We start from the raw sequence: 121,896 nt of genomic DNA on the forward strand, positions 1-121,896 counted from the left end.
AATCTTTTTTTCCTCCCGAAGGGAGAGACGACCTTCTCTTCTTCCTTTTTACGGTACGATTCGCTCAGGGTTCAGACACAGGCCGAACGCAGATCCGAGGTCGTCTCACCGTTACCGCGAAATGCCTCTCCACGATGGTGGTGGTGGTGGTGGTGATGGTGGTGATGGTGGTGATGGTGGTGGTGGTGGTGGTGGTGGTGGTGGTGGTGGTGGTGGCGGCAGTGGCGGCGATGGCAGTGGTGGCAGCGGCGACGGTGACGGCGGCGGCGGCGGCGGCGACGGCGGTAACGGCGGGCCGTCGTGGTGGGGACGCACGTGTCGTCCCTTTTGTCATTGTGATATAACACAATCCGAGTCAATTCGAGCCTTCGCCTCGTGTACTTCACCGATATAGTGCGCGCGTGCGTGACCAACGGCGGTGTGCCCTCGACACCACGGGCCGGGAGTAACATGGCGACTGGCCGGCGTGGTTTAGTCGATTTGCGACCATCGGCGCGTGTAGATCAATGAGAGAGGACCGACGACAGTTGAGTGACAGTTCTTCTCACATAAGCTCCGTAAGTGTCCACACACGTATACGTACACGTATATACGTATACACACGTATGCGTATGTACGCATTTAAATTTACCGTTATCATACACGCTTAGCTTTCCTTTACGATCGCCTGCCAAAAAAGAGGGTCGTACGATCGGCGAATTCTCAATTTCCCATCCACGTGTCGTCTCTCACGGCCGAATTCGCCGTGTGTTTTTTCCTTTTTTTTTTCTTTTTTTTTTTTCTTTTTTACCTCCGTCTCGGGACCGGAAATTGCATGCGCCTCCGTAAGCCGGTTTTGTATTCGAAAGGATCGAACGCGGCGAGACGGGAACACGGCGCAGGTCGAGCTACGTCGAGGGTTCGCTTTGTTCCACTCCCTCCCCTTTTCCTGCGTATCTTCCGTGAATGACGAAAATGCAACAGGAGAGAGTTTTAGTATTTCGCGCTACCGCCGATATTCCGATTCTCGGAATTCGCGATAGGTTTTGAAATATGGGAGTGATATTAATCTGTTTTTCAAACTGTGATTTAGTCTGAAAAAGAGAGAGGGAGAGAGAGGAAGGGAGGAAGCAATTGTCCAAATTCGTGGAACCGTGATGCAAGATTTCGAAATCATATAAGGTCAACGGTGACACATTTCAGATATTTCACAATTTCATATTTTTAATATTACATTCGTTGTAATAAAATTATATGTTCGATCATAACAATAACGTATTATCGTATTATATATGTCGATAGACATTTATAAATTAATGAATACATATAATATAACGAATCACACAAAATCATATAAAATCAATCATATTTCATGAACGAATTTCAGTTCATGGAATTTGAAAGAATTTCGATCATAAAATATTCATTTCCCTCCCGTGTGTGTGCATGGAATGACAAATTGTATCAAGATAGTATTTAATCTTTAAAGTGAAACGTATCAAAGTGATTTCATTGGAGATTCTGAGCGTTCTAAATTTTTTAGAAATGTGATGTAATAATTATAAATTTAGATAACATTACGATTTAATTTACTTATCAATTTACTCATTTAATTTAATTTAATTTAATTTACAATTTACAATTGGATATATAAATAAACGTGTCTTTATTTGAAGATGAAATATCAAAAATTTCTGATAGATAAAATCGTGAAACGAAACGCAGAAATGATTTTGTAGATACTTTGGAAAATTAAGTCCCGACTTTTGTTTGCTTTCGTGAACATACAGAATCCTGGCATACGTCAATAATCTCGCTCGTCTTCCCGTTCACGTCAACAGACGTGATATTCCCGTCGTGTGCAACGTCCATAAATTTGCGCATGACTATAAAATGTAATCTTAACTGCCGTGAGAGAAAGGAGGTGAATGGGTCCTAGAGAATGAGTTATACAAGAGCAGAAAGAATCGCGCGTGTCCATCCTTCTTCGATGTGCTGACTAAGAGAATACGTGCAGACATAAGCACGAGTCGTTGAACCTTGCAGCCGCCACGTGTGCTCTGTGGACTCGTGTGCAGAAAAAAAACGGGAATTCAGTATCTACAGTAAATTTGCAGAACGTGAGAAAAGGAAAAGAAAAGAGAGATATCAATTAATCGTCCGCTGCCATTCTTTCCTTTGCGTTTTATCTTCAAAAAAGAAAGTTTTAATTAAAGTTTAAGGTTTAGTACAAATAAAGAAACGCGCAAAAAGAAAAAAAATTTCTTGAAAAAACAGAATTTGTCTGATAAATTTGAATATATAATATAATAGAGAAAATTGTTATCTATCAAACTACTATATTAACTATATTAACTATAGTCAATGAAGGAGCAAATAAATTTTACTACGATAATCAATTGTTTAATATTAATAAGATTTGTTCGGCAAAATAGTGAAAATTTGCTGAATAATTTTTTTTTATAAAAACATGTTAAAGTATAACAAGTATTGCATTTTACTAATAGAATGTGACAATAAACAAAATTAAAAAAGAAAAAAAAATAAAAAAAGTTTGGTTGTGAAAACTAATTTGGTTAGTTTTTAAAAACTAGAGCGAAATAATTTGCAGATCTAATGAAGTTATTTTAGCAAACAAAGTTTGACTTTTTTTACAAAAATCTTTTTGGTTCATGTAATTAACTGGAGATTTGTTACAATAATTGCTACATCTTGAAGTATTTTTGAATATTTGCTTTATTTTTTTGTAAATTTTTGTTTTCCGTGATTATTAAACTAAATAGCCATTTTATTTACATGATCTTAATTGATTCGAAGGCAAATAAACTCGATAAATTATGAGAGCTTATTTCTCTCGAAATATATTTGAAATATATACAAAAAAATATATTTCAAATTAGAATTCAATAACTGAAAATAAAATACGAAAAATGTAGTTTTATAGGATAATTTATAATTATTTTTTACATACGGAAAAACATATTTTTTTTAATTACGAATGAATTCATGAAAATTAATTTTAATAGGTCTGTTTGAAAATCGTGTTAAATCATGGAAAGATGTATAATCAATTCTCTAATATTCAAAATCAATTCGATCGAAAATTGTTACATCGATTATATGAAAAATTGAAAACATCTTGCGCTATTTATAATTTTGCAATAATTATGCTTTGAACAGTTTGTAAATTATCAACATCAATATTAATAATCAAATCTGATTCAATTCAAATAGATTCGAGATTCCATATTCTTTTTGCACAATCAATAATAATATTGAAGCAAAAGGAACGCATTTATTATATATAAAATTTTAGGTTTAATTTTTAATCAGAAAATACTCGCTATTCAACAACATTTTTCCGTTTTCATTTATATTTTGCAATCCACTGATCATTTTCCGTAATTTTCTTTTGAATGGGATATAAAAGGACACGAAAGAGCGCGTTTTATTTCAATTCCGATTTGCTCACGAATGAGCTCCAATTAGCGTGATAAATGAATAGAATAATAAATGATTGTACACATAAAACATTTTTCAGATAAATTGAACGTGAAATTTTAGAAATAAATACTTCAGTATTCAGTAAGAACTTTAATATGTACATAAATAGTCGATATTCACGATATTTATATGTGTATATCAAAATAAACAATCTATATATAATTCTGGATTTTTCTCCCTATACTTTAATTTTTCGATATTTTATATCGATAAACCAATACCGCGCATATAATAAGTTTATAGTATACTTTTGAAATGTTCATGTAGCTTACTGAGATAAGATTTCTGTAATTTATTAATTTATATTAGTTTATATTTATTAGTTTATCTATGATATAATACCAGAAAAATGTATTAAGCGTACCTTGGGCTCTATTTTTTTTAACAATATAAATCTAAGTGCTTTATATTCTTAAAAAATATTGAATACATTGAAGAGTTTTTGAAAAGTCACGATTCGGACGATAAAAATTATTTAAATTTCAAAATTCACGAGCTTTAATTGTAATGATAAATTATTTAATCAATTTGGAATCGATTTTTTTTTATAAAAATATAGAATAATTTTATCATGTTACAATTTTTTAATTTGGACATTACATATCTTTATAACTTTATATATAAGTTTTTGTTTAAATAAGCTTTTGTTAAAACATGAAGTCTAAAAATAACTAAATAAGGATTGTGTATGTGTGTGTGTGTGTGTGTGTGTGTGTGTGTGTGTGTGTGTGTGTATGTCCTATTTGTATTTGCTTGATTTGCAAAAAGGTTTTTCTATTTGTAATTTTCTAACAATTGTTTTTTTATTTTTCTATCAAATTATTTATTTGCAAATTTTTTATGCACAATTTTTCACATTTGCACAATTATATTTTTACTCTTGTTATGGGTGAAATAAAATCATATAAAATTGTCCAATTTCTTTTTCTTTTTTAATGTTTCTTTTCATTTTACTCAGATAATTTAAATGAGAATATAGCGCAGAACAACAAAGAAAAATGCAAGGCATTTAAACAAATAGCACGAGAATAGATTGTAAAATAGGAACTGCGGTTGGAATTGAAAAATTATCGTAAATCAGAGAAACAATTTGAATAGACTAGGAAAGAGATTTGAAACAATTATCAATTCTGATCTCGAGTTATGTCTTTGTGGCTAGATGAATTGTAAAAAATAATAATTACCGATAAATATGTTCATTTTTCAAGATAGCATAGGAACTTTTATAATGCAGGAACTGTCATCTTAAATTTATATGTAAATCGAATTACTTAATGTATGAGTACACTAAATTTCAATTAAAATTCTGCCAGAGTCTCTTTAGTCGATATTTGCTTGCATCACAAAAAGCTTTCCATTTTCAAGGCATTGCACAAGAACTATGAGTATTTCGACATCTTCTGGGAGAGGAAATCGATTCTGAAACTTGGCCAAAAATGGCCGAAGAATTTAAAAAGATAGTAATTCTGAGGCATCTTTTGCAAACGGTTTAAAAAAAGTTGATACTTAAGAAACTTGTAAGGCTGCACATTGGGATTTGCGTAGTTCATGAAAATTGTAAAAATAATGAAACTAAGTTCTAGGATAAGTCACAAAGAGTAGATAGATTCTATAGATATATACACGTACCAGATATATATATACAACAAATAGATGTATGTATAAAATATATCGCTATATATACATATACATATACATATATATATATATATATATATATATATATATATATGCATGTATGTATGTATATGTATAACGCATGTATGTATATTATATTTTGTGTGTGGGGGGGAGGGGGGTGTAGGTGTGTACAATTACGTACGACATAAACGTATAATTACGTACCGATAACACGAAATATATTATTTATATATAATATCAATTATCATTTTAAGTCCGATAAGACACATTTTCCTTCCCATTCTCCTCCCATTCCCCTTTCTGCCCGTAGGCCATCAACTTAAACTTCCGTATCTGCGTTACGTGTCTGACGGAGAAGGGCAGGGGGAGGGAGGGGAGTCTGTCAGATGCGTATCGGGGCCTCGCCCTGCGAACGCCCTACGGACGCCCTGCGGACGCCCTGCGGACGCCCTGCGGACGCCCTGGCCATGCCCGCGTTTCCTTCGGCCGTGAAAAATCTGCGACGGCTTCTACGCAGCGAGAGACACGCGAATGGCGTTTCCTCATAAACGTCCCGTTAACACGTGTCCCAGCATCGGAATGATGTCAGTGCACGCACGTGTCGCGCCGACATCTATACAGGTCTCGGCGGCGCGTGTACGCGCGTGTCGCCAAGCACGGAGGCATTCGTCCCCGTCGTCTCTCTCTCTAATAGAGCGAGCGTGCGGGGCAGAATGACGTAAGACGGCCTTCCACGTGCCCGCCCTCATCGGCGGTCCGCCGCCGCTCCGCGCGTGTATCGCTCCTCCTCGTGCAACCTTAACGTGCGCTTCAATCGAGTTTTTCCCGCGAACGCCAGAATTATCGCCGCCACGTCCTATCCGCGCGCGTCACGCGCCATGATTTTCAGCACCGTCGACGGAAAGCGCAAAATAGATGACTTTACTCGATTGAGGTTTGGGGGACGAGCGTCCTGCGCGTGATGCGCGCGTTAATCACCGTTAGTCACCGACACGTGCCAAGGCGTAAAATACCGCGTGTTTACGCTGACACATTCGATATGCCTTTCTGAAAGAATCGTAAGAGATTACGTATGCCTGACAGCTGAGCGCCTCAGCCACTTATCTGCGATATGATGGGGAGGAATACGAGGAAATTTGCTTTCGTCATATAATGAATATATCTGGTTCGATAAACCACGGAATCTTATGACGGAACGGCTAGAATCTCCGACTAGATGTACGAGCATGAATCATACACATATAGAGATCTTTGGAAATAAACATTCGGTTTTGTTCGATTAAGGTTCTATTAAGGTTCTAATAAACCGACACACGCCAAAAAAGAAACTATAGTTAACATTATAATTCATGATATACATCGGAATAGATTGTCTACATATATATATAACCGTGAAATCATCCCCCATATTAATTTTTCGATATTTTACGGCGAACGACGAATAAAGATCGCAGGCGCTATTTTTAACGTCTTTCGTTATAATCACACGTTTCGAAGAAACTTTAATCCTCAAATATATATATCTTGGAGAGGGAACGTATATTACTTATAAATAAATTATACACACATACACGTGTATATACATATGTATATGTTACATACTGTACGTAAAAATGATGAAACATGCAAAAATGTAACGGACGCAGGACAATGGAAGAGGGGGGGGGGGGGAGGAGTCGTAAAAATTATCGCGAAAATACAAACGGCGTGAATAATTGAGAGTGAAATGCAGACGCGCGCGTGCCGCGCGATGCAGATGCTCTTTACCTGCTCGAGTTTCCACGCACCCGATGTGTCAAGGACTCCTTGTATTTATTTATCACGTATCATACAGTCACGAGCACGCGCGCGCGCGCGCGCGCGCTTGTCCGCGTTACGCTTCGCACGTGGTGGAGAGGATTCGAGGTCAAAACAATCTCAAATATACGCGCCGCGCCACGAGTGGGAGTCGTGAGGCTTTGGCATTATTTCGGTGCAGGCACGTGCAGTGACGTTGGCGGTAATCAGGTCATCGCCTGCATCGATCGCGTCGGGGGGCTGTAAATGCGCGGGGGCGGCGGTGGTGGCGGAGGTGGCGGTGGCGATGGCAGTGGCGGTGACAATGACAATGACAATGACAATGACGATGACGATGACGATGACGATGACGATGACGATGACGATGACGATGACGATGACGATGACGATGACGATGACGATGACGATGACGATGACGACGGAAGGATACCCACGTGTAGGATACATAGGTCGTTATCAGAATGCCGGATGTTATTCCGAAGTCAATAGCGGGGCATTAAGAGAGACACATCAGTTCGCTAATGACGTGTTCGCTAATGCCATTCGACCCTGTTTTGCGGAAGTTATAACGTCAGATATCTCATTGTCTTTTATACGCGTGCGAATTTTTAAGAAATGACTCTGATTGCCTATAATCAGCATGTATTTTTAATTAATGAACCGTCGTATATGCCAATAATTTACATTGGTCTGTTATGTGAATAAAATTAAAATGTAACACATCTTGTTCATTTTGTAAATGCCAACTGGAAATACCTTTTCTCCATGTATTTATAAATACTTCATATTCCTATGGTGTCATATTATTTATAAACGAGTTGTAGAAAAAATTTTAATGATATGGCACTTTTTATTATCAGTTTTTTTTTTTTTTAGTATAGAAGTTTAAAAAATCACTTTTATTATTTCTATTTAAAAAATTAATTTTCTTGAGAAAAGGAAAGAGAGAGAAAAAAATGCAATATTTTTTCTTGCTTGATTTATTCTAGAATATTTGATTGTTTAAAATAGAATCCCAAATATATCTTGAATATAAATATCGCAACGGTCGAGAAAATATATTTGTACACAAATACAACAATTTATGTAACTTCGTATAAACCGATCAAACAAATTTCAAAAGATATTTGCAAGATGTTTGCATTCCAAAGATATTGCTGAGAAGATGATTATAGCTATTTATAATTATTTTATGAGAAGTAACATTATACTTTTTTTTTATAATTCTATAAAAATACGTTTTAGATTTCAAAATTTGCTATTATAAAAAATTTTATTTCGCTACTTTATTATCTTTAATTTCCATCCAGCTCTTTCTGTGAAGCAAAAATAATAATGAAGGAATACCGGCACGTTTCGACTTTTTGTTGTATGCAAATGTTCCCATCATGTAAAATCTCGCGCGAATACTGAAGCAGATATAATTAATATTCCCTTGGTGTTGAGTCTTCTACATTATGGACGAATTATTATCTTTGCTTTTATCTAACGATGTTATAAACATCATATCATGAACGTGGTGTGGTAAAATATTAATATGGAAATCGCATTTCACACAGAATTCTCACATCAACGATGGCGCCGACTATTTGCATAGCAGAATTTCCAATGGCGGGGACCACCGTTAGCACAAATATTCATCGCCGGCGAAGATCTCAAAATGGCACGAAACGACGGAGATTCGCGTTGGAAGAGATGTTGCGAACCGGAACAATTGTTGAGACGTTTCTGCCATCCCGCGAAAATTGTTCACGGAGACTCGACTGCGCGGATGCGGTTTCGGATTGCTCCATCGCAGACAAAAGCGGAAGATGCTCGACGAATATGGACGAGCATTACAGAAGACTCGTCGCGGAAAGAAGAAAAGGTAAAGGATCACTAAATGTTACGTGGAGTGTTACGTTTTATTTTACAATGATACTACAATGTTAGAACTTTCTCGAATACTCGTGACCTGACTTATGAGGCATGTCGAGGACTTTGGGGCAAGCTAAAACATGTACTTTTAATTCAAAGTCAAGCGTTATGGAAACTTCCGTTATGGAAACCTTTTGCGTCGCGATTTGTAATTGAGATTTTCGCAACTTGAGATTTTTCGCTCAGAACTAAGAGGATAAAATTGAAATTTGAAATAAGAGATAAATACTTTTAAGAGAGAGGGTTGAAAGTGATGTATAAAATTTTTAATTTTTTTTTTTTTGTAAAGTATTTTTTGCTCATTTTGAGCTATACAAAATGAGAGAGAAAGAGAGATTTTTATATATGTTTAAATGTGTATGTCTGAAAGAAATTAAATATGTAGATATTAAATAATGACTTTATTTTGCTATGTAGGCATAAAAAGAAAATAAATTCCATTGAAAAGGATAAAATTGTAATATTAAATTAAAACCTGAGGCAAAATTCCATAAAATCATGCTGATCTTTATGTACTTTTTTTCTTAGAAAGAATTTTGAAATAATTTTTATAATCTTTTTTAATCTCTTTTTTAATCTCTTAAAAAATAAATTATATAATTTAATTTTTAAGGGATTAAAAAAGATAGAAATTTTAATAAAAGTTACAAACAGTCACAATTGCGAAAAAGAAAAAGTTCTTTGAATCATAAAGAATTAATACAAAAGAATTATCTAGAATAAAATATCAATTAAAATTGTCGATTATATATGAAAATAAAACAAAAATTATTTAAATATATTGTGATGAAAAAAAAACAGAGATGCATAGTTTTATTCTATGATTCTGCAATTGCACCCTTTCTCTTGAAACAAAGCGAAGCTTGCCGTAAAGGTTTCTCCTTCACGAGACGCTTTTCGTAATTCTCGTATTTTCATTAATCCCTCGTGCTCGTTCGAGGAATTTATTTCGAAGGATTTACCAATTCGCGCATTATTCCCGACGTGTGGCTGATGTTTCTCGATCGTTTCCGCAGATCTCTTGAGCATTGTCATACGCACAATAATTCTCGTACGGCGCAATTGTATCCTTCAGAGGCGCTTAAACGCACTGCGGGCGGAAACGCGAAGATTCCTCCGCTCCGTGTTAAATAATCCGGAAAATCAACGTCAACAACGAAGTCCGCAAATGCCATCAAATTCGGAGGACTCGTCATTCGCAGAGAAAATCGTCACGACGTTCGTAACATCTCCGCTTAACCTTAATTCGACGAGAAATTCATTTCACAGAGTCACCTCCATTCGTGATAATCACGATTACATTAATGAGGAATCAAGTTCGTCGGATAAATCCGAAGATTCATGCAGCGGTGAAAAATGTTGATTTTTTTTTTTTTCAAAACCCGAAGATTAATAATTTCGCAACTGATGTATGAATAGATAGGGAGTCACTTAAGCGTTCCTCTCCATCTACTCTGCATATGTATAGACATACGTTTAACTTTAGACATATTTTAATATATTTCTTTTCAAGAGGAGATTCTGACGTAGACTCTTCTCCTGTTCTGCGTAATATATAACGTTAAAAAAAACCGAATATATATTGTATTGAAATATATTTTTGAACAAGATTGCTCTGTAAGGCCTCAGTGTCTGGAATTCAAGATATCATTAATTGTCACATAAGTGATAGTCCAAAATCAATCTTAGAACTTATAAATCGTTAACTTTTTTGTGAAATTTGGAATTTTTGTTCGTTGAAAAAAATTGTCGCGGTAATTCGAATGGAAAAAAATGAGAACGAAGTTCAACTTTAGAGGCTAATAAACGATGAGATTAATACTTGCAAGGAATATTTAATAAATAATTTTCAGTGAGAGAGTAAATTTTAATGGAGTTCTGATTTGAGATGCGATTACGAAGATGTGTTGTAAGGCGTGAGAAATTAAGGATGATGACGTTCCTTGATGTCGTTAAGGAAAAGCGATTTCTGATTACTTCCAATCTTACAGAGGAAGCAACGCTATATATCCAGTTGTTGTCTATTCTGGTATTCTCTCTGCCTTCGTATTCACGTTGCAATATCTAGAGCATCGCGATAGAGATTTTACTGTACGCATAGATCGCTTTATTAACAAGTTCGATCCGAGAGTTTAGACTAAGGAATTTAATACCGCGCTGAAAGAGTGAAGGTTTCGATGAGAGATGAGCCATTTTGCTATGCGCAGAAATACCTTTTCGATTACACAAGACAAAGGAGATCTCGATGTAATCACGTCTTATTACACAATTACTTTTGAGTAATGAAAAAAAAATTATTCTCAAACATCAATATATATGGCAGAATTCGCGCACATTTTCTTTTCCAACGCAGAGGCTCCCGTTGCTTGAGATATCGAAGCAAATGAGAGAGAAGGCTGTTTCTCTTGAACGCAAAAGCTGAGTGTCGGCGATTAAAAGAAATGAAAAACTGTGTTAAGTGTCAAGTCTGTGCACTACTAATAATCTTTGAAAAAACATCAGATACTTAGTAAACTTTTAAGTGGCACGAGCGTTTAATAAAGTGATAGCTTCGAGTAGTATAAGAGAGATACGGGAGAAACGTCATACCTATAAGTCTAGTTTATTAGGATTATAGTAATTAAGCTATCCCTTACGTGGGTATTTCGCATGTTCATTGTAAAAGACAGAGTGAATGTTACGAAGTCAGTTTAATAATTGTCCGCTGATGTGAAGTAAAGTAACGAATAATGTTATAACGAGACACGTAATTCGGAAATGATTTACAAGTAAAAACACTCTCTTGAATGAAATTATCCTAAATGCTAATTTATCTTTCTGGTAATCTTTTTCCATTTATAAAAAAAATCATGGAAATGTTATGTCGCATGCTGTTTCGTCTGCACTTATATATATCATGTAAAATCATTTTTAGAATGTTGGAACGTCCCGGAAATATTTCTGATATTCTTGATAGATTATATAAATATAAAAAAAAAAACAATGAAATATAAAAAAAAGAAAAATATGCAGCTGAAGAATTGAAAAATCTTTTGCATTAGAAAAAAGTAAAATTATAAATTCTTTTCCATTACTCTTGATACAAGAAATACTAGAATTTTCATCGTATACTTTCTCGTTTCTATGACATTAAATATAGCCGCAGAGAATCGGCGAGAGCTTTAAACTAACATTTCGAAATCAGAGGCGGCAATAATTTCTACCTCCCATAATATTTGGAAATGTAACATGAACTTGTAACATCATTCGTGTTGCATTTTTATTGCAAATATTTAGTGCACAGTCACAGTAACTGTCTAATATCAGAGAGTCAAAAGTCAGTTGATTTATAAAAGAAGATTCCTTTGGATTTTTGATGAAATAATCGTAACTTCCAATTAGCAATTTAAACATACATTTATTAACATACCCTGTCACTGTTATATGGCTGTGAAGTCTGTATTTGCAGCATCTCATCTTCGCAATATTTTATCTAACTTGCGCGGCTATTTCGTCGAACGGACATTCTGTGGCTGTATTAGAATACACACACTTTTTTTAAGTGATTTAGTTTAATATATCGCGCAGTTGTATGCTAGTTACATGATAGTTGTCACATGGATAATCACATAATCAACAACTTGTCGAAAAATATCTTACGTGTATCCTGTGTAAACAGAAAGGGTGATGTGGTTGATAAAAAAACACCAGATTACAATGTAATATGCTTAAGTACAATCATGTAAATCTCTTTGATACTTGTAAATACAATATGTTTTCAGTTTTCAGTTTAATTTTTGTCTTATAAATGTAATCTGGAATTATCCAATTACATGCAGTTGTATTCGTATATTATACATACATACATACATACATGTATATACTACTGAAAAAAATAACTGCAACAGTGGCGGCATTACAAGTAACGCGTTATTTCTTCTAATCTTAAACATACAGACATACATGTAAATATGTTTAAGATTAGAAGCTTGGCCGATTTTTGTGATATATTTCCACTAATTTAGCGCTTAACGTTCTATTTGATGTACAAAGTATGCAAAATTATTGAACATTTTAATCTGATGATTATTTCAGGTTCAACTATTAGAAACAATCAGAATATATAAGAATATATTTAAAAAAAAAGATTTGATATCTTTCACGAATAACAAATCCTCTTATTTATTCTATTATCGTGTAGTGTATTTTGAGATATCTATATAACTAACGAATTAAAAGCAATGCTGATACCGCATTTAATCTACTTTAGAATTGTGTGATAATCATAGTTATATATATATTTCAGGGATATAATTAATAAATTTCATACTGAAAGTGATGTGATAAATATCCTTTTAGCATTATTCAATCAAATTGTATGCGAATAGAGAGAATTTGTGCCTAAGGTGCATGTACGCGCTACTTTCCAATCACTGGAGCAATACAAATATATATATTTGTAATAGGTGAAACGTTTAGATGATATTAGATTCAATTTAGCGATTAGATCTAATGTCCGTCGTAATATTTACATAAGAATATTTTATTGTCAGTATGATCACGAAGTATTTTATGAATCTTATATACGATGGATGTACGTCTGCATGCATGTGTGTGCGAATAAATACATAGTAAAAACGTTTACAAATAATGTCTTATCATATCATTGTGCTTAATTATTTCTTATATCGCTATCGAAATGAACGGAATCAAATATTATAATAAAAAAATACTATTTAACAAAGCAATATTCATGATTATTCATATCTTAATATATATTTTATACAGCTTGCGATTTAAAAATAATATACATTTGGCATTATGGCATTCCCCAAGACAGTTTATAAAGGAAGAATAATTTTTATTAATCATAAAAATTTTAAACTTTGTTGTAATTCATAATTACAGAAACAAAGTAGTATTATATGTATATATAAAACTCATTTATTTTTTAATTCTTCACCATTTAGTTTTATTTTAATGTTGTCCGCATTTGTAGTCTTGTAACATTACTTCTTTTATGTAGTAAAAAAATAAAGACAATTTTACAATTATAATACTTTACCGACTATCACTGATTTATCACTATATTATTTTTATTCAACCACTATATTTTTTTGTTTAATAATTTTATAGATGGAGAAGTACTACATTGAACTGTACAAGATCTAATCTGCTTCATGTAAATATTATTTTCTGATATTCACAAAATTTTATTTTTTCGAGAAATATATTATTTCCTTTCGCTTTAAAATATCTATTATTCTAATTTCTATTAATGCGCTTCCGGTGACTGAGATAAAAGAACTACCAAAACCCATAATTGGAGCAGTGCCTATAAAAATACATATTATATTTTATAGCATTATGTTTGTGTTATAAATGACATTAATATATACATACGCATTATATTTACCATATAAATCAATATTAAAATTCTAGCTAGCGGATATCTTCTCAAAAATACTCCCGTTCGAATGCTTATAGCGTCCAATGAAGAATAAGCTCTCTTTACTCTTCTAGTAACGCTAGTATCAAACGGTGTTTCCATTAAAAATGTAGGAACTTGAGCTTTTGCATCGTCCGTATCATTTATATTATTATATGATATGTTTCTTCGTAAATTTCCCGCAGCACTTCTGTATTCATGCTGTCAAAAAATTGTTTTTATTAATATATATAGTCCAAAAATATTTTTTTGGAAAAAAACGTATTCCATGTGCCAAAATATTCAATGTTTTGTTTGTGACTAAGTACAGCAACATATTGCAGAAAAAGAGAAAATAAAAAATAATGTATTTAAATAACTGTTTACTTCGATTTTTTCAAGTTGGAGACGTAATGCATTCCTTTCTGTTGTTAAACATTCTAATGCTTGCTGTTTTAGAACCAGAGTCTGGGTAAGAGATGCTATTCTCGAATCCATTTCATTACTCGGCGTTGCTGATACAGATAACTGCAACTTAAGCCTAGAAATCTCTGAATTCTGCTTTTGTAACTGCAAACTAAATCCATTACGTTGACTAATTAATTCATCTTTCAAGGATCTTATTTCCTAAAACAATATTTTAATTTTTATCATTTATTAATTGAATTACTTGAAGACATAATATTGGTAAGAATATAAATAAAAATATATGATTTACCTCAGAGTGTTGTCTCACATCTTCTTCTGCTTCTATTCTTCGACGTCTTTCGCTGGCAAGAATTTCTTGATTTTGTAAATTTGTTTCGGCTGATTTTTGTCGTATCTTCTCCAAGTTCAGATCTGCGTTTATCATCTCTTCCCGTAACATTTTCAATTGTTGAGATATTTGCTGATTTTCCTCTCTAACATTGTCGCGTTCCTGTCTGTAATTTAAATACAATAAGCAATATTCATAGAAAAACTCGGATAAAGAAAATAAGGATTTGAAAAGCATTGATGTTACTTCAGTTGATTCAGCTCCATGATGATGGCTTCATCCATAGCTGTTGGCGTATTACTTTTCAATTCTGCTATAAGTTTTTCTTTTTCTTGTAAAGTTTTCAGTGCTCTAGCTTTATGTTGTTCCAATTCAGATCTAATTGAATTTAAGTCTTGTCTGTTCCTGTCAATGACAGATTGCAAGATCATTATTTGCTTCGACTGTTCCATCTTTTCCGCTTCCAATGCTATCAATTTTTCGTTTAAAACTACAATCTCTTTTTGATAATCTGTTTGTTTTCCAAGAAAATCATTTTGCTTTTCCAGATGCCTTTCCATTTCTCTTATATATTTTTGTTCAGATTTAGCTGCTGAGTCAATTGGATTATCCAAATTATCCATTTTTAAATTGTCTGACTTTATTTTATATTTGGATTGGGGATAGAACACATTTGAATGTTCTTCTGCATTAATGTATTCTGCAACATAAAGATATATAATAAATGTAAAAAATGAAATGTTACAAATATGATATAAAAAATGAAAAAATACCATTCTGTAGAACTTGTACTGCTGATATATTCAGATTGCTACCGTTTAAGGTTTGTGTTTCAACATGTGGATATAAATTTATATTTTCCCCATTTATATTTATTTCTGTGTCTTCATCATCTGAAGCATTAGCGATCATTTCTAGTGAAACATGAGATGGGGTTGGGCTCCGATCGCTTTGAATCGATAGATCCGAGTCTGTATCAGTTGGATGTTCAACTAATAATGATGAAGTACTCGACGGCGATTTGAAAGACTCTACTGTTCTTTTTGGACTCGGGTCAGGAGTATTTAAATATGTAAATAGAGCATCTTCCTTAGGTGCTGTTATATTCAATAAATTAACTGATGTCAAACTTGAAGTTGGAGCTGCATAAGAAATGTGATCCGATGATCCCAATAGAGACGTTCTGGACGTGTTTCCATTTAGCCTAAATCGAGAAAAAAATTCAAATTTTTATTCAAATTTTACTTTAACATTTTTTATATATTTATATTTTATTACACTAGCAGTTGAAGCAGCATATTTTAAAATTTGTATGTTGAAAGATGATATTTCGCCAAGTAGTCAACTAATTCAAGTATTCAACGGTAATAACCTGAGATATGAATGCAATTACCCAGATTCCGGTGAGAGCCACGTAACATCTGACAGATGACCATGCGGCATCTCGTATTTATCTTTATTTAAGACGGCCGCGGTGTTTTTGTCAATTTTGTTTAACAAATTCTCTGCCTTATCAGCAAGACCGGACAGCCAGGCCATATTGAGGAGGACTGATAAGAAATACCAGTTCGAGGAGAAGGGAATAAAAATCGCGTTGCACGTAATAATGCTCGACGAACCGTGCCACACTTCACTTCGCGGCGCGACAGTGACAGAACATGACAGAATACCGACTGTACACGCAGACAAACGGAGGTGTGAGGCAACGTATTTGTTTTAATTGCACTTGCTACACTTAAGTGTCGGCAAGAGAGAGACTATGGAGACCCCTATCGGAGATAAATTTCTTTTCATGTTACGGCCAAAATGCTGCAAGAAAAACTATATAATTATGATATTTATAATCAGAATATTTGCTTGATGAAAACTACAGAACGATTTTTGTAAGAAAATGTGTGAAAATAAATAATTTATTTATGCGTAAATAGATTTGCACTATAGGACAATAAGGTGCAAATATTTTCATCTATTGTAAATTTTTTTTAAGAGCCAAAATCCGATTCTGTAGTAAGAGTCATAATTTTATAAAAAATACGTAGAAAAAGACTCATGGCAGAATATTGCTTCTACGAGATAATATATGAGTGTACTCAAATATGTATCTGCACTGTAAATGAGGAGTAGATAGTTACATTTATTTTAATTATTTAAGAGCTAAATTGCAAAATTGGCTCTGTAGGTAGCTTCGTAATTGTAAAAGAAATTATAACAAAATATAATTGAGTACAGATATATATCTGCACTGTAAATAAGTAGATAATCATTTTAGATCAAATCGGAATTAGCCCGTCACTCCTGCTGACCCCTAAGTGGAAATCACGATTGCGATAAAAAAATGTTTATTCCAGAATGCCCGGGAATGTATTACAAAACTATTCGGCATAAATTCTGATTAGAATTATTCCGTTTTTTTTTTTTATTTAAGAAAAGATAATAGGAATCTAAAAAATAATTAAATACTTTCGATCGGAATCTGTTTCAAACATTTTCGTAATATTGGACAAAGTATATTTTTGTTAGAGTGAAGCTAGAGAGGAAAAAGGATTGAAAATCTATTGTAAGTCTAGGTCTACAATAAGTGATTTAAGCCTTAAACCATAAGAAATTGACCAATCGTAGTTGACTGTTCTCCTATTCTTCGACTATGATTCATCCATTTCTTATGGCTTAAATCACTTATTGTAGACCGGGACTAGAGATCCTACAAGAAGAGACTCGTGAACTCGTCACGTGATATTAGTAGATTTTGATTGGCTGAAGTATGGATTGCACACTGGGGATCGATCATGTAACTTTTCCCCTAGGGCTGAAACGTGAAAAGTGAAAAGTTTCACGTGAACTTACGATCATGTATTTTGCGAGATCATGTAACTCTCTCAAACGTGAAAATGTGAAATTTTTCACGTGAACTTTTTCGCTATGTACCTTGGTGACGGAAAGGCGGAAATCTAGGGAATTAATAAATATGCTTCGGAATTAGAGAAGATTAGGGCTGCATTAGGATTAAGTGTACGTAGTACATATACAATTGGTTATTAAAAGATGTATATAATAAAATAATTTTCATTAGCTATAAAACACATTTTCACGTTTGAGAGAGTTACATGATCCCGCAAAATCGTACATGATCGTAAGTTCACGTGAAACTTTTCACTTTTCACGTTTCCGCTTTAGAGGAAAAGTTACATGATCTTACTGAAAATTTATAATATATATGACATGAACTATATATTTTCAGTACTGGCAGGGAATATCAAAACGCAGCTTTTATTCAAATATTTGTATATCCATGCGATTGGTCATTCGATAGTACATTTTCTGATTCTCCAAAGATTTCTTTATCAATAACCAATCATATGACATGCGTGAATTTTTCTTGTACCTATTACTGATGGTCGTCAGTATAAAGAAGGTCTATATATAAACCAGTTCTGAATATCGTTACATTGCGCAAAGTTGAAGAAGATACGTATAACGTTGCAAATTTGCATTAATGCAGATAAAGATACATACGCGAGGATCCAAAGTATGAGTCTTATGGAAAATTCAAATCCGCAAGTTGTCATTGATGATCAATTGCAACATTTTATTGAGACTGAGACCAAGAAGCATCAATTCCAGGTTAATTCCTCAGTTGCTCCAAAGCAAAAATAATATAAGCAACAAAATAAATATCATTTATTGATATCTCGCACTTTGTAATATCAAAGATGACATAAGCATTTATCAGTAATGTTTTTCGTCATATCTAATTTTAATTTCGAATAGTTGAGCTTTCAATTTTATAATACTCTTAAGAATGAAAATTTTATTATGTATTTCATCATCTTTCTTTTTTTTAAAGTAATTTCTATTATGTCTGAAAGAAGTAATGGATAAATTATATAACCTAATGATACTTTTAGGGATTGGTGCATGAATTGACGGGTCTCTGTTGGGAGGTTTGTATGGATAAGCCATCGTTACGTCTGGAGTCCAAAGTTCACAAGTGTCTTGTGAATTGCGTGGACAGATTCATCGACACTACTAATTATATCGCAAACAGAATTGAACGTGTTGCCTCGAGTTTACCATCTGAATCAGAAAACATGGAGTAAACGTATTATCTCTAAGAATTATGTGTCAAAGTTTGTCATCTTTAGAAACTCTTTAATATATTTGTACATGTGCTAAATCTGCATAAATCATTGGATATGTTTTCGAGCATTCGGGGATTTCTGAGTCGCCACAGACGCAAATTTATATTTGGAAGTGTGGTTGTTAGTAGCATTATTTTCCTTACACGCTATACACAACGTAAGCTGTTAGAATGGCAAGAAAATGAGATAAAAATGCTAATGGAAAGAACAAAAAAGCGACAGTACTATGAAAGTACAGAGAGAACATGTAATCAAATGATTTCGTCTCTTGCAGTGACTTTAAGAAACTCTGTAGTCAAAGAAAACGATACAGAAGCTATTTTAAATCAACTTAGAGATGGCACAGCTGATAAGATATCATCATGGAATCAATTAAAAGTATTAGCAATCACACGTTCAGCTGTAATAATTTATTCTTATACAATGTTAGTTACATTTCTTAGAATTCAGCTTAATTTGATTAGCGGGCATATGTACAAAAGCGTGCAGAATGTGAACAATGGAACTATCGGTAATGAAGTACAAGCAAGATATATGGCTCTTTCTAGCTATTTTATATATGAGGGTATTAAAGAGTTGAGCAGTTTCATAAAGAATAAAGTCACTGAGATCACAACTTCATTGTCCTTGACGGAGCGGTTAACACTAAGAGACTTAGAACAGATTTATTGGGCGATTACATCTTCCATATCTGCCGATGGTGCGAAAGATCCTGTAAAGAACTTCACGTATTATACGTTACAACAGGATATTGAGAAGAGTGACACGTCTACTTATTCGAAGCTAAGAGATCAAGTGCTAGATGTATCGGAAAGTGAAGAAGTGCATGATTTAATGCAGAAAAATATTCGAAGTGGATTTGTTATGTTAATTGATCATATATCTACATACTTCAGTGAATCTCCCAAAATTGATGCACAGAACAGAATGTTGCTTTCAAGAGAAGGATCAAGCGTCAAAAATTCGATTTTAACAGACTTGAGAGAAGAAGCAAGTGGATTTGTAGACGTTAATAAGACCACTATGGCCTTGGCCAAAATTATTCCTATTATAAATGGACAAGTTCCAGATAATCCAATGCCAAACGATATAGCAGCGGATTGGCTTCAATATCTAATATTAAATAGTGATCTTAAAACACTCGGGGCGAATCTTTACGAAGCAGTCAGCTAATTGTAAGGCTAATTACAAATCAACCAAAATCAATCAGTCTTGAAAATTTAATTATCGACTGGACAATGCAGCGTGATAATTTTGTTAGAATTCATAGAATTTTTTTTATATATTCAAATCAAGATTATTTTATACAAAGCATTATATATATATATACAAAATTTTATTATATCTTCATAGATCAAAGTTAATGATTTCACTCTTTCTTTACTAATGTTTCTATCTCAAAATATCAAATAAAATTATATACTGAAAAGGAGATATTCCATATATATATATTATGAAGAATATTTAAATAGCGCGATTTGTTATTAAAAGCAATAGAGACAAGTGTAAGAAACTTAAATAAATAACATTGCTATTATGTATATGATATGTAATGTAAACAAGAATTTGTTTCAGATTAAATAGTATTTAATAACGGTGTGGTAAATAATTTTTAAATAATGTGGTTGATAATTTTACATAATAAAATTTTATTATCTTGATATCATAATAAAGTTTTGTTTATTTGAATTTTATAGATGATGTTTCTAAATCTATACATATATTAAATACATTGCTTTGCTATCTGGTAAGATAAGATTTGCATATGAAGAGTAAATTGAAGATTATCAATGAAAAAAAATTGCGAAGCTGATTATTTCCATAACTTCTTGATCGACATATTTTTCTCGGAATCTTTTTGCATTACTTTTGCTACAGCCATCTCAAAATCTTCTTGAGTTACATGAACTCGGCGTTCTCTAAGAGCGTACATTCCAGCTTCAGTACAAACACCCTATAATTTAAATATTTTAAAATAAATATTTAAAAAGATATCGTATGTCGAAAAATTTGATAATTTTTTTTATTAAAAATATACGGGAAAATTTTCAAAAATTTTTTATCAAAGTTTAAGATCCTACCTTGATATCTAGAATCCTTTTAAATAATTTTTTGAAGTAGAATAATTTATTAAGAACAAATAATTAGATTTACGTTTAATATTTATATATTTTTGATACTGACAATCACGAAGTTATAATGTAAGCTAAATCTACTTTTTACCTTGACTTCTGCTCCTGATGCACCAGGCATAAGTTCTGCTATCTTTCTCAAATTTATTCCACGTGTCAAATTCATTTTCCTAGAATGGATTTTCAAAATATCCAATCGAGCTTCTTCATTTGGAGGTGGAAATTCGATCTTGCGATCAATACGCCCAGGACGTAATAATGCTGGATCCAAGATATCAATTCTGTTTGTAGCCATGATAACTTTTATGTTCTTTGTTGCTTCAAAACCGTCCAATTGATTGAGCAATTCTAACATAGTCCGTTGCACCTGAAAAAATATAATTTATAGTATAATTAAAAAAGATAAAGCTATATTGTTTGCGTATATTTTATACGTACTTCGCTATCACCTCCAGATCCAGATTCAATTCGGGAACTTCCAATGGAATCAATTTCATCCATAAATATAATAGACGGCGCATGTTCTCTTGCCATGACGAAAAGCTCACGTACCATACGCGAACCTTCTCCAATAAATTTCTGCACTAATTCAGATCCAGATACACGAATAAAGGTACATTCTGTATGATGTGCAACTGCTCTTGCAAGTAGAGTCTTGCCGGTACCTGAAGTATTTTATGTTATTTATGTTATAGATTATGGTAGTTAAGTTAAAATATTTATGCAACATGAAAGTTTCACATCTGTTTTTTGAATACAGTAAATTGTTACCAGGTGGTCCATACAGCAGTACACCTTTGGGTTGTGCAATTCCAAGAGCATCAAACAATTCCGGATGCTTAACTGGTAATTCTATGACTTCTTTTATTTCCTTTATTTGTTTGTCTAAACCTCCAACCATTTCATATGTAGAATCTGGCACTTTTTCCACCATCATAAGAGAGACAAGTGGATCAACTTTATTCGGCAATATTTTATGTAGAGTATAACTTTCATTACGTAGGGCAACGCGCGAGTTTGGTGTTACATCATTAATATCGATGTTTTTATCTATGTCCACTACAAATTTACCCTCCGGATGTACTTTGACTAGAACTTTCTTTTTGTCCATAGGTTTAACTACTTCCCCTACATAGGAACCCTGTTCTTGCAGAAGCTGTAGTTCTTCTCGCAACATACGCACTGTCAAAGAAAAAAATTACATAATTAAAATATTCAAGATCTTCTTTTTTCAAGATCATAAAAAATCAAACCTATGAAATCTTGTATAGCACTTATGTCTAATTCAAAATAAATAACTAACCTTTAGCGTTGAGTTCATTACGCTGTGCTTGGAGTCTCCGTAAATTTTGGCTTTTTTCAGCGACAATTAACTGCAATTCCTCAATCTTCGTAATGTAATACGGTTTGAAACCTTCTCCCTTAGCATTCTTCTCGTCAATATCCATCTGAAAAATTTCGAACGCTCGAGTTGGATATACATGAATAGAAAATTCTTAATCATAATTTTTAATTGCACGATATTTTTTTACCTTATTTGTGAGCGTCATGGCTGACGAAATGGTAATAAAGTTTTTTAGATAAATATTCGATATATCGTTATTCAGTCAAAGGCGCGACAATCTAACCTCACTCATTCCAAAATTCGTTGAACACGTCACTTCTCGCTTGTCACTCTTTTCAGCCGACATTAAATTCTTTTTACATGCAAGATTTAGGGCGGGAGACATTTACACAACGCATGAGAAAATCAACCAATCAAAATTCTTCATTTTTATTCTGGGATGGTAGATTTTCTTAGTGTCGATCCACAATAAGTATTTAATCTTTAAGCCGTAAGAAATTGACTAATCATAGTCGAGTGTTCTTTTCATATTCGATTATAATTGGTCAATTTCTTACTTCTTAAAGCTTAAATCACCTATTATGGACCGACACTTATGCGTTATATATAAAAGTTGTGCAAATCTAGTTACATCAGACTAGGGCTGCGTTCCGATATTCACTGCAAGAAAATCTATAATATACATGACCTGAACTATATATTTTCAATACTGGCAGTGAATATCGGAATGCAGCCTATAGAAACTACGAGTACAGTCCACTTAGCACTACTAGAAACATTATAATAAGAGATTGATCACAAAAAAGCAATTTTTGATTGGTCCGCCATCTTTTGGCTATTCCCTTATTTTCAAATACATTAACTATAATTAATCTTAAATTGTAATATTATTATTTAAAAACATAAGCGTTTTAAAGGTAATAAAATGTGTATATTTATAAAACTTTATTTTACATAATTATATTACCAATTTATTAATATATATCCTTTAACGATTTAAAATTTTTTTTTTCGCTATTTATCTTTTTTAACACAAAAGCAAAAATTAATATAATATTATTATACTACTGTTACACTATAATATTTTTAACTTTTTGATACACAATTGTCAAAAGGGTGACATCCGATTGATCACTAGCCACTCACAGCGCTTGAACAGTGGAAAAATTTTAGACGCTGGCCCCTGTGAGTGGCTAGTGGTCAATCGAGACGTGGTCAAACGGGTGTCAAAACGATCTTCTGTGAAATACAATAACAGCTATTCACAAAGTTAGCGCAGCGAGAGACTCGGTCCGCTCGGAAAAGCATCAACAATAAACTTTGAGAAAATTTTGAAAGATGCAGTATCGGTGTTATGCCTTTTTTTAGGATGGATTATTATACATATTTATTATTATTATAAACAAACTTTATTACAATATAAAATAAAATTTAAGTAAAAAAATGAATATTCATCCATTTTTTTATATTGATTTATCACAATTAATTAATTTATGACTATATTTTGCAATTTTAGTATCTTTATTATTTAATAATATATTAGCACGCTTTCCACGTGTTTAATACACATGCACAACATATACTTAAATCAATGTACATGCAAAGTAAAAAATATCGTTATTGATTAGAGTGAGATGTATATTTTTTCACTCTAACCAAAATGGATAGCGCCCAATTGACCACGTTGTCGATTGGCCAGTTTTAAATAAAATTATTTGATTAGTTAATCCAGTGGAAAATCTCCAAGCATCGGTCGCTGTAAGTGGCTGTATCCAATTGTAACGTGTCAAACGGGACGCTTCCAATCAAAATACGTTATTGGTAGAGTGAGGATGGTGTATATTTCTATCTTTCTAGGATTTAGCCAAAACATGGCGGATCAGAGTCGTCACCAGTCTCTGATTGTAGTGTCTCTAATCATGGCCAGTTTCTGATTGGTGGATCAGAGTCGTGGCCAGTCTCTTATTGTAATGTCTCTAACATTAGATAAATTATTTATTCTTGCTTTTTTTAATAAAAATTGCTCTAGAGGAACCTGCGGGTAATCTTTTGATTTTCAATACGTTGCAAATTTCTCAATATTTTAGCCATAATATGAATGAAATTATAGAAATTCGTCTAAGATAGGGATCTCCACAGTCTCTCCTGCCCTGATTTTTAAATATTAAACTTTCTGAGAAGTGGTTTGTTGAAAAATTTCTAAGTATCAATCGATATGAATGGACATGTCCAATTGGAGCGAATGGAACAATCAGAAGATTTACACAGCGCTTTTAATTCGTTGTCTACTTATGTACTAAAATGGATCATGTATCTCATCAATAATTTTCTTATTCCATGATTCAAGTCTATTTTATCAAAAACGCAATTTATATATATATAACCAGGGGGTCAATCGTGTAACTTTACGTGAAATTTTTCACTTTTTATTTTTTACTTTTTATTTTTAATTTTTCACATCTTGGGATCAATCATGTAACTTTACATGAAATTTATTATTTTTTATTTTTTACTTTTTATTTTTCATTTTTCACACCTTGACATTTCACATGAAACGTACTTTTCACGTACAACGATTATGTATGTAACTTGGATGCGTGGAAAGTGAAATCATGAAACATAATTTTATAGGTTTTATAGCTAATGAAAATTATTTTATTATATACATATTTTAATTGTATATGTACTACGTATATGTACATTTAATCCTAACACAGCTCTAATTCCGAAGCATATTTATTAATTCCCTAGATTTCCGCCTTTCCGTCACCAAGGTACATGGCGAAAAAGTTCACGTGAAAAATTTCACATTTTCACGTTTGACAGAGTTACATGATCCCGCAGAATCGTACATGATCGTAAGTTCACGTGAAACTTTTCACTTTTCACGTTCCGCCCTAGGGAAAAAGTTACATGATCGACCCCCAGGTCTGTACATATACATATATGTATACACGTATGCATTACTTCGGTACGCAATAAACGCGTCGTTGATGCAAAACGAGTCGTGCATCTACATCGATGACGTTCCCGCGGCATAAATATGTAAATACAGTATGGCGGCCATACTATGGCCGAAAGAAGCGGAAGCTTCCCCACTTTCCCGGATGGTATTTCGCTAAGCGATTGAGAGAGACTTGTAACGTTTCGCCGCTCAATGTAATCCCGCGCAATTGACGAACTCCCGGGGAGCGAAATGACGTAAACAGTTCCCCTGAGATCTTTCACAGCGTAATCTGACTGGTCCGACAAAAATGTCATTCGGTCGCCACTGGTGAGGGAGAAAGAACGAGCGAGCGGGACGGAGAGTGAGAGAGAAAGGAAAGAAGAAAGAGACATGTTATGTTTATATCTCGGGGAGATAGGACACATTTGTGAGCCTTAGGTATATATATACCGCGGCGAGGATGGAATGCAACGTACGGAAACGTCAGTGCGCGATCTAACGCTATGCCGCGGCAGGCCTACACCGCGTGCCCTGACATTCCCCTTGCCGACGATGTCAAAGCCGTAGGCGCCGTCATGGACGCGGACATGGAACTGGGCAAGGGCGAAGGGTGCGAGACTATCCCGGGCTGCTCCGGCTACTCTAGCATGGTGCACAGCAAGAAGGTCATTAAGCACGCGTTGCGACAGCAAGCCAAACGGCGCAGGAAGAACACGACGATAGCGGCGGGCAATTCCCGCACATTGCCCAGGATCGTGGTGAAACCACTACCGCCGCCACCGCCGAACGATCCACCGTCACCGGTCAATAATGTACAGCACGTCAACACCGGTAATTTCTGAATCCTGCAAAGTCTGCTTTTGTCTCTGTATCCATTTTTCATTCAGGGAAAGGATTCGATGGTCTCTGAACGCTTATTTGTTGCAGCGAGAATATCATAATGTTTCCTTTGCATGACATCATAACGAATCGAAGGATCATTTAACATATTAAATGGTCAGATTATTATATTTGCAATAAGTTATATAAATTATTTATATAAATTAGTTGTACAAATCAATCATTTATACAGTTTTTATATTCTTGTGATTGTAACAGTTACTAATGCAATGCTATAACAATTGATATAAAAAAAATTCAATCCCATTGGCTTTCTTCATATAATTAATATGTATTTATTTGGTATTATGATATATTTGGCATTATTTGGTATATATTATGATTATATATCATATAAATTAATATTTCATTAGCATGTATTATTTTGTGCGTATGATATATTCAATTCGATAGATAACATAATTATTGATTAATATCACAAAATAATGTTGAGATGTTCAAATAGGAGAATGAAAGGTGAGGGAAAAAAATATCACTCCCAAAATAATTTCATAATTATAATTTTAAATTTAAATATCTGTTTATTGATGCATTTGTTTATTGTGCATACTGCTTTGATAAAATAAATTGTCTATAACTATGGGATTACATCTTGTAATTAATGTTGTATTTTGGTATTTCTAATCATGATATGTTTATCACGTTGATTGCCATATTACTCATATTTGAGTGATGAGTAAATTTCTGCAGAGACTTTTGTTACCCAAATAAGGGTGACAATGTGATGATCTCGCAGTGAACCGTGAATTTGAGCTTTGCAGAAAACATACATACTTTATCTTGGGCAGTCAACGTGTTATCAAGAATGGATTTTTTAATGTTAATAAGAAAACTGATTAATATTTGGTATATAAACATTTATATTTTCATTATATTTATTATAAACATGCATACTAATATAATAATACTAATACTAATATTTATATTTATTTGAATAAATAATTACTACTAATAATACTACATAAGACAATTTATTTTATTTCTTTAGATTTTTTATGTAAAATGGAATTTAAGAATTGTAGTAAAACAGCTTTATTTTTAATTGCTGAAACGATAATAAATGATCATTTTTATATTTTGTATGAATGCAGCAGCGGAAGAACCTGCTGCCACAATGAGAGAAGTCTTGGCTAGTTTACCTGGATTTAGCTTGAAATCAAGTCGCAGGCGATCTACGAAAAGGCTATCAGCGACCGCGCAATTAGAGGCTGGTCTCGTGGATTTAGAATCACCAGCGAGCATCTTAGCAAGCACGAGTTTACGCGCTCTATTAAATAGGCATACATTTCAAGGCTTGCCTCCACTGTATCAACGGAAGCTTGCACAACTCCTGCCTGCTGTAGATAGACAGGTATCCAACATAATTGACTCAACAGTATGTATAATTGAATATTTTAATTCTTTTTACACATATGATTGAACAATTATTTAGAAATTGCAAGCTTCTCTTTGATTAGATTTAACATGATTGTATTATTTTGTTTTAATCCTAGGACGCTGCTATCTCTGGACTGAATAATGAATTTTTTGCGAGAGCTTGCTTAGAATGGCGGAAACGTTTAGCAGAAGGAGAATTTACTCCAGAAAATCAACAACGCCTGAAGATGGAAGCGGAACGAGATAAGAATAAGTTAGACCCATGGAAGGTGAAACATTTTGAACCGATATGGGGAGAAAAGCGAGAGCCTAAACTTAAATCGAATCTTCATTATATTACCGAGTCACGTTCTAGTGGTGCAGTAACACGTTCAAGTTTAAGACTTCGTCTGGAATCTAACGTGGATATTCCCACATCAGAACATGCTGTCTGTCCCATTGTAATGACAGAAGATAAGGTCGATACTACTAGCTGCAAGACCGAAATCAGCATAAAAAGTTCCGACGATCTAGCTAATTCTGAAGAGGTGCAACAAAATTTGATGCCTTTGGATTATAACACATTATCAGATAATTTGACTGACGAGAAACATTTGGATGACTCCATGCAATCCATACAAGTGAATTCCATAGAAATAACAGAAGATATTCAGACAAATGAAAATAAAATAGAAGAAGTCGACAAGATTACGGATATCTGTGAGAAACAAGATATAGTTGAGGCTAATGACATTGCAAGGCAGATTTGTCAAGAAAGCATTGCGAATGTTTACGAGGAAGAAACAGATTTTTCGTCGAGCGAGAAAAATTTGCAACCTATAGAAAGCAACGTGATCGAAGCGTCGGAAGAGGACACTGTGCTATTACCTGATGATAATTCGTCACCCAGATCAAGCGAACAGATAGAACGTGCATCGCACACATCCGGAGAATCAATTTCGCAGTTATCCAACGAATATATATCACAAACATCCATAGATCAAATTTCTCAGATCTCAAAGGAACAGATTTCACAAATATCCAGCGATCAGATTTATCAGATATCAGATTGTGAGACTACGAGTATCCTTGAAAGTTCATCGCCGCAAGATCAAGTCAGGCCCGCAAATATCGGTATAGAGGATACCAGTTTAATGAATAGCGATCAAGTTGAAGCAACACAGACGTCACACGAAAATGCAGCCGATAGCGAATCGCAAATTCCAGAAGGAATGGAAATTGATAGTGAAACTTTACAACGTATTCATGAGCTCGAGGTAAGTAAAAATATATCTTTTTATCATATCTCGAACACAAAACAATCATAAATATATTAATGTTAGGCATAATCTTGGCATTATCTTAAAAAAATAGAAATACTATTGTTATCGTATTGTCTCCAAGCTGTGATTAAAAGCTATTGATTACGTTAGGTACGAGGGGAAATGCGCGAAATGTATGAAGAAATTTCGGGATGTCCAGAAGAGATAATATATCCGATTCTTGAGGGAATGGAAATAGCTTCAACAAATGCAGAAGTAACCGAACAGCAAGTAGTATCTGGTCAAGCCGAAGATACTACAGAAACAGATGTAAACGCTGGTAATGAGGATGAAGCTCTGCGAGAGGCAAATAATTATGTGTGTTCTGAAATGTTAGAATGTAGTTGGACAGTGGATCCTACTGTTAATAATATCAATAACAATAATAGGGTAAATATATAATAATTCTATTTATTTTTATTTATACATACTAGCAAATTTATATATAAACACATAAGTATATAAACAGACAAATAACAACATAAATAAAAGTAAATACATAAATATGTTTTTATAATCTAAAATAAAGATAAAGTAATGATCGATCTTTTTTCAATGTTTATTTGAGAAATAAAAGTATGGTAATATATGTAATACGTATATATGTATATATGTAATATATTAGATAAAATTATATAAAATTGTAAAGTTTTATACTAATTTATATTCTTTATTTTTGCAAAGACGCAAGAAGAGCTGCAGGTACCTTGGCCTTTAGTAGCAGCTGCTCTTGATGGATCAGTAGCAGCTAATATCACAGTAACAACACAGGATGAATGCAGCGAAACCTCCACGACGACCGACTCTACGACTTCTTCGCAACAGTTTATCAATACGGATACCAACGTGGAGTCCGTTAATTGTATTCAATTACCGGTTGTTCAAGGAACCACGTTTCAATCTGATGGCTTAGCCATCAGCACACCGGGAAACAGTTGCGTTATGAAGAGTTTGCAGTCGCAGAGTCCACCGATTATTGCGTTTCCGCAATTGCAATCTATCAGATTTGTACAAACGAGCTTTAATTCGGATCAAGAAACGTCTTCGTTGGCGAATAATTCGTCTACGATCTCAGCCCAACTTCAGCCTCAGCAAAATAACACCGCGCAAGTTAATATGATAAGAACACAGGATACCATTACTCAAATAAGTACTCAAAATAATAGTGCACGCAGTAATGTGACTCAGAACACCGTTGTGACGCCAGGCCAAGTGCAAAATACTCTCCCGACTACGATGGGAGTACAATCTCAGAATCGTACGCAAAATGCGATCGTTATTCAACACCAGAGCGCTACTTCTGCTCAACCTCGACAAATCGCGGCCACTGTGCATCAACAACAACAACAACAGCAACAGCAAACGCCACAGCAGCAGCAGCAACAGCAATACGCTGGACCATCGGTAACAGTTTCGTCGCGACCTTCGCGTATGTCGAATCAAGGTAGCCAAAGAGGTTCCAGAAACAGTAATAAAGAACAAGGAGGAGGTAGATCAAGAAGTTCTACAAAAGAGCCTCCGGGTGCTGTCAACTTAGAACGCAGCTATCAAATATGTCAAGCGGTAAATCAATTTAATATCCCATTTAAAATTATATATGGAATGTTACGAAGATACGAATTTATCGGACGTGCAATGTGCATTACGTTAATAAATGTAGGAACGCTGATATTATTTCAGGTCATACAAAGTTCACCTAATAGAGATCAACTGAAGGCCCATTTAAAGCCACCGCCTAGTTTGCTTGCTAGAGGAGATGGTGCATTTACAACTAATAAATCTGGCGGACGCACCTTGACGACAGTCAAACCCCAGAAAGCACAGCAAGCGATACAACACAATAAACAAGCTCAAAATAAGACACAAGCAGTTATGTTGAGACACGTATTTGCTACTGCACGTCAAGCTGCATCAACGGAAGTACGTGATATTTATTGCATATATACTAATTGTCACTATAAATATTTACCTATGCTTTTTTCTACATACATTATTTGTCATATTCAGGATAAATATACTAATATTAATCTTGTGATTTTGATATTTCTGTGAGATATAAATAAAGCAAATAGAAGATGCGATATATAACAAATATGATAAGTTTTAAGAAATCTTAATAAAATTATAATAAATCTTATAAGAGCAAGATTAAGGAAATACATTATAAGAAATAACTGTGCAAAATACATTTTTTACTATAAATATATTTTTAATTTGACTTTATCTTTTGACATTTCTCTTTTATTGTACGAAATATATATATTGAATATCTGATGTACACGCATACTATTTCATACTTTTCTGTGTGTACAGTGCTAATCTCACGGGTCGCTTGTGATCTCGGTATCATACAGGTACCTAAATAAACAAATCTTTACATTAGTTTTGGGTTTCTAAACGCAGTAGAGATAGTGCGACTTTAATTATCAGCAACGAGCGACGTGCAATGCTACAAAAATTTATTTATGCAAATATGATGATAAAGATGAACAAGCGCACTTATTATGCGACCAAACGGACTAGAGTGCTATAATTGAAATGTCATTTAATAATATATTTCTACTGTCGGTCAAAAGTAACTTGAACATGTATTATACCAGTTCAAGTTACGTTCCATTTTTATAATGATTTTATTAATCAAATTCCTAATGCCTTGTAGGTTACAGAAAGTACTCCTATAGCACAACTTGGTTCTACCACCAGCAACGGTCTCGGGCAATACATACTTGTACAAAGGACGGGAGTTGGGGACAGTGCACCGAGAGCATCATCTGCTCCTCCATTACCGCCGCAAATCGCAGGGATGGGCGTTGGGGTTCATTTGGTGCGAGGAAGACCGGCGAGCGCTGGGGAGGGTTCTCATCAAGCCGTCACTCTGAAAGCAAGAGGCGCGGACAGCAGGGTGACGGGCGGTGCGGAACCAGGTGCACCCGGCATGATTATTGGCGGCGATCCGCCACCCCCGTGTGAATGTAATATGCGAGGAGCTATGGTAATTTGTCGGCAGTGTGGTGCCTTTTGCCACGATGACTGCATCGGGCCTCAACGTATCTGTGCTACCTGCCTCATACGTTAATCACTCCATCTTTATCCAACGGTTTGTGTATAAAATTGAATCCGTTATAAAATAAGAGTGCTGAGCATTTAATTGATGAATAGAAAATACTGAATATATTCGTTGCTGAAATATGTGCGTTATTATGTTAATAAATTTATGTATGTGTATAACACACACACATACACACACACATACACACACACCTCTAATATACACATCTCTAATATACACCTCTAATATACACATACATACAGCCATATGTATACAGGTCCCAAAATTGACGGTAAATATTTTAATTTATTTTGTAAGATTTTAAGACGAAAATTCTAATACGAAAATATCAAGGCTGTAATAATTTTTAAATTATTAACGATTAAAGTTGACTAATTAAAGCTAACATTTCGCGCGCTCAGACATGATATTAAAAAAATATTTAATTTTGGGACACGCTGTATACAATACGTATGTATAATTACACATAAGCGTATAAGCATGCAAACATATTCATAATAGAATATAATCACAAGTAATCGTTATATCACAAGTAATCGAAAAGTTCGGGAGCAATATTTCTGTAACAATCTGCTAAATGCATCGCGATCAGTATTTGATAGAATGCCATATTTTGTATGAGGAATATATTGAGTTATCTAATTTTACCTAATTAATAAATATTGCTCTTGAATTTGATATACATTACATATGAATATCACTCAATCAAATGGATAATGCAAATATTCTCGTTTGCTACAATTGATTGCCAGAATAATTTGTTTCAATTCCTATAATGAATAACAAATAAAACTAAAAACTAATAAATGAAAACTAATATTTATATTCTCTTTTTATAAAGGAGCTCTATGTTTTTATATTTTCTTTTTGATGCATTACAAAAAAATTAATAATATAATAAAATTATTAAATTTTATTATATTATGATATAATGATTTGATAAAATCATTTTGCAAATTACACTTTAAGCTAGTGCAGGCTTATAGTATTTTCGATTGTAGTGGGTTTTGATCCACTGCACTGTCATAGCTTCCTGTATCTATGCGAAATAATTATAGGATGTAAGTATTAGAAAAGAAAGAATGAAAAAGACTGTAGGAAGTGTATCAAGTGTAGCATTAACCCGGATTAAAAATCACTGCAAATGAAAACGCTATTATTTTATTAAAAATGTAAAAATTTATATATTATATTTTATATTTTATAATGAAAAAATTAATTTTTTTTTAAGTTCTTTTTCTAAGTTTTTTAACTTTTTTTTAAATTTTAAATATTGTAAAATTACTATATGTCATAGTTTTCATTTTAAGATTTTATTTTTTTTATATAGAAGGTATGTATCAGAAGTAATTCTTCCTTTTCTGTCTTCTTTTTCTCTCATGCTTTGTGCGTTTTAATATTCCAAAGCAAAAAAATAACAAAATTAATTTTGGCTGTTTATAAAAGTTATCCATTTGACTGTAATGTACTCATTAAATCATTTAATTTAAAAATTATAAAATATTGCTCAGCACTCTTAATATTAACGGAAGTTTATGCAGATTAAGGGTAATGAAGGATACAGTTGTAGGTATTGAAAGATTCAAAACATTGCAACTTTATACAACAGATAAAAAAAAATATAATTATAGAACATTTTATTCTGTTATCTTGCTTACTATAATTTTATTACAAATTGATGTATACTTATAATGAATTACTAATACATAGTAAAATTAATGAGCTTTTCATATAACGCATTTCATAAACTTTATATTGTACACGAAATATTAAAAAAGTTAATTCGTATTATAAACATAGCAATATTCAATTTTGGAATTAGTAAAAAGGAATTGGTAATTCATTGAATAATTGATTGAAATTTGATTACCTCTTTGATAGCATTTTGAATGCTTGTTAATTTATGGGTTATAGATATTTCTACACTTTTAAATATTTTTTACACAAATAAAATTAAAAAAAAAAAACATTTAATATATTTGACGAAAAAATTATCTAAACAAGCTTCTGAGAATATTGTACGCAATGTTTATTTTTTTTTTGTTTAATCAAACTCTAGTCTATACTATACATATATTTATATATCACTTCTACGTTTATTTATTATATTATTTATTAATAACCTTTTTGTACCTTTTATATTTCTTATTATGTAACATTGCCATTTCATATGTATTACTATTGCAAAAAATTATATTTACTTCATTTATAATCATCTTACTTATTAACAATATTATCTGCACTGATGTATTGATGCACATATATTATATAATATAATATATGTGTATCTGACCGCCGATTCCAATATTTCAACTGTATTCTCGAGACCCTTGTTTATAAAAAGTTTAATATGAAAAGTTTAATCTCTTATATACCGACTCTTAATACAGTCTTCCACTAAACATCACACTCTGTAATATGTATGTTTGTTATTTATTTATTAACACGAATTTATTCTTATTATAGCTGCGTAGAGGATATTCCTGTACATGTTGATCTCGAAGCTAAAACGACGAATCCTTTGTACATGCTCTCTTTTAATCATTCCTTTGGAATATAGAATATCATCTACTGAACTCTCAAAGTCTTAATATAGTTCAGATTACCTTTTGCACATGTATTAGTACATGTTGTATGTCAAACTAGTATTGCCGGACATTGTGTACAGGAACAGTACAGTAATATATCATGAAAATGATTAATTGATTAAGATTAAGGATTTAATGCAAATAATAAGAGAAGTAACTAGATATTCATAGCTCTAACATAGATATACAGATATGTAGTCTGTATTATTTGATTTTATCTCTCACTTTGTTACAATTAGTTCTTTAATGTTGTTAGTTAGACCAAGGAATGATTTATTGAGAAATTGCGAACAGTATGATTATTGATATAATTTTATCTGTATGCTCTGATTTATAGTACATCTAGAAATATGTTATGCAGTACAAATAATGCAGTAATGATCCTTCTAAGACCGAAATCTGGACTTAGAAACAGTTTTTAGCAGTTTTAGATTACTGTCTTGGACTTCTTAACTTGAATCATTGCATATACAATGTATACATTATATTCATATTGCTATAACTGTACACCCGAACATCGCTGGTAGATGCATATCATAATCATCTTTAGTTATTCTGATTTCTTTACTCTTTCTCCTTAAATGATATCTCTTTTTCCTTAAATGAATGATTTATTTATATAAGGTAAAGGAGAAAAGAAATCAGAACAAGTGGCTCATTTCCTTTGTCAGATTGATACAGATTGATCAACAGCTGGATACTATTTGCGAGTTTATCATTATTCATAACTAAAAGCGCATAAATTTAATTGTTGAATACGTAAAAGTGGTAGCTATATTCCAGCGATAAAGATCCAGATATACATATATATATATATATATATATTGCAGATAATCATAGAATTATATAACGATGAAAGTTATATTTCAAAATAAGTAACTTAATAATGAAATAATGAAATAAAATTCGAGAATACAAATAGAGATAATAAAATTATATTAATATTTTAATTAAGTCAACTTTCTTTAATTGAATTTGAAATTTAATTGTCAAGACTTAATATGGAAAATTATAACGTAAGAACTAATAATCTATAAAAATATCTAAGTATACTATATTTTCTATAAAAATTTCTAACAATTTAAAATTAAAATATTTAATTCATGACGAATTTGTGTCTTTAGCAAATGTATAGTCTGCGAAATAATTAGTTATAATTATTCGATTTTTCATAATGGAAAATGTATATATTTTAATTTTGATTTGTATAGAAGAGAACTGGTGACAGGCCTTAATTTTTTAAAACAATCGGACAACAATGTGTTAGTAAGATGATAAAACTGATAAAAAATAATATTCTTTTGATATTTATCGAAAATATTTTAATGTATTAAAAAGTTATTTCTAAAAATTGTATTGTGCATGGAATTTATATATAATATAATAACTAGTAATGACTGATTATTTATGTTTATAAGAATTTTACATAAAACTTATTTTGCGAAATAACTATTTTATCAACAATTTTATATATTTAATGCAGGATTAGCCAGCACTAGTCTTTTGTTAGTTGTTAAACTTTTGTGCTAACGCATAAATACATACACGCGTATATATAATGTTATAGTTGCATTTTACGTTAGAAAATTACATTTACTATGGAAGTAAAGAAAATAAGACAACAGAAAATATGACTGAGATCGGAGATGTCACGGTGTGCAGTTACAGCATTATAATAAGTTTTATGTACATTATATTCATTCTATCTCGTCTCTCTTTCTATGTGTATACAATCAGAATTAGACCTGTCATTGTTAAGGATTTAAACAATTGAAGATTTTTGAGGCAATAATGTGCTAAATCATATGTAAGAACGTACCAGAATTTAAGCTTTATATTTATTTGCTGGCTCTATTGTATATTAAATCATTAATATAAATTAAATCATTTATATTTTTTCGAAGAAACATTATATATATGAGATATATATATATATATATATATATATATATATATATATATATATAATATGAAATATATATATAATGAATTCGATGAATCTTTTTCTGTTATTTCTTTTTCTGTAAAATTATTTTATATTGATTTAACATGTTATCGCCCCGCTTTGTCTATTTATAGATACTTAATGAAGTTTAAGAAATACGCATTGCATAATTGTGTCATACTTCTCTTAAATATTTTTAATCATGTTACTTACTGATATCTTGATTATAATGTTTATTTCGGTAAAGATAGTAACTAGTATTACAATTCGATAAAAGTTACTCTGTATCCGTCGCTCAAATGTAAATAAAGTAATATACGTTTAATATGAGAAGTTATTTAATGTACAAGTATATCACAATTAAAGAACGTTCGATATATACATTTTTAATAAATACTTTTGCAATTACGCAGCAAACATAATTAGATTGTGGGTCGATAAAGATTAATACGTGTTTAATATGAGAAGTTGTTTAATATGCAAATGTACATTATAATTACAAGACATTCGATGCGTATTTTGAATAAATATTACAGAAGCTGCGAGAAAGGCATTACCTACATATATCGAGATACTTTACTGTAATACAATTGGCGCCGTAATGTTAACTAATATTAGAAAGAGATATAACTTATGTTTATTACGATATAAAATGTAGGACTAACCGATTATACATATGTACAGACTTACACTGGATGTGTAACTATATCATAACATATAGACGGACTGAATTATATATATATTATATGCGGCTTAAATGAAAAGAAAAAGACAATTATTGCTCGTAAATATTATTTGATTTTCTTACGAATTTCTGGTACATAGCATAAGTAAATAAATTATGAGTGAAGCTATATCGCGGTGTATGGCATTTTACTTACGCAGCCAATTAAATAGATTTTATAACAAACTGTTTCGATTGATAAATTGTATTCATTATATATAGTAGATGAGTAGATAATTCTACATATGTATTTATTTTAATATCTTCACAACCATTTTTAATATGCAGCACACATTTAATTACTCACCGCTGCGTTCTGTTGTTGGAAAATTGTTTGCTTATCTTATTTATTTTAATCCGAAAACAATTTTGCCTTTCTTCGCAGAAATCCTAATATTTTGTTTGTATTTTTTTTTTTACTTGCACGCGCATAGATCCATGCTGCATAAATTTACATTTTGGAACCGCAAATTTTAATATGTATATAAAACTAATTTTTACTCGATATACCAGAGCAACATCAAGTTATATTCTACAGTATAAAGTACTAATGTTATAAATGATCAAATTAAAAATTTAAATTAATTTTGAACTGTGCTCATCATTTAAGTATATATATATGAATATAGCGTTAACGGAAACGCTGGTTAATAATTCAATTCGTTGACGAGACTATTAGTTGAAAAATTATAAAATAGTCCCATATTATTTTAACGTATATGCAAATCTTGTTCCATTATATTAAGAAAGAAATTTATGAGATAAACGTAATTATAAGCGACTGAGAATTACTTATAAGATTATGAAACGAGAGTTAAAAATTTATTAAATAAACTTTCAAACAACTACTTACATTAGAAACATCTAATTAATTATTTAGTGGAAATTCTATATAAAAGAAACATTAAGTTTTGCTTATATATCTTATCAATTACAAATCGAACTCAGAATGGGAACGAGGCCAATATTCGAGATAGCTTTCTCTTTTTGAGCGAATAAACAGTCTAAAGCATATCCAAACATGAACTAGATAAAATATATCTCGAAAATGAAATTCCTTTTTTAAATATTTATAATTTATAATTAATATTTTTAATATTTACAATATTTATGATTAATATTTTTATGATGCTATTTAAATTTTTCGGTTGCCCATATAGATTGGTTCAAAAGAAATCAATTTTGCCCCAAAATCTCAATCTTTCTCTTCTTTTTCTCTCAATCGCTCTCTAACATCATTCACATATATTAAAAAAATACTATTACATTACGCTATCTTCAGTACACCTAAAAACAGTTTAATAATAATGTACAATTTGCGTATGATATTTTAATAATCGCGAATGCGGGACGCGAGATGTTGAAGAAATAAAAGTTCTCTTCTGAAATTGCAAAAGTATTACTCGAAGCATATATATTTTTTATTTCAAACTTTGCATACAGATGATATGTGTGCAGTTCTATGTATTCTACAATTTAACTTCCTACAGTTAAACACTTTAAAAGTTTAAATTGTCTGTCACAAAGTTAACGCAGCTTTTGCTAAACTCCATCTTGTATCCATAGAATCATCCGCATGCAAAGTGTTCGAATATAAACGATCTATTGAGCACACACTTCACCGTTTCACCGTACAAAAGAAGAACATAAGAAAATAAGGGAAAAAGCGTAGAGGCAAGACACATCGATAAAGCATAATTAACGATATGAAAAAAGGGCTTTGCGCTAGTATATTATCTTATTATGACATTCGTTACAAACATCTCCACAAGTACACCCAGAGGAAAATCGATAAGCATACTTTGGAAATGTTTGCAAAGTTTTTAGGATAGTTTCGATATTCGAAACCGTCGTTGCCAATTATTACTAAACAGAGGAGACCTTATTGTGAAATTATTTAAAAAGATATAAAAAAAAATTATTCAATATGTCCTTATTTTTTTGTATGCGTCTGCTGTATCTATACGTCGCATTTTTTACATTTAAATTGTTATAAATAAAGTTTTTATATTCTTTACTTTATGTTAGATCGAGTTACTTTAAATTAAAAATTTTTATTTAATTGTAAATTCTAAATAACCGTAGTCATCATCAAAAAGTGAACTTATCTTTTTCAATTTTTAATGTGTCAATATTAAACTTAAGTAATAATTAACAACGACGAATAAAATATTCTCGTTTCTTAGATTAGAAGTTCGCAAGAAATGTTCAATCAAGACATCGAATATGTCTTTGTACACTGTAACAGTCAATTTAGAAGTTAAAATATTAAAAGTTATTAAAAGTTATTAAAAGTACATTAATTGATATTTGATATAGATTTGATTCGTTTATTTTGAGAAAAATAATAAATGTTCTCTTTTATTAAAAAAATCAAAAATATGTTTTTGAGTTTTCTTCATCCATAGTATCGTCCGTAATAATTTTTCTTTTATAAAAAAAAATAAAAAAATATGTGTTTTTGAGAGCAATTTTTTCGTCCATAGTAACGTCCATAAGAGTTCATAATAATTGAGCAAGTTTATTTTCTGCTATTGTCTTGATTGAATTTTCTAGCATTGCTGTCATGTTGCCATTGTATTTTCAACGGCAAGCATAATATTAGTTAGATTACAATCTCAATCCTGACATTTGTTTTCAGGTTGAGCAAAAATTGATGTATATAATCCTTTATTCTAATATTAGCCGGCAGAGCTTCTGGTACCATTCCTTAATAAAGATTGTAGCTGTTGAGCTGCACCCTAGAAGCCAAAATAAAAATATTAATAACTGATTAAAGAAATAATCTTTTTAAATAATTATCTCAACATTTATGATATAAAAAATAAAATTCATTATAACTTTAAAAACACAGAAAAGAAAATAAATAAAAAGAATATTTTAATTTATTTTTTATAATTTATTTCCATAAAATAATTTTGTAATTGTTTTATATTTTTCATACAATGACACATGTTTTGAAACAATATTTTTTAATAGTAAGATAACTTTTGAATCTATGCAAACTTTGCGAAGATATCGATTTATAAACGTCTTCATCAAATTAAAATAAGAAAAATTTTAAATTCATATTAATTTCTTTATGAATTAATTAAAAAAAAAAGTCATCAATTTTCATAAATTTACTCACCGAAATGGCAGCACCAAGGAATCTGCCTATGGCTCTGGTAGCGGTAGCCAGCCCGCTATCTGAAGATCCACTTCCTCCGAAGAGAAGAGGGGGGTATGTCGAACTTGGAGACCAAGTTGTAGTCTGTAGGGATTGTCTTGGTCTCACAGATGGTCTCGGTGTCGCTTTTCTCGTCGTGCTGATTGGTCTAGTGGTCGTTGTTTGACTCGAAGTCGCATCTGGCTGGATAGTCGAACCTAAGCTCTGTGATTCAAGGATGCCAACAATTTTAATAAATAATAGAATTTCAAAAAATGTTTCCAAAAAAAATATTACTCACGGCTAATTGTAATTGTTCCCTAAGTTTCGTTGCTGGTGTTGATGGTTCTATGCCTTGCTGCTTTAGGAGTAGAGCCAATAAAGCGGCAGGATTTACTTCAGTGGATGATGGTGCTGTGGTTGTAGTAAAAATGTTAGGTTGATTACTTAAAATCGCTCTGAGAAAGGCTTCATCGTCCTCACTTAGTCCACGTGCTGGCGCAGAAGTACTCGATTTCGTATCTAAAATAAAAGAATTTATTGAGAATTAATGAAGATTAATAATTCAAATTCTAAAAGTTAAAATATTAAGAACTTAGAAAAATGCAAAGATGATTAAAAATTGTATAATAGTTTATGGATTATAAACGCGAATCGTTAACGCTAATGTTTCATAAACATCATTAAGGCGAGAAGCAACCTGGTACTGAGTTGCTCCAGAGGATAGTCCGAGCAGAGGGTAGTCCGAGCAAATTAATCATATAATTAAATGTGTATTTTATTAAAACATCTCGTAAAAAAAAAAAAAAAAACTAAAGAAACGAGATCTCGACTTACCCGTTTGTACGGCTCGTAGAAGCGCAGCCAAGAATTTCGCGTCGTCTTCGGGCGAATACGTGGACGTAGGGACGTCGCTTAATCTAGGATTCGGATTATTTAACAGCGTAGTTGAAATCGAGCTTGATGTCGATGCAGAAATAATACTATCCGACAAAGATGTGCTCGAGGCTACTTGGATGTCCGAGATATCTACGTTTCTAGGCGTCGTTTGCGGTTTAATCGCGGACATTATGTGACTTGTAACCTGTGCCGGTTTCTGGCTAATTCCAATTGGTTTTGGAGTCGTCGGCTTAATCGCGGATTTCGTGTTCCTCGCAACACTCGCCGCTGTGGTCGCTTCGAAGAAGTTGCCGCCGAACAACGCTTTCCATAGACCCGCGCCGAATCCTGTAGTCGCACGAGGGGTGGTGGCCTTGGGTCTCGCTGTTGTTTTAGGCTTAGCAGTGATAACGACTGGTGCTCTAGTTGTTGGCGCGGTACTGGCTTGTATCGTCCTGGTTGCTTCACTGTACCTCTTTGTGCTACTGCTAATGCTTCGCGGTGACGAAAGTGGTAATAAATCGATTATTATTGGCTCGGAAGACAACTTAGGTGACGGATTTTTGATCGTGTTTACATTTGTATTCGAATTTGCAGTCTGAATCGCTTTTGGCGATCGCGTCGGTCCAGGATTAGCCAGTGCAAGCGACAAAATCTATAAGAGATAAAAAGATATTAAGCAAAAAAATGTTTGTTAAATTTACATATTGCTAATTAATTACATATTGCTAATTTATTTTGCTTTTCTTGTTTATTAATGTTCGACGTTTGTAGGAATAATATAAAATATATATTTACAAAAAATATTATTAATTATTTTCTATTTTCTACTTACGTTTATTAGAGATATTGTATTTGTTTTACTCACTCTATTTGCTAATATTTGTTCTACGTCACTTAGCGTTTTTGGTGTGGTAGATTTGACAATGTTGTTACTATTCTGTAACTATGGAAGAAAAGAAAATTGTTTTTTCTATATTAACTTATTAATTTAGATATATAATTCATTGTATATTATACAGTTAAATTAAACTTTTAACATTTTTCAATATTTAAGAGAAGAAATAATATTAAAAAGATTGTGTGCGCGCGCGCGCGCGCGCGTGTGTGTGTGTGTGTGTGTGTGTGTGTGTGCTATATAAATTACAAATAAGTTTACCAATGAATTTAGGAAAGCCAAATCATCGAACGTAGTACCAAAGGCGTTCTCCCTCGTGTTCGCTTGTAATCCATTTAATAAATCCGCAGATATTGCCGGTGTAGTAGAAGATGATGGAACTGTTCCTGGACTTGCTGTTGTTTTGTACACAATACAGAATAAATATAATTATAAAGAAAGCGGCTTTTAAATAAAAATAGTACCTGTCGTTGAAGTCGTAGTTTGACCTGTCGTAGTCGGTGCGGGGGTGGTTGTTGTAGAAGTGGTAGTAGTTGTTGTAGTGGTTGTCGTGGTGGTGGTAGTAGTGGTGGTAGCAGCAGTGGTCGTTGCTGCGGTTGTCGGTGCTACTGTAGTAGTAGTACTAGTAGTAGTACTAGTAGTAGAAGGAGTGGTAGCGGCGGTAGTAGTGGTAGGAGTGGTTGCGGCGGTAGTAGTGGTAGGAGTGGTTGCGGCGGTACTTGTAGTTGAGGATGTTGGGGGTGCACCGCTCGTGACCGGCGTGAAAACCTCCACCAAAGGATTTACGGGGCGAGACATAATCGGCGCGTTGCTTTCGGTTGGCTCATCCTGTAAATAATAAAGAGAATTTCTTAACAAAAGATAAAAAAATTGAAAGATAAAATTAATTATTAATATTAAATGTTATTAAGATGATCAATACTAAATTTATTAAATAAATAGAGATTGTTTGTTATTTAACTCTAGTTTCTTTTAAATAAATGTAATAATTTTGAGAAATATATTATTTAATAAATTTAGTATTGATCATCTTAATAACATTTAATATTAATAATTAATTTTGAATATTATTTATTATTTATATAACACGTACTAATATATTTGATGCTACAGATGCTGTTTGTATAGGTGAATTAGTGGTGATACCGAATATTTGATCGAGGGGATCTCTCCAAGGGAAATCAGGAGGTGCTGTTATCACATCACCACCCGATTGATTATTTAGCAAATTTTCAAACGACGGCGTAGACGATGACGCTGTACCTTCGTTCACAGATGTCTAAAATAACAAATTTATACAATAAATTAATAATTAAAATAATAAGTAAAAGCAATCTGAATAATTTTCAAATAATTTTGAGTAATTTTTTAATTTTCTTTAACAAACGGAAAAAAAATATTTATTAATAAGAATTTTTTCTTGCCTAATAGAAACAAATTTCATTAAGCATTATTATAATTATTATAATTATTAGTTATAATTTGATTACTTACAGCCACTGAATTTATTCTTACATCAACAACTTGTGGATTGATATTAGGTACACCGTCAATCTGATAATTAATAAATTTATCCTGAAATATTTATGATTGCTTTTAAATTTTTTCTGTTTTTATAAATACGCTTAATCAATACAATAAAGTTTCATAATATTTTTACCTGTCCAATATATACAGAACTGCGTTGATCAGATGTCACTCTTGATCGAGAAGCTTCATTTCTTTCGCGATCTTGAATGATAGGAGGACCGATTGGACCTTGTACTTGACCATTATTCTGCAAGTTACTGTTCGGCGATGCTGCATTCGGTACACTACCCATTTGGGTATTTAATAAAATATTGCTCTGAAATATTTCAATTTTATATTTTAATAATTTTAGAGAAATTACCTTAATATAATGAATAGAAATAAAGTTCATAAACTTGCTGTATTCTTTAAGAAAATAGTACGAAGAAAATGATATTGATGCAATTCTTTAGTCTCAAATAAAAACATAAAATTTTCATGCCTTTTAATATCTTTCATTATATCTTGAATCTTTGTAACTTTTAAAATTGTAAAAATTATTTAAGTATCTGCTCACACAAATTTTACAGATATTAAAGATATAATAAAGATTTAAAATATAATATGAAATTTTTCTAAAAGGCAAAATATCGTTTTTAACAAATTGATCTGAAAATAGTCGGACTATCCCATAATAAGTATCGTTATCAAGAAAATATTATACAATTATTTATATAATTGATTTTAAAATATAAATATTTTTTAACACAGCTTTAATAAGAAATTATTTAGAAAAATAATAAAAATAATTTCTTTCCAACCTTGGTATAACACATGTCGTGCGCGTTTACACAAAAATCTGTAACGATAAATCTTTCGAAAATATTTTTATATATTGTGATATATGTCAGATATTTAGTACGAGTGAAATGTATGTAATCAGATATTGCACATGATATATATATTATAAAATACAGTGCGTAAAAATGTCCAAAGTGCAAATGAGCAAACAAAAGTGCTATAAATTTGCCACAACTATTTACAAATTTACAACGATGTACAGCCGTTGTAGTATTCAATATTTTTTGACCTGGAAAAAAGTATTAAATTGTATTTCATTAAATTCACATTGAAACTGTAAACGTGAATATATTATAAGAAGAAAGTTGTGTCAGAAAGGAAGCTATAAAGATAAGTTACAAAGTTATACCAAGAAACTGAGCTGTTAATTTATCATTATATAATAATTATTCAGCGAGAGAGAGAGAGAGAGAGAAAGAGAGCGTGTTACGAAACTTTACTATATTTTATACTCAATAGGAACAAAAAAAAATCAGAAATACTGATCATTAAATGTATATCCGCATTTTGCGATATAATTATTTCCTTTTTAATTGATGTTACATTAATGCGATTTTAATTTCAGACTGCGGTTCAAAATGTAACTATACGAAATAACTAGAATAACGACAAGTTTAAAAAAATAATTAATAAATTTGCATTTTTATAAAGGTATAGAAATTATAAGGAAAATGCAAATAGAAGAAATATAGAAATAGAAGAAATATTCTAATAAGATTCCGGTTTCTATTAACGCTAAACCAGTCTACTTTCGCGCGGCAACGATCTCTATCACAAGAGCCAAGAAACGTGGCTTCTCAATAGCGATTCGATTCTTAATTAATCTAGCTCGTTGCGCGTATAGAGTACAGTTTTGATGAAGAGGTGAGATAGAGATACCATTTTGTTTGTGCTCGGGACGGTAGCGGGGAAACCAAGTGGTCCCGCGAAATTGAGGACACCTCCAGGGGCAATGCCGATCGCATTACCGATAAATCCAAAATCGAGAGGGCTGGGGCTCTGGAGACCTCCCGTCAGCACGTCCACGGGTCTATTGTTACTAGAGTACACCGGGGCTTGGTACTGGTTGTTATAAACGCCTGCTTGGTTAGCCTGGTTATAGTAATACGGCCTGGGTGCTGGTCGGTTAGTAGTAGTGGTAGTTCTAAGCGTAAACACAACCTCGACCGGGTTCCTGGGCGAATCCGGTATTATCGTCCCGTTGGGGAACTTCCGGACTAATCTGCCGTCCGGATAGATGCCAAATATCACGTAGGGGCTGTCCACATTTCTGGCATCGATCAGATTGTCCTCCGGCCGCTTCCGTACGATGGTCTTGTTGGGGTAAATCCCATAAATCAAGTAGTCGCGGACGGGTGCCTTGGAAGAGCTAGGTCGCGGGATCGGCGTCATCTGGCTGCCGCCGAAACGTCCCAAATAGGGCTCGGTGTTCAAAGGGCCGAAAGGCGTGAACGCCGGAGATGGCGGTACTCGATTGAGTATAGTAGTCCGCGCGGTCGACATAGTGGTCGTGGTCGTCGGCGTGGTCGTGGATGGTGCGGCACTCGTTGTGGTTGTGGTTGTCGTCGTTTCTTCTCCACCGTTCATTCTATTCAGATCTTCCGTTTCGTTTGTGGTGACTGTTGTGCCTTGCGTAGTCGAAGCATCAGTCGATGTCTCGGTGGAGACAAGGTTCTCATTTATGTCGATAGTCGTAGCGGTCGTTTCAGACATGACGGTAGTAGTGGAATTGGATCGCGTCGCTGTTTCTGTTGATGTCGTTGGGAGGGTCATTGTCGAGGTCGTGGTCGATGTCATTGTCGTGGTCTCCGTCGTCGTGGTCGCTGTCGTCGATTCGGTTGATGAAGGCGGAATGGTTGTCATGTCAGTGGAGGGGGATGTGGTGGAATCGGTTGTTGGTGCGGTTGAAAATGTTGTGGGAACGGTGGTGGTGATGGTGGTGGTGGTGATGATTTCTGTCGTTTGCTCAGGTTGGATGATTCTTGAATCAGCCGTCCCTTGGGCGATTGTTGTTGTTGTTGCCGTTGTATCCTGGAAACGGGCAATAAGATTTGGCATCTCGCTTACGAGATCGGTTAGCGTATGAGGGGTGTTTGTTGTTATGTCGTTGAATCGATTAGTGGTGGTGTCGATGGAGCTTATTAAGTTACGAACTGATTCCGTAATGGGAGGTTCTGTACCAAATGGCTGAGTGTCGCTCGTGTTGATTGCGTTATCATCGGATACCGTTGGAAGTGTCGTAGCGATATCCGATGCGTTTGTTACAAGGGAATGATCATTTGTGACCTGCATGTCAGATGCAGGCACCGTTGTGGTGGGTTCCGATGTCTGATTAGTGGTATCTACGGCGTCCGTTTGTACAACGTTTGTTTCCGTAATAGCTATCCTACTGGTTAATTCCATTACTGTTTCCATGTCCGAGGTTGTGGACTCATTTATATCAGACAGCTGTCCTTCTGTATTTGCAGTAACAGAACTCATTAGGGGATTATTAGTATTCGACAATTCGGCATTGTCGTTTGGAACAGTAACAACAGTTTGCTGTTCGGTATTATTATTAGATGCTTCAATTGGATTAGATAATTGTGAGTCAGGCGTATTAGTAATTAGTTCAGAACTCATGCTAGCCGTAACCGTAACGGTGTTTGGTGTTTCGGTTTCTATCTGCGAAAGGGACATTGTAGTAACATCACCTACATCAACTGAGTTTTCAACATTGGCGGGTCGCGCGTTAGATTCCATTAACGAAACTTTCGATCCTACAACAGGGTCGCGATCAGAATTCCCTTCTCTTTCGTTTCCGGACAAATCATCACCGAACGTAGTGATGTCTATACGTTCGGTATTATTTTCTAAAGGTCTCAAAAGTTCAGAAAATACAGTGGTAGCCTCTGACAAGTTGTTCGGGGACACGCGGTTTTTATTATCGTTTCCTACTTCAGTGGCTTCAGTCTGACCCGACTGCCGCGTGTCGTTCATCGCTTCCGTGAAGAGAGTCTTCGCGATAGTCATTAGCTCAGCTAGTAATGTATCGTTAGACGACCGGGGATCGTTCTCCGTAACGGATTCGACAAGTCGCGAGATTGGCGTCGGTGTGGTGGTCGCAACTTCTCCGTCCGTCGATGGAGCTCGCGTATTCTGAGTCGTCGTCGTCGTCGATTCAGGATCTAAGCTCGCGTTACTCGATAACGTCTGTCTCGTTGTTGTAATCGAATCCAGCGTATCCCGTGCGTTTGCCTCTTGGCCGTTAGACTGATTCTGTGCGATCCGAGGCGCAGTGTCCAAACCTACTGTATTTTGAGTGGTCACTTCCGGCCCGTTTGTCGTGGTCTGCACCAATTCTACATCTGGTGATATCGTTGTTTCCTGCACAGTAGTCGTCTCTTCCGGTTGTATCGTGCTCCCCGTATTCGTCGACGACGAATCCGGTATCACGTTGGACAGTTCGGAAGGGACACTTATAACGGTGGGTTCTCGGATCGGTGTCCTGAGCGTGGAGATTTGTAAGCGGTTTTGTAAACGCGATAGAATATCCTGTGCGTAATCAATCAGTCGCGTGCGATATGTAGTCGTGTAGACGGGCGATACCGTCGCACGAATTTCAATTATGTCGTTTGACATTTCTTCCGTCGTGGTCGGTTCGGCGGTAGTTTCCGTCGTAGTTTCCGTCGTTTGGGACGGAATCGTTACGTCGGATTGTACCGTATTCGTATCTACATCGTTCTCGACCATGTTGCTCACTTCCGTTGTGGGGGGTGTCGTTTCCTCGAACTGCACGGTACTCGTCTCGATACTCTCCGTTGTATCATTAGTCGCGGGCATAGTCGTCACTTCCGCTGGTATGTGCGTTACAGTGACGCTCTCAGTAATCGAGGAAGGTATCGTTGTGTCCGGTATGTCACTCGCCGTTTGTAGATTCCGAGAGGCGGGCATGGACACGTTCGCGTTCATCATCATTTCGGTGACGGCTACTTCCGTGGTCTCGGTGCTCGTGTTGACCGATTCGGTGGATCGAACATCGTCGGGGATCGATTCCGTGGAGGACGCGTCCAAAGCCTTAACATTGGCGACGCTCATCGATGCTTGGGTCGTGGTGATTTCGGTCGTAGTGAGAGATTCCGTAGTGCTCGGAACATCGGACGGCGGTGTACTTGTTATTGTGTTAGCGGAGACGGTAGTCCCGGGCGATTCCGAGGTGGGGGCTGGAGTCGTTTCTCCCCCGCTCGTGTCCGAACTTGCGGGGGTTTGTATTGTGGTCGTGGTGGTTTCCGGGTTACGGGTCGTTTCGGGACTACTCTCCGTACCTAATGTCGAAGCGAGCGAATTGTCTGCCGACTGAACGGTGGTGGTAATGTCTACGGTGGTAGTATCTGGGGAGGATGTAGTCGCGGTGATTGATGCGTTGGTGTCATTGTTGTTAGCAATATCGTTACTGGCGCCGTTAGATACAGTAGCGTTAGAGTCTACCTTCGTTACCACGCCAGTTAGTTTTTGCCGCTGAGACACGTCGTCCGCGCCCAGATTCTCGTTTCTTATGCTAGCCGACTCTAATGCCTGATAAAAAGTGACGAATCTGGGCTCGCCGGGGCTGTTGATGTCAACGGGTGGTGCCGAACCGGAATTCTGCAATCAGAAATTCGGTGCGTGCAAGTGCTGTACACACTTTGGTGCAATTACGGTGACAGATCGGTCTCAAACAGACTGGGTTAACAGACTGGTTAACGCTTTGTACGCGTGTAATCTACAGGTTGAGAGCGGTGTTTTAATCCTTAAACACTTCGCCATCGTCGTAATCGAGAAACTTAAGAGAAGCTTAAGCTTTACTAAACTTGCTAAAAATTTGATTAAAGCTGAAAAATGCTTGATCACAGTTTGAACAACGACGATAGCTGGCGTATTTAAGAGTTAATACACTTTGACTGTTCTATTTACAGATGTGCAATTGTGTACTTAAATAAATACAACGGCACATACACAACGCAAGTTAGGTGTGATATACAATATTTCTTGCGATTAGCATGTTACTTCATGAAAAATTTTTTATGGCCTAACGCAAATACATATAATTATGGACAAGTGGACATTAGATGAGAGAACATGTGAGCATACACCATCTCTAGGTACATGTACGAACTAGTGCAAGAGGAATTGTTTCTGAATGAAATGTCTCGATGTAACAGCCGTGAAACTCGTTCCTAGGATACGTAGAAACGGTGGAGAGAGACTAGTTCCCCTCTCGTCTCCGATATCTTTTTCTCGTCTTCGAGAATATTGCCGGCTCTTACCTTGCATCTTACAGAGGCCTCCACTGGACGTACTTTCGCTATTACATTATTACGGAAGTATTGCATTAACAATTTCTCGCATGATTGCCCGATGGAAGTCTCGAAAACGGCAAATGTTCGCGGCACGTGCGAAATACGAGGGCCACTCAACGTCACGCGGAATTATTATATATCATGCGAAACTAATTTAATTCTCGACGTAAGCGTTTCGACATACGTTTTAATACATTTTAACATAAGAAAGAAATATGTGGAAGAGAATTGTACAGTAAATGCAGAATTAATTAGTAAAGGAGGAATAGAAAAGAATGAGAAACAAAAAGAATGAGCGATAACGATTGCGCATTCGGCCTCCTGTAATTTATATTTTATATCATCCTTAATCATGTGTTACAGGCAGATAGAGGATATGTAGAATGCTCACTGTATACGTCTGTTATGCACGAATGTGCACTTTCACTTTTCGCTGCCTAAGAGCGATATTCTTAATGAGACGTAACATGCAAAATGTCTTAATAGAATCGAGATAGATATTGCATATGTATGTATGTGTCCTGAAGATACGACATTGAAGCATACACAGTTATTTGCGAAACAGAATATTGAATTACAGATAAAGATGCGATACAGACAGAAATGAATGATAGATGCTGAGACAGATAGCGAAACAAATGTCTGTGAATTTATTACACATATGTTGACAATTTCTTTGACCACTTAGCAAGATACAAAAGTTTATTTATATTACATTGTCGGAATTTGAAATAATTAAAAGCAACTCAAGAATCACAAAGATACATGCACTTTTAGCTTTATGAAAAGAATTGAATCGAAACATTGCGATATATTTTTGACGCTTTATTAAAAATTTTATTACGGCAATAATAAAAGATATGGCACTTTTACAATTATTTTCGTATGAGCAATCCAATTATTATGAAAATGGCATGTAGTACGATTTTTTGTGATCGTAAATATTTTCTTGCGGTTCTTGTAATTGCTATTGAAGTCAGTAAATTATTTTACTTTTTGCATTATATATATAATATTTAAACGTATGTGATTTTTACATCAGTTGACGTAGATTAAGTAATATTATAAAAAATATCACGCGTGTATTTGCTTAAAATGTTTCAATATTGCTCTTTCAATTTAATCCTATTTGTAATATGTATAAAAAATTAGCTAAAATAACTATGTATAAAAAATAAATGTATAAAAAATGTATAAAATGTATGTATAAAAAATAAACTAGAAATGAATATTTAATGTTTTATTCACTCTTTCTTAGTAAAAAACTTAATTCTTCTTTATAACAAATTAATATTTGCAGATTTAAACTGTAATTATTTTAATGCGGCTAAGTAAGGACAAACAATTGCTAATCGCGTGCAATGCTAAGAAATCAATACATTTATTATAGAAAAATATAAAGTTATATGATACAATATTTTGCACATATATAAGTGTATGATACGTGAGTGTTGTGAAATAACGTAACATGGTCGATGACCGTGCATTAATTTTCCTCGAAGTTAATAAATCTCTTTTTTCCTTTTCCTAAGTGTTAGAACGTGATATTTAATGATCTTTATAAATCGACCTTAACCCAATAGATCGTTTGTGCGATGATTATGCTTGTGCTGATGTGCTCTTTGAAAGCAAGAGAAATGTGCTCTTTTAGTGCGTTGATATTCACAGTTGAATATAGACTATATCAAATTCAAGCTGTTGTTAATATAATTTGGAAAAAGCATCTGTAACTCGTACGACGGTCGTTATACTTCGGCTAAAAAAAAAAAAAAGAGAACGAGCGCGTGACGGTATCTTATTATGAATGAAAGGATAGTCAGATTAACGCAGGCTGTTTGCATCGATATGATTAAGTACGAGATCGCTCGATGAAGTTGAGATGATAGAGTTGGTCCACGATGGCGGTGCGACTGCTTCGGAATCCTCTGGTACCTTCGTAGGGAACACCTTTTAAGCACAGAAAATTACCTCACGTAACTTCTTCTGAAGGGAACCATTAACGCGTTCGGCTCGCATATCGCCTTACCTGGATTTTTTTGCCGCGTTTTTTTTTTTTTTTAATATTATGACTCATTAAAATCTAACCTTATTTTTTACTATATAAAAAGAACATTCCATATACAGTGGAGTGGCGTAGCACATTATTGTATACATATATGCATATGTATTAAGGGACTTATACTTATATAAAATAGGGATACTTTTCAATTGTCTTGAGATAATGCTAAATTAAATATAATATTGTCATATATGTATATAAAGTATATATTTATAACTATCATAAATTCGCAACATCGTTGTTACCGCTTCTAAGAATAAAAGTCTTTTTTGTTTACGAATATATCACATATATGTGTAATACGAGATTATGATAAATACGTATATCTATCATAAAATAAGAAGAAAAAGCGCATCATGAAATAAAATCGTGTCGTTGCAAAAATTGTTGCTATTAAAGCCTAAAGTTAAAGCTGGCAAGTTTATGATTTACTTTCTATTCAATTGAATACATAACATGTAATAGGAAGATGATTATACAATATGCATTAATAAACAAGAAAAGCTTTCGTCTCTCCTCGATGACATTTCTCTCATAAAATTCGCTCCAAAATCCTCAAAAGTCTTACCTCTATCGGTGTTGAGGCCGTAGTCGACGATGTTGTGATTGATGGTATCACAGATGGTTGACCAACAGATGGTTTTCTTACAAACAATTCCGCTCCTTTGTATCTCGCGCTGAATCTCGGCGGCGAACCGTTTGGTGTTATTCTGGGGGCTGAATTCTATTCACAGAAAAATATTACATATTTTAACACATATATTTCCTCCTGAAATGTAGAAAAAATATATTAATGTATATAAATGTATTATGTAAATGTAAAAGCTACATCATGATTCTTTTTAACTAATTATAATATCTTAATGATAATAAAGTAACAGAGTGTTTAATTTATTTACAAATCTACCACTCTGTCTAATATTTCAGTATCTTGCAATTAATTATCGTGCGGTTTAAGATATTTTGTTTGTGATAAACAAACGATATCTTTTTTTACAATGACATAGTTAACAAAAGTTTAAATTATATTATATTGAGTTGTAAAATTAATTAATGAAAATATTTCACAAAGTAGATAATATCATATAAGACACTTCCGCATAAATACATATATAGTATATTACACTATTATATAATATTATATATATTATATAATATTAGATATAATTATATATATATATATATATATATATTATATAATAATTAGATACCTTAGAATCTACCATTTTTTCAATTACAGATATTATAAGACACAATTAAGACTCACATGTTGATTTAATTTTGTGTCGAATAGAAACTAAATGATCTTTCGAAACCCATCCGCTTACTCACCACGGTATTCACGTTGGAGTAGGCTCCGGAGAAAATAGGGGTCCTGTTACCCAAGTCGTTCAAGAGCGGTGCCACGGTGCTTCGTAGTTGTTCCAACAGTGTGGTGGTATTCGCGGTGAGGAATGTGCTCTTGGTGGGATTGAAAATGTTGGAATTGCCGCTGCTACCGTTGCTACTTCCGGTGACACCGGACGGGGTGGTGTTGTTTGTGGTATCGACCCTCACTCTGACCAACGGATCGGAGGGCAAGGATTGAGCGCTAGGCGTGACAATTTGAACGTTATAGTTAGTCGGCTTCGGGGTGACGGTGACGCCGGAGGTCGTTTGTCCAATTGTCGGTTGCTGGATCAGCTGGCTGGTTGGTACCTCGGAGTGCCTCCTATAAGTCGACGTTCGCGGACGGAATTCCCGTCGCTTCGTCTGCGTGGGCGCCGTCTCCGTAGTGGATGTCTTGGGAACGGCGTCGTACGGCGTGAAGACGCCCGACTTCTTCCGGATGTATCTGCTGGTGGGCCCGACGGTCCTCGACGTCACCATAGAAACCGCCACGGTTTCTATGGTTTGGTCCGATTGCTGCTGCTTCATGTAACGGGGCCGGACGCTGCTCTTGCTGCTGATGTCGTTCGGGTCGATTGTCGTATTCTCTTTTTCATCCGACGAGCCGGGAATATAAACGGGGTACACTTTTTCTGATTTCGTTGTGGATTTTGTTGTGGCTGATGATGAATGTGTGCTATCGGACGTGGTGACGGTCGGTGGTAGCGTCACCTCTTGAGGAAATTCCGTGGAGTGAACCTTCATAGAATCCTTCGACGCGTCTGTGGTGCCCGATGTCGCAGAAGTCGTTTCAATGTTGGATTTGTCCAATTTTAACGACTCGACGGTTGTGACAATGCTGTTTTCTTCTATAGCTTCCACTATGTTCGACAACGTTGACGTCTCCTCCCGTGACGCCGCGGGGCTTTGTAATATCGGAGATCGGATTTTTGTCGTATCAATAGTCGTGGCCGCCGTTTCTTCTACGGAAGCGGCACCACGATATGAAACCGTAATTAGACGTGGTATAGCATTAATCTCGGTAACGCTTTTCATCGAGGTTTCTTCCACGGACGAAGGATTGACTGCTCTTTCGGAAGTCACTCGGTTCTTCTTGGGTGTGGGCAATCTAAGCGGTGCCTCGACATTGCGATCTTTCGGAGATTTTCTGGTCTCCAAGATCTTCCATCTGCCCCTCACGATCGATTTTTCTTTCTGCGCACTTTCGTGCGCGGCACGAGCGCCGATGAGCTTGCTGGTCGCTTTTGTCGTTTTCTCTACGTTCCTGCTCTCGCTGACAGTCGAAACCTCTTTTGCTTTTGATTTATTGGAATAGGAGGGCGTGGTTACATCGTTCTCGTCAACATTCAATTCGGGTTTGATTAGTCTTCTAGCTAAGTCCAGTTTCATCTTAGATCTTTCGGAGAACAGACTCGCCAAGCTTGGTTTCGTGGCCTGAAAAGGTCGTTCAAAGAGCTCCAGTTTAAGTACGCGACGAAAATCGCCAAGCGTTCGTAAGCAACCTGCCGAAAGCTCGGTAGTAGATTCTGTTAGTACGGCACGACGACCTCGAACAAGGCGTTTCGTCTTCCTCGACTCGAAGCGACGTTCTCAAGACCGTTCGCGAAACTCATTTGTAGAAACGTAAATACTAATCTTTGTACGTGAAATATGAAAAAAAAAAAAAGGCTAATGTAACAAATCGTCTAAGGAGCGCTACACCCACCCTTACTTTTAAAGGAGGAATAGAAGCCTGGTCAACTGAAGAAAGAAGACGATCCACGCAACCAGCTGGCTAAGAGCATACGCGAACCAAGAATTCGTTGGTGGGGGTAATGACTGAAAGTTTAATCGTTTTTGTCAGACTACGATCTAAATAAACATATTTTACACCCCCGCAATACAAAGTAATGCACCATGATAAGCAACCCGTGTACGAAATTATGCAGCACAAAATAGTTGAAAAAAATATAAAAAATATACGTTAAGTGCGTAAAGTTAGGGAATTATTAAATATTTTTGTGATCAATTGTTTTTATAAGGCATATTTGCAATATATATATATATATATATATATATATATAATTTTTAAAAAATATGAGTCACTATCATAGCATATCTTTGTTTACAGACTTTTATATATATATATATACAATATTTACAAATAATATTTATATGAAATATTAATTTATTATTTATTATTAGTCGTATAATTTAAGAGAAATTCATTTTTATTTCTGTAAACTTAGAATTTTCCTTATTATAGCAAATAACCGATATTTTTCAATGAGAAAGTAAACTCATTCACTTATCTTTAATTGAATTTTATCTTCCAAATAAGCTATTGTAGTGTAATTATGTCATTTTCTACATGATTACCCGCTTCTGATAAATATAGTCGATACACAGTCCACAGAATGCAAGCATTACATTCCCTTTCTATTCCTTTTTTTTTCACTATGAGTATGTCAGTCTCCTTCATGATATCCACTAGACGACAAAACAAAATGTTTTTATAATAAGCCGTAACAAGAGTACCAGATTAAAAAATTAAAAAATTTTTTGTGTATATTTACAATTTCATTTATGTTGCTAAAGCATTACGATTATTGATATTGCTATAAATTATACTTTTTTACTTTGCTAAAAATATAACTGGAGATAACAGGTCTATTTAATAGTTAGCAAATACCCAATAATAAACTTCCACGGCATACCGAAAAGCGCATCAAATCAAGTTCAATTATCCGTTTGAATAACAACGTGGCCATTACTTGATTCGCTTCAATGACCTACCTACAAGTGTACTACTTTCTCTCCTGAACTAACTGACAAGTAAGTAGAAAGAGACAAGTTAATTATATCAAAACCAGTTTGCAAAATTTCGAAATCTATTCATTCATTGCGCGCGTTAACAGGCGTCTAATCATCTCTCATTTCGTTAAAGATGCTTGAAAGTAAAATTAAAATCGCGATCGAGAAGATCGGTAAAAGATTTTAATGAAAAATTTAAAAATTCTACTTCGGAATTTTTTTTCTCGCAATCTTAAGAAAACTTCTTGTCGAGGATTCGCCATTCCTTGCCATCACGATAGCGTTTGATCCAGTCTCATTTGGATGTTCACTGTCGCAACCATTTCGCTGAAGCTTCCGCAAATGCATATCCAAAGCTTTCCAACGAAATCTTTAAAGAGTTCTTCAAAATTGTAAAATTGTTGTTTTGATCACGCTTTACCATCACCGGTTACCGAGTAAGCTTCACCTGGTAGTACTAGTCATGAAGGCGTTAATAATGCGTCATCGTCCAGTTCTGATTGGTTCTTGATGACGCACTTTGAGTTCGCGTTTACAATAGCCGATACCATTCCTAATTTTCGTAAATCTCCTAAATTTTGTAAATCTCCGTCTCTCCGAGATTTTTCATAAGAACGCAAAACGCAGTGATCTCGAAAAGCGGTCGCGTTCCACGATCGTGAGAAACGATCTCTTTTTGCAATGCAGTCCCCGATAAAAAATGAAATCAACACCTAATACCTTTCCTTTTACAATTTTTTTTTTTTTTCATTCAAAGAAACTGGAAGTAAACATGATAATATTGAAGAAATTTGATCAAGATTGATATCTTCCCCGTGGATATTATTATAATTCCCCGATGGATGGACACCTGAAAAATCCAAGAGAAGCTTCGGGAATATCCGAAGCGTGGATGGGGAAACGCATGGAAACGCGATAAAGCAATCTCTCAGCCGATTAGTACGCAATAATCCCAATCTGCCAATTAAAATTTCTGACTAAACTGCTACTGACTAAACCGTTATGCTCTTACTTGCCGCGTATCTGGGTCGAGTACCGAAGTTAGGGGGTTCGTGAGAGGGACGACGTGCAAGTCTCTTGCAAACGTATTTTCCACAGTTTTGTTTTTTTCGGATACATGCATCGTTTTCGTGCTGGATCGTATATGTCGTTGGAATGTACGTTCCTTCGGATGTTCCTACGTGGGGCATTTTTTTTTTTAAGCTTTATACAATTACATATGTATAAGTATTGTACACTGTCTGGGGAAATCACCACCATATTAATTAATCTTACTTTTACCGTATCACATTACCCTTACGCACTTTAATCAATGATAGATACACATGCTAATTTAATAAGAATTTAAGGACTAGCTACTGTTCCGTGCTACAGATGCGATATTTTCAATATCCGCGCAAACTCAACGGCCTGCAAATGGCTCAAGTTGAAAAAGAATGGGATGCATATTACTGTTATAAACTGTTAATATGTTAAAAGTAATAATTAGTTGATTTAGCAAATAAGTCGGGAGATTTGCGTGCTATCTTACCTGCAAGTTGTTTCTAGTCGTATTCTTTCCTCCAGTAGGTTTCAAGTTAGAATTTTTCTGAAAATATTCTTTGACTGAACACGCTTGTTTTTTTTATTATTAATTTCCTCAGCAATGCTATTAATAATAATAAACATTATATAGAGATTTCGTAATAAAAATACAAAGTACTATACGCTATGAAACAAAATTATGAAACACGTGTTTAATATATTTATATCGCATTGTAATAGTTTGAGATAGATATAAATAAGCATTGTAAAAAAACTTTACAGTAACTAGATAATAATAAGTAATAATTTAACAAATAAATCATATATCATCAGTTTACCATTTTTATTTTTCTTTCTCTTCAAGTCTGAAGATTGAAAATCTAAGCTTTTTAGATTTCTATCAATTTTTAAAGAGAATACAATAGACGCATTAGAAAAAAAATTTATCAAAATTTGTAAAGTAAGAGTACTTGTTTGCAAACTCACCAATTGAGACAGTCTAGCTCGGAATGCAGGTGGATAATTGTCGCTTTCTGCCTCTACTCTCTTGGGTAGACCAGGACTTTCGGATTTATTGAAGGTTTTGTTGCCGCGCGTTACGCTCTTCGCCGTGAAGCCCGATACGGTGTTGCCTTCATCTTTCGCTTTCGGCCTTTTAGTGCCTCTTCTACCGGCTTTTGCGTTACTTAATGGTGTTTCGGTGGTTTTCGGTGGATCATTGGGCAATACGATCTCGTTGATCTGATCTCGATTAACTGGCGCGGATGTAGTCGAAGACGTATCCTGATTGACGTGACTAGGCCGGCGTCTGAGAGTCCATCCGGGATTACCGCGTAATTGCGTTTCGCTTCTAGATGTAGTGGTCCTCAAATCTGCAGAAGAGGATCCTTCGGTCGTACTTTTTCGTCCGCGAAAACCTAATCCGTGATTAAAGAAATCTTCTTTCGGGGGTTTCTTCGATCGAGAACTTTCTCCTCTGTCTCTTCCCTTGCCACGTGAAGCCCGCTCGGTTGTGGAAGATGTTCGTGCGGTTGTCGTCGATGGTCTGGTCGTTGCGGAATTCAATGTCGTAATCTCTGTACCTAAAGTAGGAACAGTCGTAATTTCAGCGATTGTCGCTTTCGGGATGTAAGCGGTCGTAGCGTCTGAAAGAAACATAATTACAATTTTAATAATGTGAACTTATTTCACTTATTAATTTTGAACCTAAGTAAGAAAACTTTAACATAATATTTATTTTAGATATCTTTTTGGAGACTTTATTATTAAGTAATCAGTTAATAAGCAATTACAGAGATTTTTAATAAGAGTAAATTTCCTTGAGACAAATCGTAAATTTAAATTTTGTCTCCTTGAGACATATTGTCAATTTATTAATAATATTAATTAACGATGTCTTTCTCTCTATATATAGAATTTGATTCAATGATTATAAATATTTAAATTAAGTAAATTACCGAGGTTGCTGACAGTCGTACGTGACCGACTTCTGGATAGTGCTCGAATATCTTGTTCGTCTACCTTGGTTTCCGCAGCTTTCAATCTGCTATCCTTAGACCGTTGCTTTCCCTCGGACGTTCGTCTGTCATTACGTCGCGTTTCCGTCCGTCTGTTCGCTTTCCTCTCGGAATCGGCATCCGCGTTTCTGCTTCTACCGCTTCTCGCTTCCGCCGTAGTCGAGTCTCTCGATTTGTGCGCGGAACGACCTCTCGAATTGGCATTTTTAGATCTTTGTCTGGAATTGGAGGATCGTTCGCTCGTCTCCGCCTGCGCGGTACCGCCGAATTTGGATGAACCTCGGCGAGAGGAAATCTCCAAATTAGGATCGCTCGTTTTCGATCTGTTACGAGACTTCGATCTGGATCGATCCGAGGGCCTGTTTTTCTTCGCGCTCGATCTCGCGATATCGTTGCTGTCCTTCTCCTTCACCGGCCTCGAGCTCTGTCCTGCAGGCACGTTGACGGACGTCAGTAGATTGGTATCTTCATCATTTCCAACTGTTAGAGGAACGTCCACTCTTACACTCTCGGAACCCGACAGCAGGACATCCCGTTCTTTTGTCTCCTCTTTGAGATTGCTAGAAGTGTTCGTGCTCTTCGTATCTATCTTCTTTGACATTTTCGAGGTAGCGATCTCTCGGACTCTCGAAGACTCTTCTAATTGTGCTTTCTCCTTTTCCGATTCGCTTTCGTTCGGACTTTCGATTTTCTTTACATTTTCATCTGGAGACTTTTCGGACGGAGTTACTTGATCCTTTAATTCTTTTCCGTGATTGTTATAAATCTTTCTTCCCGTTTTCGATCTCGAATAGTCGGGCGATTTCGCGAACACCTCGCGGTCCAACTTGGCGTTGTCCACCCAGATGGGAGACGCGTCCGAAGATGTTCTTCGAGAAGCTGTCGGTCGTTTTGGCTTATGTGATTCTGGTGTGTTCCTTTTGTTGTCGTTGTATGCATCTCGCGGTGTTTCATCTTTAAGAGTCTGTACGGTATGCGGTTTTGAACGGTTTCGCGAATTATCGACACTAGTATTTAAATGTCGCGAGCTCGTCCGTGACGTGGCAGTGAAACCATCAGATGTCTGCGATTGCTTTAATTTTGATCGTGATCTAGTTGAGCCTTCTCTCGCGAAATGCGTCTCATGTTTTTCTACGTTGGAAGCTGCTTCCAAACCAGAGTTCTTATCGCTAGGTAACCTGATTTCTGATGCAGAAACGCTACTCGATTCCGTCGTCGATTTCGAGTGATACCGCGTGGTACCGCGATTGTGTGTTTTTTGTCCATCCTGAAAATATTTACGCATTTTTAATAATTTTTAATCTTATCGTTTTATTTTTCAAAATATTAATATTAATTTTTAAAAGTGTTACATTAAATCGTACATTATTCCTCTGTTCCTAACAAGGAAAAGCAAAGAAATTTTATAAAATTTTCAATAATTGTAATAGAAAATGTTTAATAATAGCTTAAAAAAATTAACTTGATTAATATCTGTAAAATCATCGTCACTAATTAAAATGTTTGCTCACATTAATCACAACATTCAGATAATTGATGATAATGATAGGCGCAAAATGAAAGGCATAAGAACTTTCAAATTGGATTACTGTAGAACGGATACCGATGATAGAAAGTACGATGATAGTAAAGTAATCATTTGAGGGCATCTTAGAAGTTTCATTTAGATGATCGATAAACGATTAATTGACGGTTACAATTGCTTGATTACGTACATTTATAGGAGATTATGATCGCTGCGTTTCAGCACAAAAAAAGACGAAATATATTGCGTCAATCAAGAACAGACTTCGTCATCACAGAAAAAAAATTTTAGCGATACGCGGCAGCCCGATTGCAAAGATGCTATATCTGACGAAATCGCGAGGAGGTACCAATTATGCAATTAAGAGAATCCTCCGGGGCTGCGATCAACGCAAATGGTAATAACTGGTCTCGACTAGTCTCGATCGATCGGTCATCGTTGACAATAATGCCCGACGAACGCAATTAATCGCATTTCCAGTTGTTACAGCAAGTAGGCCTTATTCGTTCACAGATTATACCTTCACCGTTAACATTAATAAGCAACATTAAAACATTCGTGACTGCGTTGACCTGCCAACGCTTAGAAGAAAACAACTCTAGCGTGTATACTCCTCGTTTGGTATTTTTTCTCTTTCTCGTAGTTGCAACAAACTTGTCTTCAATATTCGAAATTTATCCAGAAGATGCAAATGAAACAACGGTATCGTTTAAGCTTTAATCTGTTCAGTTTGCCGTGTTCTACAGCAATCCTTGTAATATTTCGTATTAAATTAATCGACAATCGGAAAGACTATGAATCCATTTATAAACTAGAATCTAATGAATCATTAATTTAGAATATATAGGAAATGCAGAAATTTTCAAAGATACAAAGATATGATTTAGATTTAAAGATATAGAGGTCTGGTTAAATAGTCAAAAATATAGAAGTTTAGAGATTTAAAAAATGCTTTCAAAATTTCAAAATTTGAATCTGTAAATTGATCGATTGATTTATAAATATAATATAACTAAATCATAGGTATAAGAAGTTAAATATGCAAAAATAAATATTTAAAATTGTTGCGTAATAGAACTCAAAGATAAACATACTGAAGAATTAAGCATTTAAAATTTTAATTTATTATACTTTGAAGTTTAAAATATAACAGATTGCGTATATATATATATATATATATATATATATATATAAAGCTTAAATATTATAAAATATAATACAATAATAAATATATTATATTATATTTACTATATACATGTTAAAAAATTAATTAAAAATTAAAATTAAAATTAAAAATTACAGAAACTGTCAATAATTCTGACTTCCGGATCTACAAGATTCTTTGTGTAACTAATAGTCATTAAATCTTAAAAAAATTTTTTTTCTTATTCATTATCCACCAAAAACCATAAACCATAAAAAATATTTGAATATATCTCATATTTATATGAATAAAAGAAAGAATATGATCCTTTAAGAAAACGTGATCATACGCGATTCATGATATATAAATATGCGTTCTAGTTCCATTACTGAGTAAGTCTACATTTAATCGTACTATCGATATTGAAAGTAAAAGTCGATGTATAACGTCACGCCACGTTATTCTGCAAGGTATGCAACGTATTACAAGCAAACTGTCGCAAATTTAACTGTTTGAATTTACGTGTAATCAAACGAAGAAAATTGGACAACAACGAAAGCATATTCGTGCGTATTTCAAGGATATAGATGAAAAGTAAAGAGTAAGAGAAAGATACAGAGATTATCAAGCTTACAAAGGGCACCGAGGTACCAAGTTTACAAAAGGCAACATTTGAAGAACAATGGCGACAAAACAGACTCTCAGAATGCCTTGTTTCTACATTTTTTGATGAAAAGTTATTGCGATTCAGACATTTTTCAAAACGACGAAAATTGAAAAATGTTTTACATTAAATAATTAAAAATGATAAAAAGGTGGACCAATGTAAATATCTTTGACAATGACAAATGCGATTGAATGACCCGTTGAGAAGAAACTTTTCTCCTTCTTGTCGAAATTTATAAGGGAAAGGAAGGAGCGGCGGCGAAGAGTTCCGGGATAGTCCGTGTAAAATGGCGTCTGTATAAAAAGAAAGTAATGAAAATCGACGAGTGAGGAAGAAAGCCAAATTAATATAGTTATGACGCGTAGAAATCGACAGGATTTTCGGAATCGCCTGACTGACTGACGCTATTATGAAATCGGTGCTTGTAACACCGTGCGGAATATTGGAAAAGTTCTTTGGACAGGTGAGAGGCTCGGCTCCGCTCCCCGAAGGTGGACTGCTTCCACACCATCGAATCAAGAGGGTCGTCTACATCCGGGCGCATTGTCCTTGTCCCGCACCCCGTGGAATTTGCATCGATAAACATTATATTTAACCCATTTAATTCCTGTCAGCTCGTACGTAACGGCCTTCCGTATCTTTTAACGTATCGCCTCTTGCGAAAGCTCGTAGAACAGCATCGTTGTTACTCATTTCAATTTTATTATTATTATTAATTCTTCGTTTGTATATACTCTGTGCACAATCTATGTAATTTATAGCTTCCTTTTCGTTCTTTTCTACAGATAACTGACTTGAACGTATCTAGTACGCTAGTATTTAAACTAGTAAAGAGTAATGTTGAGGAATAATTAAACGTACACTGTACATAAGTATAAATAAATATTCTAATATAATAAATTCTAATATTATATTAGTTTGTATTTTATACTTTTATCATGTAATTATTAAAATTGTTATAACATAAGTTTTATATCAATGCTTTTAGAGAATATTTCTGTTTTTAAATATATTTAAAGACTCGGATCATTTCGTTATGAAATATGTCTCAATATTATTTAAAAGATAAGAAAAGAAAAAGTTTTGATAGTGTGTTTAGTTATGATAAAAAAATATTTGTACCATTCAGTATTTTTGATTAAGGCAGGTACAGGAAGTTTTAAAATACAAGGGGATCACGGTTTGAAGGCTTCTTTGAAAATCATTATCTTATTAAGTACTTTCATGTCATGCATATGTAATGGAAATACACACAAGCGCGACCTAAAAAAAACTGGTCCGAATGGGCCAATTTTCAAGGTGTGGTCTCGTCGTCGCCCAACTGAATTTATACTGGAGATTACTTTAAGCTCTTACTTTCACTCATATACGTTGGTTATTCTTTCTTAAATGTTTTATATCATATACAAAATTTTGTTTAAAATTTTGTTGTAAAAAAAAATATTATATTATATTTAAAAAAATTTGTAACATATTTATATTTTATATAAAAAATTAAGTTCTATAACACTATATTTAATTTTTTTATTTAGAACAATTAATGTGTTTAAATATAAAAATGAGAAATTTTTTGCAATTAAAAAACATAATTAAATTAAATATTATCCTTATTCTTTGTAAATAAATACAAATAAATTTTATACATTTTATCAAAATTTTTATTTAAAGTATAATTATTAAGATATTTAAAGTCAAATTCATCATTGAATTGTAATAATTATAATCTCTAATTTTTTTTAAGGTAATGCAAATCAACTTTTCTAATTTTGACTTAAAATTAATTTCTCTGAGAATTCTGAGCTGTTTTTATAATGTAAATGTTGATATAAATAAATATTTTTTGGGGCTTTGAAGAAATACTTTTATACATTCATGTATATGTTTATTAAGTGGCACTAAATAAGAATTACATGAATAATTTTATTAATTTTATCTTTAAAATCATACAGAAGTGCTATGTGATGATATTAAACAAATATTAATATAGAGAGGAAATCTTCACATTAATGAAGATAATACTTTTCAAAAAGCTTCTCGAAGAGAAGCTTTCTACTCCTGGCAAACAAATCACTTGAATGTAATATCTTGACGTAGAGTTTAAACATTGCAATATAAAGCAACTTTTCCTGCTAATGAGCGAAATCGAACGAATTGAAGGACACTTGTGCATATGCAAACATTACAAAGTTGAGTGTAGCATAAACGTCATGGTTAATACTCTAGTAAGTTAATCCTCTCTTTTGACTTCTAACCTTTTCTGAAATAATTATAGTATGTATCTTAAATTTATATGCTGACATTAATTTATGCGTCTCGCGATTCCGAAAATTAACCTCAATTTTACACATTCATAAAATACGGAAATCCTAAAAAAGAGAAAGTGCATTGATGTCCACCTATCCAAAAACTAGAAAAAATATTAAATACATCAAGATATTCCGCGAGAAATTTACGAAATATGTTAATGATTTCATTCGAAGATTACAGTCTTCACTGTAAGAATTTATATGTCAAAAACCTTTACTTGGTTGATATAATCCATTTTACAAACCATTTCATACATTTCAGCTGGTATAAGTGACAAAAGAGAAGTAATCAATTTTTAACGTAAGAACCGAGCATTTATATTCTTCAAAAAAAAGAAAGAAAAAACAAGAGAAATAATATTGCTATATGTCTTTCGAAAGAAAATAAGCATATTACGTAATTTATTAATTTATTATTAATTATATTTAGTTATTATATTTAGTGATTTATTATTAATCAAAATATGAAACAACACAATTGAAAAAATTATATTTATCACAAATAAAGATTTAAAAAAGATATTCAATTTTTTGACAAATTTGGAAAAATATAATTTATGTTTTGTATTAACACGTAAATTTAATGAGATTGTATCAGTCTCGGTTATTTTGTCTTTGCTTTTTTTTTCTTGACTGCATATTCTATTTAACTCGAAATTGCACATCAAAACATCTCGCAAGAAAACGTAGCAACGCGAGAAAAAAAAATGTATCTCATTAGCGCAGGTTAAAGTTGAATCCATTCCACAATGTATTGCATAAAAGGCTTACGTTGCATAATCTGCCAAGAAGAAACTTAAACGATTCTGGTAAGGTGCAACAATTTTTCACATTTGTCACGTTTTGGCAAATTATTTACGGAAGAAAGATAGCAGAAACTTCTGAGCAAGAAATTTATTGACTTTTACATTACGCCATATTCGTAAATCATGAATAATTTTGAATGTTATATCACAAGGAAGTATTTTTCTCCTTTCTCACTAAGTGTAATTTTCCCTGGCGCTAGCTCGTAGATAATGAATCGATAATAAACGCTTGTTCTCATAATTAATTAAAATCGTTGCGATTGCGTAGGATCATTATTCGAGTGTTAAAGGTAGAACGAGTAGGAAAACGGCTTTACCATTGTAATCACTTCGCGCTTACAATTGATTGCAGGCTCCCAGACAGTTTATGTAAGTGGGTCATTACTAACAATGAGTTTGGCATGCATGACGATTGCAATATATAATCGTCAGCATAATTAAGAAAGTATCAAATTTACTTCAATTTGTTATAAAATATAAATAAAGAAAAATGTTATTGAGTTTTAACACATACTTTAATACATACTTGACAATATTCCGTCATATATTAAAAATATTAAATACTGTTAAAATACTTTTGATTTTTAATAACTAATATAAATTAATAATTTTACGTATCTTTCCAGGAAATAGTTATGTATATTTTACATAATTATTTTTAATCTCCTCGTTATCTGTAATTATCTGTGAAAAATATAGTTTAAATCTCACTTTTTTATTTTTTTCTACTCATGGTTAATCATCTCATGATACGTTATAAATATCACGCAGAAAAAGAGATACCACAGTTAGATATTGCAACTTTTATGATATATATATATATATATATATATATCTTCTTGATTGGCACATAAAACGAAGCTGGCCGAATAAATAAAGACGAGACGGGGAATGGGATATGGCAAATAAATCAGGAAGTCTGTTGAAGTAAACGATGCAGAAGAAGCGCTTTCTCCGATGGAAAACTCGATTTAGATCGCACTCGCGCGCGCTTGTGCAACGTGCTACATCCGTACCGTACCAGGCAAGTACACTTGTCGATGCGTGCTTGTGTGTACTTGCACGCGCAACGCGCAATAAGGCATCATATAGGAGCGCATTTAGCGTGATACGCGAGCGCTGTTTCGAGACGCTGAACGAAGGCAACGCTCGAGACGTCGCGATTGTAAATCGCGATTGTAAATCGGAGTAAGTTATAAAGCGTTTCTGCGGCACAAAGGGTACCGTACGACTGTGACGTTCAATAATACCAACGTGCATAACGGGCGTTTGTGAGATATCGATCGCAACGTTTTTTTTTTACTAAAGCGTATTGCATAATTTGCGTTTCTAATTAAAGGCCTCGCGCCAGCTGTCGCCGCCGAGAAATACGAGAAGGCGTGTAAACCTTGCAATTTATATGCATTCGTGAAATCAATTGCGACGAAAATTATCGATCAAAAGTACTTTCATTCGATAGCTTAGAGAAGAAATTCTGAGAAAGATCGACAAAAAAGCATTGATTCATGTTGATGATTCAAGCTCAGCTCAAGCTCGGTTGCCCGCGCGTAGAGTTAGATGCGTGCAACTTTTAAAATCTTTGTGCGTAAAAAAGTTTTAGTCGTAATCGTAAGTCCACGAGCAAATCGATCAATCACAGGCAAGCATTATTATTACATTGTAAGGATACTTGACTGCGATTGGCCGATTACTTACGATTACGAAAATTTTTTCACGTGCAATGACCTTTAGCATAGTCTTCGGTTCCGGTGTAATAAACATCATTAAGATGACTATTATGGAGCTTCAAATCGAAAGAAGCTTCATGTTGTAATATTAAACTGTAACAAACAGGTGCTAACAAGTCTATTTCGTCATCTAGAGTAATTAATCCTCCTAGAGCACATCTTTTTGTATAATTCAAGAGTGTCCCATTAAGCTAGATTCCTGAGGATTAATATAGTGAGGACATCGCGAGGTAAGACGTGGTAAGAGGCGTCTGCCTTGAACCGTGCACCGATTTCCGTTCGGGACGATTTACAAATCGCGAGATCTTCATACCGTTACATAAATTATCCGTTATTATGACGAAACGCGAGATGTTGGCGATGTTGCGACGCTTTGTAAGGAGCCACTTACTGATGATAAAAAAGAAAAAAGAACTGTCCTGGAATAAGAAATGTAGCTCGCCTTACGTAACGCATCATTAAATCGATAAGAAAATCATCTCGCTCTTGCTTCCATTAGATTACGATCATCCGTGCGCGCAGCGGAATAATTATTAACGTCGCGCTTACGTTCACCGAAGGAATACGCGTTGCTTCGCTAACCAAGTTAATCGCGAATACTAATGAAAACGAAATTGTCCGGTCTAGAAAGAACCTAACGACCAGGTAATGCCGGCTATGTCGATTCCTTTTGGGATTCGTGTCGATTTATTGATTAATTACATTATTAGATAGATAATTAAGTAGATGGTCGTGATTAGCTGCAACCTACTTGGCGATTGACTCGATGATTGACATCGAAAAAGCTACGACGCTCTATATTCAGCCATATTCTACTTTCTATTTAATATATTTTCAACAATGGCTATTGCATTTAACTGTAATATTACGAAATAAACGTAGCGAGGATGAAGAAGATATTTTTGATTAATTAGATTGTCAAGTAGATAATAAAGTAGATGATTTAATTAACGTGACCTACTTGAGAAATAGCTGTGTATTTAAAATATGATCAACTGTAACTTTACTGTATTCAACTATACTTCTACTTTCTACTTTTAATATTTGATTATAATTACTATATCCAATTATAATATTACGAGATAAACATATGGCGTTAACATTTCGACTCCATGTCGGTATATCGTTCGTTAAAAGCGAACGGCGTACGACTAGGCGTGGTCCATGCAAACTTGCGATCTCTTTTTTCCTTCTTATCCTCTCACTCCATTTATATGTGTTCTGTTCTGTGCTGTGTTTCTTGCGCCGTTTTGATACCTACATTGGCGCGTGAAATGCTTGATAAACGTGAAAATTACAATCGCGTAATTGACGATAATAATGAAAGATTACTAATTAGAAGATTAACGAACACTATTCTAGATTAGAATATTAACGTCAAGCGTTAATGCTTCATTATTATCGTATTTTCAGTTTTATTATTATTATTATGTTGCAAAAATTAGAATCATGTCCACAAAAATGAGAGTTTTCATCAATCATATATACGTGTAAATATATTTTCATCGCAAAAATTGTGTACGTTAAATAAAAACGAATACGAAGGAATATTTGCAAGAAGTTCATGCATATCGAATTACTACCGTTCGCTTGAACTTCAATTGCGATATACAAGTCCACGTGTATCCTGATTAATAGTTAATAATAATAAATAATTGATAATTTTAACATGTTAACTCGTAGAATTTAATTAAATGAGAAATAAATATTAATGATGATGGATATGACAGACATCTGCGATGAGCGAATAGAATAATGAAAGATGATGAACATTAATTAATTTCACAATTTTGTATTTTTTTCCTATTTGATGGGAATATCTCATTTTTCTCAAATGTAAAACATGTATTAGAAAAATGAAATAAGTTTGAGAGCTATATATGTTACGTCTGTTAATTCTTACAGATTAAATGCAATCTTATAAAAGAAAATAAATTACAAAATTTTTTTGTTAACAATTTTTCTAGAATATAGTCAAATCTTTAAATAATACTTTCAAATTATCAAACACTAATAATTAATATTATGCAATCACTATACATTGTAAAGCAACATATATCGATTCTATCTTTTAGACATATGTAATAATTCACTTATCAATTTTAGTATTTATTTATCAATTATGTATTTAGTATTTATTTTTAAATTATTTAATAAAAACTGTAATGATGTATAGAAATAGAGCTTGTGAAAATGTCGAGCAAGTTTTCTTCAGTTTTTTACCTGTTAATACAATTTCTAATATACATATTTGCGGTTGAGTTTCCTCGAATATAGCTAGAAAACATATACAAATCTGTATTCACGCTTTTGATAAGTTTTTATGGAAGGGATGATTATTCTTGAAATAGAACTCGTTTCAACAACTTTTACGATGAGAGAGTCAGCGAAAGCGTCTGAGATCTTCCTGGCAATCGTATTATTATAGCCAAATACAAAACGAATAGCTGGAATCTGGACATCCGAGTCGAGAGCGAAAGATGAATGACTCATCATGTTGACAAATCATAGATATTTTTAGTTTCTCTTTTATTATACTTTCATTATCGTCGCGTTCTAGATGTATAAATTATATCAATATCCATCGGATCGGATGAGGAATGTAATTACATGTGATTTGCAAAATAAATCTACTTTTTGTATAGCAGCGTATTCTATCCATAAAATAACTACATTTTTATTACTTAATTATAACGAATTCGTTAATAAATTATACTTAAAAATGTTATAGATATAATCATTATATGCTGCAACTCGTTGATATTTATCATGAAATCTTTAAATAATTTTATCGCAAATTAAAATTCTAAGGAAATGAAACTTCAAATATCGAAATTAAATAACAAGATTCTATTATTTAATTGGATTTCTTGAAAGTTTCGTTCGCCGTTTTTAACACGGAAATAACGTGTCGATACTTTTTACTCGAAGAAACTGCAAATTAATCAAAGAATCTGTCATCAAAGTGAAATCGTAAATCCTGTCCACAATTGGATCAATAAGACGACATTACGTTTAAATTAAGTCGCAATGTGCGATTTCATTTAGTCAAATAAGAAACAAAGTGTTGTTGTCGTGAATCACTCTCGAGGATTTTCTTTTCCGTCGTTATACAAGTAATCACCTAGTAAAGGAACTGCTTCCTTTCTCGATGTCTAATTACCGAGCGTAGTGCAACTTCACTTGTGCGATTTAGTCGAATAATACGAATCGACTCGTTCCGCTGGGTCGACGGCCTTCGTGAAAAGAAGAAAAAAATGGAAAGAAAAAAAAAAACCACAATGTCGTAAACTCCCGGCATCAAACGCGCATCCTTGACACAAAACATGTACAAAACGGATCTTGCCCATCTTCATGCGTTACTCGTATACATTAATTTACAGGTAATTGGGCTTCTTTAAATCTTCTATTTTTAATTTATGTCTTTTTAATTTGTGTCTCTTACATTTGTATTGCACATCGCGTGTTTCACGTACTGTAAAGTGTTGGAAACTGAAGTCTAACATTGTTCAAATATTCATGTGCGTAGAACGATATTTATTTCAATTTAGAAACAACTCGCCTTCTAATTAATAAATGCATACGCATAAATAATTTTTTTCTTCCTGTATTTTTTATCTAATGTTAGTTTAAAAAATATTCTATGAATCTTCAAATAATTATTAACTCATACGTATTAGCTTAAAATAAATGAGTAGAAAAAAAACATTTTTTTTTATATGAGTAGTAAAGCATTTTTTGTATTTGTTGTTTATATAAATTAAAGTCACGTATCTCTATAATCAATTACCTGATTAATTTGTCCACGAGAAGCTTCGATAATAGCGAAGACTAGTAGCAATGCCACTACGCTCACGCTCAACGAAAACGTCCTTGCCATTCTGAAAAATATCAAGAAGTAGTTTTTAATAAAATAATTAAAAAATTCCAGCTAATACAGCTATATTAAAAATTGCAATTTATTACTTTTTTTCAAACATCAAGTCTAAAACTTTATATTTCAAAAGATAATTTTGTAAATTTTACGTAACCATCCCAATGTAATTAACACCTTTCTATTTCAACGAGCTTATTATTAAAATAGATTTTACTTTTAATAAGATTACTTCGATAAACGAATCGAAACAAAACAATTTTGACGATTTTTTATTTTTTAATGCCACAAATGTAAATATTGTGCTTATTCACAGAAACGATAATTGACACGTATTACATCATGATGTTCCATCGACTCCAATAAATTTGAATTTTTTAAAAGAGTCGAGTGCTTTTCAACATGCGCACAGAGCGAATTGGTTAACGTATACGCATACCGATGTAAAACGGCATTGCCTGCGCTCAAATTTACTTTTACTCTTGCTGGTTGTTAGTCTCTATTGATTGCGCTGTTTATTTTCGGAGCAGCGCGGCCACTGTCCCCCGTTACAAACATTCTGGTTCGTCCAGAATGATGTGTTTTAATATAAAACACATATGATAGTCATAATAAAGAAAATTTCCGTTACATCAAATTCACATCACAAAGAAAAACTTACTTTTATTATATAAACTATGTAAAAACAATACGATTCTCTGTTCAAGATATTGTTCTACGTGAGATTCCTACTCCGAATTACAAGAATGTTAAGCATAAGATACGCTCGAAATTAATTAATATTTTTGATTTTTTTATTTTTATCTCAAAATATTACGAATATTCGTAACATATTTGCGAGAGAGGAAACGAGATTTTATTACAACGATTGTTCTCTTATTTACGTTCTCTTATTTAGCGCATGCAAGGATGAATGGAAGCGTCGCGAAGAGGGGAAGGAGGATCGATATCAAGGAAGGATCAACGATCGTGCTTGAATTACCATCGCTCGTAATGTCTAACGATTTGTTTGTTTCATTCAGTACTACAGTTCCGCATGGCAAATGTGCATGCAAATGTGTTACTGCTTCGTCCGTCTGTTCCAGATATTCGCTATTACAGACAACACGTCAGAAACGAGTAAATTTTATTTGTTTGGCAAGCCGCACAGTCTTTACGAAGACAAATATTTGCGGTTGCATTTTTTTTTACGGGGGCACAGAAGCGGCAAGTTTACATGCTAGAACTAAGTGACGTTGGGTTTCGTAACCAAAGTATCAGCTTTAATTTCTCGCAGGCTGTTCGCGTCGATAGAAAGTAAATTCTTTTCGTGCAATATACGCGATCGGCGATACTGTATCGAGCTGTATTCAGAAATATTATTTTGCAGGGCACGAAATCCGTAAAAAGCACGACTGATTAAATTCATTCGCTAATACATTTACATTTGAACAGTGAACAAAAGTTTTCAAATATAACAAACATAGAGAAACGCTAAAAATACTATATGTTTCACACATCTTTTTAATTGATTCCAAATTGAAGTTATAATTGTTCGATTCGGGAGTTTCAAATTTGACAAGAAACAAAGCTGTATATACCACTTTAATCAAAATATTTCTATCAAAATATTAGTATATTAATGGACAATGTATGTGTGTAATTTACACACACACACACACACATTCACACGCATTCAACATAATTCAATTTCAATTTCAAAACTAATGTGATATAAAGCGAAAATGAGATACGCGAGGTACGAAAGGCCATACATTCAATTATCCTCATTTTCTTTACGACACACTTTGCGAGCGCGAAGTAATAATGAAATTTTCAAATGCTAAAATTCGAGTTAATTTCGTCGTGATCGTCGGAGCGTCCCTTACAATCGTAAAGACAAAATGTCACCGAGCGAAATTGCGGACCGACGGAAATGAGAAATTTTCAACATTTCAACGATCTTTGAGTTCTGATTACACGGGTGCCCGACTTTTACGTAAGAAACGGAGGTCGTATATACATCTGGCAATTTGGCGCACGTGAAAGTGGTCTGCCGAGTTGTGTTGGCGAGGAACGGTCAGTTCAATTCCGAGTCTGGTTCTCTCGTAAATGTCGCGCTCTTCTGGGACACTTTTTGCGATTCATCTCTTGTGGGAATCAATCGCTACGAGCAATGAGCAAAGTCTAATAATGACAAACCGTCGTAATTATCACACGCAAGAACGAATCGTGTCAGGCTTCGAAATTGAAAGTCTGTCGATTATCGTCTCATTTTCGCGCGGCTAATCGACGACGAGAGTCAAAAAGGCATCGTTCATTTTTTCTTTTTTTTTTTTTCTTTCTAACGTGGAGAGGAAAAAAAGGAAAGATGAATCGTGCAAGAAAGCTTTCAGTCAAGGAAAAAAAGCTTCGTCGGATTAACGCCGTTGCTTGCCAACGCGGAAATTCCGCACGTGGCATTTTAAAAGAGCACAGAGTTCCGTTTTCCAGTCATCGCTCACCTTGCAGCTGCTCAGTCGTGTCTAATCCTATGTCTCATTTCCGAGCCACCACAGCACAATTCGCCCTGGCAATCCGTAATACTTTCTCCGATAGCGGATCAAAGCGGAGAAACTTTAACGAATCGGAGAAATGAATGAATTGCGCGACGTTCCCTCGATCGAGAACGGGGTAGGATGAAACGGCACTTCTTTGAAGTCGAAATTTCAAAACGACGAAGGAGAGATTCGCGCCGAGCGAAACTCAACACGCGGCACTCCGAAAAAAGGGGGAAAAAAAAGGGGAAAGAAATCGGAGAAAAAAACTTCGAATCGACGATTCGAGATTCGCGCGCGACGGCGGAAACGACGGATGGTCAGCTCGATCAGACGGGACGATGCACGTGACGCATCTTCGGACGCGTCGGTTTTTTCGCGCGTTCCGTTGCAACGTTCGCGACGTTCGGGGATGACAATCGGATAGAACGCTCCGAGACAAATGCAAGTCCGATCGAACGTCGGCCGTGTCAAAAATCCCGGTCGCCAGCCGGGGGGGAAAAAGAAGAGGAAAAAAAAGCCGCTCGACCAGGCATTTTCCCTTTCGCCCGAATGCGAGACCACCACCACGCGATCGCCATCATCCGCCACCGTCACCACCACCATCACCGTTACCGGCCGCCACCACCACGGCCACCGTTGGCTGCCTATCACCATTGCCATCGCCGTCGCCATCGCCGCCGCCGTTTTACTATCGCCAGTGTGAAAGATGTCAAATGACCAGGACGACGATCAGCGGACGATCCACCGAAAGGGAAGCGAATGCGTGGAAAGCGCGGCGATTCTTCGCGATGATCATCTCGATCGAGAAAACGCGAACCGTCGTTTTGTCGTCGTTAAACTACACTTTGATAAACCGGAACTTATTTCGTGAATATGTTTTAATATTATGCTGACATTATTCTCGTCAGATTTGTCAATCAATTTTTTTTTTATTCAATATATGAATATTAATATATGACTTTTTATTATACCCAATCAATTATAATCAATTATTATCAGTCAATCTCAACGAATGTATTTGTCAGTATTCATACATGTAACGCAAAAAAGTTTGTCTCTCCTTAAATGAATACTCACTCACAAATAAAAGTTTTTGTGAAGCGAGATATTTTATTATATTTTACACCAGAAAGGACCTTGAACCATTTTTCATGAGATATAAGGTATTAACTCCTGAATGCCTGGACTTATCATGGAATGATCTTGATGCAGGCGTACAGTAAAAGAAAAGAGACCCGTAACCACGAATTAAAGAGAAAGGGTCTCTCAAGGAGTCACGGAATAAAATGAAATGATATGGAGAAAGGTTGATTCTTTGGAAATAAAAATTCTGCGCAAAACAATTTAAATTACTCTTTTAAATTTATTGCATGTTATTAATAATAAAATTGAACCTAAAGTGATATTAAATTAAAATTCCAAACCACTTTGTAAAAAAAATTTATTTAATAAAATAAAAATAATCAACTTAATAATTTTGGCAAAATAATAAATCATAATTATATTCGTTACTAACTATTTATGTAATAAATACAGATATATGATTCAATAGATAATAATAGATAATCATTTTGAAATCTAAGATAGAAATGATAGAAACGCTAGATATGATTCAATTAATCGCAATATCAATGTTCAACATCCTGCTTTAACTTCCAATATCGATGCAAATGCATTTATTGCTTGATTTTAATTTGATTATTCTTGACAATACAACAAAGTAACAAAATAATAATATAAAAAAATAACAAAACACTTATTTGCGTAATCATGATGAATCATAAATATAAATATTTTATTTGCAATATTAACACTATTGAATAACAAAATAAAATCGGATATTATCCAAAAACAACCTTGTACTTTCCTTTAATAATCCAAATATAAAATTAATTTAAAATGCGTGGAATTTAAATCAATATTAATAGATTTACAATAGAGCTACAACTCTAAACAGGTACGCTTATAAGAATTAATTAATTATATTGATCGAGATATTCGGATAGCGAGATAATGTGAAACGAGCAATGTCGAGAAGGTAAGCTACGAAATATTCATATCCATCTAGCAAAATGTAATTCCAAGGATATCCGGCAGATATATCTTCAATGATTTTGAGATCCAGATTGAATTGCATAAAATCAAAGGAAATTACAAAACATTATTCCGAATGATTAATTTACTTATTAAATATGTGCAAAAAATATAGCAAAATATCACACTTCTTTCTACTATTATTACATTTCCGAAATATCTTGTGAATTTTTTTTTATTGCAGTAACTTTTTTAACATTATTTTTGAAACACAAAATTGTCTAAAAAAAATTTCTACTCGTTAAATTTTTTTGCAAAGAAAATAAAAATAAATATAATCTTGATTGAAGGAGAAAAAAAAGAGAGGACGAAGCATAGAAAGTATTATTACGTTATAAAGTTAACAAGGATGTTAATTGATTTGCGCATACCGCCACCAAATAAACATATGCATTTATATATGCGTAATTAAATACTAATGTAAAATTAAATAAATTGTACAATAAAAATAGATAAAATTAGATAAAAAACAATGTGCGCCATGTCGCACGATGTATCGCTTTCTCTTTGACATTCATGTCGAGAAGTAGATCGTTATATGGGGGTCGATAACGCACGATCGCCGATATTCTACTGAAAGTCGGTTAAAATACAGAGAAAATGACACGCGCGATCCAATTACTTTCGCGATGTTCGCGCTAATATTGGATATTAGCACGATGCGAAGTATAACTCCGCATCGATTTGAAAACGCGATGTCAAAAGAACACTGGAAAGTCGAACGATTTCTCGATCGTCTTCGATTCATCGGTAATGGTCCTTCTTCTCGATTCGACCGAGGCGAAAGCGCGAATTCTTGTAAGTACAATCGCAAAACATTTATTAGAAACAAAGAGATAATTTATTGGGATTAAGATGATTTTTACAATCGAAGAAGAGTGCACTCTTTTCTGTCCCCCATAAAAAAGAATAACCGTTTTACCGACGTAATTTCATATACATATCTTTTCTTTTGGAACATCGCCCAATATTTTCGATAAATGACTTTTTGAAATCCAGAATCAAAAAGATGAAAAGAAAATAAAGAAGAAGAAAGAAAAAAAAAGAAAGATTGAATAGGAAGGAGAAAAAGAAAAAGAGACAAAGAGAAGAAAAAAAAGAATAAGACAAAGGAAAAAGAACAAAGAACAAAGTAAAATTTCGGGAAATTTAGGTCTTTTGCGCGAATATTTCAATATTCTTTTTCAATTTCTTTTTATTTAATATAGGAATAAATTTTTCCAAATTTTTCATTGGAAATCAATATTTAAATTGATCTTTGTCGGCTGTTCTCGTGTTTTTTTCCATAAAAAATTAAGACTGAAGATTTAAATTTCGTTATATCGGAAATCCAATATGTTTCAATATATACATAATTAAGAAATATCAAGGCGCTTCTTCATTGGTTGAAAGCAATTTTCCGTTCCTAATTCTTTATATTTAATTCTTTGCTTTTTATTTCCACCTATTAGGTTCGAGTTCTAATATAAGATTTATTTTTTACTCCTGCATCGAATGGCGCTAAAGAGAATATTTCCTAATACCTTCTATCTCGCTTTTATCATACTTCAAATGTATATATCTATTTCATATTTTTTAAGCGCAACGAATATATGCACACCAACAGGTTCGGCTACAAAAGACAGATTAATATTTTTTTTATTCTGCCAACTTTTCTTTTGTGTTGTTTTTTTTTTTTTTTTTTTTTCCTTCGTGCTTGTTCCGCGTTTCTGAGTCCTGAAACACACGAGGTTTGACGAAATCAGGTAAGGAGCTTAGAACGTAGTATCACGGACGATGATGGTGCGTGTGCACGCAGCCAGCACGCGAAGAAACAGCCGTGCAGTCATCGCGATGAGTAAATGTGCGCCACGCCGCGCCGGATCATCGTATAATATAGCGTAATCCACGTAACAATCAGCGGCTATCGCGATGATCGCCGTTTGAATCGCGCGAATTCTCTCGGGTCGGCGAGTTAAGTTCCCCATTGTTGCGATGCGTTCTCGTGCGAGCGCCTGAGAGAAAGAGAGACGCGCGTCTGTCGACGATGCTCGCTCGGCGGGATGTTTTTTAGGCTAGAACTGCGTCCAGTGTAGAGCCAGGTAGTAAATATTGTCCTCTTTATCGGGAAACGAGATAGCGTGTATTATATCGTAGTCTTTTTCATTTCTTTTTTTCTTAATAAGAGTGACTTCGACAGCTTCGGTCAGAGGATTTTCTCTCACATTTTCGATGTTTCCTTATCTGTATTTTTTAAATATAATGTTGTTATCTGGTCGTTTTATCGATGATATGTGCGCAAGATATTTGCTATCTTTTTGTTTTTTTTTTAATATCAAATCTTCGATCGATTTCTAACTTCTTGCTTCGATAAAGCGAATTTGATATCCTCACGTTGCTACTATATCTTTAACTACTCTGAAAAAGTGAGTATTTGTGTTGTTAAAATTAAAATAAAAACATTACAGAAAATTTGCCAAAAATGCCTGAATCGATTGGAGCATCTCGTGGGGTAACCCGTGCGATGTCACAAGATTCCGAATTTGATGACGCTTTGGAAGTACCTGATTCATTAGAAATAATGGTTAACGAAGATGGTGAGACAATACAAGTTCGTAAAGGAGAAACAGCATGCATAGATAATAGAGGTAAGAATTCTATTGCACAACATGTCGTATGCATTCCCTGATGACTTTTATTTCTTTTCGATCTCTTGTTATTGTTCATTTTGCTCTATAATTTCCTCAATTATTTCTATATACTTTTGTTATTTTAATTTCTACATTATACAATTTATATACAGTTAATTTACCTTGATACTTTTATTTTTATATAATTTTTACCAATTTGTCCTCTCCTTTGCATTAGACACTCTTGATGTAATACCTTTCACCGTCATACACAAACCACCGATCAAGTTCAAAAGCCAAACACGCAATGTGTTCATTCCTGGTGAAGAAGTGCATGTAAAAATCATAGATAATGAACGTAGTGTGACCACACATCCCTTAAATCCAAATCTATACACCATAGAATTTAGACACGGACCTTTTATCTGGACTATTAAAAAGCGATACAAACATATTCAGCAACTGCATAATCAATTGAAAATGTATCGTGCTAGTTTGAATATACCTTTCCCTACAAAAAGCCACAAAGAGAGAAGGACTAGCATGAGGAATCTTGGAAATGTGAAAGAGAAAAAGGGTAGACGAAATGCTTTACCAAGGTAATTATATGTTATGACTATGTAATCACGGTGAAAAAATTAGGAAAAGTACAATTAACTTATCATTTTCACAGGTTCCCTAATAAACCTGACATTCTAGTACCTTATGAAGGGTTAAATCGTAGAAGAAAAGAATTAGAGGATTATTTAAATAACTTGCTCAATATAGAAATTTATAGACGTCATTCAGAAACTGTAAGTATATTAATAATAATTAATTGGCTTAAATGTTACATCATTATTGTTTGTTCACAGATCAATTTTTTGGATATTTCGCATTTGTCTTTTGTGGCAGACTTAGGAATGAAAGGAAAAGAAGGAACAATTTTGAAACGAACTGGATCAAGCGCTAAAGTCAGATGCAATTTTTGTGGTTTGTTTGAACATGGATTTTGCTTCAAGTGCAACTATTTCTGTGCCTCTCTTTGTGGCAAATGGCAAAAGAGACATCTTGTTGTTAAGGAAACCTTTGTTGCATATCTTAATTCTGAAGACGGAAGAATAAAATCTGTTATTTTAATGGATAATGGTTTTGGAATCAGTCTAGGAGTATATACTACAGGTTCACGAAGTGGCATACAGATTTCAAATTTGAGTAGACATATAATTATCAAGTGTTGGACAAAACGAAAAGCTAAGGAATGGATGGAATTTATACAAGAAGTTAGTAATAGAGAAGGTAAGAAATTTTTTTTTAAAATACAATGTATATTTTTTTTCTATATTTAAAATTGTAATACATAGCAAATGTAAGCGGTAAGATTAACAATAAGCAAAATGGTCACTTAAGTTGAGAATTATCAAAAGTAAGATTATCATTTTAAAATTCTTAACTATGATTGGTTGATTTGTTTATTGTTATAAGTTTTTGCTGCTTATATTTTTTTATGTGTCATTAGCTTTATTGATATAATTTTTGAATAGGCAGAGATTTTATCCAGACAAATCCACATAATTCATTTGCTCCATATCGTACATCCATATCTGCAACTTGGTTTGTGGATGGAGCTGATTATATGTCTGCTGTTGCCGATGCATTGGAAAACGCCAAAGAAGAAATCTTTATCGCAGATTGGTGGCTTTCACCAGAAATTCACATGAAAAGACCAATGTCTGGCGGAGATTATTGGCGGTTGGATAAAATTTTACAAAGAAAAGCAGTGAGTAAACAAAATACTTTTATCAAAACTACAATATTTTTATCAAAATGCAAATATAGATTTGAAATTATAATAAATGTACTAACTAATCATGACAAGAAATTACTATTTATGCATGAATATTTTCTCTTTTGCAGAATCAAGGTGTAAAAATATTTGTATTGATATATAAAGAAATTGAAGTCGCTTTAGGCATAAACAGTTATTATAGCAAACAGAGACTTGTGGAGCAATGTCCTGAAAATATCAAAGTATTAAGACATCCTGATCATGCAAGGGCAGGCATATTTCTTTGGGCTCATCATGAGAAGATTATAGTTATTGATCAATCTTTAGCATTTCTTGGTGGCATTGATTTATGTTACGGTAGATGGGACAATAATGAGCACAGATTGACAGATTTAGGTAAATGTCATATAAGTCCTTTTAGCATTAATTTTTTGTATCAACTAATGATATACTGGCCGTAGAATCTATTCATCAATCAAGTATCTATATTCCTTCAAGAGACAAACTAACCAATACCAGTAGTAAAAAGATACTAGGCTGTAATACAGAGAGACACGTGCTATTACCATTAGCAATAGCAACAAATACTATTGCTATGGCGACCACGAGATCTATGCCTTTATTGTAAGTGCTATTTAATTGAAAATATGGAGTAAAAATAAGAACATAAATAGAATTAATCCTATCTATTTTTAAAGACCGATAATGGATGAACAAACACAAAAGGATTTAGTGATGTCAACGTTGTCAACGGATAATTCACTTTTTATGCTGCAAGAAAAGGGAGATGCGGTTAAGTGTAACACTCCTGAAATGCAAAGGAAAAACTTGTTTGAGGTCGCCAAAACAACTGTCGATAAAATGAAAAACACCGTGAAAGTAAAGAGACAAGAATTCATTAATATGGTATATAGTTCTCACGAAGCGAATGCCGATGAGACTGAAGAGTACGAGTCGTTTCTATTCAATATTATTACTGTGATATCTTGACACTATTTTATTTCTTAATTATATTTATTTCTTAACTATATATTTTTTTTTTCTTAATTTAGTGAAACGCTTGCACTGTCAGAATCCGAAGATTCAGTGGATTATGCTAGTGGATTGTGCCGATTAAGACCTGCAACAAAATTATGGCTTGGAAAAGATTATACAAATTTTATTGTTAAAGATTTTAATGATCTCGAAAAACCATATCAGGATTTGGTAGATAGAACCACTACTCCTAGGATGCCTTGGCATGACATAGGAGTTTTAGTGCAGAACGCTGCTGCTAGGGACGTGGCTAGGCATTTCATACAGCGCTGGAATGCCGTCAAGGTACACAATGCACGTAATAACATATGTATATAAATTCAAATGCACAAGCATAATAATAGGCACTGAGAAACGTGTTGTAGCTAGAAAAAGCAAAGCTGAATTCTTGTTACCCTTACTTATTACCGAAATCGTACAAAGATTGTAAGAGCTACGCACCGTTTATCAAAGAGGCGGACAAGCACAACGTCAAGTGTCAGGTACTACGATCGGTGAGTTCATGGTCGGCTGGTTTTCTTGATCCAGAGACTGTTGAACAAAGTATACAGGAAGCTTACATCCATGCTATTAGTAAAGCAGAAAGGTAAGATTTTCATACATGTATGTACTCCGTAATTTTATATGTAGTATTAATTTTGATAAATTTGTAGATATATATACATAGAAAATCAATTTTTTATAACACTTGCGTCTATGGACAAGGGTAATGTTAAAAATCAAATTGGCGAGACATTATTGAAAAGAATTCTGAGAGCGCACAGAGAAGGCGCAGTGTTTAGGGTATTTGTTGTGATGCCTTTGTTGCCAGGCTTTGAAGGAGAAGTTGGAGGACCGAGTGGGACGGCGTTACGAGCGATAACGCATTGGAATTATAATTCTATATCGAGGTGGGATATCTATTTAAGTTTATGTAAATTGAAAAAATTGACACGTATAGATCTTTTTCCTGTTTGACCAAACATAATAGAGGGAAGGATGCTATTTTAAATCAACTGATAGAAGCAGGCATAGAAGATCCTAGCGAATACATCACATTTCATGGCTTGAGGACTCATTCTATGTTAAATGGCACGATAATAACTGAGCTTATTTACGTTCACAGTAAGCTAATGATAATAGACGATAATACAGTTATTTGTGGATCGGCTAATATAAATGACAGAAGTATGGTTGCTACGAGAGACAGCGAAATAGCTGTAATAATTCACGTGAGTATATTTATCGCAATAATTTAAGTTATGTCTACATATTTAATATCAGGTCAGATCTTAATATATAATTGATCAATTTCTTTTGCGATTACATGTAAAAAAATTAATAATTTTTTCAATAAATATGTAATAAGAGATACAAGTAAAATTAATACGTCAACATTATGAATAATTTTAACATAATTTCATTTTTTTTTTATGTTAATTAAGTCAATTGATGTTGTAATTATTGCAAAAAATAGGATCAAGAATTTGAGGATGGACGTATGAATGACATACCTTTCCCTTGTGGCAAATTTGCATCTTCCTTGAGAAAACAATTATTCCGCGAACATTTGGGATTACTGAATACTAAAGAAAACATCAACATTGATGACGCTATTATTAAATCATTCTATAAGGACATATGGTGCGCTAGAAGCAAACGGAATACAGAAATATATGAAGAAATATTTCACTGTATTCCTAGCGATAAAGTAGTCAATTTTGCTATATTGAGACAATATCAAGAAAAATTGCCTCTTTCTATATCTAATCCATTATTGGCGCAAGAAATGACGGATAAGGATATAAAGGTAAGTATCAAATCCTTGCATGTATATAAATTCATCGTTTGTTTAAATCAAATGCTTTTCTAGGGTTATTTGGTCGATTTGCCATTAAATTTCTTATGTAATGAGGATTTAAAACCTGCTGCTGGAACAGTGGAAGGAATGATGCCAACTGCGTTATGGACGTAAGTTTGCGCCATGACAAATAAACGTTTTAGAAAATTTTTTTATAATTGAGTTCAAATTAATAATAGATTTCTATTAATTTCTTTTATGCAAATATTCAAGATAATTCGATAATTCATATTTTATTCTTATACAGCTTTTATTATACTAATATTATACTAATTTATTATACTACAAAAAAAAGAACTTTTTTATTTCTGATATATATTGTATAAATGATGTCTGTGTTATTGCTTGATATGACAACGGCTGGTCTGATTTTTTATTGGCCAGTTCATCATATTTAATTTAAGATATTTTAAGAACATAACGTTCACTTTATAAATGCAATAATTCTTAATACCTCAAATATTTTTTTTATAAATACAGAATATTATAACAGTATTTTTTGATATAATAACAAAGCTTAATTATATATAATTCTCATCTGATGTTTGTGAAACAAACTAGTTTTATTTTTATTATTTTAAGTATTAATAATCTAAATTATTTTTTAAAAATGTTAGGAACTTAGGAATTTTTTAACAAAAAATCAACAATTATATATTTTTATCTTGTTTATTTTGTTTAAATCTTTAATAGGCGTTATTACTTAATAAGTATTGCATCCTTAATATTTAACAATAGTTATCTAACAAAATTTAATTAAAAATATTATTAATTAATGGTTTTAATTATTGATATAATTAGTGATATTTCCCTGTAATAAATAAGTTATATTCATAAAATTTAGAAAAATATTTTAAATTATCTGTATAAAGATGCAAATACTTTAATACAATCTTTTATAAATATAAAAATTATAATCGTTTATATAATTTTTTAATTTTCTATAATTTAACATTCAATATATATCTATAGAGGAGTATGATTTGCTCACAAAAAATACAACAAAAAATTGCAGTAAAAGAGAATTATATAATAAAAGGGTTCTATATAAAATGTAAAAGAAATATAAAGAAATATAAACTTGTTACAGAAAAATACATTACATAACAGTATATATATAAATTATTACAATATATATAATTATTACATTCCATAAAATGGCTATAATATTTAATATATAATAAATTATATGAGAAGAGATATTTATATTATATTTATAATAAATATTATATAACAAGTTAATATATTATTATATAATAATATTATATAACAAGTTAATATATTATTATATAATAATATTATATTAACTTGTTATATCATGAATTGTGCTTGTTATGAGAAAAAAATATTATTAAGAAAGTTTCTGAAAGTATTGCTAATGAAATAATAACAATCATGAAATTTTGATATAGTATTAAATAAAATGTAATATAAAATATGCAATTAAAATATGACATAATTGTAATAAAAAATTATATGATGTAATATAAAGTAATGAATCAATATTTTTAAGGCTATTTATGTATGAATTTGTTCAGGAAGCACCACAGTTGTGCAATTGTTGAGTGAGCGTGCAGTTCATTCATATTCATTCATATATTCTAAATCTAACATGGATCTAAAGATTTACTCCAATTACAAGTAATGATTATTCATGCTCACTAAACTGTTGTTCCCTGAACATAATTTATACTGTGAAAAAAATATTGTTGACATTTGGACACCTATGTGATATATGTGATTGATATTTTTAAAAATCAATAACTTTTTATACAACATGTAATACTTGATATAATAATGTAATATTTTATGATGCATTTATTGGATGTTTAATAAATTAAAAGTAATATATATATATATATATATGAGTCATTTTGTTTCGCTGTTAAACATTAGAAAAAGCAGTCAACAAAAAATCTGATGAAGATAAGAAAGACACTTGAAGCTTTTAAAACTTTAACTTTATTAATCTTTTCTTTAATTTAGTGCACCGAGTTTACATGCACTTATACTTACATAAATACAAGATTATTATAAAAGATATACATTAATATAATAATTTAATTTTTATTTATTTTATAATTATTACACTTTTTCGCATTTAAAATGATATAGATATATTATTATATACTAAAAAAAGAAAAAAATAGAATACGAAAAACTATATAAATAAATCATGTATTTTATTACTTCGTTTCTCTAAATAGAATTTTAAAATTAATCTTTATTTTATAACTATTGAAAGTTATTTTACATTGAAATTGGATTATTTTTCTAAATTTAGAGGAATAATAGTTGCATTCTGCATACAAAGCAGCTTTGCAACTGTGTAAAGATCTTTGATATAATAATTCATTTTTGCCATTCCTCATGGATCTAAGGGCCAGAGCACACTTTTATGTAACGGATAATGCATTACGCATAAGAAAATTAACCAATCAGAATCTTTCGTTTTTATTGGCGGCCGGGGGGGAGGGTGGAAATGGAGGACTATGATTGGTTCATTTTCTTATGCGTTGTGCATTTTGCAGAAGTGTGTACTCCGATCCTAAGGCTGGTTGCACACAAGATGCGGCAACGCGGTAGCCAATCACCATCTATGTGACGAAGATATATTAGAAAACAAGATGATGATTGGTTACCACGTTGTCGCTTTGTCGTGTCCTGTGTGCAATCAGTCTTAATGTATAAACCAATCATATTAAAGGATTTTACAACAATTGCAAAGCTGCTTTTTCTGCTGAACGCAGTCAATATGGGCTGTGTTCCAATATTCACTCAATACTAAAAATATATAATTTAGGTCACGTATGTTGTAGATTTTCAGTACTAGCAGTAAGTATCAGAATGTGGCCATAGAGAACTTCCAAAAGTAAAAATAAATGTCTGCTCAAAGGGCTAGTCTTACCAACTTCTCGTTAACAAAAATAACAAATGCGATTGGTCAATTCTAATAGGATAATCGACATATTAGGTTAATCGAGATTGGTGAGACCGGTCCTAATGTGACCAATAGCGATCATTCGTTATCAAAACAGCGTTTGCCTTCCGAACACAACCTATTATCGATCAGTAAATCATAGTAAACTCGAATAAACTTTTAAGAAAAAGCATGTTCTTCCGAATTGTTAAAATAACAAGTACAAATTAATAATGGCGAATTTTACTGAGGATTTATTTGATGTTTTTGATGAAGATGGCGATGATATACAAATACCGGATATTTCGAAGTAAGTGAAAGGATTATTAAGACGGAATTTAAGTTAATTTTTGTTTATAACCTCTATCTATAACCTCTGATTATAAGTCAACATCGCATGGTTGCGAATCATTTATTTAAAACAAATTTATAGGAAAATCGAAGGAGAAACGAGAGTAAAACGACAACATGATATTGATGATGATAAGTCAGCTGTTAAAAAATTACGACACGAATCTCTCTTAGATGATATCAAGTAAAGTTCTGTCATATTAATAATTAAAACGTTTATAAGATTATAATTATAATATTATTAATATAATGTTTATTATTTAATATTATATTAATATTATTTTAATATTACTTAACGTCAATTAAAATAATTTTGTTTCTATGTATATATTTATTTCTTTATGCTATAAAAAAGAATACAGCATATGTTGAATATTATCTCTTTAGTCTAGAAGAGGTGGCATGTCGTATCAAAGTGCATACTATAGAAACTGCAGAATCTTGTATGCATGAGATTGCTGTGCCACCTGATCAAGAGTATATACCTTTGGAATGTAAACAGAGCAAGCCAGCCAAAGAATATAAATTTATTCTTGATCCTTTTCAAAAGGAAGCAATTTTATGTATTGAAAATAATCAATCGGTTCTAGTATCTGCGCATACATCAGCTGGTAAAACTGTTGTGGCTGAGTAAATATCTAATTTTCTATTAATATCTAAATTTATTTTCAGAAAATATTTTTTTCAAATAACTTTTTTAAATATTTTATTCCATCTGTCTTCTATACAGGTATGCAATAGCATGTTCCCTTAGGGATAAGCAAAGAGTAATATATACTACTCCGATTAAAGCATTGAGTAATCAAAAATATAGAGAATTTCATGAGGAATTTAAGGACGTTGGTTTAGTAACGGGTGATGTTACTATAAATCCAACAGCGAGTGTATTAATTATGACTACTGAAATTTTACGAAATATGTTGTATAGAGGTTCTGAGGTTTGTTTTATTATTAAAAATTGACATATATGTTATATATATATATTGGCTATCAAAAATGTACATACATATATATATATATATGTATATACACATATATATATATATATATATATATATGTATGTATGTATATGTATATGTATATATTTCAATTCCTATAAAAGTAATAATGATTATATAATGATTATATCCTTAAGTAAAATGATACTATGATAAATTGTTTGACTAATTTAAATATTTGGATATTTATTGAAGATAACATCATGGTTAATATAATGATGTTATAATATTTTATGCAAAGAGAAAAATATAAACATTTATATTTATAAAATATTTATTTCATATTTCAGGTAATGCGCGAGGTCGGCTGGGTAATTTTTGATGAAATTCATTACATGCGCGATAAAGAGAGAGGAGTAGTATGGGAAGAGACACTTATATTACTACCAGACAATGTACATTATGTATTTCTTTCCGCTACTATACCAAACGCACGACAATTCGCGGAGTGGGTGGCACACTTGCATAATCAGCCTTGCCATGTAATATCTACAGATTATAGGCCTACTCCATTGCAACATTACATATTCCCAGTTGGAGGTGATGGTATCCATCTGGTTAGTGATAATCCATATGAAATGTCTGCTCGAGGAAGAAGAGAAATACGCCGTATATTTAAATACTAAATTTGTTTTGTAAAATAGGTAGTAGATGAAAATGGTCAATTCAAAGAGGAAAATTTTAATAGAGCTATGGCATGTCTGCAAAATATGGGCGACGCGACTAAAGGCGACACGAAAGGACGCAAAGGTGGTCTACGTGCCACAAATAGTGGACAAACGAATATCTTCAAGATGGTAAAGATGATCATGGAAAGGAATTTTGCACCTGTGATAATTTTCAGTTTTTCGAAAAAAGATTGCGAAGTTTACGCGATGCAAATGGCTAAATTGGATTTGAATACATTAGAGGAGAAGAAATTAGTAGATGAGGTTTTCAATAATGCAGTAGACGTTCTCAACGACGAGGACAAAAAGTTACCTCAAGTCACGAATTTGTTGCCGCTTTTGCGACGTGGAATAGGAATTCATCACGGTGGACTTTTACCGATTTTGAAAGAAACAGTCGAGATATTATTCGGCGAAGGTCTAATTAAAGCGCTTTTTGCCACTGAAACGTTCGCGATGGGCTTGAACATGCCGGCACGAACGGTTTTGTTTACGGCACCCCGTAAATTTGATGGCAAGGACTTCCGTTGGATCACGTCGGGTGAATATATTCAGATGTCCGGTCGCGCTGGCAGGAGAGGTCTCGATGACAAAGGAATCGTCATATTGATGATTGACGAGCAAGTTAGTCCCGTCATTGGTAAAGCTATCGTTCAAGGAAAGCCCGATCCAATCAATTCCGCGTTTCACTTGACCTACAACATGGTTCTTAATCTTCTCCGTGTAGAAGAAATTAATCCAGAATATATGTTGGAAAGAAGCTTCTTTCAATTCCAAAATCAAGCTGGTATTCCAATTTTGTACAATAGTAAGTTGTTGTTAATAATGTTTAATATTTAGCAATTAAAAAGTTATAAAGATTGTCAGTAATTTTAATTATGTTTTCAGAGGTAAAAGAATTATGTACTGCCTACAATACTGTGAATGTAGATAGATACGACGAGATATCTTCTTATCATGATATACGCGAACAACTTAATCGTCTGAGCGCAGAGTTTCAATCATTTTTAACGCGACCGGAATATCTGGTCCCGTTTTTACAACCTGGAAGATTAGTAAAAGTATGTATTTTACAATATAAAATTATGCGCACTGACCTGGTAAAATTTTTGACGAAATTCATTTATAATTCTTATTGTAGGTGAAAAATGAAAACGAGACTTTCGATTGGGGTATTGTAGTGAATTTTAAGAAAAAAAATCCAAAAAATCCAGTAAAAGATAAGACTGTCATCGTCATTGATATTTTACTTCATTTATCGAAAGATTCTAAAGAAGGCAATCCAATTCCGTGTCACGAGGATGAAGAGGGTGAAATTGAAGTTGTCCCCATTTTGCATAATTTAATTTCACAAATCAGTTCACTCAGATTATATTATCCAAAAGATTTGAGACCGCCTGATAATAGAAAGAGTGTACTAAAAACAATACGAGAAGTGAAAAGGAGGTTTCCAGATGGCCCACCCTTACTCAATCCTATTACAGATATGCATATAGAAGATCAAGCTTTTAAAGATATTGTGAAAAAAATTGAAGCATTAGAAAAAAGATTATATGCACATTCTTTGCACAAGGTAAAAAATAGTTCCTGTCAGTACTTGAAATATTTTGTCAAATTTTGAAAAATTTTCACTTCAACATATATATATATATATATATATATATATATATATACACACACGATTGTATTTTATAGGACCCTAATGTAAATGTGTTATACGAACAATTTTTGCACAAGGAAGAATTAGCTGCACAACTTAAGCAAGCTAAGGAAGAATTTAAGCAGGCCAAATCGGTACTTCAGATGGACGAACTCAAATGCAGGAAACGAGTTTTAAGGAGGATGGCATATTGTACGTCAGCGGATGTTATAGAACTGAAAGGACGTGTAGCTTGCGAATTGAATGGTGCCGATGAACTATTAATGACTGAAATGATTTTTAATGGTCTTTTTAATGCTTTAAGCGTACCGCAAATGGTAGCGTTAATCAGTTGTTTTGTATGTGATGAAAAATCAAATGAAATGCCTAAAAGCACAGAAGAATTAAGCGGTCCGCTCAGACAGATGCAGGATTTGGCTCGAAGAATAGCAAAAGTTTCGACGGAGGCCAACTTGGAATTGGATGAGGATGCATATGTTGACAGATTCAAACCGTATTTAATGGATGTTATATACGCTTGGTGTAAAGGTGCAACATTCTTACAAATTTGCAAAATGACAGATATATTCGAAGGTATTGTGTGTGTGTATATATATATATATATATATATATATATATATATATATATATATATATTAGCATATTTCATTGCTAAGATGATAATAAACCTGAAACATTTTTCTATGATATATATATATATACATGTACATAAAATACATATTTCAGGATCTATTATCAGGTGTATGCGACGTTTAGAGGAGGTGCTTCGACAATTATGCCAAGCTGCAAAAGGTATCGGAAATACAGATCTAGAAAATAAATTTAGCGAGGCGATCAAACTTATAAAACGAGATATTGTGTTTGCTGCGTCTTTATATTTATAATGCAAGAAAGAAGAATAAAACTAATATAACTTCATAGAGTAACAAGTTTACTTTTTGTTTTTATATATATATATATATATATATAATATATATATATATCTAGATTTGTATATCCTTATTAAATTATATATATGATTCCTATATGAATTCCATTATATTGCCCGTTATTTACATAGCCCAGTTGCGATGCGTTTATAATAAACAAAGGCAGCTTTCGTTTAAAATCGGGGAGAGTTTGTCCAAAATTCTATTTATTCCTGGGAATTTAAAGTATATAATGGAAAGAACTTTCTTTTTCTCTTTTTTTTTATAAAATAAAAATTATATTCGCGCAGAGAGTGCATCACAATACGACTTCTTCTCGTACAAGAAAAATTCAGCGTAAAAATGTATACTCGCAAGATAAACAGGACTCAATAACTGCTATCTCGAAGTTGTTAAATAAATACATTTCTGAAGAATATTTCGCGACACTTAATTTCTACATTTCAATTTAATTACAACATATTATTTATCGTTCTTCTAAAATTACTGTTTCCTGGGGACAAAATTTCAAGTCCATCAAAGTAAGCTTTGAATCCATAGATGTTAACTGAAACAAGTAAATTATGTATTAACACGTTTCAAATATCTTCCAATAATGTTTAAAAAGATTTTCAGAGTGGTTTTGTTTAAATTTTCTTAAAGATGAGAATAACATTAAAAAAATCATATAAATAAATATCTACATAATAGGAACTTAAATGCTTACATCATCTACTTACATCCCTTCGAGGCCAACTAGATAGGAGCTTGTATTCCTCTGTAGGATAACCTTCCACAATAAGGAAATTAAAGAGTGTTTGTAATGGTGTATCCGATTGAAATTTACGTTCCAGGAATTTTCCAGCCGGCAGTCGTACTCTTACTTTCATTACACCATCGCCTGCCCCTTGTTGTGGTTCAGGTGGTAAACTAGACTCTACAGCTTGTCTGTGAGCTTCTTTCCTCGCTTCTTCAGCTAACCTTTCATTTTCAGCTTGTTCCTTTTTTTTCTTTTCAAGTTCCTCTTGCATCTGTTTCGCTTCTTCTTTCGCTCTTAAAATATATTTTACAAATATTACATTCTTAGTTCAATGCAAATTATTTGTGTACATGCAAATATTGTATTGCCATCTCTATAATAGTTTAGATATATCTTTTTTACCTATCAGCTGCCAAACTCTCTTGATATGCTCTGTCTTGTTCCTGTTTGACTCTTTCTCTAGCCTGCCGTTCTTCTTCAACACCGATATCAGCTCGTCTTTGCTCCTGTATCAAAAAATAACAAATTATGTATAAATCAAAACTTATATCTTTCAACAATACGTATGAAAAAATTCTTACTTGGAACACATCGACGGCTTGTACCAAATTCGTTAATAACTCATTAACACCTACATTGCCGTCTACGATCGTAAATATCTCTGTATTCGATCTAGATCTCATAATAATCATAAGAACTGGCAAGGTATCGACATCTATGCTTGACACAGCCAAAGAACCGACGGTACCAAGAGTTTGAGTTACAGAATACAAAAACCTGAAAATCGAACGAACATTTAACTGGGGTGAGTTTAATAAATGTTTACCATTATTTGTGTGAATTTTTACCTTTCTTTGTTAGAGTCATATGTGATATCCCAACCCCAAACTATAAAATTTGCTGAAAGAAGTTGAAGCACCGTTTCGAAGCCTAATAGTTGAGTACAAAAGACATTTGCTAATACGCTGTTATCGTGATGTAAATATACAGCCAATAATTTTCTCTGCAACGGCATAAAACATTTATATATTTTGACTGATTCTTCGTTATAGTTTTTAGTATCAAAATTTAGAACAAACCTCTTTCGCTGGTTTTAAACACGATTCTTTCAGAGCGTCTTCGAATGTACCTGTGAAAAATTCTGGATGTGCTGGTCCATATCGTTTTTCGAATTGCTCCGCGAAATGTAACGTACCCATCACCTCATCTACTACATTCTCTGGCACTGTTTATAAATAAAAAAAAAATATCTCATTCAATTGTGATACCAACATATGGTATTGCTTCAATAAAACACAGCAGTTTCCTTATGTTCCAATGCACTCACTGAGACGTTCTATTTTAGTGGGTTTAACGTCGTCTATGAAAATATCATCGTCACCAGTAAACTCTTCGGGAACATCTTCAAATTCTTCCACATCTTCCGGCTCGTCTATGGAACTATCACTGTCAATTAAATCTACGACCTTCTGAAACATGAATTTTTTGATTATAACGTTATAAATAAATATATCGACAGAAAACTTATTTTCAACGACTTCTTACCTTTTTTTCTTCCTTCGCAGGAAGCTTCCCAACGAACAAATCGTGTTCTGGAAAACATATCCCACTTTGTGCCAGTATCACATTATCATCTTTGAGCGAACTAGGCCAACCTTTCCACTGCTGATTTCGCACAGGTACATCTATTAACGAGTAGATGTCCGCCTTTACTTCTAGCACAGTACGCGTGCCAGGGAATTTCAGTTTATACGTTTTATTGTGAACCTCGTCCTTTATGTTCAATGTGTAAAACTGAGTCATGCGATCTGACAGACTTATGCTGGAGCAACAAAAAAATATAGATTTGTGATTACAATTGCAAAATTGTGTTGGCAAAATTTTACAACTTACCTTTCGTTAGCCAAGTCGCCATCTTGTGATAATGATGATAAATATAATGTACTTTCTCTAGGCAAATCTAATGTTTGCAGTACTGTATTCGGTGTTTCAGGTTCTGTCTTCCATCCATGAAGATTCTGTTGGCAGGGTGCTACACTCGTTTTATACCATATAAATTGCTTAAGATCTCCTAAAAAAAATAATTTGTTTATAATCTGACCTGTTTTGCTTTGAAATTTTTTGTTAAGTCATGACCATCAATTGATCATTTATATAAATATAAAAAATCTATACTTACTCAAAGTGGACAACTCAGATAAATTTAGCTTATAAATGTTATCAAGATAATTAATATGGAATGTAAGTATTCTGTTTTTCATGCAACTCTTAGATCTACTCGTTCCAGGTTTTGCATTTTCTATTATATCTGCTTTTGCAGTTACTGTCTTTTTCAAATTCTGCACCGCTTGCAGTTTTGAAGAAGACGAGCGTGGTGTTACTTTAATTTCTTCTACCATTTCTATATCTGGAGTCATTTCAGAAGGTAGCTGCTGTGTAGTCTGAGGCATGGCTTTGTTTATTGCAGCCTAAATGAAAAAATCAAGATATTTATTTTAATGTACAAAACAAATTCTTACAATCATGACAGCATCATATTGATACTTACCAGTAAATCCCAATTTGTTTCTTCCAAATATAGAATGGCTTCTCCAAAATCTTCGATTCCGGTGCAAGCCTGGCAAATAATTTACATTTAAAAGTCGAAAGATGAAAATATAAAAAATATAAAAATATAAAAAATCAATACAAATGTATTTATATGAGGATACGTCATCGGTATTTTTCAAATTTCAAACAAAGACGTATAGGACAACATAACAAAGAAATCGACAAAAGGCTCTCGCGGATTCTAACGAATTGATGATGTCAATGTAATTTAATAAATACAAATCACATATTCGAGCGCACCGTTGATTCTCCGATGATTCCGGAGATCGATTCAAATGACTCGAATTATTGTCAATGTCATCTACACGTAATGTCCATAACCTAACAGTGCATTTGCGCTGCGCGTGTGAAGCCTCGCGAAGTGTCAACTGGCTTACCTGAAAGTCAGCCAGAATCGCATCCCGATTTTCAGCCATCGCAATGAAATTCTGATATGAGGATTGCGAGACAGTCCTTCGCCCGAGTTTTGTAATACTTGTGTTCACTCTGCTATCTTAAAGCTATTACAAATAATATGAACAACAACCGCGAGCCATTGATGTCTTGAACCACGAAATTTTCATGTAAGCTGCGTTCCGATATTCACTGCAAGTACTGAAAATCTATAATATATGTAACCTGAACTATATATTTTCAGTACTAGCATTGAATATTGAAACGCAGCCGTAGGCACTCGCAATCATATTGCGATACAACTAGAGTTCCTCTAACTTATATATAATAATATGTGATATGGTGTGTGTGTGTGTGTGTGTGTGTGTGTGTGTGTGAATGAGGCGTTCAGAAAGGCGCCATAGATATAGAAATATAAAGGGGCACAAACTCAATAGTGACCCAGTAATGAGATTAATATATTAATAAAGATCGACGATCTTACGGAAATTCTCGTAACCATGTATGATTGTTAAAATTTTGAATAATTAATCTATAATATATATCTATAATATAATATTAATTTATTATTATTTCGCTATTTTGTCCTGAGTCTGAAGAATGGGATAACAAATCAAATTTTGTCCAAAATGTGGCGCACATTCAAATACAATATTAGTTTGACAGCAAAAACAAAATTAAAAAAATGTTTATATAGTACAAAATCTTATAGATAAAAATATGTAAAGCATAAACTGATGAATACCGTCCTAAGTTTTACAATCGTTTAATTTATAATACAAAAGAACATAAAAGTGGTTATGTTAAAACAATTATATAAAAAGATTTTCCAGAACATATTCTTTTTACATTTCCTTTATTGCTTAATTTATACATTTTTTTTTCATATTTTTTTAATTTTTACAATCTTACCGAGAATTTTTTTACATTTTTTAAATATCTATAAACTTTTGAGTTTAATGATCATAATAAAATGATATCTTTGATGATCATATTTTATAATTCTTTGACATTAACATTTTTATTCTAATCAGATAAATATCATAGGCAGAATATCGATGGCTATTATTTACATTTCATTTTTTGCCATTTTTTCAGTTCTGTTTGCAACTGTGTGATTTGTGTACATAAATCTTGATTTTTTGTTTAAGATTTATATTTTTGTCTAAAAGTTTTTGATTCTGTTCCTCTGACTTTCTTAATCGCATCAATAACGTTTCAATAGAAATATTTGCATTATTGTCAATCTCTTGCATTCTGTAAAATAAATTTTTTTATAATAATATATACTAACAAATTAATTATGACTGGAATATGATTGGAATTTACATAATTATAAAGAAACATTTTGCTACATACATCTCTTGTTGTATTGCTTTATTTTGTTCTTTTATATTTTGTATAGTTGCTTCATCTATATTTTTTGTAACTTCCTCTTCTATATTTTGTACAATATATTCTTCTATATTCTCTACAGCTTCTTCCACATTTTGTACATTCTGTTTCTATATTTATTACAGGTTCTTCTTGCAATAAGTGCTCTTTTTATTGTGCATATTGTACAAGTTCTGTGTGAAAGTACAAATATCTTTGTTCTGAAAGAATATTAAAAGATACACACACATACACACACATACACACACACACACACACACACACACACACACAATACATACATATATATTAAGTATATGCATAAAAATTTAGAAATACATACAATATTTTAATTTTTTTGTCATTTTCCTCATTCTGCGACGTTTTACTTGCTTTGAGTTTCCATTTTTTTTCTAGACTTAATAATCTTGTTGGGATAGATCCCTTTTTCAACTGTAAAATTTTTTTAACTGGTTTATTTATTGATCATAGTTTTGTCTTCTCAAGTACAAAACAATTGTCCTCAAAATGAATATTGCATATTCTTGCTGTAAGATCATAATATAAGTCGTATATGCAACAGTGACATTAAATCAAGTAAGAAGTTAAAATATTAACATATCAACTTATCTGAATCTTTTATATCAGTTTCTTTTCTTTGGCAGGCATTAAGCCATTGCTGACGATTAATTGTTTCTTTAGAGAAAACGAAATATTTAATGCCTTTTGTGTTAGTACTTGTATTATTTTTACAATTTCTTATACAGCACGTTGACATAATTTTTCCCATCAACGCAACACTTGAACATCGAATCAAACCTATACTTAACTAGAAGGTCTCTAATCTTAACCATGGATGTAGCCATAAATCCATAAGAAAATTGATCAATCGTTCGCAATCATTCTTCGATAGCGAAGAAAATAATCTTCTATAGATCTTATATAGGCCTTTCTCTTTTGACAGAAAGAGATGGAAGATGTATCATTCTTCTACCTTTCATTTTTCAAAGTAAAAAACGGACATAGAAAAAAGAAAGACATAAGAAGAATAACAGAAAGACAGAATAAAATATTGCTCTCTCACTCTATCAATTAATTAATATTATCTCTCATTCTATCTTAATTTTAGAAAGCGTATCCAGTAGTATATAGGATTTGAGGAATAATCAAATCTCATTGTAATTGATCAGTTTTCTTATGAATTTATGGTTCTGACAAATTTATACAAAGGCCATAATTGATGTCATATCCTTAAGTCATATCCCTACTTTAGAAATCAATTTGAAAAAGATAGACATTTATTTTTTTAAATGATTGTTATTAAAAATCAAAATATTTTATTATTATAGACATTTATTAGACATTTTAATGTTACAAAATAATATGATTATTTAATAATAAAATGTATGTTGTCATAATCTTGCCAAATATTGATTTCTTTTCTATACAAAATTTTAGTTTGAAGTCGGATAAAATATCTTATCAGGGGATCGATCATGTAACTTTTCCCCTAGGGCGGAAACGTGAAAAGTGAAAAGTTTCACGTGAACTTACGACCATGTACGATTTTGCGGGATCATGTAACTCTCTCAAACATGAAAATGTGAAATTTTTCACGTGAACTTTTTCGCCATGTACCTTGGTGGCGGAAAGGCAGAAATCTAGGGAATTAATAAATATGCTTCGGAATTAGAGAAGATTAGGGCTGCGTTAGGATTAAGTGTACGTAATACATATACAATTGATTATTAAAAGTATATAATACTGTACCAATAAAATAATTTTCATTAACTATAAAACCTGTATAAAAAATGTTTCATGATTTCACTTTCCACGCATCCAAACTACATACATAATCACTGTACGTGAAATGTCAAGGTGTGAAAAATGAAAAGTAAAAAGTGAAAAATGAAAAGTGAAAAATTTCACGTAAAGTTACATGATTGACCTCCAGATCATAATAATCTTATAATGGACTCTGTTATGGTTGGTTTCTAAAATAATTTTAATAAGAACTAATAAAAGCTGGTTATGAACCACTCTTTATCTCTAAGGGACTTTAATTCTTATTAGTTTCAATATAGACTCGATACAGCAAAAAAATGATAATTTTCTATTTTAGTGAATGTGAATTTTTCATAATCAAATTTTTTTATGTGGTTCTAATTTAATACTTGATAATAAAAAATAGTTGAATATGTGATATTAAAAGTTACTTGGAATTACCTTGTGATAATTCTTGATATTTTGAATAATATTTTCTTAAATGCTATTATGGATGATTAGAGAAATTTCAGGTTATTTTTATTGATGATCCTATGAAGAAGCTTATTTTATTAGCATCTAGTTTTGAAAAGTTTAGAAATATTATTTAAAAATTTATATCATATGCGAAAAAATATAAAAAAATTTATAGTTGTTAATTTATTTTTTTAAAAAGTAGAATATTTTAATAATTTATATATTTTTTTAGATATTCAGTATGGAAGATTTGAGAGGAGGCATTATATAGCATTTCCGAATATTGGATCTTATGATATTCAGTCAAATATAGTTGGATCTTATGATATTCAGTCAAATATAGTTTGCTAATTTATAAATTGATTAAAGAAAATTACCTTCAAGAATTACTAACATTACTGACTTATCTTAAATGTTATAGAGATGTTATATTGATTGTAAAAGAGAAATAATGAAAAAATTTTAAGAGTTTTCCATGATCTTTAAGGAACAGTTTTTAGCTCAATTTTATATCTCTAATGATTGATGATATTATATAAGGAATGAATCCAGGAGATATAAGGAATGAATGAAGATATAAGGAATGATATATAAGGAATGAATCCAGATAAAATATTATAATTTATTGATGACATTATATCCTGTCAAAATATTTAAGATCAAAAAGGAGAGATATTAAAATGGCAATTAAAAATTGATGAAAAATTAAATTTTATTAGTTTGAATCTTTAAACAAAAAAGTAAATTGAATTGATTTTAAATCAATTGATTTTATTAATAGAAATTTGAAGAAGAATATGAAATTTATACAATTGATTATTGAATTTTAATTTTACAACTGAGTTATTATAAAAGCTCCAAAATTTATGTTATTAAGAAGAGAAGAAAAGAATATCCTAGGAAGAATGAATCATCATCATGATTTTAAGAATAAATATTTAGAGAACAATTTGGAGGAGTGCTTATAAAGACATTGTGATTCAAGAAATTACAACTACTATTATAACTTTCATTATTACTCGAACTTCAGTATTATAAATGCAAAGACAGACATGCTTTTGAAGTTTGGATTTTTATTGCTGCTTGTTTGCATAGGATGTGTTTTATTGTTTGTTACATTTGTAGAGAGAAGTTTATGTCCACAGACTCCAAAAATAAATTTAATGTATGTTCAAACAAACGAGATGGCTGACAAATCATCAAGAATTTCAAAAATTATAATCAAACCACCATGCAAAGCTACCTTTTTGATATGGATCATTACGTCTTATGCGGGTGAACCCTCTGCAAGAAGCGCTTTACGGCGAGCATATACGGATGAGGAGTTGCAGGCTTTAGGAATCGGAAGAATATTCTTACTCGGTACATTAAGCGGTGATGCCGAAAGGAAGACGCACGTGTCGCAGAATGCATTACTGGACGAATCACGACGGTTCAATGACATACTTCAAGGGGATTTTGTGGACACTTATAGAAATTTGACTCGTAAGCACTTGATAGGTCTTCAGTGGGCAGCAAATAATTGCAAAGGCGTTAAATATATCATGAAAATGGACGATGACATTGTTATAAATATATATGGTGTGTTGGAAAAGTTACGCTCTGGTATAATAGAAGAGAATTCTTTAGCGGGTTATGTCCTGAAAAATATGATCCCTGTTCGAGAGCCAGCCAACAAATGGTACGTGAGCAAGGCGGAGTATGCGGGTAACATTTATCCCGATTTTGTCTCTGGTTGGCTATACATTCTGCATTCATGGGTAGCAAGTAGACTGATCGATTATGCTGAATCTTCCCGTGAATATTTTTGGATAGACGACGTGTTTGTGACTGGCATTCTGAGACAGGCTCTAAACATAAAAATTAAAAATATCAGTGAATTATATACAACAGATTATAGATATTTGGAATGTTGTATGAAAGGAAGAGCAAATCTGCTTAAATGTGAGTTTTTAATTGGTCCTAACGGCGGCGACGTAGAGTTACAAATAAGATTTAAGGCATTCGCGAAGTTTTGCCATACAAATTGTTCTGTTCGTAAAGAAAATAATCTCGTCAGTAAAACTTGCGTAGTAGCATATAAAGAGCCAAAACTGCACAATGGTGCTGTGCAGATAAGTCCAGTTAAAATTTTATAAGAGAGTTAATGAATCGGTATAAACTAATGAGCTTAATAACACTGTAATATATAATTTTATTATACAGAATATTTTTTATTTATTGTATATAAAATTTCTACAATATATTTTACATTTTACTATTATATCAAGTTTGTAGAATCACAATTATTCATTTTACCTATTTTTTTTTATCACGTCATAGTTCTTATATATCACACACACACACACACATACACATATATATATATATATATATATGTGTGTGATACATAGTTTCTCTAGTCTAAAGTAAAATAAAGTAAAATATGGCTGGCACAAATTTTTTAAATCAATATTTTAAAATAAAAACTAATTTGATATTTTTTTTCAAAAATAGATGTTGATAGTTGAAACAAAATACTTATACTATTTTTAATCAAAAACATTATAGAAAACAAAAACTTAAATAGTTGTTTACTCATCATTGAAAGAATTAAAAACAGAACTAAAAATAATTAATTTTTATTTAATTAAAGAAATATTAAAGACAAAAGCTAAAAAATATTCTTTGTAGCTTTTTGGATGTTAGAGAAAACATTTTATAATTTTCACAACTAAAGAAAAATGTATTTTTTGTATTCGTCTAAAAACATTATGGAAACATTATGGCTTTATTATGGAAATTAAAAATACTATCTATTAATTTATCAACATAAATAACTGATATAAATTATCGATGTATCTCTCCTTCCTTACCAAATATTTTATTTCAACATATAAGAAGATGAGAAGTTGCGTTTTAAAGTAGATTTCTTTTTCGGTAATTGGAAGGTAGCGCCTAAGCATAAATGATCACTACCTACTACAAAATTTGGTATTCTCAATGCAGCGCATTGGCTTACTGTAGGTAGAGTATATTTTTCTAAAGGTTGTATGTTGCTGTAGAAAATATAGTCCACAGTAATCCATTCATCTTGATGCGTCGTTGCTTCTTTCTCACCGTGAGCATCTGTGTGCGTATAAACGCTGCGCATGTTAAAGGGATGTGTTAGAGTACCGGATGAGAATTTTGCGGAATGACCTTGCACGATTTCGATGACTTGCGTATAACAGGTATCACTGTTGATGTTTTGTTGTAGCAGATTGCAAGGCGTGGATATATTCTCATCTTGTTTCTGAAGATGTGATTCGCTGTTTTCCAACTGATTTTAAAAACAATTAGAAAATATAATTAGAAAAGTAATTCCCGAAATATAAAAATAGAAAGAAAGAATAGATTGAAAAAAGATCAAAGTATAAAATTTAGAATTGAAAGCTTGCTTTCTTTAGAACCTTTAGAATCAACGAATATTGGATGGACTGAAAAGCATATTCCTTAATATTCTCTTAATATAGAATATTTCCTTCCTCCAATATTTCCTTAATATAGAATAGAAAGACTTCATATAAAAAGACTTCATAGATTTTTATTTATATATGCGAAAACATACCATGACTCTACCAGTGCCTTCCTTTCGCAATCTTTGAGTCAAGATATTAAAATGCTGACAGTTGTCAGTGACACATAATCGTGATGGTATTAAAGAGTTGGACAGGGAACGATATTGAGTAGGTTCCAAATTCCGTCCTTTGCCATAGTACTCAAATGAACCTTCTGTCAGGAACTTATAAACGCCTGTGAATGGTTCCAAATTGAAGTCACCCGCCAATATAATTGGTAAATATTTCGGGCCCGTTCTACAAAATTAATTTTATTATCAAGTCAATATTTGTAAAAATCAGACGCAATAAGCAAATAGTTTCACTAAAGCGTCTCCTTACATAGTGTTCTCGATGAATGCAATGCGTTCTATTTCCGCTAATAAAAGCTGTATCTGCGCCAATCGTACATCGTTGCGTCTCGGATTATATAACAAATGCGTAGTGGCGATTACTACTTGCGTTTCTGGATTATCTTTGAGAGACAATTTAACGATTATTCCGACATTATCTCTATTTAGAAGCTCGACTTTGGATTGATATAACTCCACCTTTGCATAATCTAACAAAACGAACTGATCAGAATGATATAACAAGAGCAAGCCGTCCACCTTGTTGTTAGTTCTCTTTTTATATAAATATTCATATCCATGCTGTTTAAACGGAGCCACAAAGTCTAGCAGATGCTCCTCCTGCATTTCCTGAAGGCATATTACCTGGAATATTTGATAACAGCACACAATATTATCTCTTCATATCAAATTTCATATTACAATGCTGAAGAACAAGTATGTACATTTGCCTCTGCTTCAAATATCTCTTGTATGATGAGAGATTTTCGTGTTTTCCATTTTAAAGCTTTCTTGTTGTGATTTGTATAGAGATATAAATGATCTTCCAACAAGTTTTGAGCCAGGATATTGAAAGATAGAAGTTTCAATATGAAAGAATCTTCCGTAGTATTAATTGGTCTATCTAAAAATATTTAAGATATTGTGTTTGTTGTACAATTATGTAAGCATTATAGAAGATTTGTATATTTATTTGAAAATTTAATATTTGAAAAAACAAAAAAAAAAAGATAGTAATTTTTACCTTTTTCAAGTCGTCTCCATTTTCTTATAGTCTTGTATCTTTGTTTGTTGTCAATATATTTTTTTGTATCTGTTGTACATACGCTGGCTTTAACACTATGTGCCGTATCCGTAAATACTCCAGTCTGACAATATATCAAATTGTTCGCCGCTGTGTGAAATGGTATATCGCACATCGTGGTGGCATTACTCTGGGTAAGGCAAGCATCAAGATAAGGTTCCATCTTGACTTTTATACACTTCTGATGTGACGCAGGATCATCCATAGAAACAGCGAGGTCCAAATAATGGGAAACCAAAGCCTTCCAGAGAGGATTCTTGTATAGATTTTCCAGAAGTGATCGTTGCCAAGTCTGTTCTGGCATACAAAAGATCTGAAAGGATCATTGGAGAAAGTAAGTAAAATCGCACGAACACGACACCTAAGGCAAATCAAACAGAGATAAGAGATAAGGAAGAGGTATGCAAGATGATCGAATTCGACAGAATCGCACGTTTCCGCAATTTCCGCGATCGAGAACGATCGTTAACAGTCCGAGGCGATTTTCACGAGGGAACGGGGATTGATCGGTGTCCTAACCTAGCATACACCGCTGGATCAAGTAACTCGCGACAAAGCGAGATCGGTCATCGCGAGGTTTCTCGGCGAGGGGCGCGTGGGTCGCCGTTTTCGCGGGAAACTCGCTTACCTTACGCGATTGCGGGAACGTCGCCGTCCGCGCGTTACATGCTACGTTCAATAGGGAAGCGGTGTTTGTCAGCAGCAGCCTCGGGGACGCGTTCATTTATCGGCGCGAATTTCTCCTACGCGATTATTGTCGCACGATCCTTTCACGCTTCTACATACGCTTCTTGACATTGCATCTATCGACCGTAATCTAGGATCTGGCACTGTTATCACAGTTGATTTTTCGGAACCTCCTACGTGCGCCTACATGCCACGAGGAGAGAGAACACGACGCAGAATAAATACCAGCAACCCCAACTTACAGAGACCGTCGGTCGTCCCTGAACGAATTTCCTCTCTTTCTTTCTTCTTTTTCTTTTCTCTCTCTCTCTCTCTCTCCCCTCTCTCTCCTGCCACTTCGCACGCTCACGTCGCGTGAATCTTCGGAAGAGGCGCGATTTACAGATTTACGGAATCGTATCGAGGGCCGCGGGAGTGATCTCTTTGGGATCACTGTTGGGACCCTGATGAAGTCGAGTTTTAATTCTCTATTTGCACACATATATATATATATATATAAAACGATGTATACGTAATAGGCAGACGGCGGGATCCACCACAAAGAGGATATATCCAGAAAGTGATTATTTAACTGAGACCCATATTCGTACATCATATATTTAGCAGCTGCCAAACGATGGCTTATGAGCATATATAAATACATCCGTCCGTACCATTTTGAAATGATATGAATTTCGAAGGCGGGTTATATATTATCGAAAAACTCCAAATTAAATTGTCCTGACCTACGAACGCAAATTCAGGAATAAATGCGAGTGTGCTCGTTAAATATTAAATATAATCCGTTTAATGTCGATTTTTTCTTTCTTTTTTTTTTTTTTAACTTGACCTTCCGAGGTACGGGATGTGGAGATCAATTCCGAAATCAATGTCGAGCGAGTGCAAAGTAAACACGCCGGAACGAAGAACGAAGAGTCTGTAAGGAACTACAAATAAAAATATTCAAGACAATTTTTTTTTTTTTCACGATAACGAACGCACAATAATTATTGTGATGAAATGTCTTTATACATATATGAAGTGTAACAATATCTCAATTAAAGTAATTAAGTAATTAAAAGATTTTGATGTAAAATGCAGTTCAACCAGTTTTATCGTTTACTTACCTTTTTCTTCAAAGCGTTAGATGAATAAATTAGAATTGATAATCTTGACTTTTTGAAAATTAATCAAGTATCCTTTCTCGTTTGCTCATTCTCGCTCTTTATGCTCTTTATGTACATACGTGTAAATAGAACCGGTTGATATTTACATGTGTAAAGATATATAAGAAGAAAAAAAGGAAATTCCAGGACAGCAGAAACAAAAGTTCGTGATATAAAATAATCGAGAAAAAGAAGAATATATAAAAAGATTTTGACCAAATTAACTTAATCAACGATTTAGTCCTTATTTAAGTAATATTCTTAAAGAGAAAAAAAAAGATTACAATAGAGTTATACAGAAATTTTTTGCTTTAAGCAGAATTTTGTCGATTGAATTAATCATCGATTAAGTTAATTGGAGTTTGATTAAAGTCGCCTTAAGGATTTCATTCTAACAAAACTAATTAATTTCATCGACGATTAATTTATTCCGGCAATTCTGCTTGGAATAAAAAATTTCTATGTAACTTGTTGTCTATAATCTAATTTTTTTCGCAAACAATTTAATTAATTTCTAATCTTTCCTCCTATATGTTATAAAAAAAAGATTAAAAATTCTATACGTTGACAAAATAGAAATATTATTAGACATTCGTCATTTATTATTCGTCAATTAAATTAATCGGAATTTGAATTGAAGTTAAGTATGATAAGCAATTTCTACCAATGTATATAATTTCTACCAATGTATATAATTTTTTATTTTCATTCTAATCTCGGTTTGATGTATTCCTTATCTTCTGTCTGAATTCTTAAAAACTAAATAAAGATAAAAAATAACTTAAACCGAGAGTAAAATTAATCTACATTGATAGAAATGGACATAAAAAAAAACATAGAGAAAAAAAGATAAGTGTAAAACAACGGAGCACTGTTAAGATGCACTACCACTGTTAAAAATTCACGAGACGAGAGATAAAAAGAGCTATCTGGGATCCCTCGTGGCTTCTGGAATGAAGTTTCGACGATAAATGACGATGATCTTTCGTTATTACGCTTCAAGAGAAAATCGAATTCCATGCGTTCATCTTTTTTTTTTTTTTTTTGAATAAGGTATCGTTTCCACTTATCTTAACGCGACGGACATAGGTGAGAGCGTAGTTCACCTATGTTTGTATAACTTCAACAGTGAGCGATTTGTTAACGCTCACAATAATGGCTTGTTCTCGATTCTTGCCTCTGATAATATAACTGCTGAGATCTTTCTCTTTTTCTTTTTCTCCCTCTGAAGGAAGATATTCTCATTCTTATTGCTATTTCGGAACTGTTGACGATAAACTAACGGCACAGTGAGTATCAGTGACGAGAAATCGGATGCACAATGGACATTTTAATATGGATATTTATATTGTCGGGGGTTCATAGACATGTAAATATTCGCGTAACACACGCATTGTGGTCGCAATGACGTGAAATCGACCTCCGTGTTTTCGTAATTCCTAGAAGTCGTAAAGATCAAGACAGACATAGTTGCATCTTCGGTGAAACGTAGAGTTTTCGCGCCTCTGCTCGTCGCAAGCGTAGAACATCATTCGATTTGAAATCAACCGATTTAGATTCAATGAATTGAATCATTTTCCAAGCAGAATCAGGGAATCATTTCCATATAGAAGCACATCAATTTTAATATTTTCACATCTGTTAAAAACTTAACATGAAATAAACTTTATCAAAAAATACATTACAGTATGGTTCAACAAGAGTTCTAAAACAAATTCAATTCAATTGAATTTTTTTTTAAAACCATTCGTTAGCATCAAGTAATATCTAATCATATTGATTCATATTGTGATAAAAGGATATAAAAGATAACTTTATGTGTTTAAAATTAGATAATATAAAATATATCACATTTTAACATAGATACAAGATAACATAAGTAATCAAATATATTAAAGAGGTCAAATAAAAAAAGAGAAATAACTTACGTTTGCTTTATTTAAAAACAACAGTTTAAAGGCACTATATACACATGTTACATATACGCAAATTGTGTCCTCATTTTTATGACAGCAGAGAATAGAATGTTGGCTCGTGCCAATTATTTTAACGATTTACCATTTATACACATATGTGTACATAATTCATCATGCTGCTGGACACATAAACAATAATCGAGGAATTATAAGACCTTAGAACAATGAAGAAAATTTCATAAAATGTCGCAATGCAGCGATACATATAAAAATCGAATGTTATGTACATCGTTGGCATACTTTAACAGATAGTTAATAGCATCGGGGTAAATATATTTGTACTTTACGACTTCATGGTGATAATTGCAGTTTTTGTGCATCGAGATATGTTACAGATTTCGTTTTTTTCTTCCTGTAATTTTTCGTTTGACGATCTTATAGCAGATATGTCGCCACAAAAATACATTCGTATGAACTCAACAATTTTCCATGATGAGTTGCATTTTAATTTTAACGTATAATTTTATACAATGACTAACGCGAATGAATTTTATCATTGATTGATATTGCGAATACATTAGTGCCAGAGTCGCAAACTTGGTAGCTTTATCGTAGAATTTGTTACCATCATTTATCAAAAAGAAGGAATGGGAATGCTAAAAGAAAAAATAGGAACTGTCTGATTTTAAAGAATGATTGACTTTAATATCCTATCAACTTGTGCTTACTATTTTGTGAGATAAATCTTCATGCGCATCGTTTGTCATTGTTGAAACATTGCCAGAAAATTAAAAACCGAATGTAACAAATTACAGAAATCATTAAACAATACATATTGAAATAACACGTAAATCTTATAAGAATGTATTACAAACGTGCGGCGATATGTTCTCCGTTTTAATTTTTAATTATATATTTCAGATAAAAAATGTATTATACCTAAAAATATATGTCAAATACTGCTTTCTTTTCGTAGGAGTGATAATAAGTAGATTGTACGATTAGGCATTTGTGCAGCGAACGTTGATAATTATCAAATATTTCGCCAAATTCAAAGTTTTTGTACAAAAAACATTAAGTTTTGTTAATACAAATTATTTTTGCATCCTTTCCCTGATTACATTTTTCCCATTTTGTCTTTTCAATAAAAACATAAATCTAAAAACTCATTTATTAATAAAATAATGATAAAATAACGTCAAAGTCCATTTTGGAGAACATTGAATGCGGCTCCTAGTGCCCAACTTAATTCATGGCCATTAATCTTCTTATAAAGCTGTGAGATTAAAAATATTCCATTATTTCTGAGAAGACATGATAATAAAAATATCATATGTTATTTCTACTTACATATAACTTAGTCGACGATTCTAACCCAAATCCATCTTTTAGTAGAACGTAAATAAATGTCAGATCTAAACACATAAATGGCTGATCTGTGTTTGGATAATCGCACGTTTCCATAGCTTGCTTCAAAAATGAACTTAATTGTACTATCCCGCCCAAAAATGGATCTATTAACGCTACCTAAATGAAATAAAATGAATATAAATGAATATAAATTTCATCTTTTATATTTGTCTAAAGTAAGCTTAATTTATAGTAATATCAAATAAGTTCATTCATAATTTTTTATTTTCATGTTAAATTAGTAATCGTATGTATGTAATTATATTTTTAAGTTATAATATATATTTTATTTTTATTTATATTATTTATTATTATATGTATACATATATAATTAAAAATTATTAACATTAGTGAAATATTTTTATTTTTATTATTAATAAATATTTTTTAATCCTTACCTCTGTCGCACGTTCAAAATAATACGAAAACGCGTACACTTCATGATCCTTCAAACCTATCGGTTTTTCTGTGAGAGTATTAACGTACTTTTCAATAATTTTTAAACATTCTGCAAAGCGTACAATCGGCTTGTTTTCATCTCCACCGGCAAAATTTTGAGTCTTCACTAATTTGTACGTGCCATTTGTGGGACCTTTCACAATGTAATCACGTCCACCATAAGACCATTCAGCAGATACAATCGGATTGATACATTCAGAATGTATTTCTATGGGAATTTTAAGATTCGTGTCCTCGAGATTCATGTCATAAGTCAAAATTGCTTTTCTGGCAGCCATTAGACCCATTCCTAAGTAACTGTGCGTATATAAACTCATGTTATGATTGAATACATTAATTGAGTAAACGTGTTTCTCCAATTTTTTGGCCTGAGCATTGTCCGGTTGAAACGTGACTTGCGTTGAGCCACCGCCGAGATCTAATGCGGCTACGGTAATCTGCGAGCTGAGCGAGTTAAAACGATCCAACAAAAAGTTGACAGTGAACCAGGAGAAAATTCCCTCGTCCGTGCCTTCCATTATGGAGATAGAATTTCTCGCGATCTGAAATCCGGACGTCTGGAACAACTTTCTGCACTCCTCCAATATGCCATTTGCTTTATGCTCGGGCAACAATCTTAGTCCTGCCGTGGCTTTCATGGTTAGCAATGTACGAGACCATTCAGATTGCGGAATCACAGTTTTCGCTTCATTCAGAAGTACAGTCAGAGATTTTGCGGCTTCCTCTGGTTTATCGGCAAACGAGCTCAATCCAGGTTTTACTTCTTTAAACAATTCATTATCCAATACTAAATTGCCATTGAGAAATGACTCGTGAAAACCGAATGCCAATACGCGACTCCCAGTAGATCCAGCATCAATGACAACCACGTAGAACGGTTTTTGTAAATTAAATGAGAGCGCTAGAGTATCTATAGCTTTGCTACCTATCTTGATAGGTTTTAAGTCATTTGCTATGGCTATGTAACCTAGGAACAATGTACCAAGCACTACTAGCATAGTAAAATATTTCTTTCCCGGCTGGCTAGTGGTTTTCTTCTGGTAGGATGCCAATTCATTATCGTGCTCTTCTTCATTTTCAGTTCTCAGCTGAAACGCAAGACACATTGTGAGATCTACGTCTATATATTTACAACATATATATATATATATATATATATACTTATTTTGAGCCAACTGTTTTCTTGAGATATTTTTCCTATTAAGATAACTATAACTAAATTTGATCAATTAAACTTAATCCAAAAAATTATCTATAACAAAATTTCTAATTTGCGTTCTTAAAATTTTTCTTTCTTTCGATTAACGAAAAAAATTCTATCTATATTAACAAAATATTTTAAATGTCATTTGACAAGACTTGGCTTTGATCAAACTTCAATTAACTCGATTAGTGATTGACTCAACCAGTGCAATTACGCTTGCAGTAAAATTTTTAAGAATGGACAGACATCAGTATTTTCTGTTTCTAATTGTATTTATCATCTCCAGGTTTTTTTTCATGTTTTTCTCAAATTTGACAAAATTCTTTTTATTTTCATATGTAATAAATTCATATATAATAATAATCTCTTATTCTTAACAAAAATCCTAGTCAAATCTGCCAGATTTTGCAAAATATCTGCTACAAATTTTATCGGTAGAAATATATCGGAAATTGCCAACAGAATGTCAGATTAACTGCAGAAACCAAGCAGAATTTGTTGTTTCATAATCATTTAAATAATATATTTTCCTTAAATGTTTATGAGATGATAGATTTTGATCGGTTTCTGTGGACAATCCATTATGAGATTCCGCTAGCAGGCTCTGCTGGCAAAACACGAGCTTAACGCAGATACAGATGATGCTGGATTTATTGCCAATCTGTGACATGTTGACATGCTACGGACAGATCGCTTACTGGGGTGTTCTAACGAGTTAATCGTCAATCATCTCAATCGGAGCATGTTGTCAAGGTCACTGTGAGTCAATCGCCGATCAAGTTAACTCGCTCGAGGTCACCCCGACACGAGGAAGGCCATGGCGATTAACCTCGCCGGAATGCTCGAAACTTCTCTACGTCGGTCCAGATCTCTACACTCACGAGCGTGTATTGCATCTAGGGCGACTCGTACGATCCGCCGGGCAACGAGCGCTTGTCATAAGGAGTGTGCTAGTTCTCGCTCGATAACGCGCGACGACGGCTGAGAGTCAGCCGATGTCGATGCCGATGCCGATGCCGATGCCGATGACGATGTGCCGTGCCCAAGCGTGCAGTGCTTCGCGCTCCGCGCTGCATCGCGCCTCGAGCGGCCGCAATTGCGCGCTCGTCGCATGTCAACGCGAGATGCCGATCACGTGACGCGGGTTGAGGGACGAGGCACGTTCGAAATTTGAACCCACCTCGCCTATCGTGCGTGCACGCGTAGCTATGTTCCGATTCATCGCTCGCATCGCTCATAGAATCGTTTTCACCCTCGTTGTCTAACAAATATTAAACGAGGACGAGCGGCGTTCACGAGCGTGCAAGTCGCATGAATCGGAACATAGCCAATATCACGCATCTTAGCGCGTGAACTCTGGTTCGCTCGCGTGCACGTGCGCGTGTATAATATTCACGAGTTCGCTCGAGCGAGTATTCTATGGATGTTTCCTGCATTTCCTGAGAAGACGCGACGTGGCACAGAGTTGGCGCCTCGTCGTTCAAAAAGCGAATGCCGAGGAATGACTTGCGACATAGATCCACTGATCCGGGATCATTGTTGTTACGTACCTTTCGACGCCTGACGCTCGTATTTTGTTCGGTTGGCATGACGACGACCGTTACGAGATACAAATGACGATCGAAACGCAAACAGAGATATGCAGAAGAGCCGCAAATATCACGCGGAACTCATCGCGCGGCGGCGACGGACTGTCGGTTGTCGGTCGACTCGAATTTACGTTCGTGGTGATTACACATGCCGGGGAGCCAATTAGCGTCGGTGCGTGCACCAGCGAGTCATTGCGACATGGCGCGAACAACGATAACGTCTCGAACTTTGGACATCGCGAGTACAAAGGTGAATAGAAGAGGAGGGAACGAGACGTTTTTACGATTTTATAAACTGTCGCTCTAGCCGTTCGACGAGATAGCGACGTGGTCCGCGACGGACCGTAGATCGATGAACGATGATCGATGATAAACGTAACTTAAAAACGAGCGAAATAGTAGTGAAAGAGAGAAAAAGTGCGCTGATTCGCCACTACGCATGAACATGACAAACACATCATGTGATCGTCGAAGATCAGCGAGAATGAAAGGTGCTTTGTGCTGTTGTGAGTCGACGGTTTTTCATATGATTGTCGAGAAGAAAAATCGATATACCGCGACTGCGAGGAATTTACATAGTACGATTCTTTTATCTTTTTTTTTTTCCTTGGTTTTTCTGCAATTCTTGAACCAACGATTTTAATGTAAGTTATTACAGAAAAAACGAAATCATTGACGTCTAATCGCACGATTATGCAATGCGATTAGATAACGAATCTATGACATATTTGTCGCGATGAGTTGCCAGTTTCGACGAATTTGTGGACATTAACTTATTGACTTATTTATTTATGCGATGTGATTGATGACATGTAAGTAAGATTTGTGTTTGTAGGAATAAAATATTCCGCTATCACTGCATTTGCTCCGATATTTTTAATTTAATTAGAGAAAGTGTATATTATTTGTTTATAATATTAAGATCAAAATGACATTTTCTAGTAATTAAATTTTTGAGATATGATAATTATTTTATATATTTTTAAAAGTTACATAATTTGACATATTTACATATACATAAAATGTTATCAATAAGTTAAATATTATGCAACCATTGATAAAAACCTTAAGTGTGTGTTTGTTTATATATATATATATATATATATCTTTTTAATGTTATCTAGAAGTTATTGATAGCTTCATATGACTGACTTGATATTTGCATTTTATATAAAGTATATATAAATTATTTAATTTGTATTTATATAATTAATATATAAAACTAACAACAAAGAATGTTATAATTTATAATATTCTATATATATGCCAATATATTAATAAAAGATAGATCATTTTAATATTGTACCTGAAGCAAATTTCAGTTTATATATATATATATATATATTCATAAATAAAATGGATCCAAAATTTATGCGAATAAAGTGTTAATCATTGCATTGAAGGTTATGTTCTTTTCTGAGATCTAAAAATAGATTCCAACTCAACAAACTACTTTTAGGTCGTGATGTTCTTCAGATTTCTTTCTATACGTAGTATGGACCACTGACAGGAACTTCTATCAAGATTAGGCTTTAGAGTTGTGAAAGTAGAATAGCTTTTTTATTCTATATAAACAAAAGTGCAAGTATCGATACTAAATTAATACTTCCTGTTTTATTAAAAAAGGCATACATCTTTTTACTTAATTTGCTTAAGTTAAGCCAGTAAGAATAAGGAACGTTATATTAAACAACTAGAAAAACATAGAAATGAGAAACTGATGAATATTATTACTTTTTGTAATACAGCATACACTATTTATATTATTCAACGATTTAATAAAATATTTAATTGAGTTCTTTATTTTCAGATATGATCTCTAATAAATGACAATATAGAGAAATATATATTGATATACAAAATAACATACCTCGGTTATTTTGATTTTTTTTTCTATATTTTATATTAATCTTTTACTGAAACTGCAAAGATGTCAGGTCATACCACAGAGAGCCTTTTAAAAGAAGCTGTCATCCAGATTGGTGCTGGAGGAACAGCAGGATTCATTGAGGTTTGCATAATGCATCCAATGGATCTTGTTAAAACACGTTTTCAGCTCCAAGTGAAGACAGCAAAATCAGATCCATTATATTATACAGGTACTTTTTATAATAGCAACACTTATCATGTCATACATTATCAGCACATATCAGATCGTATATTAGCAGCACTAATATAATTATAGGAATTCGTGATTGTATGATTAAAATGTATAAGACTGAAGGTTTACCAGCATTTTGGAAAGGCATTTTACCTCCGATAATTGTAGAAACACCCAAACGTGCAGTTAAAGTAAGTCTGTTTGCAAAAGTTTTAGTTTTATTTTTATTTATAAAAAATTTTTTTCTTTTAGTTTTTTACTTTCGAGCAATATAAACAGTTTTTCTTATTTGGCGCAAGTGCACCCACTCCGTTGGTAATTAATCTCTAATACGATTATTAACCCACAGTCCGCTAATTGTTTGCAAGATAAATAAGTTGCAACATTGCAGACATTCTCATGCGCTGGTTTCTTCGCCGGTGTTACAGAAGCTATATTGGTTAACCCTTTTGAAGTAGTCAAAGTAAAACTGCAATCTAATCGGAAGCATGTCAAAGAAAGTCCGTCGACGTTTGCAGTGACTAAAGAAATAGTCTCAAAGTATGGCTTTGGATTGAATGGTCTAAACAAAGGACTCTCAGCCACTATAATGAGAAACGCAGTGTTCAATTCATTTTATTTTGGTTTCTACCATTCTGTTAAAGGATATATACCAGCCAGAAAAGAACCTTGGTTGGAATTTCTAACTAAAGTAATTATTGTGATAATACACAACGGATATATAGCTGTACATTGTTTCTTTTTGACGATTTGTAGCACACATTAAACATTTTTTTAGGTTGCTATAGGATTTGTATCAGGTACTGTTGCTTCCTGCTTAAACATACCATTTGATGTTGCTAAAAGTCGCATTCAGGGGTCACAGGATAGTACACTATACAAAGGAACACTGAACACCATGCATATTGTTTATAAAAGAGAAGGGTATCTACATATATTTTACTTACCATAATTAAGTCCATGAGCTCAAGTTTTACACTCATACATAATCTATCATTCTAGATTTAAAGCTTTATATAAAGGCTTGGTGCCAAAGGTGCTGAGATTAGGTCCAGGTGGTGCCATTATGCTTGTGGTATATGATTATATGCATATATTTCTTACGAAAAAGTTCAAAAATTAATGATAATGTTGCATTTTGAGAAACTGTGAAGATAAGCTATAAGGACAATTCTCTAAGATTATTCTTTAAGAAAATGCATTTGAATATATATTTTTTATGTATAAAAATTAATTCATATAATTTTATAACAATATATTTCTTTACATGTTTTGATTACTTTACATGTGTCAAATAGATGTCCTAATTTTATATTATCTATTTTTTTTTTCGTTTTGTCAGATATTTATAGATTTTTTTTATATGCTTCAATAATATGGAAAAAATGGAACTAATCATCTAAAACAGAATCCAGCCATTTTTCTAAGTCGATTGGTTTATTCGGAACATTTTTTGATTTCGTTTTAGAATCTGGAACAAATTTAATGGGTATATATTTGTGATATGAGTTCTTTATATTTGATATATTGCAAAGAAAAAAAATCCTTTTCAAATTATAAAAATATAAATTATATTTATAATTAGCTTTTTAAAGATAAAATCTTTATAATTGATCCCATAATCTTCAAGACAAAAATTACAAAGATTATAGAAATCTTAAACAGAATATATCTAATATCTTTTGCTTTTAATGCCTTACCACTATTATGAGATACAGGTAGTGACATTGATTGTGCAATTCCTATCCGAGTATCCTGAACAGGTTCCTTTAGAGATAGTAAAAAATCTAAATCCTCTTCTAAATCTTGGACATTGTCATTTGATTCAAACTTCACATTTGCCGTCAGATTTTCTGATTGATTTTGCATGTTCTCGGTCTCATTTTCAGCATTCGATAAACTCGACGTATCTAGCTCATTCAAAATTGCGTTATAAGCTGCCTTGCCTCTCTCGGCATTATTGTAGATGCTTGTCAACTGATCGCTCTAAGAGGAATGGTTAATGCAGATTACTCGCTCATCAGTTATTCGATCGAGATAGAATTCACTCGCGTAATTTGAGCCGATATTCTCGAGTACTCACTACGAAATACCTGTCATCTACATCGACGTACTCGTTAAATGGGACACAGTCGATCGCAGCAGACAGCATTTTGAGGTTCAGGGTAAAGAATTCTGAATATTGCGACGAATCGATGGCCCATGTTTTTTCCGACTTTAAGACAAAATGTCCACCTTTTGAGAGCGGTGCGTTTATGAGGATGCCGAAGTCCTTGCCCACGTCCTCGTCCGTCAGCGTGGCTTCCGCACAGTCGGCGAAGGACGATGAGGGTTGCTGCATTTTACCTTTCTTCTTTGCCTTTTGCATTCTCGAAAATTCGTTTCTTTCATTCACATGGGTTCAATTTGTTCTTTTTTTATTTCTCGATAATATGGATCAAAAAAGATTACGAGAATCTCAATGTTGTTTGTGTTTGGAATGTAAAAATTGTACATACAACTGCAACTGCAGCTAATCGATTGATCGATATGGACTCTCGATGGCTCGATCGCTCTCTCGATAGTTTCAAACTTGAATATATATAAATTTAATATCACTGTCACTAATTATGTTTACATGTAAAAAGTTTAAATTTATAAACAAAAATATGAATTTGATATTCCATGTTACATTAAAAATGAAATGAAATTACAAAGGTACGCTCATTTTTTTCAAGTATCTCCTTTTCTCGAATGGGTAATCTCCCATCTTGAACTCTTTTAAATTTTGTTACGAATATCATTTGCACCAATGCATTTGGAAAATCGAATATTTCATCAATAGTAATGGCACATGGTTTGAGATACACAAATATAACAATTCCCTTTCTATAGAAGAAATCTGCTAAAAATTTAATAGAAAAATATGCTATTTAGATATGATTAACTCATAACATGTCTAGAAATAATAGATAATTTATTTCACTGTCGATATTCAAGTACATATTCTTGTTTTCTATCATTTTTTGAATTCAAATTTCAGAGACAATATGCGGTAATACATAATAATCGGAATAAAAAAAGACAAAAGACTTTGCTGGAAGCTGATTTTATTGGCATTTAGATTTCAGACCAAGTCTCGGATTCATTCACACACTTTTACAAGATTAAGACCTAAATGTTTGCAAAGGCAATAATAACGCGCATTATAAGAATCAATCCGCAGCATTTTTATCCTAAGCGTAAAAAGCGATTCATGTGTTGTGCGCCAAACGAAACTCCGCAATATTATAAAAATGAAAGGGATCAGAGTCGAACGTGGTAGAAACAGCATTTATTGATAAAATGTAATGTCAAGGTCCTAAGGTAGGTAAAATAGACCGAAGTTCTCTTGGAAAAAAACGGAGGTCTCAGGATGGTGGAGGGAGAGGATGTGATAAAGGAAATATGCAAACTTTTATCTTTATTTTCATATATGTATATAGATATAGAGATTTGCATATCGAGAATATGCAAATATATGCATAGTTCTCTAGAGCGAATAAGATAGCGCGTGACCAAATCAACCAAACCAACTGATAAAGAATATGATCGGTATAAACGTCTGGGAGCACCTTACGCTCGTCCCTATTCTATAAAAGATTTCGATGAACTTCTTGAACATTTTCGGAAACACGTTCGGCCCTGTTTTCACCCCCAACCAAACGACTCATCCGTCCCGGTCGGGGGTCTGACGGTCAACTCGATTCTGTCTTCGGGCTTGCATTACTTGAAGTTTTCTTCTAGGCTTGAGGCTTCTCAGCCGGAAATGAATTGCAGATCATATTCTTTGTCACAAGCAACTGAGAAAACCTTCTGACTCTTGACAATGCGAGCAAGATAAACGTGTCTTCGGATATCTTGTCTTCGACTTTTCAAAACTCATTTTTTCAGAGCGAAACTTCAAACTTCCCTCTATCATCCAATACCTCTTGATTCAAAACCTTATAAACAAACAAACAGGTTAGAGAACTTACTTTTACCCGAGGCTTGTTATTGTTTTTCTTTTTGTGTATTTTTGCGTTTTTCATTTCCTTCCTTTTTTATTTATTTATTTTTTTTTAAGGAGAATATTTCCACATTTTTCTTTAAAGATTCTATCCAACGGCTGGAATACAATTGTAAGCTAGAGATGGAACAAGAAATACCGAATGATCAATTATATTCCAGCTTTCACATTATAGCCTTGTTTTTTTACACAGTTGAAACCTTATCTTCATAATACTACGAGGCGATATAAACTTATGAAAATAAGGTTTTGCATCTATTCTAACCTTACTGATTTTCGTGCAAACGATATGCTATATTCTATTATATACGTTGCACTTTTTTTCCACGATTAGTATCGACATTACTATATAACATAAATGCTTGCAAGATTGTATCGCATATGATGCAGAAATGGGTAAGGTAAGAATAGTAATATAAAGTAATTTTGTTAATTTCATAATTTTGACCCGTTGACGAAATATCTGGGTCAATGGCTCTCCTTAAACACCTGGTCTGTCGCATCACTTCATGTCACTTAATACCGACCTGAAATTCATTAAGCAACAAAAAAACCATGATTGTTTTACAAATTACGGATTGCAGCTTAGCTACTACCGTATGATTTATCGAGCGCATTTCTCTGATGCTCCCTGTCGTTTCTTGCTAACTTAAATACTTACTTCACATCTAATTAACGTTATCATTTCAATAAGAATATAAACAGTCTACGAAAATATGAAGAAATACAACGTTAATCGTTCGACTCTTGGTTGTAATAAAATGTGCTGTATGCACAAAATTGTATGCACAAAATCTCTTTTGAGATTCATAAGCAATTTTAACAAATAAATATGACTATTCTTTCTAACATATTATATATGCAATATTAATTTGTATTTACATGAAAGTAAAAAATTAACATAAATGACACAACATATAAGATGCTTGATCATACTAAAAAGTTATGATGATGAGTTATCTTTAAAAGAGCCAACGTCATAAAATGTGAAAATAATATCTTTATATAAAGGTCTAACAAAATAAAAAAATAAAATGTACGTTACAGTAAGCACTGTTGTGCGATAAATTATGAAAATATGAAGTCCTTGTTAGATAATTTGCAATTCTATATGTATATTTACATATATCATATGCATTTAATATACACTTTAGTATAGAGAACACATATCCACGTAGACGGCTTATATCATAACGTATATTAAAGTGGAAATTGTACTTACGTGGCGAATAAGAGCGTGATCTAGAGCGGTCATAGCGTGAACGTCGGCGACTGTAGTATGGGCTGGGCGAACGGCGGTAACTTCCTCTATAGCTAACCCTAGTGTTTCAGATCAAATAAAAAAAAAAAATAAAAATAAAAAAAATAAAAAAAATAAAAAAGAAAGAAACAATGTGATTATTAATAATCTTTTTGAAATGTGTTTGAGGAATAAACATAACTTACTCTCTACGTCTCGGTCCATCCCAGCTTCGGTCATGTAAATGCGTAGGTTTTCCCATGTATATTCCTGGAGTGGGAGTGTGAGCACGTTGTGTAATCGAGAAATCAACTCTAATTCGTCTTCCATCGATTTCCATGCCGGTGCATTGCTCTTTAGCAACTTTGGCATCCTCAGATGAATCAAAATATACAAAACAAAATCCTCTAGAACGTCCGGTCTACAACAAATATAAAATCTATATATTACTGTTGCGTCACCATTGAATTTGATTGCTATCTTCAAATTATATCAATTTTTAATTCACATAGACTTATGTAAAAATGTGGCCAGGGCCTTTAACGTATCACAGGTCTCTTAGATATGATCGTTCTAAATCTCTGGCGGAGTTTTACTATTTCCCAGTGTTAATATCTGGGGAGTGACTAATGGATTACTGCATACTATATATATATATATATATATATATATATATGAGACTAAATATACATTAAGCTCAACACACCTTTGCATCAATAACAACTTGTACTCGTTCCACAGGACCATATTTTGAGAATATGTGTTGAATTTGTTGTTCAGTTGTAAAAATTGATAATCCAAAAACGCCCAGACAACGGGAAGGACAGGGATTGTCGCGATTACCGATGTGCCGTCGCCTTGATGACATTGGACTGCGCGAGTGTGACCGGTATACGTGTCGATCACGAGAGTATCGTGATCGCGAATACGAGCGTGATCTACTACGGGAGTAACGGCCACCGCGATATGGCGAGCGACTCCGGCTGCGACTGCCACGATGGCCAACACTGGCGTACTTGCTGCTGCGATATGACTTTCGACCACGTGACACGGAACGACTTCTTGATCTCGAGTATTTGACTTCTCTATGCGAATCCTTCCGCTCACGCGACTTGCGTGATCTTGAGTGCGATCGCGAGTCTCTTAGTCCACCATCTGCAGTTCGTGGTCGTCGAGGGCTTGCACTGCGACTGCCACTCCTCTGTAAATTACAAATAACTATTACTTACTTCAAATTATACTAAGTTATATGGAGTGAATAAAAAAGGAATTACCATTACATTTCACATCCAAAATTAAATATAAGAAATGAATACGTGATAATATCTTCGTAATAGGATTTCTTTGATTCATTAATTTATATTTTTATAACTTTGTTCCACGTATATTCCTTGTATTACATCTTTTGTAGATTATAGAAAAGATAAAAAGATATTATTATAAACAAAATATTATAGATATTTCAATAAACATAATATTAAATCTTGAGACAAACATTGGATTTGAAGACAAAATTGAATTTAACTCAATGATAATACAAATTTAATTTAAATATAACTTCAATCTAGTCTCCAAAGACCAACTTAAGCAGTTATATAATATTCAATAATGATTCATATAAACAAAGTATTCATATAAGTACAAAATGATAAAGATATTTTAAAAATATTTTAGATGAAAAAATATTCTTGAAGACCTTGTAGAAATATATATATATATATATATTCACAATGATATATATATCATTGTGAAAACAATATATTTCTACAAGATCTTCAAAAATCTTTTTTATATATGTATTTTATATATATATAAAATACATATATTTCTATATATAAATCCAATTTAAAATTAGTCTGTGTGTTAAGTATGTATGCATGCATGTGTGTATGTATGTACATATATATGTATGCGCGCGCGCGCGCGCGCGCGTTTGTGCGTAATCAGAATTGAATTTTGTTTAATGCTATCTAAAACATCTGAACGCGAGCAAAGCGGTTGGCCAATCATCAAGAGCAACTCAACTATCACGTTCATAACCTTATAAAATCTCTTTATCAAGCTTAAAATTGTTATTCAGAAATTGTACGTCGCCAGAAATTAAACGTATCAACATCGTATTCGTCGTTAAAGTATATTCCGAGATTAATATAAAACAAGAGAGATTAGTATAAAACAAGAGAGATTAATATAAACAATTTTTCATGCATAAAATCATTGCAAATGGTCGCGTGGTATTGCTAATGGCTGGAAGTGAACTACGTCGCTGGATCGATAATGGCTATGCCGGAATTGTATAATGTAATTTATACGATTCGCGATTCGTATTATTGTCGCTTGAATATCTGGGAATATTTCGCACTTACCTCGATGTCGCTCATCGTTAATATACGATTTCAAACGTGAATGCGTAAAAGACAAAACGAGACGTATCGTCGCGAGGTCCGTATCTTCGAGAGTCCTCCCCAATAATATGGCGTAAGCTTCGTCGCAGGAAACGCCGGGTTCAGAATACACACGAATGAACACACCATATCCGATGTTGCCATGGAAACGGGAAGGGGTACGTTCTTTTATGCCACATGTGCATGGGACTGCGGTACACGACAGAAGCAACGCGATGACCAACTACTTTCCGCTACGTACTATTCACATTAGAAAAGTGCCTATTAATTGGCCATCCATTAGATTGGAATTTAATCAATCAGGATGACTTTTACTTTTTAATTTTCAGTTAAGATAATCGGACGGTTATTTCATTGGAATTGACCAATCGTATTTGTTGTTAAACTTGCAGACAAATTGCAATTGGTCAATTTAAACAGAACAATTGGCCGATTAATTTAACCAGAATTAAGAGTGGTGTTCGATGGCGCGGAAATCCACAGCGGAATGGAACGCGCAAACCAATCACAGCAAAAGAATCAAAAGAAAACTCGTTCATTCTGTTCATTCTTTTGCTGTGATTGATTCGCACATTCCTCTGTGGATTTCCGCACCATGGGATACCACCCTTAAGACTATCAGACTAATAGTTGCCGGGCTACGGTTGCCGGACGATTCTACTATTACCAATCACCATAATCATAAAATCACCATAACCATAATCATATCAGGACCTGCCACATTGTAATTGGCTGAAATAGAATCGGCAACCGTAACCGCGCAACCGCTAATCTGATATAGTCTTTGGTTTATGGAGGCCGTAATCTGTTAACTTAT

The 121,896-nt window shown here is 33.3% G+C and overlaps 16 protein-coding genes, 2 long non-coding RNA genes and 1 pseudogene across 38 annotated transcripts; 9 read left to right on the forward strand and 10 right to left on the reverse strand.

Annotated features, from left to right (window-relative positions):
* The first annotated feature begins 361 nt into the window (after positions 1-361).
* Positions 362-13,468, forward strand: LOC105427759 (Clock interacting protein circadian). Of its 2 annotated transcripts, XM_011639653.3 has the most exons (4): positions 362-557; positions 1,073-1,161; positions 8,481-8,788; positions 9,855-13,468. In XM_011639653.3, exons 1-4 carry the CDS (start codon positions 507-509, stop codon positions 10,199-10,201), a joined length of 795 nt encoding a protein of 264 aa, XP_011637955.2. In that variant the 5' UTR covers positions 362-506; the 3' UTR covers positions 10,202-13,468. The 2 variants fall into 2 exon arrangements, with proteins under 2 accessions (XP_011637955.2, XP_011637957.1); XM_011639655.3 differs by lacking the exon at positions 1,073-1,161 and having other exon boundaries at positions 404-557.
* Positions 13,469-13,552: 84 nt separating this feature from the next.
* On the reverse strand, positions 13,553-16,701 carry Golgin84 (golgin A5). The gene is made up of 7 exons (XM_011639652.3): positions 16,396-16,701; positions 15,776-16,206; positions 15,249-15,702; positions 14,964-15,168; positions 14,633-14,872; positions 14,234-14,467; positions 13,553-14,152 (listed from the first exon to the last, which is right to left on the reverse strand). Exons 1-7 carry the CDS (start codon positions 16,539-16,541, stop codon positions 14,093-14,095), a joined length of 1,770 nt encoding a protein of 589 aa, XP_011637954.2. The 5' UTR covers positions 16,542-16,701; the 3' UTR covers positions 13,553-14,092.
* Positions 16,702-18,240: 1,539 nt separating this feature from the next.
* On the forward strand, positions 18,241-19,176 carry LOC105427756 (mitochondrial import inner membrane translocase subunit Tim8 A-like). The gene is made up of 2 exons (XM_011639651.3): positions 18,241-18,623; positions 18,908-19,176. The coding sequence occupies exons 1-2, from the start codon at positions 18,531-18,533 to the stop codon at positions 19,097-19,099; spliced, it is 285 nt and encodes a 94-aa protein (XP_011637953.2). The 5' UTR covers positions 18,241-18,530; the 3' UTR covers positions 19,100-19,176.
* A 19-nt stretch (positions 19,177-19,195) lies between these two features.
* On the forward strand, positions 19,196-20,814 carry Pex3 (peroxisomal biogenesis factor 3). Its single transcript, XM_089083640.1, has one exon. It carries the CDS (start codon positions 19,196-19,198, stop codon positions 20,312-20,314), a length of 1,119 nt encoding a protein of 372 aa, XP_088939766.1. The 3' UTR covers positions 20,315-20,814.
* On the reverse strand, positions 20,771-22,981 carry Rpt6 (26S proteasome regulatory subunit Rpt6). Its single transcript, XM_011639649.3, has 6 exons — positions 22,806-22,981; positions 22,577-22,721; positions 22,045-22,455; positions 21,712-21,938; positions 21,365-21,640; positions 20,771-21,095 (listed from the first exon to the last, which is right to left on the reverse strand). The coding sequence occupies exons 1-6, from the start codon at positions 22,821-22,823 to the stop codon at positions 20,955-20,957; spliced, it is 1,218 nt and encodes a 405-aa protein (XP_011637951.1). The 5' UTR covers positions 22,824-22,981; the 3' UTR covers positions 20,771-20,954.
* A 2,616-nt stretch (positions 22,982-25,597) lies between these two features.
* Asx (transcriptional regulator additional sex combs) lies at positions 25,598-38,331 on the forward strand. Of its 4 annotated transcripts, none has more exons than XM_011639648.2 (8): positions 25,598-26,396; positions 27,557-27,840; positions 27,959-29,098; positions 29,255-29,533; positions 29,828-30,706; positions 30,824-31,063; positions 31,457-31,497; positions 31,803-31,942. In XM_011639648.2, exons 1-7 carry the CDS (start codon positions 26,069-26,071, stop codon positions 31,460-31,462), a joined length of 3,156 nt encoding a protein of 1,051 aa, XP_011637950.2. In that variant the 5' UTR covers positions 25,598-26,068; the 3' UTR covers positions 31,463-31,497; positions 31,803-31,942. The 4 variants fall into 4 exon arrangements, with proteins under 4 accessions (XP_011637950.2, XP_011637948.2, XP_011637947.2 ...); XM_011639646.2 differs by lacking the exon at positions 31,457-31,497 and adding an exon at positions 34,680-38,331 and having other exon boundaries at positions 25,603-26,396; positions 31,803-32,240; XM_011639645.3 differs by lacking the exon at positions 31,457-31,497 and having other exon boundaries at positions 25,604-26,396; positions 31,803-38,331.
* Positions 38,332-39,773: 1,442 nt separating this feature from the next.
* On the reverse strand, positions 39,774-74,050 carry LOC105427773 (uncharacterized). The gene is given in 19 exon segments (XM_089083641.1): positions 39,774-40,211; positions 40,601-40,843; positions 40,920-41,140; positions 41,456-42,152; positions 42,366-42,443; positions 42,657-43,223; positions 43,489-43,674; positions 43,890-43,970; positions 44,056-44,241; positions 45,645-46,796; positions 47,463-49,388; positions 52,711-52,866; positions 53,475-54,965; positions 57,337-57,501; positions 57,856-57,912; positions 58,335-58,993; positions 59,306-60,632; positions 71,331-71,421; positions 73,898-74,050. Coding segments are annotated over 18 exon segments (9,342 nt in total). The 5' UTR covers position 71,421; positions 73,898-74,050; the 3' UTR covers positions 39,774-40,151.
* Positions 74,051-77,759: 3,709 nt separating this feature from the next.
* Positions 77,760-85,138, forward strand: Pld (Phospholipase D). Of its 3 annotated transcripts, none has more exons than XM_011639642.3 (15): positions 77,760-78,108; positions 78,475-78,654; positions 78,875-79,235; positions 79,310-79,430; positions 79,491-79,914; positions 80,160-80,395; positions 80,533-80,800; positions 80,866-81,028; positions 81,103-81,351; positions 81,457-81,724; positions 81,805-82,025; positions 82,093-82,329; positions 82,410-82,650; positions 82,896-83,228; positions 83,292-85,138. In XM_011639642.3, exons 2-15 carry the CDS (start codon positions 78,489-78,491, stop codon positions 83,391-83,393), a joined length of 3,390 nt encoding a protein of 1,129 aa, XP_011637944.2. In that variant the 5' UTR covers positions 77,760-78,108; positions 78,475-78,488; the 3' UTR covers positions 83,394-85,138. The 3 variants fall into 3 exon arrangements, with proteins under 3 accessions (XP_011637944.2, XP_011637945.2, XP_011637946.2); XM_011639643.3 differs by having other exon boundaries at positions 77,762-78,108; positions 79,040-79,235; XM_011639644.3 differs by lacking the exon at positions 77,760-78,108 and having other exon boundaries at positions 78,516-78,654; positions 79,131-79,235.
* A 1,197-nt stretch (positions 85,139-86,335) lies between these two features.
* Positions 86,336-90,806, forward strand: Mtr4 (exosome RNA helicase Mtr4). The gene is made up of 10 exons (XM_089083754.1): positions 86,336-86,509; positions 86,633-86,734; positions 86,938-87,180; positions 87,281-87,488; positions 87,840-88,106; positions 88,194-89,025; positions 89,106-89,278; positions 89,359-89,790; positions 89,913-90,450; positions 90,604-90,806. Exons 1-10 carry the CDS (start codon positions 86,433-86,435, stop codon positions 90,759-90,761), a joined length of 3,030 nt encoding a protein of 1,009 aa, XP_088939880.1. The 5' UTR covers positions 86,336-86,432; the 3' UTR covers positions 90,762-90,806.
* A 167-nt stretch (positions 90,807-90,973) lies between these two features.
* casp (Fas associated factor casp) lies at positions 90,974-94,803 on the reverse strand. Of its 3 annotated transcripts, none has more exons than XM_089083756.1 (12): positions 94,533-94,803; positions 94,094-94,162; positions 93,725-94,013; positions 93,439-93,616; positions 93,091-93,367; positions 92,873-93,011; positions 92,625-92,770; positions 92,394-92,548; positions 92,127-92,322; positions 91,948-92,051; positions 91,526-91,838; positions 90,974-91,353 (listed from the first exon to the last, which is right to left on the reverse strand). In XM_089083756.1, the coding sequence occupies exons 1-12, from the start codon at positions 94,569-94,571 to the stop codon at positions 91,273-91,275; spliced, it is 1,986 nt and encodes a 661-aa protein (XP_088939882.1). In that variant the 5' UTR covers positions 94,572-94,803; the 3' UTR covers positions 90,974-91,272. The 3 variants fall into 3 exon arrangements, with proteins under 3 accessions (XP_088939882.1, XP_088939883.1, XP_011637942.2); XM_089083757.1 differs by having other exon boundaries at positions 91,513-91,838; positions 92,873-93,014; positions 94,533-94,800; XM_011639640.3 differs by having other exon boundaries at positions 92,873-93,014; positions 94,533-94,798.
* Positions 94,804-95,387: 584 nt separating this feature from the next.
* Positions 95,388-96,328, reverse strand: LOC105427750 (uncharacterized; annotated as a pseudogene). Its single transcript, XR_016141092.1, has 3 exons — positions 96,316-96,328; positions 95,908-96,116; positions 95,388-95,805 (listed from the first exon to the last, which is right to left on the reverse strand). The product of XR_016141092.1 is annotated as an uncharacterized LOC105427750 (transcript).
* Positions 96,329-97,219: 891 nt separating this feature from the next.
* Positions 97,220-97,734, reverse strand: LOC148934723 (uncharacterized). The gene is made up of 2 exons (XR_016141190.1): positions 97,693-97,734; positions 97,220-97,583 (listed from the first exon to the last, which is right to left on the reverse strand). It is a non-coding gene; the product is annotated as an uncharacterized LOC148934723 (long non-coding RNA).
* A 1,481-nt stretch (positions 97,735-99,215) lies between these two features.
* Positions 99,216-100,426, forward strand: LOC105427746 (beta-1,3-galactosyltransferase 5). Its single transcript, XM_011639633.3, has one exon. It carries the CDS (start codon positions 99,216-99,218, stop codon positions 100,299-100,301), a length of 1,086 nt encoding a protein of 361 aa, XP_011637935.3. The 3' UTR covers positions 100,302-100,426.
* On the reverse strand, positions 99,217-105,776 carry angel (protein). Of its 4 annotated transcripts, none has more exons than XM_011639635.3 (7): positions 103,525-103,819; positions 102,837-103,209; positions 102,538-102,716; positions 102,084-102,457; positions 101,753-101,999; positions 101,019-101,464; positions 99,217-100,013 (listed from the first exon to the last, which is right to left on the reverse strand). In XM_011639635.3, exons 1-6 carry the CDS (start codon positions 103,618-103,620, stop codon positions 101,027-101,029), a joined length of 1,707 nt encoding a protein of 568 aa, XP_011637937.2. In that variant the 5' UTR covers positions 103,621-103,819; the 3' UTR covers positions 99,217-100,013; positions 101,019-101,026. The 4 variants fall into 4 exon arrangements, with proteins under 4 accessions (XP_011637937.2, XP_011637938.2, XP_088940506.1 ...); XM_011639636.3 differs by lacking the exons at positions 99,217-100,013; positions 103,525-103,819 and adding exons at positions 104,690-104,794; positions 105,617-105,776 and having other exon boundaries at positions 100,338-101,464; XM_089084380.1 differs by lacking the exons at positions 99,217-100,013; positions 103,525-103,819 and adding an exon at positions 104,690-105,391 and having other exon boundaries at positions 100,338-101,464.
* LOC148934724 (uncharacterized) lies at positions 103,091-104,662 on the forward strand. Its single transcript, XR_016141191.1, has 2 exons — positions 103,091-103,230; positions 104,421-104,662. It is a non-coding gene; the product is annotated as an uncharacterized LOC148934724 (long non-coding RNA).
* Positions 105,777-106,648: 872 nt separating the features above from the next.
* On the reverse strand, positions 106,649-111,409 carry LOC105427742 (ectonucleoside triphosphate diphosphohydrolase 5). Of its 3 annotated transcripts, none has more exons than XM_011639628.2 (4): positions 111,268-111,409; positions 108,453-109,601; positions 107,995-108,171; positions 106,649-107,920 (listed from the first exon to the last, which is right to left on the reverse strand). In XM_011639628.2, the coding sequence occupies exons 1-4, from the start codon at positions 111,304-111,306 to the stop codon at positions 107,843-107,845; spliced, it is 1,443 nt and encodes a 480-aa protein (XP_011637930.2). In that variant the 5' UTR covers positions 111,307-111,409; the 3' UTR covers positions 106,649-107,842. The 3 variants fall into 3 exon arrangements, with proteins under 3 accessions (XP_011637930.2, XP_011637931.2, XP_011637932.2); XM_011639629.3 differs by lacking the exon at positions 111,268-111,409 and adding an exon at positions 110,599-110,762; XM_011639630.3 differs by lacking the exon at positions 111,268-111,409 and adding an exon at positions 110,416-110,576.
* A 333-nt stretch (positions 111,410-111,742) lies between these two features.
* Positions 111,743-114,724, forward strand: LOC105427744 (mitochondrial 2-oxodicarboxylate carrier). Of its 5 annotated transcripts, none has more exons than XM_089084386.1 (9): positions 111,743-111,884; positions 111,965-112,118; positions 112,766-112,932; positions 113,117-113,405; positions 113,492-113,598; positions 113,660-113,722; positions 113,799-114,098; positions 114,186-114,331; positions 114,410-114,724. In XM_089084386.1, the coding sequence occupies exons 4-9, from the start codon at positions 113,237-113,239 to the stop codon at positions 114,528-114,530; spliced, it is 906 nt and encodes a 301-aa protein (XP_088940512.1). In that variant the 5' UTR covers positions 111,743-111,884; positions 111,965-112,118; positions 112,766-112,932; positions 113,117-113,236; the 3' UTR covers positions 114,531-114,724. The 5 variants fall into 5 exon arrangements, with proteins under 5 accessions (XP_088940512.1, XP_088940510.1, XP_088940513.1 ...); XM_089084384.1 differs by having other exon boundaries at positions 112,766-112,887; XM_089084387.1 differs by having other exon boundaries at positions 112,766-112,852.
* On the reverse strand, positions 114,648-115,943 carry LOC105427745 (Apoptosis and caspase activation inhibitor). The gene is made up of 3 exons (XM_011639632.3): positions 115,491-115,943; positions 115,108-115,393; positions 114,648-114,878 (listed from the first exon to the last, which is right to left on the reverse strand). The coding sequence occupies exons 1-3, from the start codon at positions 115,773-115,775 to the stop codon at positions 114,799-114,801; spliced, it is 651 nt and encodes a 216-aa protein (XP_011637934.2). The 5' UTR covers positions 115,776-115,943; the 3' UTR covers positions 114,648-114,798.
* A 536-nt stretch (positions 115,944-116,479) lies between these two features.
* On the reverse strand, positions 116,480-121,197 carry tra2 (transformer 2). 3 transcript variants are annotated; one of them, XM_089084382.1, is made up of 5 exons: positions 121,041-121,197; positions 119,381-119,875; positions 118,881-119,095; positions 118,657-118,754; positions 116,480-117,369 (listed from the first exon to the last, which is right to left on the reverse strand). In XM_089084382.1, exons 1-5 carry the CDS (start codon positions 121,053-121,055, stop codon positions 117,344-117,346), a joined length of 849 nt encoding a protein of 282 aa, XP_088940508.1. In that variant the 5' UTR covers positions 121,056-121,197; the 3' UTR covers positions 116,480-117,343. The 3 variants fall into 3 exon arrangements, with proteins under 3 accessions (XP_088940508.1, XP_088940509.1, XP_088940507.1); XM_089084383.1 differs by having other exon boundaries at positions 116,480-117,961; XM_089084381.1 differs by adding an exon at positions 119,949-120,076 and having other exon boundaries at positions 116,480-118,754; positions 121,041-121,195.
* Between the last annotated feature and the right edge of the window lie 699 nt (positions 121,198-121,896).

The sequence above is a fragment of the Pogonomyrmex barbatus genome, unplaced genomic scaffold (genome assembly GCF_055798465.1).
Source record: "Pogonomyrmex barbatus isolate J1 unplaced genomic scaffold, ASM5579846v1 scaffold8, whole genome shotgun sequence".
NCBI classification, from domain to species: domain Eukaryota; kingdom Metazoa; phylum Arthropoda; class Insecta; order Hymenoptera; family Formicidae; genus Pogonomyrmex; species Pogonomyrmex barbatus.

Bases quoted from the DNA above. Each gene is read 5' to 3' on its own strand.
- LOC105427759 (XM_011639653.3), top strand. From the start codon at position 507: ATGAGAGAGGACCGACGACAGTTGAGTGACAGTTCTTCTCACATAAGC. The intron at 558-1,072 runs GTAAGTGTCCAC...ACTGTGATTTAG, and splicing joins GTTCTTCTCACATAAGCTCC to TCTGAAAAAGAGAGAGGGAG. The intron at 8,789-9,854 runs GTAAAGGATCAC...TCGTTTCCGCAG, and splicing joins CGTCGCGGAAAGAAGAAAAG to ATCTCTTGAGCATTGTCATA.
- Golgin84 (XM_011639652.3), bottom strand. From the start codon at position 16,541: ATGGCCTGGCTGTCCGGTCTTGCTGATAAGGCAGAGAATTTGTTAAAC. The intron at 14,468-14,632 runs GTAAACAGTTAT...ATTTTTTGACAG, and splicing joins TCCAACTTGAAAAAATCGAA to CATGAATACAGAAGTGCTGC. The intron at 14,153-14,233 runs GTAAATATAATG...GTATTTTTATAG, and splicing joins TTTTAATATTGATTTATATG to GCACTGCTCCAATTATGGGT.
- LOC105427756 (XM_011639651.3), top strand. From the start codon at position 18,531: ATGAGTCTTATGGAAAATTCAAATCCGCAAGTTGTCATTGATGATCAA. The intron at 18,624-18,907 runs GTTAATTCCTCA...TGATACTTTTAG, and splicing joins CCAAGAAGCATCAATTCCAG to GGATTGGTGCATGAATTGAC.
- Pex3 (XM_089083640.1), top strand. From the start codon at position 19,196: ATGTTTTCGAGCATTCGGGGATTTCTGAGTCGCCACAGACGCAAATTT.
- Rpt6 (XM_011639649.3), bottom strand. The intron at 22,456-22,576 runs GTTAGTTATTTA...TTTCTTTGACAG, and splicing joins TAATGAACTCAACGCTAAAG to TGCGTATGTTGCGAGAAGAA. The intron at 21,939-22,044 runs GTAACAATTTAC...AAAATACTTCAG, and splicing joins ACTGCTGTATGGACCACCTG to GTACCGGCAAGACTCTACTT.
- Asx (XM_011639646.2), top strand. From the start codon at position 26,069: ATGCCGCGGCAGGCCTACACCGCGTGCCCTGACATTCCCCTTGCCGAC. The intron at 29,099-29,254 runs GTAAGTAAAAAT...TGATTACGTTAG, and splicing joins AACGTATTCATGAGCTCGAG to GTACGAGGGGAAATGCGCGA. The intron at 31,064-31,802 runs GTACGTGATATT...AATGCCTTGTAG, and splicing joins GTCAAGCTGCATCAACGGAA to GTTACAGAAAGTACTCCTAT.
- Pld (XM_011639642.3), top strand. From the start codon at position 78,489: ATGCCTGAATCGATTGGAGCATCTCGTGGGGTAACCCGTGCGATGTCA. The intron at 79,915-80,159 runs GTAAGAAATTTT...ATTTTTGAATAG, and splicing joins AGAAGTTAGTAATAGAGAAG to GCAGAGATTTTATCCAGACA. The intron at 80,396-80,532 runs GTGAGTAAACAA...TCTCTTTTGCAG, and splicing joins AAATTTTACAAAGAAAAGCA to AATCAAGGTGTAAAAATATT.
- Mtr4 (XM_089083754.1), top strand. From the start codon at position 86,433: ATGGCGAATTTTACTGAGGATTTATTTGATGTTTTTGATGAAGATGGC. The intron at 86,510-86,632 runs GTAAGTGAAAGG...ACAAATTTATAG, and splicing joins CAAATACCGGATATTTCGAA to GAAAATCGAAGGAGAAACGA. The intron at 86,735-86,937 runs GTAAAGTTCTGT...TTATCTCTTTAG, and splicing joins TCTCTCTTAGATGATATCAA to TCTAGAAGAGGTGGCATGTC.
- casp (XM_011639640.3), bottom strand. From the start codon at position 94,571: ATGGCTGAAAATCGGGATGCGATTCTGGCTGACTTTCAG. The intron at 92,052-92,126 runs GTAAGAATTTTT...TTTTTGATACAG, and splicing joins AAGCCGTCGATGTGTTCCAA to GAGCAAAGACGAGCTGATAT. The intron at 91,354-91,525 runs GTAAGTAGATGA...TACTTGTTTCAG, and splicing joins CTAGTTGGCCTCGAAGGGAT to TTAACATCTATGGATTCAAA.
- LOC105427746 (XM_011639633.3), top strand. From the start codon at position 99,216: ATGCTTTTGAAGTTTGGATTTTTATTGCTGCTTGTTTGCATAGGATGT.
- angel (XM_011639635.3), bottom strand. From the start codon at position 103,620: ATGAACGCGTCCCCGAGGCTGCTGCTGACAAACACCGCTTCCCTATTG. The intron at 102,717-102,836 runs GTAAAAATTACT...AAATATTTTTAG, and splicing joins ATGGAGACGACTTGAAAAAG to ATAGACCAATTAATACTACG. The intron at 101,465-101,752 runs GTATGTTTTCGC...TTTTAAAATCAG, and splicing joins AAGGCACTGGTAGAGTCATG to TTGGAAAACAGCGAATCACA.
- LOC105427742 (XM_011639628.2), bottom strand. From the start codon at position 111,306: ATGCCAACCGAACAAAATACGAGCGTCAGGCGTCGAAAG. The intron at 109,602-111,267 runs GTACGTAACAAC...CTTGCGTTTCAG, and splicing joins CGAGCGTCAGGCGTCGAAAG to CTGAGAACTGAAAATGAAGA. The intron at 108,172-108,452 runs GTAAGGATTAAA...TATTTCATTTAG, and splicing joins ATTTTGAACGTGCGACAGAG to GTAGCGTTAATAGATCCATT.
- LOC105427744 (XM_089084386.1), top strand. From the start codon at position 113,237: ATGTCAGGTCATACCACAGAGAGCCTTTTAAAAGAAGCTGTCATCCAG. The intron at 113,599-113,659 runs GTAAGTCTGTTT...TTTTTCTTTTAG, and splicing joins CACCCAAACGTGCAGTTAAA to TTTTTTACTTTCGAGCAATA. The intron at 114,099-114,185 runs GTAATTATTGTG...ACATTTTTTTAG, and splicing joins GGTTGGAATTTCTAACTAAA to GTTGCTATAGGATTTGTATC.
- LOC105427745 (XM_011639632.3), bottom strand. From the start codon at position 115,775: ATGCAAAAGGCAAAGAAGAAAGGTAAAATGCAGCAACCCTCATCGTCC. The intron at 115,394-115,490 runs GTGAGTACTCGA...CATTCCTCTTAG, and splicing joins TAGATGACAGGTATTTCGTA to AGCGATCAGTTGACAAGCAT. The intron at 114,879-115,107 runs GTAAGGCATTAA...AATTTGTTCCAG, and splicing joins ACCTGTATCTCATAATAGTG to ATTCTAAAACGAAATCAAAA.
- tra2 (XM_089084381.1), bottom strand. The intron at 119,096-119,380 runs GTGTGTTGAGCT...TATTTGTTGTAG, and splicing joins AAGTTGTTATTGATGCAAAG to ACCGGACGTTCTAGAGGATT. The intron at 118,755-118,880 runs GTAAGTTATGTT...CTGAAACACTAG, and splicing joins GATGGACCGAGACGTAGAGA to GGTTAGCTATAGAGGAAGTT.